This window comes from Manihot esculenta, chromosome 17, assembly GCF_001659605.2.
Source record: "Manihot esculenta cultivar AM560-2 chromosome 17, M.esculenta_v8, whole genome shotgun sequence".
Classification (NCBI taxonomy): Eukaryota; Viridiplantae; Streptophyta; class Magnoliopsida; order Malpighiales; family Euphorbiaceae; genus Manihot; species Manihot esculenta.
In genome coordinates, this window is record NC_035177.2 from 3,233,289 (window position 1) to 3,377,467 (window position 144,179).

Genomic DNA, 144,179 nt, shown 5'->3' on the forward strand with positions numbered 1-144,179 from the left:
TCCATTTATTTTGTGAAAAATATTTTTCAGTAATAAAATTTTTATTACTTTTTAATATTTGAATCACTAAAAAAATTACTAATATCAAAAGGAAACTTAACCAATTTTTTTTAAAATGACCTTTTTAAAAGAAAAAAATATTTTCTAGATTTTAAAAATTAATCTAATTAATATTACTAAATTTCTATACAAATAACATTAGTATTGTAAGTAGACATTGAAAAAGTTATTTTATTAGAAAAAATTCTATAAAAAATATTTTTTAAATATAAAATATTTTTTATAAAATAAATGGAATCATCTAGGGTCTGTTTAACTAAAATCTGTTTGTTTTTTAATTTTTGTTACTTATTTTTTAAAAACAATTTTCTAAAAATTGGTTGTATAAAAATAAGTTTATGAATTTTTATATAAAAACTAATAAAATCTTTATTAAAATATAATTTTTCATAATAAAATAAAAATATAAATAATTTTATAGATAATTACATATAAAATAAATAATAAATTATTTTTATAAAGTATAAAATATTATTTTAGCAAATAATATTACTAATAGATCTTTCTTATATAAAAAATTGATTAGTTTTTTTTTTATTTTAAAATATATATTAAAATATTTTTAAAATTTTTAAAATTTATTAATTAATTTCCATTAATTTTAATTATTAAATATTATAAAAAGAGAAAATTACTTTTTAATATTTATTATGTAGAAAAATTTACTCATTAATCTATTTATTTTAAAAAATCTATTAAAATATTTTAAAGATTTTAAAAAATTTAATAATTAATTTTTTCATTAATTTTAGTTTTAAATATAAAAAAAATTTAAAATATTTTTAATACAAAAAAACTAATTAAAAGATATTTTTACAAAATTAAAAATCAATTAATAAATTTTTTTATATTATATAGATTAAATAATAAAATATTTAAACACTAAAATTAATAAAAATATTTATAAATATAATTTTATTTTTAATATCTCAAAAATATTTAAAAGTATTTTTAAAATTAAGATATCAATAAATAAATTTTTTTATATTACAAAATAAAATAGTAAATTTTTGTAAAAAAATTAATATGCTCTCAACTTGAGACTAATTAGTATATATTTAATTAAAATTTGAAAAATTAACTAATTAATTTTTTATATTATAGAAATTTAATAGTAAATTATTTAATAATTAAAATTAATAGAAAAATTAATTAATTAATTTTTTTAAAACTTTAAAGATTATTTTAATATTATTTTTAAAATTAAAGAATTAATTAATTAGTTTTTTTATATTACTGAATTAAATAATAAATTTTTTTATCTTAGTAAAATGAAAATATATTTTAAAAAATATAATTGATAAAGATAAAATTTTAAAATTATTAATATAATGTCATAAAATTTATGAAAAAAATAATAGTTAAATAGAATATGTAATAAAAAAATAATATTTATAATTTATAAATTTTTTAATTTTTAAAACGTTTTAAAGAAAAATCCAACACTAACAAATACTAACAAGTGTAGAACTAGTAGTCGTACACGTATCCTTATCCTCATGAAAACTAATTAATATATCAAACAGAAAGCAACGGCTTCATTTGCAAAGTCTCTCTCTAGAGAAAAGCAAAGGGAAAAATCATGGAGAAAAGCAAAGTTCTAGTAGTTGGAGGAACTGGGTACTTGGGGAGGAGGATTGTGAAAGCAAGCTTAGAACAAGGTCACAAAACCTATGTCCTTCAGAGGCCTGAGATAGGACTTGATATTGAAAAGCTTCAAACGCTGCTGTCGTTTAAGAAGCAAGGAGCTCATCTTCTTAAAGCTTCCTTTTCTGATCATAACACCTTAGTTGAAGCTGTGAAGAAGGTTGATGTCGTCATCTGTGCCATCTCTGGTGTGCATTTTCGAACCCATAACCTTCTCATGCAACTCAAACTTGTTCAAGCCATCAAAGAAGCAGGAAACGTTAAGGTGCTCTCTCTCTTTCTCTCTCTCTTCTTATCTTGTGTGACTTTTTTTTAATTATTTTTGAAATTTTGTGTGACGAATTTCCGATGGAACGATCATCGGAAAATTTAGCGGCATTATTTTTTCATGATTATTACCTCTCAATTAATCTAATACAACTAATAAATACATTTATATAAATTAAATCATATATATAAATAATTTCAAAATAATTTAAAGAAATTAATCTATTTATATAAATCAAAATAATCTAATACTAACCCAATACTTCACAGTAATGAATTTTAACAAGACTAATAATAAGTCGACATCGATTTTAATTTTTTAAAATAAACACAAGAACCCAATAATTCAACAATAACTCAATATTAATTAAGTTTAGAATCAATATAAATAATTCAACACTAATAAATATAGATAACCTAATAATCTAAAAACTCAACAACCCCATAATAATATAAATCAGTGTACATAACCCAGCAGTAATTTAATATTAATTATAATAAATTCAATAATAAACTCAAATTCAATATTAATTTGTTCAAAATAAAATAAATACAATACTCCACAAAATGTACATAACCACTACCAAAAAAATGGACTATCAACGACAGAATTTTCCGTCGCTAATAGTCTAAAATTCGTTGCTGATATTTTTTGTGACAAATTTTCTGTCTTATAATTTATCTCATAAAGTCCTGTTGTTTGTTTTGTTTGACATATCTGAAATCCGTCGAAAGCATTGGCGTATTATTTCGTTGAAAACATTAGCGACCCATTTTGTTCATCGCTAAATCTATCGAAAAAGCAGAATTCATCCAATAATGAATCTATAACTAATCTGTTAAAAATAATTAACCACGAAAAGTAACTGTAATAACTCCATCAAAAATATTAAAATCAATTCAACAAAAGTCGTTATAAAATTATTTATATTTTTAATAATATTCATTATTGTCAATAAAATAATTTTTTTATTTAATTTTTTTTATATAATTTAAATAATTTATAATTAAAAAATATATTCAATATAAATTAAATATCATTCATAATTATTATAATTCATATTCATATACACAGTACTTATAGTTTAAAATAAATTCATAGTACTTAACAATATTCATAAAATTTAGAATAAATTCATTAATTTAATGAACCATCTGATGAAAAATTAGAATATGTAATTTGTAAATAAGTATTAATAAGTACATGTATTTGTAAATATAAAAATTTATTAGTAATTATAATATTTAAAAATTAATTTATAAAATATAAAAATTAATTATAACTAAAAGGAATATTTTATTAATAAAAACTTTATAATAAATTTCAAAATATGCAAACTAAATTATATATTTTACTAGGAGTGATCATTCGGTCAGTTTGCTTCAAAAATCAAACTGAACTAATAAATTAAAGACTAAAATTTTAGTATTTGTGAAAACTAAATCGAACTAATTTCTGGCAGAAATTATTTTAAATCGAACTAGTGTGATTCAATTTGGTTCTATTTGGTTCTATCGATTTGACTTTTTAATGAACTTATTATTTTTTACACCTTATTTTTTATTATTTTAAGATTAAATTAGAGTATTTCAACCTTGGATTATAGTATGATTTCTATATTTTCAAAATAATATATTATTGCTAACAAATCGATTTAGTACGATTTGATTTTACTAATTTTTTTTTTACCAAAATCAAATCCAACTGAAATAATTAAATTTTTTAAAAATTGAAACCAAACTAAATTGAAAAAATAAAAAATAAAATCAAAATTTTAAATTTATTCAAATCGGTTGGTTATTTCGATTTGAACTGAATACTCTCACCCTGTATTTTACTAAACATAAAAATTAAAATATAATTTACTTTTAAATTTTAAATGTGAATTTCAACATTTATTAACGGTGTTAGAGGGAAAACTCTATTTTGTCAAATAAAGTGAAACTATCAAATTTTTTTTATATAAATTAAATCATAATATTCTAATCGAAAAGGATAAAATCGATAAATGTAATTGTGAAAAATTATTGTTGTCCCAAACTAAGTACTAAGAGGGGTAAATTGGTCACTTTCACCAATTTTTTAGTTTTTACTCTAAATTTTATAGTGATTCAGCAAATACAGCTTGCATCCGGCCTTTCTTAAGTCTTCACTCTACTAAACCTCTTTTACATATGCAAGATAACAGTTTTTTATACCACAGTAAGTTTTTGAGGTGCTTGTAGATTTTTAAACATTTGAATCACTTTCAAACTTTAAACTTATCAAGTGAATGCATACACTTTATCAACTTTATATAGATTTTGGTTCACAAAGAAACACTCTCAGCAATTACAACATAATGCTATTAAGATGAGAAATAAAAGATTTGCCAATGAAGAACATATCCTTGAATGAAAAGTTTGAAGACAAGTTTTTAAATACTCTAAAAAAATCAATATTTTCATTAAGAATTTATTAAGAGAGCATATCTCTTAAATAAGTGTCTGAAAAATATTTCTTCTTAATTGCAAGAGTTTGATCATTGATTCGCAATTTTTCCACATTTGGTTGTTGTTCTTCACTTTTTTTCCTTCCATCATTTGAAGTTTCTCTTTGATGATCAACTTAAGTTTTTATATTTTGTTCATTTACACTTATCTCGTTTGTTTTCTTGTTACTAAAAATATACTCAAAATTAACTTCACCATAGTCTTTCTTTTCTAAAATAGGATTAGATTCATAAAAAATCACATTAATGGATTCTTCAACTACCAAACTCTTTCTATTAAAAATCTATAAACTTTGTTTATCGAAGAATATCTAAGAAAATTTCTTCAAAAATCTTACCTCAAACTTACCAAAGTGCATTTTGTTGTTCAAAACATAACATTTGCACCCAAAGACCTGCAAGTATGATATGTTTGGCATCTTACCATTCCATAATTCATAAGGTATTTTCTTCAACAATGCTCTTATAGTTACTCTATTAGTAGTATATCATGATGTGTTTATAGTCTCGACCTAAAAATATTTTGAAATATGATTTTTATTTAGCATAGCTCTAGCCATTTCTTACAGTGTTCTATTTTTTTCTCTCAACAACTCTTTTTTTTTTTTGTGGAGTTCTTAGAGTCGAAAAATATTATGAAATATACCATGTTTTGAACAAAAGTTATTAAACATGTGATTTTTAAATTCTTTTTCATGGTCACTTCTTAAAAATGTAATGTAATAACTTTTTTCATTTTAAACACAATTGCAAAAGATTTTAAAAACATTAAAAGTTTTATCTATATGTGGCAAAAAGAAAACCTAAGAAAATTTTGAATAATCATCAACAATTACAAAGGTATAAGATTTTCTACCAGAGCTTGTGGGAGTTATTGGACTAAACAAGTCAAGATATTACAACTCTAAAAGTGTTGATGTTGGAATTTCATTCTTTGATTTAAAAGAAAACTCTAATTTATTTTTCTATTGAGCAAGTTTTACAAGGATGGTTTTTTTTGAAATTCAATTTTAACAAGTCTCATACAAGATTTTTTCTTGAAAGTTTTAAATTAGGTACATGCTTGCATGACCTAATTTTCCTTACCATAACCAACTATTATTATTAAAACTAGCAAATCATTTCTTTTCAATATTTTTAAAACATCCAGGATCAAGCAGATATATATTATATATTCTAGATGATATAAACACGGCATTCTCATTTATATAAATTATTTCACAATGTGTAGTCAGAAATGTTACCTTAAATCATTTGTCATAAAGTTGAATTACACTCAGCAAGTTATATTTAAACATTAAACAAGTGCTACATTTATAATGCACGACTTGTGTTCAATAATCCCGTTTCTAAGGATTTGTGCTCTCTCGTTAACTCCAAATCTAACTAATCCTTTTAATTTCATCACTAGCTTACTAAATAAAGTCTTATCTCCAATCATGTGACATGAACATTCAGTGTCAGCATGTCATATTATTTGTTTCATCTTTATATTTTCTCTTTTGTATTGTCTCTTCTTATAGGACATGAATCAACCATATGACATTTTTTATTATGGTAAAAACATGTGATTATAGGAAGAGAAGGTGATGAAACTCTTACAAAATAATTTCTATATTTATTATGATTTGCAAAGTGATTATATCCAATTTCAAATTTTTCTTCAGAAATTCTTTATGATCCAACCACTAGATGAAAAGATTTTCCTTTTCTAAATTTTGCTAGATCATTTGGCAAAAATTTTATTTTTGTCTCAAGAACTCTTTTTTCCTCCAAAAGATTTTCACAATTTTGTTTTGAAATCTCTAGCTCATTTTTCAAATCATTAAATAGAATCATTTAAATTTGTTTTTAAAACTATACTTAAAGAAATATTTTCAAATTCCAAATATATATTTTCAAGTTTCAATGATGCACATTTTCCTTTACAGATTTTATACTCATCATAAATTTTAGCAAAAGCAAGTTCTGACTCTTCTGCATTAAATAGTTCAGATTCGATTACTTTAATATCTTTCATTTTCAAACATTCAGCGACTTCTTCAATAGCTATACAGCAAAGATCAACTTCGTTGTTTTCTTTTAAAATATTGCTTAAACTCTCATCAGTTGTATCCCATACTGCCGCCATAATTTTTTTTCTTTTGTCTTCTTTGCTTTTATTTTTTTTGCTTTTTGGACAGTTAGGTCTGATGTGACCCATTTTGTTATATTCATAGCAAATTACTTTTTTTAGACTAAATAATAATTATTTTAAAATATTAAGGACAAAATAAATAGAAATATCTAAGTGTGCTAAATAGTCTAATTTTTAAAATACATAAAAAATTGTTATCATTCTTAAAATGTAGAGACAAAGTACTAATTTTTTTGTATAAAGAATTGTAAATTTCTTTTCTAATTATTATTATTATTAATTTATTTAAACAAAAAACAACACATGGAACTTTCTTATTAATTTGGAATCAAATTAACATTTATATTATATAGTACTCCTATATATATAATTGAAAAAAAATAAAACAATTAGATTTTTAAACTTCAAAAAAATGTATATATCATAATCTGTAGTTGTTATGTTGCAGCGTTTCTTGCCTTCAGAATTTGGTACAGACCCATCAAAAATGGAACATGCACTTGAACCAGGAAGAGAGTCATTTGATCAGAAAATGGTAGTGAGAAGGGCAATAGAAGAGGCTAACATCCCCTTCACTTATATTTCTGCCAACTGCTTTGCCGGCTACTTCGTTGGCAACCTCTGTCAACTTAACACGCTCACTCCTCCAACCGACAAAGTCTATCTCTATGGAGATGGCAACGTTAAAGGTATTTACATGTTATGTCCTAATTTGCATGCATGTTAATCTAGAGACCACTCCATATCAGTTAATTAAAATTTCATTTATTAAGTTCTATATCTACTAATATTAGCTAATTTATCTAAAAAACACAAAAAAATTTACATTATTTGAATAATATGTTTTGTTTGTAGCTGTTTTTGTGGATGAAGATGATATTGCAACATACACAATCAAGACAATAGATGATCATCGAACATTGAATAAAACATTGTACTTAAGGCCGCCAGAAAACATCCTCTCTCAAAGACAACTAGTTGAGATATGGGAGAAGCTCAGCGGTACCAAACTACAAAATATTAGCATTTCTGGAGAACAATTCTTAGCCTCCATGAATGGTAATGATTGGCTTTTTTTTTTCTTTTTTCATATAGATTTAGAACATAAATGCATGATAATTCAATGATTTATGATAATTCAATGATTAAGGTGGAAATGAATCAAGCAAAACTAAATTTTCTAGAGTTTAAGTTTGATTTATTAAAATTTTTTCAAGTTTAGCTGAATTTAAATTAAATATCAAGTTTGGTTCATTTTAACAAATAAGTTAAAACGAGTTGAACTTTTATCAAGTTCAATCTCGATTAACTCATTGTAGATCAATTAATTTACAATCCTCATGAGTTTTAATTAGTTTAAAAATATTATATTTAAAATTTAAGCATTCCATTTGTCTTATAATTTTTTTCGGTCTTTTCCTTTTTGGCTATCCTAAAATTATTGTCCATTTACTTTGTTTTGCACTATAGTAATATATAAATTGAGTATTATAACTCTATTTAATTTTATTTTATTTCTAAGAAATCTCTTAAATATTTATTATTTTTAATAAAATTTAATGTCTTTAAGATGGATATGATAGAAAAAAAAAACTATCTTTCTTAATATATTTGAAAAAGCAAAGTGAACAAAAATTATGAGCCGTGAGGAGTAATTTAATTGAACAACTATATTCACAAGCCAGCTAGCGAATTTATAAACAAATGAACTCTCGATTCTTAATGAATATTTTTATATGTAGAAATTTTAATAATACTAATAAGGTATTTTTGAATTAAATGATCACTTTTTCATTTCAAAATTTCACTTATTTATTTTTTAGGTATCCCAAAAGTTAGAAGAAAAGTATTTCTTTTTCATTACAAATGGAGCCTAAATTTAAAAACATTCAAATATTGAATTGCTTCATAAGATTGAAATGGCCCTAGCTATCGAGTCATGTTTATTATCTCTAGGTTTTGGAAAAGTCAAACGAAACAAGGAATTTTTCTAGTTAAAATATATTTACTTGATTAATGTTACAATATTTTTAAATTAATAATTTAATATTTGCCATTTGCAGATGTGGATTATGCACAACAAGCAGGAATTGGACATTTTTATCATTTTTTTTATGAAGGATGTTTGACAAATTTTGAAATAGGAGAAGATGGAGAAGAAGCTTCGAGTCTTTATCCAGAAGTAAAGTATACTTGCATGGATGAATATTTAAAAATCTACATTTAATCACTATGAATTTTATCTATGGATGAGTGTTTCTCAATCTCCTATAAGCTTGATTTTTAGTTCTTGGACCCACTTGATTTTGCCAATAATAATAATGTAATAATAAGGTGATTTCAATTTTTTTTGTGTTATTTTATTTATATATATGATGGCTAACTGCTTTGGGCTTTGAGAAATAAATGTTTTACACGTCAATAGATTAAGAAAATTAAGAAGAATATATTATTAATTAGCAAAAATTATTAAATAATCTGGGTTAATCATTTTGAATTAAGAATGAATTCAAAAGTTATTTAGGTCAATTTTGATCGAGCGGTTACAATATACAAAATAATTTGAAATCTATACCAATTTATTTACCTCATGAATAATCATGTCCATCTATCTATAAGCATGATTAATCATGTTGATTCAATAAACAAATTTGTTAAATTAATTTAATTGTTTTTCCTTCATTTCTAAAATATGTTGAAAAAATCTTAGTCATGTTGATTCAATAAACAAATTTGTTAAATTAATTTAATTGTTTTGACAAAATCTTAGATTGATTCAATTATAAGAGTTAAATGATTATTTTTTTTATTAAAGAAGTAATGAAGTACTTTTGATAAAGTTATTCATAGTAACCTTAATTTGTTGTAACTATCTCTAAATAAGGAAGGTTAATATTCTCGTGTGTACATATCTTGAAACATTATAAATATCCTATTTCAATAATTCACAATATATAATTCATTAGTATTTATTCTTTATGGTATTAGAACTACCTTCAAATATAATTGTCTTTTGATTAATACGTTATTTTTAATTACTTTCAAATTACTTCTCATTTTTCTTCTCTAATTAGGTCTTGTTCTTAGGATTAGTAATGGAGGATCTACTTTGATATATAAACACCCTTGGTTAGTAAATGAGCAAAATCCATTTGTTGAAACAACACCTCTTATTGATTTTGAGAATGCTGTTGTCGTAGATTTGTTGTTCTAGATGGACGCGGATGGAATACCAAGCTCATAGGTGAAGTTTTTGAGGAACATGATGCAACTTTAATTAAACAGGTTCCTCTTTCTATTATAGCTCATGAAGATCAATGGTTTTGGAGTTTTAAGAGGCATGGCAGATATACGGTCAAAATTGGATATAAGGTGGCAATGAATATGATTTTGGAGCGCCAACATCAACCTGATGAGGTTTGGTCAGTAATTTGGATAGCAAAGATTCTGTTAAAAATCAAACATCATGTTTGGCGATGTTTAATGGATACTCTACCGTGTAATGCAAACCTGCAGAAGTGACATGTTCTTGATAATTCTAATTGCCCGATCTATGGTAATTCTAATGAAATAGTTCAGCACGTGTTATTCGAGAGTGAGAATGCAAGACGGTGCTGGCTTAGATCTTCAATTGGTTGGCAAGGATGGCAATCGGTCAAAGGGCTTATCATGTTCTGTGGACTGGACCTGGTGAGGGGTTTGTGAATTGCAATTTTGATGTGGTCATAGGGCATGGCAAGCAGGAAGGTGTGTTGCGGGTCTAATGAAAAGCGCAGAAGGATTTGGAGACCCTTGTGTTGGTGAGGCTCTCTGTTTTAGGGAAGTTCTTAGTTGGATGAAGGAGATACAAGTTACAAAGGTAATTTTTGAATTTGATGGTCTTATTTTGGTTGATGCTTTGGGACAAGATAATTTGGATTTATCACATTTTGACTTGGTAGTTAAAGATTATAAAGCTTTGTTATGAGAGTTTATGAATGGTTCTTATGTTTTTGTTAAGAGGTCAGTGAACCAGGTAGCTCATACGATTGCTAGGGCTTCTATTTCTATGTTTGGTCTTTAATGGAGGGTTTGGTCTTTAATGGAGGGTATATCCTCCTTCTTTTCTATATGAGGTTTTAACTTATGATTTCAATAATATGAGTGCATAACACCCATTCCTCATTATCTAAAAAAAAGAAAAATTAGGTCTTCTTCCTTATCAAATGTAACTCAATTTTTTGGTTATGTAGGCCCTCTAAGCTTGTTACAAATATACTCGATTCGTGGTCCTTGAAGTGATTTTATGAAAACATCAACTAATTGATCATTTGAATTGACAAAGCTAGTAGAAATGCATCCAGACTCAATCATTTGCCTAATAAAATGGCAATCCACCTCTATATGCTCCGTCTTCTCATGAAAAACTGGATTTGATGCAATATGGAGGGCAGCTTGATTAGCACATATTAATTTCATTTGGCCAGTATTACTATATTTCAATTCCTGAAGGAGTTGCTTCAACCAGATGAATTCGCATGTTGCTAAAGCCATAGCTCGATATTATGCTTTTGCACTTCATCTTGCAACCACACTCTGTTTTTTACTTTTCCAGGATATGAGATTCCCTCCAACCATAATACAATATCCTGAAGTAGATCATCTATCTGAAGGGGAACCTACCCAATCTGCATCAAAATAGCCAACAATTTGTAAGTGACCCTTGTCCTCATAGAGTAAACCCTGTCCTGGAACTCTTTTGATATATCTAAGAATGCGAATGATTGCATCCCAGTGACTATTGTATGGAGTTTGAAGAAATTGACTAACCACACTTACAACAAAGGAAATATCTGGTCGTGTGATAGTGAGATAATTGAGCTTGCTCACTAATCTTCTGTATCTAGCAGGATCTTTAAGTGGCTCCCCCTGTTCAGGAACAAGCTTAACATTTGGATCCATGGGAGTGTCCACATGTCTACAGTCTAACATGCTTGTTTCTTCCAATATATCCAAAGCATATTTCCGTTGAGAAATTGCAATACCTGTTTTAGACTGTGTCACTTCAATTCCCAAGAAATATTTCAGTTTCTCCAGATCTTTAGTTTGGAAATGACTGAACAAATGTTGCTTAAGTTGAGAGATTCCATCATGATCATTTCCTGTAATGACAATATCATCAACATAGACCACCAAGTAGATGCATCTATCACCATTATGACGAAAAAATACAGAATAATCAAAATTACTTCGAGACATTCCAAACTGTTGAATTACAGTGCTAAATCGTCCAAACTATGCTCTTGGAAACTATTTTAGCCCATACAAAGAGCACCGAAGATGACATACTAAGCCTGACTCCCCCTGAGCAACAAATCCTGGAGGTTGCTCCATATAAACTTCTTCAGTGAGCTCTCCATGAAGAAAGGCATTTTTAATGTCCAGTTGATGTAGGGTCCAGTGATTAATTGCAGCCAATGAGATAAGAAGGCGAACATAAGTTATTTTGGCTACGGGAGAAAAAGTATCATGATAATCAAGCCCAAAAATCTGTGTGTAATCTTTAGCTACAAGGTGAGCTTTAAGGCGATCAATTTTGCCATCAGGTCCCACCTTAACTATGTAAACCCATCGACAACTAACAGTAGACTTACCAGGTGGTAAGGATACCAGTTTCCAAGTTTCATTGTTATGCAGAGCAGTCATTTCCTCAACCATAGCATTACACCAATTAGGATAATTAATGCTTCTCTAACTGTCTTGGGTATGGAAAGACAAAAGTATAATAGGAAGGAGACAAACGATAGTAACTCACAAAATTATAAATGGGATGAGGATTTCAGGAAGAGCAAATACCTTTTCAAAGAGCAAGAGGAGGAGTAGCTATTGTAGTTGAAGGCATGACCGAAGTAGGTGATGACGGAACGGAAGGTGAGTCATTAGAAGTACCTGCATTAGGGAGAGAAATATCATTGTTATTAGCAGATGGGTGAGACCGACGTGTATAGACCTGAAGAGGTGGCATAGGAGTGGGAGATGGACACACTTGCGGCAAAGAAGAAATAGGAGCCGGAGGTACAAGCAAAGCGCTAGGGACAAAAGTTTTGTGTTGGACTAGAAGAAAAGTAAGGAGAGGTTTCATAAAAGGTGATATCTGCAGATACAAAATATCTGTTAGTAGTAGGATCATAGCATTTGTAACCTTTTTGAAGCCGTGAATAGCCGAGAAAGACAAATTTAACTGATTTGGGGTGGAGTTTGTCTTTGCCAGGAGTATGATCATGAATAAAACATATACATCCAAAAACACGCAGAGACAACTGGGTGGTATTTTGGTTAGGAAATAGGACAGAATGAGGACTTTGATGCTGCAAAACAGATGAAGGAATTCGGTTAATCAAGTAACAGGCGGTGAGGACAGCTTCCCCTCAAAAACGCAACGGAACATTGTGATGTAGGAGTAAAGTGTGGGCTATTTCAATTAAATGCCAATTTTTCCATTCAGCAACTCCATTTTGTTGTGGGGTATAAGAGCAAGAAGTTTGGTGAGTAATACCCTGAATAGACAAGAAATGAGTGAATGAGAAAGACAAATATTCTCTTGCATTATCACTTCGCAGTATCTTAATACGAACACCAAATTGATTATGGATTTCAGCATAAAACTTTTGAAAAATTAGGGAACAAATCAGAATGATTCTTCATCAGAAAAGCCAAGTGCAATGAGAATAGTCATCAATAAAGGTAACAAAATAATTTTAATTGTACTAACCAGACTTGGACCCCAAATATCTGAATGAACAATGTCAAACATAGAACTAGCCCTATTATTGATTCGCTTGAAAAAAGAAGCTCGAGTTTGCTTCCCGAGTTAACAAGACTCACATTCTAAAGAAGGCAAGGAAGAGAGGCTAGGAACCAATTTTTATAACTTGTTCAGACTTGGATGTCCCCAACGACTATGAATGAGTTCAGCGGAAGTGAAAGACACAAAAGCAATTGGAGAGTTAGAAGTGGAAAAATAGTTCAATCCTTATGCTCATATCCTACTCCAATCATCTTTTCAGTACTCTGGTCCTGCACAACCACAGATTCAGTAGTAAAAATGACTGAACAGTGAAGATCTTTAGTCAATTTGCTAACAGAGATTAGATTGTATGGACAGTCTAGGGCAAATAAAACATTATTTAAGGGAATAGAAGGAAGGAGATATACGTTACCGATCCCTTTAACTTGAGTTTGTGAACCATTAGCTAATGTGACTTTAGATGGTGTGGAAGGTCAAACAAGAGTAGAGAAAAGAGAGGGATTACCAGAGATATGATCAGAATCACCAGAGTCAAGGATCCATGAACTAATGGGTAAAGACTTGGTTAGATAAGTAAAAGAATTACCAGAATGGGCAATATTTGATTGGGCCATGGAGACTGAATCTGAATCTGTATTGAGGGTGTTTTGATTCTCAGACATGTGGAGAGAGATTCTGAAACAACAAGGGACCGAGTAGGGACCCGAATCTGCAAAAAGGAGCCAAATATGCCAAAAAGAACGCCTGTGAACAGTAAATCTGACGACCGCAACTACTGGGCTTTGGTCGCCGGCGTCGGGCAAAGTTGGGAGAAGAATCGTCGGAAAGTGGTGCACGCATCTGCGCGTGGATGAAGGACGTGTGAAGGCGAGCTGATCTGACGACCGGACCTACTGGGCTTTGGTCGCCGGAGCTGGGCGAAGCTGGAAGAAGAATCGCCGACGTGAAACGGTCACCGAAAAGTGGTGCACGCGCCGGCGCGTAGCCGAAAACAAGTCTGTGCGGGGTGGCCCGTGGAAGCGCGTCTAGAGGTGGTGCTTCGCTGGAAAGTAGATCGGAGGCCGGCGTGGAGAATGGGCTAGCTAGTGAGACTAATTGATTTCCAGAAAGTCACCAAAGCAAGATGTCAGATCTGCAACTCAAAGGTGAACCAAATTTCTTGGCTCTGATACCATGAAACTTTGATGAAAAGAAGAAAAAGAGAGCAGAAGATTTGAGAGAAAATACTTTATTATTCCCCTCAAGCTAATTGGGATATATATACTACTTACAAGAGTACACACTAGGTAAGAAAATAAATTAATTCTCTAATTATAGCCTAATCATATCCCAATCATATCACACAATTATATCCCTAATTATCATTATAAATCTAGACTATTTACAGAAATAATCTCAATAGGTTTAGAGAGTTGTTTGCTTTAGTAAAGATGGCTTAAACATCGAGTGTATAAGAGTGGAATTTACTCTCAAGATATTTTCTCTGAGAGATCTAGAGAGCTATTCACTTCAATGGGAGTAGTTTAAATACCGAGTATGTGATAATGTAATTTACTCTCTCGATATTTTCTTTAAGGATTTAGAGAGTTATTTACTCTAGAGAAGGTAATTTAACATTGGATCTTCTATATGAGAGTGAGATTTACTCTTGGGATGTTCTTTAGGGAATTTAGAGAGTTATTTCCTTTAATGGAGGTGGTTTAAAAATTAATCGGAGATAGTAAAGTTCTTTATATTTATGTGATAGGGATATACAAATATTATGGAAAATATTGAATGATAGGGGTATACAAATATTATGGAAAATATTAAATGGGAATTAGTCAAGTAGTTTTTTTTTTTTAAATGAAAATTGGAGATTGGGGGAGTAGAACATTAGACCTCTCAAATTTATCCAGATACACTTACCACCAGATTAAGTCTGTGAATGCTAGTCAAGTAGTTATTACAATAATTGTATGTTATATTACTGCAATGCCATGTTAATGCTGCCTCTTGAAAATGTTCCTTTTCCTCTGGGAACAAAAGATGGAAATAACATATATAGACCATTACGATGTTGCATCAGCATGAGAACCAGCCTAATGGATTAACAATTTTATAACTGCTTGATTTCTTTTATTTACTATCCTTCATTCAAGTATAGCAAAAGGATAAGGTAGCAATGGTGCCGAAAAGTCAGGCAGAACTAAGAACTAACACAAGCATAAGTTGTTTTGGTCCATATTTGTTATTGAAAAGATTGGTCTTGTGTCTTATAATTGATTTAAAAAGATAAATAAGGAATGCATGACATGACATGATCTTTAATGTAAAATTGATTAAAATTATTTTAAAAATTGATTATAATTATAAAAAAATTAGAAAAATTTAAATATAATATTAAAAAGTTTGATCATAATTATAATTAAATATAAAGTTTTAAATTTTTTTTTCAATTTGATAAATTATCTAAAAAATAGCTATAATTGTAATAAATTTAAAAATTGAGGTTTTGGTATTAAAAATTAAAATTTTTTTATTATAATTGTGATTAAACACAAAGTTATAATTTTTTTTATCAATGACCCTTTTAATATATTAATTCAAACTGTTTTAATAATTGAGAAATTACTATTTAATTCTTATGATATGGAAAAACTCATTGATTAGTCTTTCGATTTTTAAAAATGTATTAAAATATTCTTAACGTTTTAAAAAGTCAACTAGTTAGTGACTTCATTAATTTTGTCCTTACATATTTTACTATTTAATCTCTATGATATTGAAAAATTTATTAGTTATTCTCTCAGATTTATAAAAAGTTTACTAATTAGTCTTTCCGTATCAGGGCATTTTATATTTTTTTGCAATACTTAACAGCTAAAACTAGTAGAGAGACTAATTAGTATACTTTTTAAAATGTTAAAAATGTTTCAATGCATTTTTCAAAATTAAAGAACTAACTAGTGAAATTACTCCATATCGTAAAGACTAAGTGATAGTTTTTCCATAATAATTCAACTAACTCAACCACCGCTACTATTTACCAAAATATAGTATTACTTGCTTTCTTTTATCATTGGATTGAATCTTGTTTTTTGAGATTTTGGATTAAATCATGTTTCCTATAAGATTTGTTCATTTAACAATCTTTTATTATGTTACAAGCCTTATCACTCCATCTATGTATTTTGATATAGAAGTGTAGCCTACAATTATTATTCTAGCAGATTAGGCTTCCATTGAATCCAATAAATAACTGAAAATGGAAAATTACAATTTAATTTCTATAATTTAATGAAAATTTTGCTTTAGTCTGTATGTTTTGAAAATTCACTTATTGAATTAATTAGTTCTTATTATTAGATTTATTATTAAATTATCGTTAATTCTAAAAAAATTACTAAAATTTCTTTATCATATTTTTAGTTTAAAACAATGAAGTCTTTAAAGTGTAGTCCTTTAATTCCACTCTAATATTTATACAAATTGATTTCTAATATTATAATTACTTGAGAATAAATCCTTATATTCTAAAAATAATTTTAATTTCTACAGTTTGATCCATATATATTATAACTATTTATTGATTAAACCCTTACATTTTCATTAAAAATTATAACATTTATGCATTAACTTGTAAAAATAAAAGAGCTTATTTATAAATAATTATAGTTTAACATACTAAAGTTGTCTCTACTATTTTCATGTTTTAAGTTTGAATATCAGTCGGTAATAATTGTACTAAAATAAATAAATACCTTATTAGAATTATTGCTTTAAAAGGTAGCCAATAGGAGATGGAAGTTCTAAGGCCATATATAACATACTATGTTGTATACATTACATGAAATAGCTTGAATTTCTCATCTCTTATATGAAAGCATGTTGAGTTCCTATCGTAGATCCATTTACAGAAAGCGAATCATAGGTACCTTTTGTGTTTAAGTCTAAATGAATGGGATGAGCTTCAACCTTGTGCTCCAAATCATTGATTTCTTCTCTCTCTCCTTGTTTGCTGATATAGAAAGCCCAAGGATTTTCCTTGTTGTAAATATCTTTTAAGTCAGTGATGTTATCTTTTCTTCCTTCCTCATTCATGCTTTGAATGAGATTAGATAGAGCCAAATCTAGATTATTACCATTGCATTTCATATCAAGTGATAGGCTCTTTTGGGCTTTCTCTAATATTTCTTGCAAGTACTTCCCTTGTGCTTCTATTCTCATTTGTAGTTTTTTCTGTACCTGTTTGGAAACAAACAAGAAATATCTTTAAGAAAGTAAAAGGAAAAAAAAAATACAACAAAACCTCAAAGTCCATTTGGTATTAGCATTCGAGAAGTATACTTAAACTCATTTCGTGATCATCTGAGTTTAAATAATACATTAAAATATTTCTAAAATTTTATAAAATCTAGTAATTAGTTTTTCTATTAGTTTTAGCTGTTAAAATATTTTAAATATAAATATTAAAATATTTTTTTTTCAATAGTTTTTTTTTTCTGAAACACAGTTTTTTTTTTCCAATTTCCTAATATCAACTATAAATAAATAAAAATATATGAGGGCTTTAAGGCCTCCACGTATGAAAGTTGCACCTCAAGTTGTTCTTCTAATCTCTTATGTGCTTCCATTTGGGACTTCAGTGGCTCTGTAACTGGGAGCTCTCTGTTTTGAAAATACATCATATAGTATTAGTTCATTCAATTTAATAATAAAGTATCAATTTATACATGTAACAAAATGTTTATAAGAAATTTATTGTGACTGCAAAGGGCAAAGACTCATAAAATATAAATATATAAAGCAAACATCCCTAACAATTTTACTCCCTCAACTTAGGACTACAGAAATTGACATACATTTTATTTTACTATCATCAAATATAATTAATAATTAATAATTACAAACTCAAGCTATCAAAAAAAAAATAAACTGGGTATCTCGCCTGCACCCAAGAGAATCTTATTGTAAGACTGCTGTAAAATAAATTTTTACTATAAAACTTTACTAACTTGGATTAGAATAGTTAATTTATTTACTGTTCGATGGTAAGACGTTGATATATATAGCCAACCAAAACGAGACTTAATTTAACACTTCTCAGAAATTCCTACTTCTCTAGCCAATTCTGTTTTATTTGCTGCCCCGTGACTTTGATATTTGTTTATTTATTTCCACAATTTTATTTTATTTCATTTTGTCCCTTTGCACCTTTGTCTTTCTCCTTCTCCCGCACATTTTTAAGCTAACTTAATTGATAAATTGTTTATGAATAAAATTATTTTATTTTTCACAGAATTTTATTTATAAAATTTATTAATAAAAAATTATTCATTAATTTATACTTTTCTATTTATTATTATTAATTTAAATTTTATTAAATTAGTTGTTATTGATTGTTTATGAATAAAATTATTTTATTTTTCATAAAATTTTATTTATAAAATTTATTAATAAAATTATTCATTAATTTATACTTCTATATTTATTATTATTAATTTAAATTTTATAAAAAAATCAGTTGTTTTATTAAATCAGTTAAGATATGAAAGGCATGATTTGAGAAAAAAAAAATCATATACGTATATACTATTTCTCACACACATCCTACTCTCTCCTTTTTTGTCACATACACACCATTTTCATGTTTAAAATCAAAAAATTTATAAGAATTCAGTTTTTTTTTTCAACTTTCATGTTTAAAATCAAAGGAATTTAATTTAAAAAATTTTCATATGGAGAAAAATATAAAACATGTATGGCTGTGTAAAAATTTACTTGCATTATTCTTTTTATGATTTATTTCAAACAAAACTTATATAAGAAGTTAGAAAGAGAGAGAAGAAAATATACGTGTGAGAGAAAGAGAACATATGTGTGAGAGAGAATGAAAACAAAAGGAGAATATCAACTTATGTGTATATTCTTATATATATTTTTAATCATAAATTATAAATAAACAATTTCTTTGAGTTAAAATATCAAATATTATTTTTTTAATTTAAATTTATTTATTAATTATCATTAAAAAATTAAATAAGTCTATCACTTATATGAAATTTTAAAATGTAATTTATGCTCTTTTCCATTTATTTGATTTTATTTAAATTTATTTAATATTTTAATAATAATTTACGGGAAATTTTGAATTAAAAAATTAAATTTAATATTTTTAATGATAAAATTAATGAACAAAATTATTAAGAATTAAATCGTAAATAAATTTATATTCTTAATAATTACGAGATGAATTTATTTAACTAAAAATATATAATTAACCATCATATTTAAAAGAAATTAATATGATAAAAAAATTACCCTTTATTTTTTATGATAGTGTGGAACACATTTTTGGTACACGGAAATATATTACAAATTTCTATAATAAAATTACTCATACCAAAAAGGACAATTTTTTTTTGTTAATTGACAAAGATCAAAAATTAAATTTAGTATTTTATAATCTTAAAAATATTCTAATATCACTGAGCTGAAATTCACTATTATCATAATAATGAAAAGCATTTAAGTAAGAAAATGTGCGACTAGTATTATTGCCATTAATTAATTAATTAAACAGAAGAAAATTAAATACAGAAAGAAAATCTGAGAGAGAAATGGCTGGAAAATACGCACCCTGGGCCTTGTTGAATCTCAATTGCAGAGGAACTGGTACTTACTGCTGAGGAGTGATTGCTGAAATTTACGTAGGAACTCCCTAATTGAGTAATACACAAGGGTATTAAATTTTTTGCTATAAAGCCCTCTATTTATAATCCAATTTACTATTAAGTTTATTAAAGGTTAAATATCTAATTTCATCCTTATACTTATTTGAGCTATTCAATTCAGTATTGTTTTTAAGTGTATTGGCTCAAAAAAATTTAAACTTTATGAGTTTTATTATTTTTTCCAAATTATCTAGAAATTTTAATTGAAACTCAATTTTGTCTAAAAATAAAATTTTTAGAACTAAATTTCTTGAATTATTGTTTTATATATAAATTTAATGAATTAAGGATATGTAATTTTTTTAATTTTTAAACTCCATTGAGTTTAAATTAAAATTTTAAACTGATTTAAGCAGGAAATAAAATTAACTAAATTAAACTTTCTCAAAATTAAGCATTCATTCGTTAATTATTAGATTCACTCGTGTAATTTCAAAGTAAAAACTATTTAGTCTTTAAAATTAACCGCAGAACTAACCGGTTAATAATTTGAGAAGATGAGAGTTATGGTTAATTTTACTAAAATACAAACACTTTTAAATAATAATAATAATAAATTAGAATAAAATAAGTACCACTTTCTTTTGTCTGTTCTTTAGCAGTTTGTTTTTTAGCTTGCTGTTGTCCCAGTCTGTATTTCTGCACATCAGGGAATAATAAGAATATAAGTATTTATAATTCTGACAAAAACAAAACCTACAAAAACAGAGTGAGATTATTATTATAATTATATTAAAATTTCTTTTACCTGTAAATGGCTCTTTAAATGGTATAGTGTCAAACCCTTTAATCCCATCAACCTTAGTACTGACTTTGGGGTTGCTTCTAAGAAATCCCAATTCAAAGTAATTAATTAGTCACGCCATAAATATCAATGTTAATAATAAATAAATTGCTTTTAGGTCGCTAAAATATGCCAAAATAATGTATATTTTTTATTTTAATAATTTAATCTATATATTTTGAGTCTGTTAAATTGAATTTTTTATGTTTAATTTTTTGTTAATTATTTTTAAAATAATGAAAATACCCCCAAATTAATATATAGTATTATTAATCATTGGATTATGATAAAATAAATATTAAGTACTTAAATTTCTTAAAACTAAATAGTCGTGCTTATATTTTAAATTTATAAAATTAAAAAATATATATTATTTTAATGAATGAAACTCTAATTTGACAACATCCAAATAAAAGAAGTTAATTATTGAATTTCAAAAATAAAGTGATTAATTTTGATTTAGCTCAATAATGTAAAAGTAAAATTTTTAGAATAAAACAATTCAGAATAAAAAGCAAAATTTTTAGTTAAATTTCTTAATTTTTTTACATTTGGCACAAAATAGAAAAATTCAATTTCTTAATATTTGATTTAAATTTATTTTATTTAATTCAGAAATTAAGATAATTAACTTTTATATAAGTGTTAATTTATGCTCAATTTAGCTCAAAATTCAATAAAATAAAAAGTTAATTAAATAAAATACGTTAATAAGAATAAGATAATTAAGAAATTTTTATAGTTTCAGAAGTTGGGAGAAAATAGGCACAAATTGAATCTCTACATATGAGAAAGATTTTAAGTTTCCTATGAGTCTCAGGCAAGAAAAGGAAGGAAAATAAGCAATGAAATGTATGAATATCCTGTTTCCTTCCCTGAGTCTGATTGCCAAACAGGGTGTAAGATTTAGAAATGGAAAAAAGAGTGAACAGAAGAGGAAGGAGAAACTTACTATCAGGTCCGCCGAGTTTGGTAACAGCATCAACGAATCGATGATGGAGATCAGCAGTCCATCGAAGCCTTGGCTTTGGATCTCTGCTCATCACCACTCCATTTTCGTATGGATAATTTCCACCCAAAACTCCTCTCTCCATCCCTCCCTCCTTTATTCAAACCCCTTTCTCACTTCAATCCTTCGTTTCTACGAACAGGAACACGCCTAAATATACTCGTCCTCCACTCCACCCTTTATACGCTTGATAATTTACGATATAATCCCTTAAAGTTAATAAAATTTGCAACTTAGTCCCAACTTTAAAAAAAAAATAAATTTCATTTCTTAAAATTTATTTTATTAATAAAATAAAAACTCATATACTAAATTATATTCAATTAAAAATAGAAATAAAAATTATAAATTTTATTAAATTTTAAATACAAAACTATAAATTATTCTTATATATTAATGTAAAAATAGTCATCTAAATTGAATTCGTATATCAAAAAGCATATTCATTAAAATTGTGTATAATAAATACGTGAATTTATATATTTTTACAGTTGCGATACTTATTATTATATAAAGTGAAGCTTATTATAGTCATAATTTAAAAATGAAGGTTATTTATTTTGAACTCTTAGAAAGAATTTAAAAAATAAATATCCACCAATATTTTACCATATAGTTTTCGTTTATTTTTCAAAAAATATTTTTTTATATTTCTTACATTTGAATTATTTAAATAATTTAATTAATAAAAAATATTTTTTAAATAAAAAATAAATAATTTTAAAGAAAATAAAATTTTCTTTTAAAAAAATAAATTTATTTCCAATTTGAAATCCTGATTAAAATCTCTATATATAAATTTATTAATAAATTTTATTTTTTAAATTAAAATATTAAATAATGAAAAATAAATTATCTTATTAAAAAAATATTTTTTTAATATAAATTATTTTTTACAAATAAATAAAATTTTAGTATATTATATATATATATATACACAGTGGGTGTTACTCCAAGTACAAGTTTTATGCTTTCTCAACGTCTAGAATCAAGGATCTTACAGAAATTTAATTTAATTAATTTTTTAATAATTTTTTATTTAAATGAAAATTTTTAATTTTTTAATTTATAAAATTTTTATTTTAAAATAAATATAAATCTTGAATGATTTTTAAAAATTTATTAAAATTTTTATTTTATAAAATAAATCATATTAAATGGAGATAAAAACATATTTTTTTAATATTTTTAAAATGTGTATAATTTTTTAAAATAGAAATTAGAGTAATAGACCGTAAGATCTCTCATACATATTAAGTCTATAAATAAATATATAATTAAAATGTTAATAAATAATATTTTTTTAATATATATAAAAAATAAAATAAATAAAAATTATGAAATAAATTTCGGTAATATTTTTTATTCGATATATTGCTACAACCATTTTATAATAATTGTCATTTAAAAACATTCTCAAATGATTTATCATTTTAGAATTTTAAATTAATATTAATTTTTAATTTTTATATATACCTTTTTTATTTTTTAAATTATATAATAATAATAATAATAATAATAATAATAATAATAATTGAAAAAAGATTACTATTTTAAAGAGTATTGTAGATAAATTATTATAATTTTTTTTAAAATTAAGGTGATTAATTAATTTTATTAATTTAGGTATATAAATCTTAAATACAACATTATAAGACGGAAGTTATAGTATTTTCTAAGAGAATATTGCTATTTAGTTTTTAGAAACTCATAGATTGCTTATTTAATTTTAAAAAATATATTAAAATATTTTAATATTTTAAAAAGTGTATTAATTAATTTATTAATTTAACCGTTAAATATTATAAAAAAATTTAAAATACTTTTAATATAGAAAAATTAATTAGTAAATTTTTAAAAAATTTAAGAGATTAATTAATAAATTTTTTAAAATCACATATATTAAATAATAAAATATTTAACAAACAAGATTTACAAAAAAATTTAATTAGGATATTTTTAAAATATTAAGAATATTTTAATATGTTTTTTAAAATTAAAAAATTAATTAATAAAATCTCTTATATTAGGAAATTAAATAATAATTTTTCTATTTTCTAATTACGTTGAAGCATTTATATATTAAATTCATATATTATTACACCATTTCTAAATAAATATAGTTTTAAATATTTATCACAATGGATTCTTTCATTATTTTTTAATTTGTTTAATATTTTACTTTTGTTTGTCTCCTTTCTAATTAACAAAATAATAGATTGATTAATAATGCCATAAAATATTAACCGTCAAATTATGTCAATGTGAATGGTTCCGATTTTTCCGGCTTCATTAAATTAAGAAAGCAATATTATATACCTCTAATCATTTTTCGGTAACGTATACACGCCTAATCATGCCAAATAAAAATATTTAAAAAAAAAATCGAGCTTTTACTATTATTATTAATTTTAGGAATTTTTGTAAACGATAATTTCAATTTAATTTAATTTAATAAAAATAATTTTAAATTAAATTTAACATATTTTTATTATAAAAATTTTAATAAAAATTAGTCTTAATTGTCACTCTACATAGTTATAACAGTTTGGCGAATTCGATTCAAATTAAAAAAATTAATTGAATTGAATTAAAATTTTTATTTAATTTTTTATTTATTTCAATTTAATTTGATTTATTTTTAATTTTTAAAATTTTAATTATTTTAATTTATTTTAATTTTGATAAAAAAAATAAATCGAATCAATTACTAATAATAGTTTATTATTTTTAATAATATATAATGATCATCTATAATTAAAATTAAAATATTTTAATTAAATTTTAAAATATTAAAAATAAAAAATAAATAATAAATTTCTTTAAAAAATGTATAAACAAAGATGGGATGCACATGATAGGAAACCACGGCGGCGAATCTGAAGGTACATGAATGTAAAAGTTTAAACTTGAAAAAAATAAAGTTACAGTTTTCGCTTCACGTGTACATACACATTATCTCCCTACCGTAAGATTCTCAAAACATTAGAAGGTATGATGATCGGACGGATGATAGACTGCTCAGAGAAAGGAAAATTGTATTTACGGGAGACAGAAATGGAAATTTACGCATTAAGATGTATAAAATTAATTTATACATTTAATTAATGAAAAATTAAAATTTTAAATTAATACTGTTTTAAATAATTTTTTTTAATTTGAAATAAATTTACAGATTCATATGTGTGAAAAAATTTATAGACCGAACCGAAGGCGCCAGCGTGGACTATTTGACGGCGGACAGGGGAATAACATATACGAAAGAACACGTGAGGGGCCCGCAAACAAGGGAGAGGTAAAAGAGTATCTTGGGTTCTTGGCATGACTCATCGTGCATGAGGTGCCGTGCTATGGTCCACCGTCGGAGAGACAGACAAGAAAAAAAGAAACACGTTTCGAAGTGAGCGCAAGAAACGGCGAGTGAGGGCAAGAAGGTCAAGGCGGTGACTTTGAAGAATATTCCTTTTGTAGGTGCACGATGCACGCAACACCAATGAGTTTTTGAGCCCGTGAAAAGCTGTCTATTAATAATATATATTTATTTCCATAAATATATAAACACTGAATATAATATATACATTCTTAAATAAAAAAAATTACGTATCATTTAAAAATTTTAAATATTTTATAACACATTTAAATTATTTAAAAAATATAATTAAAATAAATTTACAATTTTAATAAAAATTAACATGTATTATAAATACAATATATTTTAAATCGTATTATATTGCTTTTTATAATTATAATACATTCTATACAAAAATAAATATGCTAATAAAGATGTTGTATATGTTTTAATATTATGTTTGATATAATATAATATAATTTATAAATTTTATTTTAAATTTTTATAAAAAATTTTAATTGCATTTTTTATATTATGATGTACCATACATAACCTAAATTTCATAAAATAATAAAATTATGTTCAATATTTAGATGAGAGTAATTTAACATTTCATAAAATTTTAAATCACAATCACCAAAATTTAAATTATGATAAGGAATAAGTGATGTTATTTATATTAAATTAATTAAATATATATATACTTAATATAAAATGTGATGTTCTGATATCTAGAAAATAGAGTTTATAATAGTTGTGTAAGCCTACTTGGAGAGGATTGTGTTTCTCTCCTTTTATTCTTTTCCTTTTGTTTACTACTGTCGCGTAACGGTTTCTTTGCTACAGTGCCACCTGTCTCTGTCATGTTGATCCGTACGTACGAAAACGTCAAACACCCTCTCCACGCTAGCCAGTCATTTAATTTCTCCAACGCGTGTGGGAGCAGGGCTGCAAAATGACTGGACTTACTGTCTATTTCCACGTCACGTCACCGGGCTGAGCCTATAGTGAGTGGACCGGAGTTAATGAGTGACCCGGTCTGCTCTGTGGGCCTGAATTGGAGTCGAAGGTGTTGGACCGATCCATCAGGGAGGCTTCATGGGCTTTGGGCCAACACTGCCTTTTGAGACCCGGCCTCATACTGGAGGGTGAAATCCAGCGGTCATCAATTGCCCCTTTACCTTCTCAGCAGTTATTACATGAATGATGAGGAGGTGAATTCCTAGAACTCTTTATGACCGCGTGGCTCAAGGACGGTTCCCATTAAAACGTCTATTCCTTGCTTTACTGGTTTCAAAATTCAAAAACCCCCCAAATCTCTACAAAACTCTTCTCCTCCACTTGCTCTCTGTGGACCTTGTTTCTTCACGTTTTCCTGCGAAATCATCTTTAAGGTACGAATTATGTTCTACCATGGAAGGTCCTAAGCTTCCTGATGTACTGAATCTAGAGTCTAATGTCACCCCTTCTTCCTTTGCGACCCTCTTTTTTCTAGAGTATTTGGATACTCCTCTGTTTCGAATTAGGGCTCCTCATCGCAGTGAGAGGATCATTCTTTCCGATCCTCCTCCCTCTGGTCTCGTCGATCCTTAAAGGGACCGTAGTCTAGTCTTCTTTGTGAAACAATGCGAGTTTGGCTTAACCTTTCCTTTCTCTCCATTTTTTGTTGAGGTTTTCCAGTATTTTGGAATAACTCCCCGTATGCTCGCTCCTAACTCGATTCTCTTCATGTGCTCTTTCGAGTCTGTCTGTCTGAGCTGGGGTTTCACCCCTACAGCTCGTCTGTTTTCCATCTTTTTTCATCTGGTCCGTGCGAGCCAGTGTTTCTATTATTTTGCTCTCCGAGGAGGATTGTCTATCTTCTCGGGGCACGAGGATTTCATCAAGGCCTGGGCAGAGGGATTTGCCGTGGTAGAGCTGAAAGGAGGTCCGGGACTATCCTGGCAGATGGATCTCCCCTGAAGGGATGTGCCCCCAGGCTGCAATGACCTTCCTCAGCTGACCCTCTCTGAGCATATCAGCCTTCTCAGACTGACTTCTGTTGAATGGAAGTATGATGTTGAGAAGTGTATGTTTGTGTCTAGTCTCCAGGACTGCAAGGATGCTGGTATTTACTTTGTTGATGTGTTGTTTTTCCTTATTTCCATATTTTATTGGTTATGCTTCTAATTCGTTTGATTTTTGTTTCTTTGTAGCTTCCAAACTCCCCATGGAAAAGATCAAACCCCCGAAAAACTTCGCCTTGTCTCAAGAGAGCATGAGGGCTGCTCTGGACGCCTTTCGGGCTGGATTGTTGGTGGCTGATACGACTCGGGAGGTCGCCGAGATCATCTCTCCTCGGTCCACTGGTCGAGCCATTTCTCCCGCTCCGACCTCTTCCCGTTCTTTGGCATCGGGCTCTAAGGGTCGTCATTTGAGAGCTTTCAAGACCTCTGGTCGCAGCCGATCTCACTCTTCTTCCAGGTCTCCCACAGCTCCCAAATCTAAGTCGGCCTCCATCCCAACGTCTTGGGAACTCGTCGTCATTAAGGAATTCGTCGAGGACGACTTGCGGGGAAAGGATAAGGTCACTTCTGTTTCTGGAGGCATTCTCTCGAAAAGCACTGAGGTCCACTCAGCCGTTAAGGGTGCTTCCGAGGGTGGGGCTGAGGTTGTCCCAGCTGGCCAGGGTATCTCTGAGGACAAGGCAAAGGCTAAAGCCGCTTCAGCTGCCCCTCACTCGAATAAGGCCTTGACCAGCAGCGGTGTTGTTGTCAAGGAGACCACTGGCAAGCGAGCTCCTCCCTCAGAGGTTCCTGCTATGGCTCTAGCCCCGAAGAAGGCTCGTGTGTCTAAGCAGCCTGCTCCCGCCCTCCCTCCTACCGAGAAGGAAAAGACGCATGTGGAGCCGTTGTACTCTACCCCAGACAATGGGATTTTGAATGCCGAGGAAATCACTCCTCAGTCCCCTGCGAGCATTGTTGCCGAGCTGTTATGGGAGATGATATTCGGTGGGGTCACTGATGCTTCAGACCCATGTTTACTTGCCCTCACCGGCCTTTTAGCCTGCTCTACTCGGGAGCAGGCAGCTTTCCGCTCTCGGGCTCGAGAGGAGCTGGAGGACACAGTCAGGGAGATGCTCCTCATGATGAGCTATTTTCTCTTTTCCAGTTTGCTTTTTGTTTTCATTGTTTTCTAATTTTGTGATTGCCTCTTCTCTTTACTAGGTGATGGGTATCTTCATGGAGATCGATGCTCGTGATTGGTCACTCCGCAGCACTGTGGATCGCTAGATTGAGGAGGCCCGTCACGAGGAATGTAACGACCTGGGAACCAGACCGCTATCGGCATTAGGGTTCAGATCGATTTAAAGTTGCCGGAACCCGTAGCAAGCCTATTGTACATCCTGTTACACCTGATAAAATCCCATACATTGTAACGACCCGGAAATCGGATCGCTATCGGCGCTAAGATCCAGATCGGCTTAAGGCCGCCGGGACCCGTAGCAAGCCTAACATACATCCTGTATACCTGTTAAATCCCATACATGATCAAACATATACATAAAAATTTTGAACTTTCCCATTCATTTACCAAGCTTAACCTTGACCCTAACAACAAACAACTAGCTTACACATGCATTTCTACCCCATAAACTTCATAAAACTTGTTTAAAACATACAAGAAAGGTAGGATCTAGGCTTACCTCTTAAAGATCGAGAGGAAAGACGATCCTAACTTGGAGATGGGAGAAATCTAGCTCCTTGAACCTCCAAGCTCCAAAACTTGCTCTAAGCTTCAAAAATCTTCAAAACCAAGTTAAAACTTGTTAAAACTCGAAAGATTTGAGGAAGAACACCAAAACTGACCATGGGAGGGCATGGACTCACCGTTGGCCGAAAATAGGGGAGAAAGCTCGCCCCTTTTCGGCCATGGGTCCTTTTATAGGTGGCAAGCCAGGCCACCTTCGGAAGCCGAAGGCAACTCCAAAACGCATGCATGTTCGGCGGCCAAACATGACGTTCGGCAGCCGAACATGAGCCACATTCGGAAGCCTAACGTGCCCCCTAAACTATCTCACGTTCGGCGGCCGAACTTGAGGTTTGGCGGCCGAACCTGAAAATGTCTCCATGGTCTTTTTCATTAAAAACTCAATTTCTTTCTTACTTAAAACCTTAAAATACATTAAAACATTTTATGAAAACATGATTTTACCATTCTAGAGGTTTCCGACATCCGAGATTCCACCGGACAGTAGGAATTTCGATACCGGAGTCTAGCCGGGTATTACATACATGATCACAAGATATAATAAAAACTTAAACATTTCATGAACCAAGGCTCGACCTGTGCATGTATTGAACTGAAAACATAAACCCATACTAGAGCCCTCATCAAAGGCTCCAGTATGGTAAACATCACATGCCTCGAGCTTAGTTCAAACATAACTCATAATTAAAATTTTTACATAAGAATCATATAAACTGGGATTACAAGGACAAAAACTAAGGCAAAGCACACTTCTAAAACCATAAAATAATATATGTCCATATCTATACTATTACAGAAAAGCTATACCAGCAACTCAGCCGACTCTCCCGAGCTAACTCTGATCCTGCAAACCTAGGGTTAGGGAAAAGGGATAAGCTACAAGAGCCTAGTGAGCAGAACATAAAAGCAGTTTAATAAACATATGGTCGAATGAAATGCGTCACAGTACAAAGAATTCACATCAAGATGGATTTGTCACCAGTAACTCTCTACAAGTTCCAATAGTGCTCGGCCCACGATGGATGCTCCTCAAGACTTCCTCTTAAACATATCATAACATATCCATAATGCCAGGGGCGTAGAATGGGCAACCTTGGTCTTTACCTTACATAGTGCCAAGGGCGTAGAATGGGCAGCCCTGGTCTTTCCATATCTGTCATAACATATCATACTCGAAGGCTAATGGGTCATCCAACATCCATCCACAACAGCAGTAAATTATGCAATGCATCATATTCGTGAATTCCAATGCAAACAACCTAATACAGATACATGGCATTCGTGATGTATGAGCATGCTTAAAAAACTTGATTACTTTTAAAATAATATATTAGTTCAGTTCTACTCACCTCTGGTTTACGCTCGTCTAAGACCGACGCAGCTATCTCACTGCACGCCTCTATGGTCTTCCAAGTCCGATCCTACACAGATGGACTCGGATGAGGGACCAAATATAATTTTTACAAGAATCTAAACAACTCCCAAAAAAAATCCCCTAAAACATACCAAAACATGCATATAAAGCAAACAGGGGAAGCCTGGGCAGGAGACTTTCAGCGGCAGTTTCGGTGGCCTAAACTCCTTCACAGATCCGAAAGTCCATACTTTCGGGGGCAGTTTAGATGGCCAAAAGGCTGCCTCTACCTGCAGGTTCGGCTGCCAAACCTTGCTTCGGTGGCTGAACCTTGCTTCGATGGCTGAACCTTGCTTCGGCTGCCGAACCTGGGTTCTCCAGTTGGGCAGAACCCGATTCTGCCCTATGCACACAGCCACCATACACTCCGATCCTTACACCCAACAACTCATAAATATTCATAGTCACTCAACATGCATAAGGGATATAAAAACTAGCCTAACCCCCATCATACAACACAAGAGGAACAATCATCATCAATCCTAACCCAAATACTAAAACTTTAGATTTAACCATTTCATGCATTAACAACCCTTAACCCCTTTTAAAACTTGCTGAAAACTTCTAGAAAATAGAAGAAAAGCAAATATTTAAACTTACCTCTTGGAGACACAAAGGTGACAGCAACCCAACTTGGAGATGAGGGAAATCGATCTCCAGAGGTCTCCAAGGTTTAAAACTTTAGGTTAAAACTCAACTCTTCAAAAACAAAGGAAAACTCATGAATTCTCTGAGAGATTTGAAGGAATTTCAGCAAGAACATCAAAGAAAGGGCATGGACTTACCTCTGCCCGAAAATGGAGAGAAAGCTCTCTCATTTTTAGGCTAAAGACCTCTTATAGGCGGCTGGAGGAACCACCTTCGGCGGCCGTACTTGAAGGTTCGGCTACCGAACCTAGGGATTTCTCAAAAACCTTTTTTATCTTTTAATTTCTTAACACAAATCCAAACAATAAAACCAATTAAAAGTTCATTTTATGAAAATCTTATTTTATCCTTCTAAAGATTCCAGCTTCAAGATTCTGAATTTCGATGGAGATTCCGTCGGAAGATTGGAATTTCGATGCCAGAATTTAGCCGGGTATTACAAGGAAAATCTTGTGGCTATGGGTGATGCCCGAGACCAGCTCGCCACAGCTCAGGGTCGCTTGAAGGACCTTGAAGATGAGCTAACTTGGACGCAGGATGCTATTAAGAGGGTTGACGAGAGGGCAGCTGCGACAGAGTCTCGTTGTGATGAAGTTTCGGCTCAACTGTCCTCTCTAGAGGAAGCCTGGCAAGAGAGGGATGAAGCTGTGGCTCAAAGGGACGAGGCCTGGCACGAATATGGGGCAGCCAGAGCAGATCGCGACGACGCCCAGGCCCATTCCGAGATGGTACTATCTCAAAGGGAAAAGGCCCTAGCTCGGGTTGTTGTTCTTGAGCAGGAGCTCAACAAACGCACCGAGGATCTGAAAGGTCTTACCTAGGCTGCAGAGGAATTAAAACTTCAGAATCAGCAACTCTATCAAGAGGTTAAGGTCCTGGAAGGGAGGTGTTCTGCTCTGCTTGAGGATGCTAAGATTACTGAGGACAAGGTCCGATTGGCATGCGGGGAGTGCCTGCAAGAGTACAAGGGCTCTGCTGAGCTAAGAGCTGAGATCGACCAGGCTTGTCAAAGATGCCTGCAGGAGTACAAGGACTCTTCAGAGTTACAAACTGAGATCAGGCAAGCCTGTGAAGATCATCTCCAACGTTATAAAGATTCCCTTGAGCTGAAAGCCAAGATTGAGGAGGCCTGTGAGGCACGGCTTACAAAGTTCAAAGCTTCTGATACGATGAAAAATGAGATCTGGCACAGAGCTTTCCGCATGTTTGCCTCCGGGTTTAACCAGGGTCTAAAAGAGGCTAGGGATGCCCCCTCCACCTTATTAGCCCGGCTCCAAGCCCTTGAAGTAGATTTTGATGGGGAGGAGGTGCGGTATGGGGAGGATGATAATCCCTTACCTAAAAGCACTCCTTCTTCGTCAAATGGACCTCGAGGAGAGGGTGACAGGACTCAGGGGTCTCAAGTTGAGGGCAGTGATGACAAGCTGCTTACAGAGGATGCCAGACTTCCAGAGGGCGGCAACGTACTTAGTATAGATGACAATGTAATTACTGAGGTTGAGCCTCTTAGTATTATTTTGCCAGATGTAATTACTAATGAATGAATAAATAAAGACTATGATTTCTTTTTCATGCTTGTGTTTGTCTTTCTTCCTTTTTACTTCTCTGTTGTAACGACCCGAAAATCGGACCGCTACCGCCGCTAGGATCCAGATCGGCTTAAGGCCGCCGGGACCCGTAGCAAGCCTGACATAAAACCTGTAAACCTGTATAATCCCATACATGATCCACAACATACATAAAAATTAAAACTTTTCTTTACATGAACATCAACCAAACTCAACCTGTGCATAAACATTAACATAACATTGATCCCTCTGTGGGATCTCATCAGTGCCCCCAAGGGGTGACATAACATACGTTGAGTTGGTTTACATAAACATCGTAAAAATCTCTAAGATCATGTGTTAAAGGGATAGCACAATCTATGGTCAAGCACACACTAACATCCATAAACCTCATTACATAACTATACTGTACTTTTACATTACAATTTGATCATGTCCATTGCTAGCTATTACATAAGCATGACTTCTTTACTCTATCCGGACTCCTGCTCTATACTGTACCTGCAAGCCTGGGGGTAAAGGGAGAGGGGTGAGCTAAAAGCCCAGTGAGCTGAACTATAAAACATTTTAACACTATGCTTTAATGAAATGCATCATAACACAGACAATTCACATAAGGGTTGGGTGAACTTGTCACCAATTAGTCCAAGCTAACATAGTGCCAGGCCGTAGCATGGGGTCCTGGTCTTCCTGTCATACATACATTACTTACCATTATTCCAGGGCCTCCTCTGGGCTCCTGGTCTTCGAGTCCACAATCGTGCCAGGCCGTAGAATGGGGTCCTGGTCTTTCATTTCCGTGCCAGGCCGTAGAATGGGTCCTGGTCTTCCTGTCATGGACTAATTGGGTCATCCAACATTCACCCACATCAACAACACATGATGTAATGCGGCATATTCGTGAAACTAATGCAATCACCCTATTGCATAATCATGATGCATGAAACATGATAAAACCTTTAATTTAAAAGATTAAGTTTAGTTCCACTCACCTCTGGCTGACTCTGACAACATCGAAGCAGCTGGACTCACTGCTGGGGTCCTCGGTTCCTCGGGTCCGAACCTACACAGGTGGACTCAAATGAGGGACCAAACATACTTGAACATAACTCTAAAATACTCCCCAAAAACCCCCTAAAACATCCTGAAAACATCACATAAAAACATGCAAGAAATGGCTGAACAGGGCACTTTCGGCGGCAGGTTCGGCGGCCGAAAGTCCCTCCAGAGCCGAAAGTCAGGCAGGTTCGGCGGCACCTTCGGCGGCCGAACCTCCTAGACAGATCCGAAAGTCTTCTTTCGGGGGCAAGCTTCGGCAGCCGAATGCTGCCTCCACAAAGGGGTTCGGCGGCCGAACCTGGTTTCTGCCAGAAGGGCAGAAACTTGGTTCACATGAACCCCTTGCCTCCCAAAACCTCAAATCATGCATAAATCTCAACTAAAACATGCATACAAGTTCCTAGGGGTCTCAAGCAGTCATATACCCCAACTACAACACTTCAAACACACAAAATCCACACACATTGTTCAAAACATCAATATTGTAACAGCCCGGAAACCGAACTGCCACCGGCACTAGGATCCAGATCGACTTAAAGTCGCCGGGACCCGTAGTAAGCCTGCTCTCCTGTCTGTATACCTGTGAAATCCCATACATGATCATACATTTTCTGTAAAACAATAAACTGTTCTTTATTCCAAGGCTTAACCTGTGCATGCACTCTCTCTGTTCTCTACTAATCCTTACTAGAGCTCCTCATGGCTCTAGGCGGATCACACTCATAATGTTAAGCCTGGTTTTGCTCATAAACATACAACAATATATGTAAACATAAACTGATCATGTGAAAAGAACAAGGGATTACAACTCTTATAGTCAAGCACCATTCTATACACTATACATAAACCTTATCTCTTTACATTTACATGTCCACACTAGCTATTACACCACTCTGTACTCTTCCTGTACTCTGCTGAGTTCTCTCTGACCTCTGAACCTGCACAACTGGAGTTAGGGGAGAGGGATGAGCTACTATAGCCCAGTGAGTAGAATAGTAATAAAATCACAGGTGATAAAATATGCTCTCATGGAATGCAACACATAATCACATCACCTCGGCCGGACGGATCAAAACTCCCTCTATCTCATCTGGGGTACCGGAGTACCATGTGCCTGGTCCCCGTAGGGCTGTTCCAGGTCTTTGTGCCTGGTCCCCGTAGGGCTGTTCCAGGTCTTTCCTCTGAGGGCTAATGAATCCTCACGAAGTCCGTGCCGTCTCACATAAGTAATGTACAAGGAGCCATGCCAAGTACAAGGATACATGCAATGCGTCATATTCGTGTACTCTAATGCACTCACCCTATTGCATAGTCATGATGCATGAAGCATGATAAAATATTCAGTTGTCATATTAAAACAAGTTCAGTTCCACTCACCTTTAGTTATCTCTGAACTGACTCTGCAGGTTCTGACACTGGACTCACTGCTGACTTCCCTGATTCCTCTGGTCCGTACCTACACAGGTGGACTCAAATGAGGGACCAAACTCACTCAAGACCATCTCTAAGAAACTCCCCAAAACCCTCTAAACGATCCTAAAACCATCACATAAAACATGCAAAAGAAAGCGGGACAGGGCACTTTCGGCGGCAAGTTCGGCGGCCGAAACCCCTCTCCAGAGACGAAACTCATGCATGTTCGGCGGCACCTTCGGCGGCCGAAGGTCTCGTCCAGAGACGAAACTCACACATTTTCGGCGGCCGAACTCCCTCTTTCGGCGGTCGAAAGTCCCTTTCTAAACCGAAAGCCCCTTTCTAAACCGAAAGCCTAGCTTTCGGGGGCAACCTTTGGCAGCCGAAACTGCCTCCACAAGGGGTTCGGCGGCCGAACCTTCCTTCGGCGGCCGAACCTGGTTTTGCCCGAAGGGCAGAACCCTGCTCTGTTTCATGCCAACTGTGCCCAAAAACCTACAAACATGCATATCAACTACTCCCAACTAGCATATACACATATATATGCACAAAGGGGTCTAAAACTATCCTAAAACCCCAAACAAACATAGCACACAACAACCATGCTGGAACACCACAAAGCACCAAAAACCTCACCTAAACCGAAACATGCATACTACCTATACAAACTGCATAAAACCTTTCAAAAGCATCAAAGAAGCTCAGGATCTTCACTTACCTCTGAAACAACGTAAGGATGAAGGATCCTAACGTGGAGATATGAAGAAAAGCTCTTCCAAAGCTCCAAGCTTCAAAACTTGGTTCTTTTGCTCAAAACCTTCATAAGTCACCAAAACTCTTAAAACTCTTGAAAGATTTGATGAAAATCATGGAAAACATGAAAGTCAACGTGGGAGAGGCTGAAACTCACCTCTGGCTGCAAGTGGAGGAGAAATCACCTCCTTCCACCGACCCTTGGCCCTTTTATAGGTGGCTGGCCAGACCACCTTCGGCAGCCGAACGTGAAGCCGCAACCATGCAATGTTCGGCGGCCGAAAGTGACCTTCGGCGGCCGAACCTTTGCATTTCTCCCTTGTTGCTTTTCTTTCAAATCTCAATACTTTTAACATGTCAAAACATGAAAACAAGTGACAATACCTTGGAAAACATATGCATTTCCCTTCTCGAGGGTTCCGACACCCGAGATTCCACCGGACTACAGGAATTCCGATGCCGGACTCGAGCCGGGTATTACAAATATTAACCCATAACTCAACATATAACCTAACATGCATTTCTACCCATAGATCTTGCATAAAACTTATTTAAAACACATAAGGAGCTTAAGATCGGCTCTTACCTCTTGAAGATCGAGAGGGAGACGACCTAAACTTGGAGATCCACGAAAATGAGCTCCTGAGTTCCCAAAGCTCCAAAACTTGGTTTAAATGCTCAAAACTTGCAAACGTGAGTTTAAAACTCAAGAAAATGGAAGAGATTTGGAGGAAGAACACAAGAGTTGCAAAGGGAAGGTCGGAAGCTTGCTGTGGCCGAAAATGGGAGAAAACTCGCCCTTTTCGGCTAAGTGCCCCTTTTATAGGTGGCTGGCCAGGCCACGTTCGGGGGCCGAATGCGCTTCCGCATCCATGCAATGTTCGACGGCCGAACTTGACTTTCGGCGGCCGAACCTGGACTTCCCTAACTCATGCTTTCGGGGGCCTAACATGCCTCCAAAACGCATGCATGTTCAACGGCCGAACTTGATTTTCGGCGGCCGAACCTGGGTTTTCCTCCTAGGACTTCTCATGCAAAAACTCATTTAATTTCATACTTAAAACCATTAAAAACATGAAAACATTTTACAAAAACATGATTTTACCCTTCTAGAGGTCTCCGACATCCGAGATCCCACCGGACGGTAGGAATTCCGATACCGGAGTCTAGCCGGGTATTACATTCTCCCCCCCTTAAGAACATTCGTCCCCGAATGTTCCTCAACTAGCACATGCAAGGCATACAACATATCATACACATAAAACACATAGAGACTAACCTTAAAAGAGATGAGGATATTGCCGGAGCATAGACTCCCGTGTCTCCCAAGTGCATTCTTCCATATTGTGGTGGTTCCACAGGACTTTCACCATCGGGATTTCCTTGTTTCTCAGCTTCCTGATCTGGGTGTCTAGGATCCGTACTGGCTGCTCAACATAGGTGAGATCCTCTTGGATCTCCACATCAGGCTCACTAAGAACCTTGCCCGGATCTGACACGAACTTTCTCAACATGGAAACATGGAAAACCGGATGGATTCTCTCCATTGAAGCAGGTAAATCCAGCTTGTACGATACATTCCCAATCTTTTGCAAGACTTCAAAGGGTCCGATGTACCGCGGAGCCAGCTTACCTTTCTTCCCGAACCGAACCACTCCTTTCATTGGAGACACCTTAAGCAATACCAGATCCCCCTCCTGAAACTCTACTAGTCTTCTGCGGATGTCTGCATAACTCTTCTGTCTGCTTGCGGCCGTCTTGATTCTCTTTCTGATTAAGGGTACCACCCTGCTGGTGATTTCTACTAGCTCAGGCCCTGCCAAGGCCTTTTCTCCAACTTCTTCCCAGCAAACAGGTGACCTGCACTTCCTTCCATATAAAGCTTCATATGGAGCCATCCCGATGCTAGCATGATGGTTGTTATTGTAGGCAAACTCCACCAAAGGTAGATGTTGCCTCCAAGAACCGCCAAAGTCCAGCACACACATTCTCAGCATATCTTCGATAGTTTGGATGGTCCTCTCCGACTGTCCGTCCGTCTGTGGATGGAAAGCAGTGCTAAAATTCAATCTAGTACCCATGGCATCCTGCAGACTCCGCCAAAACCTGGAGGTGAACTGGGGCCCTCTATCTGACACTATAGAAACAGGAACCCCATGCAGTCTGACTATCTCATCTACATACACCTGCGCCAACTTGTCCACAGAGTAGCCACTCCTGACAGGGATGAAGTGAGCAGATTTGGTGAGTCTGTCCACAATCACCCATATGGAGTCCAATCTGTTGGACGTCGCCGGTAACCCCACTACGAAGTCCATAGCTATATTCTCCCATTTCCACTCTGGAATAGGTAGCGGGTTAAGCATTCCAGCCGGCTTCTGATGTTCCAGCTTCACCCTCTGACACACTTCGCAGGCTGACACAAACTGTGCCACTTCTTTCTTCATAGCTGGCCACCAGTAAACTTTCTTCATATCTTGATACATCTTGGTGGCTCCGGGGTGAATGCTGTATCTTGCATTATGAGCCTCTCTCATAATGTCTCCTTTTAGCCCTATGTCATCTGGTACACACAATTGACTCCCATAGCGGAGGATCCCCCTATTGTCGAATCTGAACTCACTGTACTTGCCTGACTGAACAGTCCTGGCAATCTTCACTAACTCTGGGTCCTCATGCTGTTTCTGAGCCACCTGCTCCAGAAACACGGGTGTCACTTTCATCTGAGCAACTAAGGCACCTGTACCAGATAACTCCAACTGTAGACCTTCCTCAATGAGCTTGTAAAACTCCTTCACCACTGGTCTCCTCTCTGCCGTGATGTGGGATAGACTGCCTAGTGACTTCCGGCTTAGAGCGTCTGCCACGACATTCGCCTTACCCAGATGATACTGAATCTTGCAATCATAGTCACTCAGTAGCTCTACCCACCTCCTCTGTCTCAAATTCAAATCTCTTTGACTCAAGATGTATTGCAGGCTCTTATGATCCGTAAAGATCTCACATTTAACCCCATAGAGGTAGTGCCTCCACATCTTGAGTGCAAAGATTACTGCTGCCATCTCAAGGTCATGTGTGGGGTAATTCAACTCATGCTTCTTCAGCTGCCTAGAAGCATAAGCAATCACCCTCTCATTCTGCATAAGCACACAACCCAGTCCCACACGGGACGCATCACAAAAGACTGTAAAGTCCTCATCACTAGATGGCAGAGCTAAAACTGGTGCTGAAGTCAACCTCTTCTTGAGCTCTTCAAAACTCTCCTCGCACTGGTCGGTCCACAGAAACTTCTGATTCTTCCTGGTTAGTCTGGTCAGAGGAGCTGCAATTTTTGAGAAGTCCTGAACGAACCTCCTGTAGTAACCTGCCAAACCCAAGAAACTCCTGATTTCTGTTACTGAAGTGGGTCTAGGCCAGTTAGCCACAGTTTCTGTCTTCTTGGGGTCCACCTCAATCCCATTCTCTGACACTACATGCCCCAAGAACGAAATGCTCCTTAGCCAGAACTCACACTTGGAGAACTTGGCATACAAGCCATGTTCCCTCAAGGTCTGTAGAACCAACCTCAGATGATGGGCATGCTCCTCTGCATTCCTGGAATACACCAAGATATCATCTATGAAGACAATAACGAAGTGATCCAGGTACTGGCTAAACACTCTGTTCATGAGGTCCATGAATGCTGCAGGGGCGTTAGTTAACCCGAACGGCATTAGAAGGAACTCAAAATGCCCATATCTGGTCCTGAAAGCTGTCTTCGGTACATCCTCTTCCCTGATCCTCAACTGATGAAACCCGGACCTCAGATCTATTTTGGAGAAACAACCCGCTCCTGCTAGCTGGTCGAATAGATCGTCGATCCTTGGCAATGGGTACTTGTTCTTGGTAGTGACTTTGTTCAACTGCCTGTAGTCGATACAAAGTCTAAGGGATCCATCCTTCTTTCTCACAAACAAAACTGGAGCACCCCAGGGTGAGGTACTCGGTCGGATGAAGCCCTTGTCTACCAGCTCCTGCAACTGCTCCTTTAACTCTTTCAATTCTGCTGGCGCCATCCTGTAGGGAGGGATAGAGATCGGTCGGGTTCCAGGCATCAGTTCTATCTCGAACTCTATCTCCCTAGCAGGTGGTAAACCTGGCAGCTCGTCTGGGAACATATCTAAGAACTCTCTAACCACTGGCACCGAGGCGGGCTCTCTAACTTGACTGCTAAGCTCTCTCACATAAGCCAAATACCCCTGACATCCCCTCCTGAGCAACCTACGAGCCTGAAGGGCTGATATCAGACCTCTAGGTGTACCCCTCCTGTCTCCTCTAAAGACAACCTCAGACCCATCCTGACCTCTGAACCTGACTACCTTGTCTCTGCAGTCCAAGGTAGCACCATGGGTAGATAGCCAGTCCATCCCTAGAATGACGTCAAAATCTGTCAAATCTAGAACCACTAGGTCGGCGGACAAGCATCTTCCCTCAACAAACACAGGACTACACTGGCAGACTGACTCTGCCACAGATGGATCACACTTGGGTCCACTGACCCAGAGAGGACACTCTAACCCAGAAGTCATCAGACCCAACCTCCCCACGGCTCTCGGAGCGATAAAAGAATGAGATGCGCCAGGGTCCATCAAGGCATATACATCTGAACAACCAATAATTAAGTTACCTGCCACCACGGTGTTAGATGCATCTGCCTCCTGCTGTGTCATTGTGAAGATCCGTGCCGGAGCTGATGGACCTTCACCTCTGAAACCCGCTGAAGAAGAGGCTGCCCCTCTCCCTCTGCCTCTGCCACTGGCCTGAGTCATGGCTGGAGCTGCTGGCTGCGCTACACTGCCTGAAGCTGTCTGCTGGGACGGAGCCATCGGGACTGCTCTTGGACAATCTCGAGCCATATGCCCCTCCTGACCACATCTGAAACAGGCGTTCGTCCCAAACCGACATACTCCCCTGTGTGGCTTACCACACCTCGCACAAACTGCATTATCCGCACCAGAGCTTGAGCCACTCCCAAATCCCAGACTGGACTTGACTTTATTCCAGAACTTGTTCTTCTTACCCTTGGGCTTACGCCATCTCTTACTGCCTGAAGCTGCTGCACTCAGGGTAGAGGGATCTAATCTTCCCCCACCCAGAGTTTTAGAACCGGAAGACTGTGCCACTGACTGCTTGACTGTCCCCTGAACGATAGCACTGGCCTCCATTTTCCTGGCCATATCTACTATGGCATGGAAGCTCTCCCTGTCCACTGACTGGATCAAGGAGGAATACCTGGAATGGAGTTTCATAACATACCTCCTTGACCTCTTCGAATCTGTGTCCAGACTCTGCCCAGAAAAAGGTAACAGCTCCAAAAATCGGTCGGTGAACTCCTCCACACCCATTTCCTCCGTCTGCCTCAACTGCTCAAACTCTATCATCTTCAGCTCCCTTGAACTATCGGGAAAAGCCCATCCTGCAAACTCGTTTGCAAACTCTTCCCAAGTCATGCTGTCCACTCTCGGTTTCACATAATTCTTGAACCACTCCCGTGCCTTCTTGCACTTAAGCGTGAACCCGGCCATCTGAATGGCTCTACTATCATCAGCCCCAATCTCATTAGTGATTACTTTAACCCTTTCAAGGTACACAAATGGGTCATCCCCTTTTTCATACTGAGGAGCACCCAATTTCATGTAGTCGGTCATCTTAACCTTGCTCCCACTGGCTGAGCTAGGTCTAGGTGGCTGAACAACTGGGGCTGCTGGTTCTGCAGGTGGTGGAGGTGGTGCAACATTTTCTGAGGTAGGGTTTGCTGGACTTGGATAGTAGGGTGGAGGTAGATACATTGGGTACTGAGAGTATGGTGGGTAGTATGGTGGGTATGGCATCTGTGTGGGATAAGGGGTGAAACTAGGGTAATCCGATGTACCTCCCATCGAATACCCGGGATGTTGTGAGAAATGTGGGTAGTGAGGTGGCTGAACAAATCCCGAGGCCTGAGTGCCTCCTTGGGATTCTCCCATACCTTCCTCTGACATGCCAACTCCCAGACTGCCATCCCTCCTCTGCTCTACATCCATATCATCTCCCATGCTCTCAGACATTCCTCCCTGAACTGTTCCTCTGACTGATCTGCTTCTACCCAGATCCAAAGACCTTCTAGGGTCTCTTGCTGCTCTTTCTCGGTTAGACCTACTAGACATTGCCCTAGGCAATGCTGGAGGACGGGCGCTCATGCCCTCATCCTCAGGTGGTACTCCAGTCAATCTTGCTGATCGATGAGTTCCTCTCATCCTGTTTTTTGAAAAACAGTGCACAGCACATAAACATTAGCATCATATGGTTCATGTGGGCACACATGAACCCGCATCACATACTTCACATATCAGCATATCATAAATGCACATGCATATTATCATGGCATTTCACATCATCATGCAAGACAGGACTCCACATCCTATCCTAGTGGACATGATCTTTCCTATTGTGCTTGACCTTCTATAACATCTATGAGCCCGACACTCTAGGTCCGACCATATGAACCTAGGGCTCTGATACCATCCTGTAACGACCCGAAAATCGGACTGCTACCGCCGCTAGGATCCAGATCGGCTTAAGGCCGCCGGGACCCGTAGCAAGCCTGACATAAAACCTGTAAACCTGTATAATCCCATACATGATCCACAACATACATAAAAATTAAAACTTTTCTTTACATGAACATCAACCAAACTCAACCTGTGCATAAACATTAACATAACATTGATCCCTCTGTGGGATCTCATCAGTGCCCCCAAGGGGTGACATAACATACGTTGAGTTGGTTTACATAAACATCGTAAAAATCTCTAAGATCATGTGTTAAAGGGCTAGCACAATCTATGGTCAAGCACACACTAACATCCATAAACCTCATTACATAACTATACTGTACTTTTACATTACAATTTGATCATGTCCATTGCTAGCTATTACATAAGCATGACTTCTTTACTCTATCCGGACTCCTGCTCTATACTGTACCTGCAAGCCTGGGGGTAAAGGGAGAGGGGTGAGCTAAAAGCCCAGTGAGCTGAACTATAAAACATTTTAACACTATGCTTTAATGAAATGCATCATAACACAGACAATTCACATAAGGGTTGGGTGAACTTGTCACCAATTAGTCCAAGCTAACATAGTGCCAGGCCGTAGCATGGGGTCCTGGTCTTCCTGTCATACATACATTACTTACCATTATTCCAGGGCCTCCTCTGGGCTCCTGGTCTTCGAGTCCACAATCGTGCCAGGCCGTAGAATGGGGTCCTGGTCTTTCATTTCCGTGCCAGGCCGTAGAATGGGGTCCTGGTCTTCCTGTCATGGACTAATTGGGTCATCCAACATTCACCCACATCAACAACACATGATGTAATGCGGCATATTCGTGAAACTAATGCAATCACCCTATTGCATAATCATGATGCATGAAACATGATAAAACCTTTAATTTAAAAGATTAAGTTTAGTTCCACTCACCTCTGGCTGACTCTGACAACACCGAAGCAGCTGGACTCACTGCTGGGGTCCTCGGTTCCTCGGGTCCGAACCTACGCAGGTGGACTCAAATGAGGGACCAAACATACTTGAACATAACTCTAAAATACTCCCCAAAAACCCCCTAAAACATCCTGAAAACATCACATAAAAACATGCATGAAATGGCTGAACAGGGCACTTTCGGCGGCAGGTTCGGCGGCCGAAAGTCCCTCTAGAGCCGAAAGTCAGGCAGGTTCGGCGGCACCTTCGGCGGCCGAACCTCCCAGACAGATCCGAAAGTCTTCTTTCGGGGGCAAGCTTCGGCAGCCGAATGCTGCCTCCACAAGAGGGTTCGGCGGCCGAAACTCCCTTCGGCGGCCGAACCTGGTTTCTGCCAGAAGGGCAGAAACTTGGTTCACATGAACCCCTTGCCTCCCAAAACCTCAAATCATGCATAAATCTCAACTAAAACATGCATACAAGTTCCTAGGGGTCTCAAGCAGTCATATACCCCAACTACAACACTTCAAACACACAAAATCCACACACATTGTTCAAAACATCAATATTAACCCATAACTCAACATATAACCTAACATGCATTTCTACCCATAGATCTTGCATAAAACTTATTTAAAACACATAAGGAGCTTAAGATCGGCTCTTACCTCTTGAAGATCGAGAGGGAGACGACCTAAACTTGGAGATCCACGAAAATGAGCTCTTGAGTTCCCAAAGCTCCAAAACTTGGTTTAAATGCTCAAAACTTGCAAACGTGAGTTTAAAACTCAAGAAAATGGAAGAGATTTGGAGGAAGAACACAAGAGTTGCAAAGGGAAGGTCGGAAGCTTGCTGTGGCCGAAAATGGGAGAAAACTCGCCCTTTTCGGCTAAGTGCCCCTTTTATAGGTGGCTGGCCAGGCCACGTTCGGGGGCCGAATGCGCTTCCGCATCCATGCAATGTTCGGCGGCCGAACTTGACTTTCGGCGGCCGAACCTGGACTTCCCTAACTCATGCTTTCGGGGGCCTAACGTGCCTCCAAAACGCATGCATGTTCGGCGGCCAAACTTGATTTTCGGCGGCCGAACCTGGGTTTTCCTCCTAGGACTTCTCATGCAAAAACTCATTTAATTTCATACTTAAAACCATTAAAAACATGAAAACATTTTACAAAAACATGATTTTACCCTTCTAGAGGTCTCCGACATCCGAGATCCCACCGGACGGTAGGAATTCCGATACCGGAGTCTAGCCGGGTATTACATCTGTCCTTTTCCTCTTCTGTCTGGACTTTCATGATGATTTGAGAACATGTGTTTTGAGGGTGGACGAAATTTGTCTGTGGCTCATACTTTTATTTATACTTAGATTGTTTTTCACTCAAATTGCATCATTGGCTTTGCCGATCTACCTATGTCTCTTTGAGGTCAGCGTTTTTTCTTCTACTAGACTTACAAAGTTTCCCCAACTCATAACAGTAAAGAAGACTTTTGACAATATGTGCTCTCAACACACCTTTAACTTACTTAACTCTGAGTAACTGGTTAAACTTCTTCTTTCACGACTTTGTTAATTTTACTGGCCTAATCTGGGGCTTATCATCAGGTTGAGTTGGGCTATATATAATCTTTAGAGAGATAAGCTGGTAAAAACAGGTTTCATACCTTAGGCAGTCTCGGTCTTTGCCTTTGTTGTGGACTCGGAGCATTTAACCCTTTTTCCATGCCCCCTTTCTAGCAATCATCCAGGTCCGGACCGCACACTCAGCTGTTACCTTTCGTATTTTGTTTGAGTACTTTGTTCACTATGGGATAGTCCGAGCTGGATGGCAAGTTCGTTTATTTATCTGGGCTAAGGAGAGGGTGGTTTTGCTTTTTGAAGTGTCTCATCCTGCGGGGTTGGACTTGCTCCTTTTCTAGTTTCGTGCTGAGGCCAGCTTGGCCTTCATTGTTTTCATTAGCCGACCTCTGCCTTCTTTTTAGCTTGTTCTCGTATCACTTTGCTTGCGACTTAGCCTTTTCAAGCCCGTTTTGTCACTTCTGGGCCTTTTGGCCTTGTGTGGGATTCAAGTTTTGTGACCTTATTATCGGGGGCCATTTTCTAAGACCGGTCACCTACCTCACTGAGGTCTTGCACAAGGTTCAGGCTCTTTAGCCTTACTGTTGCTTCATCATCTCAGCCGGTTTTGTGGTGCCGGAGATCGGTCACCTCCTCACTGAGGTCTTGTGCAAGATTCAGGCTCTTTGGCCTTACTGTCGCTTCATCATCTCAGCTGGTTTTGTGGTGCCGGGGGTCATTTTCCGAGACCGGTCACCTACCTCACTGAGGTCTTATGCAAGATTCAAGCTCTTTGGCCTTACTGTCGCTTCGTCATCTCAGTCGATTTTGTGGTGCCGGGGGTCATTTTTCGAGACCGATCACCTACCTCGCTGAGGTCTTCTAGTGCATGTTCTTTTTTCTTTTTAAAGAGAATTTAGACACATAATGATAAAAATAACATTTTTTGACACGAATAGCCTTGTTTATTTCATTCATGTTTATCAGAGTATAGGTGTTCATTTATACTGTCTGTATGTTCAAGGAAAATACCTCTTCAAATATTGGATATTCAAGGCGTGGGGTTCCAAATTTTCCTGTAGGTCTTCAATTTGATATATACCTGGTTTAATGAGGCTGATTTGAGGAACCTAAATAATGAGCAAATGCTTTAATACATAAAAAGGCTACAGGCCACTCTCGAGCAGTATAAAACTCAGGAGGAGGCCTCCTTCATGGCTCCTAGGATAAGGAAAGAAGCTTCAACCGACACACTAAGGACTCATACATAGGCAATTCAAACGCAGTCCAAGGGGAAGGCAAAACTGGAGGAAGAGGAGTCGTCAGACGAGGCTCCAAAGGATGTCGATTGAAAGCTGATACGAGTAGTGCAAAGGTTTCAGAACGAGCAAGAAGATGATTATGGACTGGACGATGCCTTGCCCCTGCCAGAAGAGATCTTTGTAGAGACATTTCTTGCTAAGTTCAAACTTCCAAGTTTTGACAAATACGACGGAATGACAAATCCCATTTCATGCCTAGGCCACAAGGGGGGTATCTGTCAGGCCCCATGTTCAGATATTAGTCCTGTTCTTCAAAATTTCCCTAGTTATTTATAATTACTAAGGCTAGTAGTGACCGAGTGTTATGTCCGGTTGGCAAGCCCGGTCTAGTCATCTTCTAGCAAAGATTACCAAGTCTCATTTGGCTATGGTCGGACAAGGGTTATGATTGAGTTCTAAACATTTGTGGGAGGCTCGAGAAATTAGGCAATTATCATTTATGGGTAGAAGCAGGCAAAGCGATGCGAGCATGGAAGGCAAATCTAAACAGGTCACGTACCCCAAATCATGAAGACAATTGTCAACTTCGAATTTAAAGAATTGAAGACCAATGGAGGGACTTTTGATATTGCACAATAATCGTCGAAGGCAAGCCATATGCTGGCACTCGAAGACAGGGTCACGTGGCAAGGGTCTAATAAGCCAATATGCGGTCCCACCCATGGAAAGGAAGACCTAGACACCGTAACATCCGATTCTTCATCAAGACTCACCCTCTCCTAAATAGGTCGAGTCTTCACATAAAGTTATCATTAGCAGGTACACTCCAGCAGATCTCCATTACGTTTATAATCATGAAATCTCTTAGCAATTAGCCGTTACCAATTAGATTTTCAGGAGATGCAATAATTAACTTCATCTTCTTATTGTATAAAAGCTAATGATCGCAGAAATAAAAGTACGTATTCTACATAACTATTCTAAAGTTCTAAGCAATTCTTTACATTATCTCTTTTCTTTAGTTTACTAACTTAAACGCTGGAGTGACTGTCGTAGATGCTAACCACCTCATATTCTCTTTTTTGTAGATTGGCCAATTGCAGCACAGTTTCATTTCAGCCACATCAAACATATCAAGAAACAGTAGAAATGCAACCCGCTCAACATTAACCACCATAAATATCAAGAGCAATGCCATCAGAAGTAGAAAAGAATCAAACCCAAAACACAACCATAATCATCCCAATTCTAGAAAGCATATCAGATTAGCAACTCCATTTAACCAAACACTAGAAATAAGACTATTACAATTAGTATCACAATAATAATTATTTTCTACTTATATATGTAATCAATACAAATATAACATTATATTTTATAATTATCTTTCAATACACTAATTATACTATTACTCATTAATTTGTAGCAGTTCATATATATATTAATAAAAGATTTTAATTAATACTAATAGATATAGTTTTTAACATATAAGTTCCTTCCTATAAAATTAATTAATATTATACAAGTTATCATTTCCAAAAAATACATGCATCACATCTCGGATATTGTGGCTACCTTATTACTTGAAAGGTAACAATATGAAATAACAATATCTCAATGGACTCCTATTAACTCTTAGCTCATTAAATATCTCCTTCTCACAATTATGAGGTCGTCCACTTTCCAAAATTGCAAGAGATTTTTCTGCAATAGTATTACTTTGTTCCAAGACTTTTGGCACCCATTCAATTCCATTATTCAACTTTTTACATTGTTTTTCTAACATATCTATCATTCAAGCTTTGTGTTTAAAGCATCTAGATGAAGTCTTATGAGACTAATCGTAAAGGTTCAAGGCTAGTCATATTGTCATTAATCCAATTAACATCATTGTTAGACATTATAATATTATCAAAGGTGTCTTTCAGATTAATTTGAGATGAATTTCCTTTCTGTTGCCAGTGCTTAACCTTTTCTCTTGCACTTTCTGCACATTCATTAGTAGCTCTTTATTCCCCATAAAGATTGTATAGCTTATCATAATTATTAATTGGTGTTAAGGGTGAGCAGTATTCGGTTCAAACTGAAAAAATCGACCGAACCGAACCGATTTGAAAAATTGGTTTAGTTTTTTATACATTTTGATTTGGTTTGGTTTTTAATTTCAGAAATTTCGGTTATTTTGGTTCGGTTCGGTTTTGATCAGAAAAAAACTGAAAAAACCGAATCGAACCGATTAGTGATAATAATATATTTTTTTAATAATATAAAGAAATTAAATCATATTAAGATTAAAATATTTTAATTAAATTTTAAAATATTAAAAATAAAATATAAAAAATAAAAAAATTATTAAAAATCGAAACCGATCAAACTGAACCGAATCGAACCGAATCAGACCGGTTCAGTTCGATTCGGTTTCTGATCAAAATCGATTCGGTTTGATTTTAAATCGAACCGACCAAATGCTCACCCCTAATTGGTGTAAGCATCCGTTTACGCTTTTGGTTTTTCCTGCATTAAAAAGATAAATTAATTCAACATATTGGATAAAAAGGTAAATTAATTAATAAAATGACAAACTAATAACCGAAAGAACTCTAAATTACTATTTTCTTAGAAATTAAATATACTTTACCTAAATTAAATGCTCCCATACATCATTTATAGCGTTAATCATTTTGGTCGCTGAATTCCAAGCAAAGCCACTATGACCATGAAACAAATCCTTACATTTGCTTTAATGTCTTCATTTGATTCTTAATATTTGATTTTTAGATACTAGGACTAAATGAATTCCTTAATAAATGCAACATGTTGTCAAAAGTAATAGTAGTCCAAGTACCATCAGATCAATTCCCTTTATGATCATTTTCTAACATAGAATTATCAATACAATATGTATTTCAGGTGTCCATACTACATTGTCTCTCCCAAACAATGTATTTTCTTGGTCCATAATCTTTCTTTTCCATGGCATTATTTATCTGTAAGTCAACTATACATTATAATTTTATTGCATGGATGAAAGTATAAACACATGCAATAAAAACACAAAACACATAGAATATAATATTTAAAAATAAATAAGGCATCCGTACCTAGCAACAATAATAGATCATACATAGTAGTCATAGATTGTTAAAAATTATAGGGAAAAGTATAAAAAAATATTTTATAGTTTCACTCATTTTCATTTCAGGGTCTGTAGTTTAATTTTTGTCAAAATAGTACCTATAGTATTATACCGTTAGCAAATTGCGAGAATTTTCTATCGCTGTCAAGAAATGCTAACGTGGCAAATAAAATATACTTGTTAATTAAAAAGAAAAAGTATAAAAAAATACTTTGTAGTTTCATTCATTTTTATTTCAGCGTCATTAGTTCTGTTTGTGTTTAATTAGTACATCATGATATGATTTTTATATCAATATTCTTAACAGTGTCTAAAAATTGCTACTATTTGCTAACAGTGCGATATCACACGTATTACTTTGACACAAATTGAATTACAAACCCTAAAATAAAAAATCGATAAAATCATTGGGTATTTTTTTATACTTTACTTAAAATTGTAATTGCAAATTATATTGATAATCATGCCATATTTGCAAGGCAATTTGTTCCCTCAACATATATCCTATAATCGTCATCTATTGCTATTCCTCTAGCTCTCACATGGTGATCAAACTCAGCATACATAAGTTCACGATAAACTTAAGCTATTAAATTTTTATCCAAATTAACAATCATCAAGAAGTTGTGTAGGTGAACAATGTCAATTAAAATTGTAATTTAATTATCCAAAATACTGGAATATAAAAATAATTTTACAAAAAAATTAAATTATTTTGTGAAATAGGCTAAAAATATAATTAATTAAAGAAATAATAAAAAAGTAAGTAGAATGACAAGTGACATATTTAGATTTTGATCAAAACTAATTTGAGCTGATGATTAAAAATATTACCAATATTAAAATTATAAATTAATTATCTAAAATAAAAAAAATAAAAAATAAAATTTAATTTTTGAGGAAATAATTGAATTATTTTATCCGCTAAATAAAAAAAACACTATTCAAGAACCTCATCACAAAATAAAAGAGTCAGGAGTAAATTATTATCAAAATTTTAAATTATTTTAGAAATTCACTAATTTATTTCTATTTTAAAATCACTCAATTAAATTATTTTTATATTTTCTAAAATTTAATGTTAACCACTTTGAATATTTATATCGTTAAATCTCTATAATTTTAATTTTATTTATTATTTATTTTTTATAATATTAAATATTTATACAATTTAATTTCTTTAACTAAAATTAAAATAAATTAACTAATAGTATTTTTATAAAAGGACTAAATAGTTTTATTTTATAAATATTTTAATTAAATAATTTTAAAATACAGAAATAGGATGAACTAGTAAATTTGTTAAAAACTTAAGTACCTCATAATAATTTTCCCAAGAGTTAGTTATAAGGTGGATAAAAAAAAAAATTCGACGTTAAAGACTCCTTGATTTATTTTTACTCTCTTCTACTTCATTTCAAGGGGAAAAAAAAATGCCTGCTGAATTTTGGACTGTCTTTTTGGTTGAAATTGACGCCCAATCAGAGCCTCTACAAATTCGTAATCCCAATTTCCCTTTGAGGTTGAGGTGACCTCCAAGCTTCACTCTCAGTCCTTCTCAACTGCACAATGCGGGTTCAATAAATTTTAAATCTACAGTAGATCTCCGAGATTCTCTTGCCTTTCGCTCAAGGAAGGCTTTCCGCCTCGAAACGTTTCGATGGTTAAGGTGCATGACCAAAATTAGATTCATGTTCTTTTTTTTTTCCTGTGTTTTCTTTTTTGAATTGTTTGAAGAATTAGCTTGTTTTGGCTGCTGCATTTGTGTGTGAGTAATCCCTGTTGCATTCCTCCTCGAAACGTTTCGATGGTAAGGTGCATGTTTGGATTGTTTGAAGAATTAGCTTGTTTTGGCTGCCGTGTTTGTGTGTGAATAATGCATGCTTGGTTGTTGGTGAAAAATCATTTCTTTTGAAAGTTCAGTGAGAGTTTAGAGAAATAATTACCGTTTTGAATGTAATTCATGCATCACTGCAGAGTCAATGTAAAGGTCAAATCTTGACAAGGGAGGAGAAGGTGTTGCGGAGATCTCCTAGACTGTCCCCATCTGTAGTAAGAACTAAAAGCAGCTGTTCAAAACGCACATTGCAAAATCATTCTGCACAACTAAGGGCATCAGTAGAATTGGATGCTGAACCATTACTGAAATGGCATGGTGATGATAACTGTAGATTATCTGATTCCTTGGATGAACAACCCTTTAAGAGGGTTAAGACCTTTTCAGCGAATTCTGATTTGGAAATGTTGGAGGATGATTACTTGTCTCCCAGAAGCACTAACTCTGCCTTTGGTGTTGAAAATGGGAAAAAAAGTAGTTTGATTGAGTTGCCTGAATCAGCTGAGAAGCAGCCTCCAGAGAACAAGTCAGGTAAATTGCACTTAACAGAGAAGATTAAGCTCTTGTCTTCAGAGAAGGAACAAAAATTTCCGTGTACCGTAATTGGAGATCCTATCCCAAATGAGGAAGCGCAAAAAAGGTGGTGTTGGCGGTATGAAATGAAGGTGATCAACCTTTTCTGCTATGGTTTTATTTTCTTTTCTTTTCCATTGCTTTACATAGAAAGTTGGACTCTTTAAACATACTGTTTTACTTTCCACTACTAGGTTGATTTTTTTTCTTTTTCTTTTTTTTTGGGGGGGGTCTCCATCCTGCAAGATAGGCTTACTTCTATTTCACATGGATTAAGAAAATATAATTAAAGTAATAGGTCTATTATTCCACAGCTTCCAAGTTTAAAAGGTAAAGAAAAGGATGAACATAAAGGGGTAAAATGACTCTTTTCGAAAAGATGAGGGGGGAAAGTATGCGTTCTGCCTGCATATGCTTACATGTATACTATTTAAATGATTATGGTTGCAATGATAAAATTGAAAAACTTCAATGGAGTTGCTTGTCTCTCCTATTTTCTCTTCCTTGATTATCTTCTGTTCGTGTTCACTTCTTCTTTACCTCTCATCTTTCTTATGTTTTCTATTATGCATCAAGTGGTACTAGAGTGTTATAATGAGAAGTATAGGAATAAGTGTGACAGCAAAAAAAAGTCAACAAAAGTCTGCTAGCATTTGGAGGGAAGGTTAGTTAGAGAGGCAGTTACTAGAACTCTAGTTTGTAATTGGCAGTAATTAGGATATAAAAACAGCTGGAATAGCTCTGGGATTGCCATTCCAGAATCTCTCTCTTTTCTACCCTTTCTTTCTTGACTTAGCGTAGCTAATTAACACTCAATCACTCGCACACATATTTGTGAGAAAGAAAGAGTACGAGAGAAATTCTCTACTGTATGCTTTATTAAAGTGAAAAACTCAATTATGAAATATAAGATAATATGGTATTATAGAGTTTTAATTCCCCTAATTAGGATAGGAATAGAACTCTATAATTTAGGAAGACAACTCCTATCAAAATAGGATAAACTAATCCTAACTAAGGTAGGATTTATAAAATAGCTTCCTAAATAAAATAAAGGAAAAATTATTACTTAGTCCCTGTGGTATGGGAAAACTCACTAGTTAGTCCTTCGGTTTTGAAAAATACATTAAAATGTCCCTGACGTTTTAAAAGGTCTACTACTTAGTCCTTTTGTTAACTTTTGCCATTAAGTATTTTACTATTTAATCCCTATTAGTTGGTCCCTTAGATTTTTAAAAAGTTTACTGATTAGTCCCTCCGTTTTAGGGGCATTTTAGAGTTTTTTGCTATATTTAACGGTTAAAACTAATGGAGAGACTAACTAATAGACTTTCTAAAATGTCAGGGATGTTCTAAGGCATTTTTCAAAACTGAGAGACCAACTAGTGAGTTTCTCCATATTATAAGGACTAAGTAGTAATTTTTTCTAAAATAAAAGACCCTTGAAGCTAATATAGAAATAGTAGGAAAGTTTAACTAGGATCTAAATAACATAGGAATCCCAAATAACATAGGAATAGAAAAAGGAAAAATTCTAATCAAAATAGAAGATAAAAAATTCCTATTAAAAAGGGAGACAACTGCTTTCCATTTTCCATATCAGTCTCCCCCACTGGAGAAAAACTCGACCTCAAGTTGAAGTCATCCGTAGGATACAAAGGTTGATCTATAGAATGGAAATAATATAAATTAGCAACATTGAAAGTCCTTGAGATTCTTAAACTTTTCGACAAATTAACAATATAGGCATTGTCATTGATTTTGTGAACAATCACATAAGGACCATACTTCTTTGGTTTCAGCTTATGATAAGTGCCCTTAGGAAATCTCTCATGCCTTAGGATACCATAACCTTGTTTCCAACTTCAAATACTTCCTTCATTTTATGCTTATTGGCAACATCCTTATACTTCTTGTTTAAACGGCTGCCACATGCTTTCCTTTCATTTTTGGTAACTTCACTAAGTCAAGTGCATATTGAGGAACTTTAGTATAGACTACTGAAAATGGTAACCTTCCACTAGCAGTATGGACAACACTATTGTAGGCAAATTCAGCTTGTGGCAAAGCAATATCTCACTACTTCTGCTTATCCCCACAAATGCTTTGAATCAAGTTTTCTAAGGTGTGATTGACCACTTCGATTTGACCATCACTTTGTGGATGTGTAGTGCTACTGAAATTCAAAGAAGAATCAAATAATTTCTACAAAGTCCTCCAAAAGTGACCCAGAAACTTACTATCTTGATCTGAAGTGATGGATTTTGGTACCCATGCAAGCGTACTACTTTTTTGAAGAATAATTTGGCAATATGAACTGCATTAGAAGTTTTTTTACAAGGAATAAAGTGTGTCATTTTGGAAACCTGTCAACAATTACAAACACAAAATTCACTCTTTGCTTTCTTGGTAATATGAACCACGGAGTAAATTTTTTGTCATAGTTGCTCCACTTTCTCCTAGCATCACTTAGTTTCTCACTAAAGTATGCTACGGTTCTCTTCTCTTATGATAAAATAACACCTATCCCAACTCCACTTGCATCATAATCTATTTCAAATAGCTTCTCAAAGCAAGGTAGAGCTAACACCGGTGGAGTGCATAGGTTTTCCTTAAGGATGTTAAAGCTATTTGTGGCTTACTCACTACATTGAAACTTCCCTTTCTTCAAGCGTTCAGTTATTGGTGCTGCAATAGTGCTAAAGTCTTTGATGAAGTGTTATTAGAAAGTAGCTAACACATGGAAACTCCAAACGGCCAACACATTAGTTGGGATTAGCCACTCCTTTATTGCTTTTATTTTTGCTTCATCAACATGAATGTCTTTTGCACTTATAATATACCCTAAGAATAGTCGTCTATTGGTTAGAAAATTACACTTTTTGAAGTTGATTTATAATTTATTTTCCTGCAAGGCTGTCAAGACCTTTCTCAAGTGCATTGAGTGTTCATCTTTTGAGTTGGTATAAATAAGGATATCATAAAAAACAACTAAAATTGCCAATGAAGGATTTTACTACCTGATTCATCAATCTCATGAAAGTACTTGGTGCATTGGACAATCCAAATGGCATTTAAAGCCATTCATAAATCCCCTCCTTCATTTTAAATGCTATTTTTCACTCATCTCCAGGCTTTATTCGGATTTGATGGTAACCATTCTTCAAGTCAAGATTTGTAAACCATTTAGCACCGTGTAGTTGCTTTAACATGTCATCCAATCTAGGAATTAGAAATTTATAGCCCACTGTGATCTTGTTGATGGCGCGACTATCTACACACATCCTCCAACTCCCATCCTTCTTAGGTGTTACTAATGCAGGGATAATACATGGATTCATGCTCTCTTTGGTCGGTCCTTTCTGCAAGAGCTCCTCTACTTTCTCTTTGAGTATCTCACTCTCCTTCGGACCCATGCAATAATGTGGCAAGTTTTGCAAACTTGCACTAGGGATAAGGTCAATTTGATGTTGAGTATCTCACATGGGAGAGATTCCATCCAATATGTCCTCTGGCATTAACTCATCAAATTCTTCCAACAATGGTCGAACAAGCTTAGGAGGCTCCTCCACTTATGGCTTTGACTCCTCCAATAGTACTTGTTTCACCACCAGCATATGGACTTGCTTTGTCTCTTTGACCTCCATCTCAAATTCTTTGGTGATTGTCAAGAAAGTATGGGCCTCATTCTTTTGTGTCTTGCTCTTTTGTGGTGGCAAGACATATTTCACCCCCTCCTCAATGCAATAAGTATTGGTTTTCCCAAAGTGTTGTGCATTAACATCATATTGCCATGGCCTTCTAAAAAATAAGTGGCATATATCCATATCCACCACATCACAATAGACCTCGTCTTTGTATTGGCCTTTAGAAAGAGGTACTTAGCATATTTCATTAACCTCAATGGAATCAGTTGCTGTTTTAATCCACCCTAAAGTGTATGGATTGGGACGTTTTTCTGTTGGTAGTCCCAAACTTCTCATGGTCTCTCTTTATATAATATTTTCACAACTTCTACTATCAATAATAACACCAAAAATTCTGTTTTTATTGTGCACCTGATACAGAATAGTTGGTGGCATTGTGTTTGATCTATTTTCGGGGCTAGCATCATCCTCATTACATAATTTTGCCCTTCATCAATCTCCTCATCATAATCATCTTCCTCTCCTTCAGCTTGACAACAAATTTCAACATTTCTTCTTCCTAGCAACTACACTCACCATCTTCCTTAAAGGACATTCATTAGAATGATGACCTTATTGGTTGCATTTGAAACACTTCCTATAGATCGGTCTAGCATAGAGATTGACAGCCTTTGATGTCTCTTTCTCCTTTCCTTCATTCATGGGACACTTTCCAACAGCTTTATCTTCTTGGACATGTTCTTTGGTATTTCGATTGTAACCATATCTCTGATTGGACCCACCATAGTCATCTATTTTGGCTCTAACACCAATGTTTACTGTTTTGTAAGGATCAAAGCTTCTTCTTTGCATCATCTCAGCTTTGAAGGTGACATTTTTAGCCTTGGATAAGGTTCTCAACATTTGAACTCCAATTCTATCCTTTAAAGCTGGTTTTTAATCCATCCAAGTACCTTGCAACTTGCTGCCCTTTGGATTTATGGAGGTTGTTCCTCTCGGCCAACCTTTGAAACTCTACCATATAGTCATGCACTGTTTGTAGAATCTACTCATAATCTGGAGGCAAGAACTCTTGTTGTAGCAATTGTTTCCTTCGACTATGTTCGCACCAGTCCTTTCCATTCACATTTCCTCCTAGATTGCAATCTCTCCCACCAAGCAGAGGCTCCACCCTTCAATCGACAAGCCACTATCTTTACTTTTCTTTTTGTAGTTGTTCCATATAGTCAAAGAACATTTCTACATCAAGAATCCAATTCAAAAATTCCTTAATGTTAAAACTCCCATTGAAGTTGGGAATATCAACTTTGAGGCTATAGTCCTTATTATCCTGTTCATCATATCCATGAACACCTCCTCTTCCATATTCTCCTTGGCATTGGTACTAGGAAAATCATATGGTTCAAAGTCCTCTTCCTCTGAATCCTCCTTATAGGCATATTGCCAATGTGTAGGAATTCATCAGTCAACATGATCACCGTGGGCTGCACCATCCTTTGGCTGTCTATTGTCCGCGCGATTCCTGTTTCCTTCAATTCCCTAAGCATCGAATTGGTCCATACTTTCTTCAATACGTAGTTCTATATGCTCGAATCTGAGATCTATCCTTTGCTCAAGATGTTGCTCCAATTGTTGCAATGTGTCATCCCTTTGTTGAAGTGCTCTAGCTCCTTGATCACTATCTTGGGAGCCATTGCAATCGCTGACTATTGCCATCCTTGCTTTGATACCACTTGACGTAGCATAGCTAATTAACACTCATACACACTTGTGAGAAAGAAAGAGTATGAGAGAAATTCTCTGCTGTATGCTTTATTAAAGTGAAAACCTCTATTCTAAAACATAAGATAATAGGGTATTTATAGAGTTTTAATTTCTCTAATTAGGATAGAAATAGAACTCTATAATTTAGGAAGACAACTCCTACTAAAATAGAGATAAATTAATCCTAATTAAAGTAGGATTTACAAAATAGCTTTCTAAACTAATATAGAAATAGTAGGGAAGTTTAACTAGGTATTGGCTTATTTGATTGCTGATTTGAGGCTGATTTGTTTGCATAAATTAGGGTCCTTACTCCTTAATTGTGGGAATTATCTTGTAATTATTTTCTTTCTTTTTGGGTGCAATTCTTTGTGTATAAATAGACATGTAAATTATTTGTAAAGATTAAGAAAGAAATACCAACATACACTCAAAAATTCTCCAAATCCAACATTATGGTATTAGAGCATTGATCCTTATTTGGTGCCCAATTTCTGCCAATTTTATCACTTTCTACCAGAAACCCTAACTCACCCATTTTGGTACTCTCCCAACTAGACCCTTCTTCTATCCTCATTGCCACCCTCAGTGCCATTGGAACACCATCGCCGGCCGATCCATTAGCTCCGACAGCCCAGATCCACGCACCTCTTCTGCCGGCGCATGACAACTATTTTCAGCGTCGTTTCGCTTTTCGATTAAAGTTGCCAGCTTCGTCTCAGTACTCCCGACATTCTTCTGCTATATTTGGCTTCATTCGGTGTGGATAAGGTCTCTTTGATTTTCACAGTAAATTTTCTATCCAGTTTCTTTCTTAATTCTCATGGAAGCAGAAAAGAAAGCCCATGTTCCAAGTAATGATAACCTTTCACTGCAAATTAGTCTCGTAAAGCTGGATGAGAACAATTATCTTGTTTGGTCAAGGTTTTGTTTGTTGTTTATCAAGGTCTTGTTTGTTGTTTATCAAGGCTAGAGGATTGCAGGGTTATATCACTGGTAATAAGAGGCAATTGGATGTCAATGATCCAAGTTATACTCAATGGGATTCAAACAATTGTTTGGTTATGACTTGGTTACTCAACTCTATGCAACCTCAGATCTCTAAGTCTTATTTATTGCTCGACACTATTGCAAAAATGTGGCTAGCTTTGTCTTTGACTTATTCCAAGATTGGAAATAATGTCTAGATTTATGATATTCAGAACAAGATTCATGGTACTAAGCAAGGAAAGATGACAGTCTGTAATTTTATTCCGAGCTATGTGGCTTATGGCTGGAGCTTGATTACTATCAATACTTCCAGGCAGACTGTACTAGGATGCAATTAAATTTCAGAAAATGATTGAGGAGTGAGTCTATGATTTTCTTGCAGGATTGAATAATAAATATGATCCAATTAGGGTCCAAGTTTTAGGAAAGGATCCTTTTCATTATATCTCACCAAAGATCTCTAACTTTGAGAAGGATCACCTGCATTGTGATTATTGTTAAAAACCAAGGCATACCAAGGAGACATGCTGAAAGTTATATGGTCACCCAACTAGAGGCCATAGGGGAAAATGAGGCACCAGAAGAGTTCAAGCTAATTTATTAGAAACTGTGGAAGAGCCTCCTAAGGAAACTACTACTGCTGAGTTCCTATTCTCTTATGAGATTCAGAGTCTCAAGAGTCTCTTGTCTCATCCTGGCACTGGCCCTTCCAGTACCACATCTAACTTTGTGAAGTTAGGTAATGATTCCTCTCTTGATACTGTTATTGATTCTGAAGCGAATGGACACATGACATGCACTTCTAAAGGCTTTCTTAATTATTTTCCTTTCCTAACTAAAGACTGTGATAGAATTGTTGATGGCTCTTTTACTCCTATATCCGGAACAAGTGTTGTTATTTGTGTTACATTATCATCTGCTCTTCATGTTTCTCATTTTCTTGTCAACCTTTTATTGTCAGTATTATCACCAATGCTCTAAATTGTAAGTTTTCTTGTCAACATTTTATCAATTAAATTCTTTTATGATTATTGTGTTATTTAGGACCTTCACACAGGGAAGAGGATTGATAATGGTAGACTGTAAGATAGCTTAACATGTTGGAAAGGAGTCCAAGTTATACGGTTTCTCAAGCCTGTTTTGGAGAGAATAAGAATGTCAATCAGGAAATAATACACTGGTATAGGTGGTTAGAGCATCCATCCCTTTTGTCTTAGAAAAACTCTATCCTAAATTGTTTGTTAGAACTCAATTTGGATCTTTATTTTGTGATGCTTGTGAGTATGCTAAGCACAGTAGAAACTCCTACCATTTGAGTTATAATAAAAGTATAATCCCTTTTGTGACTATTTATTCTGATGTTTGGAGGGCTACTCAGACTATATCATTGGCTAGTAATCGATGATTTGTCATTTTTATTGATTGTTACACTTGGATGACTTAGATATATTTGACAAAAGCTAAAAGTGATGTATTTCTATGCTTTTAATCGTTTTACAAGATGCTTTGTACCCAATTTGATGCTAAGGTGAAAATTTTTAGAACTGATAATGGTACAGAATATATGGATAATGGATCCTTTGCTTATTTGGAGTCCAATGGGATAGTACATTAGACTAGTTGTCCTTATACTAGTGCACAAAATCAAGTCGGAAGAAAAAACAGGCATCTATTGGAGATAGCTCGATCTCTTCTGTTCACCATGAATCTCCTAAAAACATATTTGGGAGATGCAATTCTAGTATTCGCTTATCTTATCAATAGAATGCCCCTCAATGCTTTCAACTTTAGAAGTCCTTTGGAGGTACTGCTAGGGAAAAATTCATACACTGTCCCACCAAAAGTGTTTGGGCATGTTTGTTTTGTACATATTAGGACAACCGGCAAATTGGATCAAAAAGCCCTTAAATATGTGTTTTTTAGGTGTTTTCCTACACAAAAGGGATACATATGTTATCATCTTCCCTTTAGAAAATATTTTATCAGTATGGATATTACCTTAAGAGAAATTGAACCTTACTTTAATGCCATCCACTCACCTCTTTAGAGGAAGAACAATGATGAAGAGGTGTTGCCTAATTCTTCTATAACCCTAGATGATTTGGTTCAGAGGGAGAGTTCTAGTGGACAGGAGGAGACTTCTGATTAGGGAGAGAAAGTTGAATGCTTGGATAAGCCAGATTTGAGGAGGTGTTCAAGGAGAGACAAGGTAGAAAAAGCCATTATACAGCCTACTCAGTTTCAAAAATCTTCCTCTTTACTTTCTGGTGAGTCATCCTCAATCCCTGAATCCATTAATGACCTAGATAGACCCATTGCACAAAGAAAAGGTGTCAGATCTTATACTAAACATTCCATTTCTAACTTTGTTTTCCATGATTATTTATCTCTATTTTATAGAACTTTTGTCTCGTCAATTTCCTTTTTGTCTATTCCACATTCCACACGTTTCACAAGATTAGAAGGAAACCCTTGGAGATCCTAAGTGGAAGGGAGCAATGATTGAAAAAATGAAAGCTCTGGCTAAAAATGAGACAAGGAAGATGGTCTCTTTCCCACCTGGGAAGAAACTAGTTGGCTGCAAATGGGTCTTCACCAAAACTAATAGAACAATTGAGAGGTTTAAGGGTTGCTAAGAAATTCATTCAAACTTATGGAGTGGATTACCAAGAGACTGTTTGACTTATTTGCTGATTCTAGGGATATGATTTAATTTGATTTGATTAGGATCCTTGATTATCTCTGTAATTATTATTTGATTATTTGCTTTCTATTTAGTTATAATTTTTTGTGTATAAATAGTCATATAAATTAATTATAAAGATCAAGAGTGAAATATAAGAATACTCTAAAATTCTTCATGGTATCAGAGTTTTTCCTGATTTTAGAGTTTAAATTCAATTTTCCTTCTTTAAATTTTCTAAAACCCTAGATCTACCTTTTTGGTACTAGCCTATCTAGGGACCTTTTATCATCTCACCGTCACCACCAGGAGGATCGTCGGGCCGTCGCCGGCCGGACCGCCCAGCTTTGATGCTGGAAAGTCACGCGCGTGAGATCTACTTGACCCTGCTTCGCTGCTCCGTCCACTTCGGCATCGATTCTGACCTCCTTTCTAGCCATCCCGTGCTGCTACTTGGTCCTTTAGTGATTTGGTTGGGCTCTCTTGTGTGTACAACCTTGGTACCTCTTATTCTTTCACGGTTCATTTATTTTTTCCATGGTAGAAGGTAAAAAAGTTTCGATCCTAAATCCTTGCAAATTAGTTCCATAAAACTTGATAGAACTAATTATTTTGCTTGGTCAAGGTCTTATTTATTGTTTATCAAGGCTAGAGGACTGCAGGGCTATATCACTAGTAATAAAAAGCAACCGAATGAGAGTGATCCAGATTTTCCTTAATGGGACTCGGATAATTGACTTGTTATGACATGGTTATTTAACTCTATGTAACCTCATATCTCTAAGTTTTATTTGTTAATTGATACTGCTGCAAAGATATAGAAAGCTTTGTCCTTAACTTATTCCAAGATTGGGAATGATGTCCAAATTTATGATATTCGGAATAAGATCCATGGTACTAAAGAGAAACCACTCTCCCAATTTTATTCTGAGTTATGTGGCTTATAGCAGGAACTTGATTACTATCAGGACTTTTAGGTAGACTATATTGGAGATGCAGTCAAATTTTAGAGAATGATTGAAAAGGACCGGGTTTATGATTTTCTTACAGGGTTTAATAACGAATATGATCTAATTCGGGTCCAAGTGTTGGGGAAAAATCCTTTTCTTTCTTTAGAAGAGGTCTATGCCCATGTTCAATAAGAAGAAAGTTGTGGACATGCTATGCTCTATACTGCACCACTTGAAAAGACTGGGTTGGCTACTAGTTTGAGCACTCCGCAGCCTCCTAATTATGAGAAAGATCACTTGCATTGTGACTATTGTGGGAAATCGAGGCATACCAAGAAGAGTTGCTAGAAGTTACATGGTCGTCCTACTAGAGGCCGTGGAGGGAAACGAGGTACCTCTACCATTGCACCCAATATTAAATTATCATCTGTCTTTCATATTTCTCATTTTTCTGTCAACCTTTTATCTGTCAGTGCTATCACTAATGCTCTTAATTGTAATTGAATACTTTCCTGATCATTGTATTATTCAGAATCTTCTCATAGGGAATAGGATTGGCAATGGTAGACTGTATGATGGTTTATACATATTAGAAGGTGATCCAGGTTCTCTGATATCTCAAGCTTGTTTTGGAGAAAAATAGGATTGGCAAATGAACTTAGCAACAACTCCAGTAACTTGAGCTATCGTTGTCAGGACCTTTTGGTTTTGTCCAACGCTCCCCAGATAAAATCTGCTGAGTGGGTTTGAGTTGTTTCTTTAACCTTTAAGAAACTTTATGATAGCTCCTTCCATTTCATTTCTAGTAGAATTAATGGGATAGCAACAAATGCTGTATGCAATACATTGCATTAATTTCAGTAGTCCATTGTGCTACAATAATATGTTTAATTTTGTGCTTTTTTTAATAGAGAAATTAAAAAATAATTCACTATCTTGGTATCTATGCTATTTATATAGGGAATTCAAACTGAAGAACTTTACATTTATAGTTTGCCAATGATTGGTCCCACTAAATGGGAGTGGTTATGTCATTTTAAGATCCAGATCCAGGTTTTGTGACTTGTCACTCATCTGAACATATTTACACCAAATATGACTATTAATGAAGTTATGAAGAATGCTTACCACCAAAAGTATAGATGATCTGGCAGGTTGAAGTTTTGTAATCTGGATTCTGGACTGCAAAATCCATGATTTATTCTTGTTAATTGATTGCTTCCTTTTTCTTATTAAAATTAGCAGAATTGAGATGACAATAATTGAGAAACACAGGTAAGATGAATTTTGCTAGGATTTTTGTTATGGGCCCTGACAAATGATCGAGTTACAGATCTGTGAATGGAAGTAGGGGAATCAATTGGTGAGGGAGATGCAGTTTTTCTTTTTACGACCTATTTGTTCGAATCAGGCTCATTGAAGGGAACCTGCAACCTTTCGAGTTTTGAGTACTAAAAAACTAATTAAATTTTGAATGTCCTTTATGGAAAACTCGGCTGCCTTTAAATACAGCTTTTGGAAGAACAATAAAAAAAATAAAACTAGGGTAATATGGAGGTATATCCTCCTGCAATTTTGAAATAAAAATTACTTAAAACAGAAAATTAATTGATAAACCATAATTTGAAATCTCCAATCTGCTAGCTGGTAGTTGTGTTGATCCAATCTGCTAGCTGGTGGTTATCTTGCTTGATCCAATCTGTTGGTGACCCCCTTTCGTTTTCCTGTGTGTATATCTCTGGTATTTCAAAAGAGTAGCTACCCCAACATCATCTGCTGCTCTAGCAATTTTCCAGCCTGCAAACTAAAGTGACAATGGATGTTGTGTTTCTGAAATATATGGAAATTGTAGCTGAACTTAATTCTGTTTTGCTGTGTCTGAGTGGTTGGATATGATTTTTGTTTGATTCATTCTCAAATGAGTTTGCATTTTCAGAATATTCCAGAGGTGATCAAATTCATTTACTGCTTAATATCTAAATGTTTATCTGTATTTTCATTGATATTGATAAAGGCCGTCTTGGAATTTGCAGAGTCAAAGATCCAATTGTGGAAGGCTCACATCAGAGTAAGCAGTAATTTGTGAGCCTGTCTGCCTTGCTGATTTAGTTATCTTTTCTTTCCAATTTTGAGCACGTTTCTTGCCTTTAGTGATTCTTTGCTTATCAATTTTATACTTGCTTATTGTTTTAGTGATGATGATGAAGATAAGATTGTTTGGAATGTGGAGTGCCATTATGCTCAAGCTAAAATTGATGGGTCCATCTTTGATCTTGGAGATTGTGCATATATAAAGGTAGTGCATTTCACTTGCTAAGAACCTACAAAGGAAAGACCTTTTTCCCCTTCTTCTTTACCTATTCTGATGCTACTTGGTTCACTTCGCCTATTGTTTTAGGATATACTTCACTTGCCTTGTTGTTTTAGGATTTACTTTTCATTCTCTGCTTTTTCCTTTTTGCTTTTGAAGTTCTTTTGTCGATTTAATTACGTAGTGGTATATTGAGAAAGAATGAAGGAGGGTACACTATGAAGGACAAGGAGGGCACACTAAGAAGAATAAGGTATCCTTTTAGAAAACTCGGTGGGCAAATACAAACAATAATATGAAAACAATTTAAAAAGGTAATGCCCTTAGATCGACAACACTTCAACATTACAAACTATTAGTGAAGTGGAGGAAAAGAACGAAGTTCTTAAGATTTGGAGAATTTCAGATGTATATTTGTATCTCTCTTGATCTTACAAATACTTTACATAACTATTTATACACAAAGGATCACAATAAAAAAGGAAATAAAATAATTATAAGATAATTAAGGATCCCTATTTTATGCCTAGAAACAATAATCACATCAGCATATAACCAGCCAGTGAATAGGCCAACACTCCTCCCTCAAATTGGTGTATAGATGTCACATATGCCCAACTTGCAAATCAAATTATGATATTTTAAATTCAATAACCACATCAGCGTATAACCAGCCAGTGAATAGGCCAACACTCTCCCCTCAAGTTGGTGCATAGATATTTCATGTGCCCAACTTGCAAATCAAATTATGATATTCTATTCTTGATATTTTTAAGCCCTTTGGTAAATTCTGAGTCACACATGACTTTATTGATGTGTTTGTTGCTGTCGCAGTGTAAGTTCCCACCAAATTCTGAGTCACAATATCTGGGCTATTTCCTGAATGGTTTACGAGAGGACATCCGAATCAGACACCACCAAACTTTAGATCTCCACCTCACTGTGCAGTTGGCCCGAGAAAGAGTGAGAATTTTTTTTTTTTAGGCCTCATTAAATTACCAACACATACAGATCCATCCTAACCACTTTCCCATGGACTAGGCCCAACTGATATTACCATATTCTAAACCTCTTCTTCAGTCTACTTTTAATAAACCCCAATCCACTTTCTCTCAGACCAACAACCCATCCAAATCATCCCTTTGAGCATTTTCTACTCATCATTGCTCACTTCTCACTTGTCCTCCCTCACAGAAATCTCAAACACCTATTTCCAACTTAACCCATGCCAAACCTTGTCCCATTCGGCCAATATTCTCATTGGGAATACAATGACCTTCGAGCGAAGGGTCTTTGCTTTTGCTGTAAACAGCCATACTCACCCCTCCATGATTGCCCCTTCAAAACTCTTCATGCTTTAATTGTGCAAAAGACGAGCCTCCTTCCCCTGCCTCTGTCGATTCTATTCTTGACACTTTCACCCTCATTTAACTTGATGAATCCCATTTTTCCCAACTTGAGCTTTCTTTCAATTTAGTAGCCGGTATATCTCACCCACAAACACTCATACTCCATGGCTGAATCTTAAACCAACCCATTATACTTATGATTGACAGTGGCACTAGCCATTGTTTTATCTCCCACACCTTGGTTTCCCAACTTTCTCTTCCTGTGGTTCTCGAACCACGAATTCTTTTGCTGTGAAATTAGGTGTTAGGCGTTTGGCATAGTGCTTCTTTGTCAGATTGCTCTAAAACTCTTGAGATCGATTTGGAGGTTCTAACAATTAATCCAAATTGCTACTTTTTCCCTTTAGCTTTTATTAATGTGGTTGTAGGAGTTTCCTGGTTAGCTACTCTAGGAGATATTAAACTGAACTAGCAGCACCTCTCTATGTCCTTTATCCGAGAAAGAGTGAGAATTTCTTTTTTCAGGCCTCATTAAATTACCAACAGATACAGATCCATCAAAACCTCTTTCCATGGACTAGGCCCATTGATATTACCATATTCTAAACCTCTTCTTCAGTCTACTTTTAATCAACCCCAATCCACTTTCTCTCAGACCGACAGCCCATCCAAATCATCCCTATGAGCATTTTCTATCCATCATTGCTCACTTCTCACCTCTCCTCCTTCACAGAAATCTCAAACACTGATTTCCAACTCAACCCACACCAAACCTTGTCCCATTCACTCAATATTCTCATTGGGAATACAATGACCTTCGAGTGAAGGGTCTTTGCTTTTGCTGTAAACAGCCATACTCATCCCTCCATGATTGCCCCTTCAAAATTCTTCATGCTTTGATTGTGGCAGAAGACGAGCCTCCTTCCTCTGTCTCTGTTGATTCTATTCTTGATACTTTCCCCCCTCATATAACTTGATGAATCCCATTTTTCCCAACTTGAGCTTTCTTTCTATCTAGTAGCTGGTATATCTCATCCAGAAACACTCAAACTCCATTGCCGAATCTTAAACCAGCCCATTATACTTATGATTGACAGTGACACTAGCCATTGTTTTATCTCTCACACCTTGGTTTCCCAACTTTCTCTTCCTGTGGTTCCCATAAATTCTTTTGCTGTGAAATTAGGCCTCTGGCATTGTGCCTCTGTCAGATTGCTCTAAAACTTTTGAAATCGATTTGGGGGTTCTAACAATTAATCCAAATTGCTACTTTTTCCCTGTAGATTTTATTAATGTGGTTGTAGGAGTTTACTGATTAGCTACTATAGGAGATATTAAACTGAACTAGCGGCACCTCTCTACGTCCTTTATCCATAACCATCAACACATTGTAATCACCAGCCAATCTGTTCTTCAACATACTTCGATCTCCTTTCATTCTTTTCTCAAAACCAACAATGTTGATTTTTGGGTTATCTTATGGGATTATTCTTCTCTGGAACTTTCGGGTACTATCCATTCGGGTAAATTTCACTCATCATCACTATTAGTGTTGTAACAATATTGTCCCTAAACTTTAATTTGTAGCATAAAATCCCTCAAAACTTTGGACTTTGTAACAAAAAAGTGCAAATTACCTCTTGCAGCCTGCTTTCCGGTGTCATTAATATGGTTTGAACTTGTAGTCTACAGATGATACTGTTACATTGTTAAAAGTAAGGGATGATTCTGTTAATAGTTCAATAAGGATGATTCCTTGCTTATTCCCGTGACTAAAACAATCTCTCCTTAGCTAATAAATTTACAGCTCTCCCCAGCAATCCTCTCCAACACATCTATCTTATAGTTCTTAGATGTCACAATGTAGTGGTCGATGTCTCTCATCAAATGGACTTCCTCTGTGTAGATGTGATGAAGAAGTAAAAAAATCACGACTTCATGGTCAAACACTAATCCTGAAAAGAGATTTTATGGTTGCAAAAATTATGGGGTAATGGAATTCGAAAGGATTTGGGCAAATATATTATTGTTGTGATGAAATTTTTTTCATATTGTAGAAACTTAATTGCTGTAATTTCTTTGACTAGGTGAATTCTAAGTTTTCTAAACAAGATGAAGGAGAGAGAAATGGAGTTGGAATTGGAAAAGAATTTTGGCATGTGTTTTCTGTTTTGTTTTGAGAAAGTTTGTACTTGGGAGAAAGTAAAAATGTATTCGATCGAGGATAATAATTTTGCTTTGAAAGCATAACAGAATCATTCGTGTACTTTTAATGATGCAACCGTATTGTCCTAGACTATAAGTTCAAACTATATTAATGAGGTGAAGGAGAGAGAATCGTATATTTAAACGTCTTTCTTGACAAGTCAAACATGCCACATCAAATGGAAATCAGTAAGCAGGCTGCAAGAGGTAATTTGGGCTTCTTTGTTGCAAAGTCTAAAGTTAGTCTAAAGTTTGAGTGATGTTATATACAAATTCAAGTTAAGCAACAATACTGTTACAACACTATAAGTTCAGGGACGATGGATGAAATTTACCCCTACCCATCCTCACCTACTTCCCTCTCAATTACGAGACCTGAGTGCCTTATTACAACAATTTCAGATAGTCTTCTAGGACTCTACTACTTTGCCTCCCCATAGACCTTCAGATCATGCTATTCCATTGAAGCCTAATATGGGACCTATTAATACTTGTCCATTTCATTATTGGCATTATCGCAAAGATCAAATGGAGTCCATGGTCTCAGATATGTTGGCTGTCAGTATAATTAGCCCAAGTAGTAGTCCTTTCTCTAGTCCGGTCTGCAAAAAGGATGGGAGCTCTCATTTTTGTATTGATTATCAAATGCTTAATAAAGCCACTTTGCCCAATAAATATCCTATTCCAATGATATAGGAACTTCTTGATGAGCTTCATGGGACGAAATATTTTTTGAAAATTGATCTTAAAGCCAGTTATCATCAAATTCAATTTTGGCAGCCAAATGTTCATAAAATACCTTTCTGCACCCATTTCGGTCACTGTGAATTTGTGGTGATGCCTTTCGGTCTCACCAACATGCTAGCAATATTTCAGTCCACTGAGGAACAACATTTTCAAATCTCATTTGCGTTGTTTCGTTTCATCCTTGTTTTTTACTATATCTTGGTATATATAGTAAATCATGGATTCAGCCTAAAACCGTTGATGAAAAGAAGAAGAAGAAAGCAAAAACTTTGAGAGAAAATTTTTTGATTATTCCCCTCAAGCCAATTGGAGTATATATACTTGTTACAAGAATACATACTAGATAAGAAAATAAATTAATTCCCTAATTATAGCCTAATCATATCCCAATCATATTACATAATTATATCCCTAATTATGCACACAATCACTACAAATCTAGACTATTTATAGAAACAATCTCAACGCTCCCCCTCAAGCTGGAGCGTACATATCATATGCTCCAAACTTGTTACAAATATATTCGATTCATGAACCCCGAAGAGATTTTATGAAAACATCAACTAGTTGATCATTTGAGTTGACAAAACTAGTAGAAATGCATCAATCTTTTACCTACTAAAATGGTAATCCACCTCTATATGCTTCGTCCTCATGAACTAAATTGTTTCTCGTGAAAAAAGTAGTGGCTAAGTTGTGGATTTTATCAAATCTCAGAGAATATATTCATATATTGTTCATTACCCTACAAAATAATATTAAGTTCAAAATGACTGTTACATCATATGAATTCATGTACAAAGGAATAATCAATGAAGAAAAACACAAATATGCTCAAACACACAAATATTCTCTCAAATTTATCTATTCCAATAGGGATAAGTTGAGGGATTTTGAGAAATTATTGAGAGACAGAGAGCAGTGATGAGAGATATGACACTCGCTACGAGGAGGAACAGAAAATTGATCGCGCACCTGGATTTTTTTAACCTGTCCTCAAATCTGAATTATATAAAACCTAGCTTGGAATGCTTGTAAAACTTTAGCTTGATATCTGATTTTGAATAAAATAAAATTGGCTTTAATGTTCACTTAATAGGAAGTTGGATGTTCTTATATTACAAATTGATGTTTATGAATTCTATTACTACAAGGGGCTAAGTTTAGGGATTTGAGGGTAACTTGTGTTGCTTTTCTCTAGTCTAGCCCCATTTTCTGTGTCTTGTATATGTGGGTTGATGAATTTAAGCTCTTTGCTTATCTGCTGCTAATTTGCATGTGTGTTATTCCTAATTTTTTGTTGATTTGGGATGCTTAGTTGTTTTGTCTTGGTTTATCTGCCAGACGTAAAGGAAATTATTTGGATGATATCTTCCTTCTCCATGTTAGTGAGTATTCAAGTAAATTCCTCATTGAAAAGAACAAATTAGAAGATTCAATGCTCATGCAAATAATTCAATACTTTAAGGTTAAGTACTCAGACTTTTAGTGCCTTTCCCAGGCAAAAGCATGTTGGAAAAGCATAAACAATTAATAATGTAGCCGTGAAGTGATTTACATAATAGTCAATTGCTGTAGGGTGAAGGAGAAGAAATGCATATTGGCAGGATTGTAGAGTTTTTCAAAACAACAGATGGAGAAGAGTATTTTAGGGTGCAATGGTTTTACAGAGCTGAAGATACAGTAAGCAGATAACTATTGTACTCCATATGCTGGTCCAATCAATGATGCTTAAAGCTATTTGATGATTCTATTTTGGTATTTGTTACCTCAGGTTATAAAAGAAGAGGCTTCTTTCCATGACAAGAAGCGTTTATTTTATTCAACAGTAATGAATGATAATCCAATAGATTGCATTATTTCGAAAGTCAGTGTTGTACAGATATCACCTATGGTGAGTTTCACTTTGGTTCTTTCTCTTACTTGGATCCAGCTTTTGCTTGGGTGGCCACTTTATGTTTCTGAAGGCTTTTAAAATGCTTTCTAGGAACTTTCAATTAATTGATGCTGCTCCATATGTTGTAGCATTAATGCATCATTATTATTATTATTATTATTATTTTTTTTTTCAGATAGGTTCAAAATCTCATTCAATTCCTCCATCTGACTTCTACTTTGACATGGAATATAGTGTTGACTACTCCTCATTCCGTACGCTGCTGATTGGTGAGTATTTAATCCATTCATCGTGGTGCTAAGTTACATTTTCATTTTATTGAGTTGTTGAATGTGGGTTGTGGAATGGGAGGGAAGAGGTTCCATGATTTAACTAAAGGTCTTATCTTGATTAGATTGTGGGAAACAAACGATAATAAATGATAATCTGAAATATTTGAAATGAAGATACTTTTTGCTTAATTTAGTCAATTTTTTGATCCTAACCAAGTCTATCACAGTTGCTAAGTCTCTCGTAGAAAGAAAATGCCCTTGTCATTTTCCATCATGTTGGTCTAGTTTGGGTTGTCCATGGCTCGTTTTTAGGCCAAGTTTATTCATCCAATTTGGAAGGCCAAGTTTTTTTATTTCTTCTTTGTTTATTTAATCTAGTCATTGACACTCTTCCCTTTCTATATGTAAACAAACGTAGGAATTGATTTAGGCAGACCCTTTGCCACTATTTAGGCAATTTATTTGGCTCCTAATTAGGCTTGATTTTAGAGATTTTTATTTTTTACCATTATTGTAGATATTCCTAATTAGGTTTGAGAAGATTTTTAGAAAATTTCAGAGTATTCTTGCACTCCCTCTGTCCCATAATTTTTGTCCATATTTTCTTTTTTGGTTGTACCAAAATTATTGTCCACTTTCCTTTTTTTAGACTATAATCCTATTTAATTTTATGTTATTTCCAAAAAACCTCCAAAATATCTCTTAATATTTAATAAAACTTAATGTATTTGAGATGGGTATACTTGGAAAGTTAATAAAAAAAATTGTATTTCTTAACATGTGTGAAAAAGTAAAGTGGACAAAAATTATGGGACAGAGGGAGTAATTCTCTCTTGATCTTTACAGCTAAAAAGGAAGCAAATAAGCAAATAATTACAAAGATAATTAAGGATTCTAATTTGTGCTTAGAATTAGTAATCAAATCAAATCAAATTATATGAGCAAGAAATTAGTAAATAAGTCAACACTTACCCTCAAGTTGGTGAATAGATATCGCACATGCCGATTTGCAAGCCAAATTAAAATTATGATAGGTCTTATTATTGAGCTTTTAGTAAATACATTAGCAAGCTGCCCGATAGAAGTCACATGAACTAAGTTTAAGATGCAGTTTATTAATTTTTCTTTAATGAAGTGCCGATTAAAAAAGACTTTGTATGGGGCCTATAGACTAAAAACGTATGTTTCTTGACATTGAGTAGGCTGCATACATAATGACTTCTTCTGTATTGTCTCTCCTTGAATACCTCATTAAATCTAACTTATTCAAACGTCCAACTCTCTCCCCCTATCAGAAGTCTCCCCCTATCTACTAGGACTCTCCTTTGAACCAGATCATTCAATATCACAGAATTAAGGACCGCCTCTTTCCGCTCATTGTTACCGAAGTAAGATTCAGTATCTCTGAAGGTAACATCCATACCATGGATTTAAATCGCGGGTACGGTCATATTCACCATCGCAGACACAGATAACGGAATCAGGCCTGTAATGGCCATAACATAACGATAATGGTCTATTGCTATGCAACTTTTTCAAGAAAATTTGCGTAACTCATGAAATAAAAAGATATTTAAAGTTATGAGTATAACTAAGATATCCAATTAAATCATAAGCATTAATACTGTTGAGATATTTTTTGTAAATAGCCTAGATTTGTTGTAATTGTGTGCATAATTAGGAATACGACTATGTGATATGATTGGGATATAATTAAGCTGTAATTAGGAAATTAATTTATTTTTTTATCTAGTATGTATTCTTGTAAATAGTATATATACCCCAATTGGCTTGAGGGTGACTTTCTGGAAATCAGTTAGTCTCACCACCCAGCCCATTCTCCACGCCGGCCTCCGATCTACTTTCCGGCGAAGCATTGCCTCCAGACGCACCTCCACGCGCTTCCACGCGCCACCCTACATAGACTTGTTTCCGGCCACGCGTCGGCGCATGCACCACTTCCCGGCGATCGTTTCACGCCGGCGATTCTTCTCCCAGCTTCACCCAGAACCGGTGACCAAAGCCCAGTAGGTCCGGTCGTCAGATCAGCTCGCCTTCACACATCTTTCATCCACGCGCGGACGCGTGCACCACTTTCTGGCGACTGTTTCATGCCGGCGATTCTTCTCCCAGCTTCGCCCGGCGCTGGCGACCAAAGCCCAGTAGGTGCGGTCATCAGATTTACTGTTCACAGGCGTTCTTTTTGGTAGATTCGGTTCCTTTTTGCAGATTCGGGTCCCTACTCGGTCCCTTGTTATTTCAGAATCTCTCTCAACATGTCTGAGAGTCAAAACTCCCTCAATACAGATTTAGATCCAGTCTCCATGGCCCAATCAAATATTGCCCATTCTGATAATTCTTTTGCTTATCTAACCAAGTCTTTACCCTTTGGTTCATGGATCCTCGACTCTGGTGCTTTTGATCATATCTCTAGTAATCCCTCTCTTTTCTCTACTCTTGTTTCACCTTCCACACCATCTAAAGTCACATTAGCTAATGGTTCACAAACTCAAGTTAAAGGGATCGGTAACGTATATCTCCTTCCTTCTATCCCCTTGACTAATGTTTTATTTACTCCAGACTGTCCATACAACCTAATCTCTGTTAGCAAATTGACTAAAGATCTTCACTGTTCAGTCATCTTTACTACTGAATTTGTGGTTGTGCAGGACCGGAGTACTGGAAAGATGATTGGAGCAAGATATGAGTCACAAGGATTGTACTATTTTTCCACTTCTAACTCTCCAATTGCTTTTGTGTCTTCCACCTCCGCTGAACTCATTCATAGTCGTTGGGGACATTCAAGTCTGAACAAGTTACAAAAGCTGGATCCTAGCCTCTCTTCCTTGCCTTCTTTAGAATGTGAGTCTTGTCAACTCGGAAAGCAAATTCGAGCTTCTTTTCCCAAGCGAATCAATAATAGGGCTAGTTCTATATTTGACATTGTTCATTTAGATATTTGGGGTCTAAGTTGGGTTAGTACAACTCTGAGATTTCAATATTTTGTTACCTTTATTGATGACTATTCTCGTTGTACTTGGCTTTTTCTGATGAAGAATTGTTCTGATTTGTTCCGTATTTTTCAAAAGTTTTATGTTGAAATCCATAATCAATTTGGTGTTCGCATTAAGATACTGCGAAGTGATAATGCAAGAGAATATTTGTCATCCTCATTTACTCATTTCTTGTCTACTTAGGGTGTTGCTCACCAAACTTCTTGCTCTTATACCCCACAACAAAATGGAGTTGCCGAACGGAAAAATCGGCATTTAATTGAAACAGCCCGCACTTTACTCCTACATCACAATGTTCCGTTGCGTTTTTGGGGGAAGCTGTCCTCACCGCCTGTTACTTGATTAACCGAATGCCTTCCTCTGTTTTGCAGCATCAAAGTCCTCATTTTGTCCTATTTTCTAACCAGAATACCACCCAGTTGTCTCTGCGTGTTTTCGGATGTGTATGCTTTGTTCATGATCATACTCCTGGCAAAGACGGCTATTCACGGCTTCAAAAAGGTTACAAATGCTATGATCCTACTACTAATAGATATTTTGTGTCTGCAGATGTCACCTTTTTTGAAACCTCTCCTTACTTTTCTTCTAGTCCAACACACAAAACTTTTGTCCCTAGCGCTTTGCCTGTACCTCCGGCTCTTAATTTCTTCTTTGCCGCAAGTGTGTCCATCTCCCACTCCTATGCCACCTCTTCATGTCTATACACGTCGGTCTCACCCATTTGCTAATAACAATGACATTTCTCTCTCTAATGCAGGTACTTCTAATGACTCACCTCCCGTTCCGTCATCACCTACTTCGGTCATGCCTTCAACTACAGCAGCTACTCCTACTCTTGCTCTTCGAAAAGGTATTCGCTCTTTCCGAAATCCTCATCCCATTTATAATTTTGTGACTTACCATCGTTTGTCTCCTTTCTATTATACTTTTGTCTCTGTTGTGTCTGCTGTCTCCATACCCAAGACAGTTAGAGAAGCATTGGATCATCCTAGTTGGTGTAATGCCATAGTTGAGGAAATGACTGCTCTGCATAACAATGGAACTTGGAAAATGGTATCCTTACTACCTAGTAAGTCTACTGTTACTACCTAGTAAGTCTACTGTTACTACCTAGTAAGTCTACTGTTACTACCTAGTAAGTCTACTGTTGGTTGTCGATGGGTTTACACAGTTAAGGTGGGACCTGATGGCAAAATTGATCGCCTTAAAGCTTGCCTTGTAGCTAAAGGTTACATACAGATTTTTGGTCTTGATTACAGTGATGCTTTCTCTCCCGTAGCCAAAATAGCTTCTGTTCGCCTCCTTATCTCATTGGCTGCAATTAATCACTGAACCCTGCATCAACTGGACATTAAAAATGCCTTTCTTCATGGAGAGGTCGCTGAAGAAGTTTATATGGAGCAACCTCCAGGGTTTGTTACTCAGGGGGAGTCAGGCTTAGTATGTCGTCTTCGGCGCTCTTTGTATGGGCTAAAACAGTCTCCAAGAGCATGGTTTGGACGATTTAACACTGTAGTTCAACAGTTTGGAATGTCTCGAAGTAATTCTGATCATTCTGTATTTTTTCGTTATAATGGTGATAGATGCATCTACTTGGTGGTCTATATTGATAATATTGTCATTACAGGAAATGATCACGATGGAATCTCTCAGTTTAAGCAACATTTGTTCAGTCATTTCCAAACTAAAGATTTGGGGAAACTGAAATATTTCTTGGGAATTGAAGTAGCACAATCTAAAACAGGTATTGCAATTTCTCAACGGAAATATGCTTTGGATATATTGGAAGAAACATACATGTTAGACTGTAGACATGTAGACACTCCTATGGATCCAAATGTTAAGCTTGTTCCTGAACAAGGGGAGCCACTTAAAGATCATGCTAGATACAGAAGATTAGTCGGCAAGCTCAATTATCTCACTATCACACGACCAGATATTTCCTTTGCTGTAAGTATGGTTAGTCAATTTCTTCAAACTCCATACAGTAGTCATTGGGATGCAGTCATTCGTATTCTTAGATATATCAAAGGAGCTCCAGGACAGGGTCTACTCTATGAGGACAAGGGTCACTCACAAATTGTTGGCTATTCTGATGCAGATTGGGTAGGTTTCCCTTCCGATAGACGATCTACTTCAGGATATTGTATTATGATTGGAGGGAATCTCATATCCTGGAAAAGTAAAAAACAGAGTGTGGTTGCAAGATCAAGTGCAGAAGCAGAATATCGAGCTATGGCTTTAGCAACATGCGAACTCATCTGGTTGAAGCAACTCCTTCAGGAATTGAAATATAGTGATACTGGCCAAATGAAGTTGATATATTGCATCAAATCCAGTTTTTCATGAGAGGACGAAGCATATAGAGGTGGATTGCCATTTTATTAGGCAAAAGATCGAGTCTAGATGCATTTCTATTAGCTTTGTCAACTCAAATGATTAGCTAGCTGATGTTTTCACAAAATAGCTTGAGGGGGAGTGTTGAGATTATTTCTGTAAATAGCCTAGATTTGTAGTGATAATTAGGGATATGATTGTATGATATGAGTGGGATATGATTAGGCTATAATTAGGGAATTAATTTAACCTTGTAAGTAGTATATATATATACCCCAATTAGCTTGAGGGGAATAATAAACTAGCTTCTGCTCTCTTTTTCTTCTTTTCATCAAAGTTTCAATTCAGATATTTGGGTCTAAGTCGGGTTAGTACAACTTTGGGATTTCAATATTTTTGTTATCTTTATGGATGACTATTCTCGTTGCACTTGGCTTTTTCTGATGAAGAATCGTTATGAGTTGTTCTTTATTTTTCAGAAGTTTTGTGCTGAAACCAATAATCAATTTGGTGTTTGCATTAAGACATTGTGAAGTGACAGTGCAAGAGAATATTTGTCTTCCTTATTCACTTATTTCTTGTCTACTTAGGGTATTACTTACCAAACTTATTGTTCTCATACCCCACAGTAAAATGGGATTTTCGAGCGAAAAAATCGGCATTTGGTTGAAACAGCCCGCACCTTACTCCTACATCACATTGTTCTGTTGCGTTTTTGGGGGAAGCTGTCCTTATTGCCTCTTATTTGATTAACCAAATACCTTCCCTCTATTTTGCAGCATCAAAGTCCTCATTCTGTTCTATTTCCTAATCAGAATTCCACCTAGTTGTTTTTTTGTGTTTTCAGATGTGTATGTTTTGTTCATAATCATATTCCTAGCAAAGACAAACTCTAGTCTAAATTAGTTAAATGTGCCTTTCTCGGCTATTCACCGCTTAAAAAATGTTACAAATACTATGATCCTACTACTAACAAATATTTTGTATCCGCAGATGTCACTTTTTTTGAAACCTCACCTTAACTTTCTTCTAGTCTAACATAAAAAAAACTTTGTTCCTAGGGCAAATTCTAGTCCATCACACACAAAACATTTCTACCAGTTTTGTCAACTCAAATGACCAACTAGCTGATGTTTTCATAAAATCTTATCGGGATTCACGAATCGAATATATTTGTAACAAGCTTGGAGCATATGACATGTACGCTCTAGCTTGAGGGGGAGTGTTGAGATACTTTCTGTAAATAATCTAGATTTATAGTGATTGTGTGCATAATTAGGGATATGATTATGTGATATGATTGGAATATGATTACGCTGTAATTAGAGAATTAATTTATTTTCTTATCTAGTACTTATTTTTGTAAGTAGTATACATACCCCAATTGGCTTGAGGGGAATCATCAAGCATCTTTCTCTCAAATTCTCTATTTCCCTCTCGTTTTTATCTCCGTTTCATCTCTGTTTCAAATACATCAAATAAAGATATTCAATCCATTATTATTAGACATCTTTAACAATAATTAATTTATAGCTAAAATAACAATATAGATAACATGGATAGTAAAAAATAATTCTTCATACTGAAAATTTGATAAAAAGAACTTGACATCTAATATTATTTTATTTAATGAATAAGTAAAACAAAGATAAATAACTCAAATTTTATAAGGTATTATAGAATTAGACAAATAGTTGATAATCTTAGTTTAAGAGAAAAGAAGTGAAACATTTATAAGATAGTTAACTTTTGATAGAAATTTGAAAAATATGAGATATAACAATATAAAACTTCTCAATCTAAGAAAAGGAAATTGAGTTTTTGCCCCTCCTATGGCTTTAAAAAGAAAAGGTAATGGGCTGATACCGTTACTTAACGGTAAATAATATCTTGTTAAGGTAATAAATCATTCTCCTAAAAATTCTCAATCTATCAATTAGTATGAATTAGGCTTATGATTTTAATCTATTCTAATTATATACAGATTATATTCACACTATAACAGAAAATACAATTGAGAAATTCCTAAAATCTTCACTATAACTTGAGGATGTTAAGTTGCTTTAGCATTTCCAGAAATGGTCATAAAATTTCATAAGTTTACATTTCGTTTTGCAAAGCATATATAATTTACAATAGTAAGGAATTTTTGCAAAGCATAAAATTTCAACAATTCTTGGAACTTATACATATATGATTTCTTTCTCTTCAGATGTTGCTTTGAACAGACATAATTTATTGACAACCAGTGTAGCTGAGCCTCTTTCCAAAACATCTAAAAATACTTCAATGGAAAATATGCTCAACTGTGAAAGTTACAAAGCAGAATTGGCCCTATTAGATCTTTTTTCTGGTTGTGGGGGGATGTCAACAGGGTTATGCCTGGGTGCCAAACTTTCTTGTGTTGAGCTTGTGACGGTACTTTCTTTTAACGACAAGAAGTTTTATTTCTTGGTTCATCCTTAAGCTACCTCCAATTTGTTCTTTAGTTTCCTGTTTCTTAGTTTTTGCACTTAATTTTAGAGATGGGCCCTCGATAGTGATAAGTCTGCATGTGAAAGCTTGAAGCTAAATCATCCAGAAACCCATGTAAGTATACCAAAAATAATTCTGCATTTTTATTATCTTTTGAATACTTAGAATTATTATAAAATGCCATTATGCTTCTTTTATAGGTTAGAAATGAAGCTGCTGAAGATTTTCTTGAACTATTGAAGGAATGGGAAAAGCTATGCGAAAAGTATGTGGTTAAGGACATAGAAAGTATTGATCAATTAAGATCAAGTACTTCGACAATGGCCAATGAAAATGAAAATTCTCCAGAGGATATTGATATCTCTTCGGGTGAATATGAAGTTTCAAGACTTGTTGATATTTGTTTTGGCGATCCTACTGGGACAGGAAAACGTGGATTGAAATTTAAGGTACCTCATGAAAATTGACATTTTCTATCTATTTACTAGATGGTGAAACTGAAAATAAGTGTTAAAAGCTTAATGAATTGAGAAATATATGGTTTTATTATTGTTGATGTTGAGATTATTTCTATATATTGAGATTATTTCTGTAAATAGCCTAGATTTGTAGTGATAATTAGGGATATGATTGTGTGATATGATTGGGATATGATTAGGCTATAATTAGGGAATTAATTTATTTTCTTACCTAGTATGTACTATTGTAAGTAGTATATATACCCCAATTGGCTTGATGGGAATTATCAAGCATTTTCTCTCAAATCTTCTACTCTCTTTTTCTTCTTTTCATCAAAGTTTCATGGTATCAGAGCCTCCCCATCCGATGTTGGGCGCCCCATAAATGTGACACGCACCAGTAAAAATTCTGGGCGTGAGGGGGTGTGTTGATCTTCAACGCTCCATGAAGTTGAAATGGCTCCATGAAGTGGCTTTGGATATGCAAAATAAGAAGAGTACCGAGTAATTTGGTGGGCTAGATCTTCAACGCTGAAGTTCAAAGGTGATAACAATTAATGGGTAAGAGAATGAGATAAGGTTAGATGCATACCAGGAGGCTGTCATATTAATAGGTGTTGGAAACCCATACCTGATATAATCTGGAGATCGTCTTTGACATTACGACATTCTTTCGGTATAAGAGTTCCTAGGATCTAGTTTTCTTGTTTTAGAGGATTTCTTCCTTAGTCTGAAATAATAGGATGTCTAAAATCCATCTTTCCACTTTCAGGTTTCAGCCATCTGGGTCTTCGGACATTCAGGTTTAGGTAACTCCACTATCATATTATTTTGGTTGGTTTCGTATCAATAAATAAAATAAATAGTCAATATTAACTAAATTATAATAATATATAAATTTTTTAAATATTACTATAAATATAGTAATTTTAGTTGTATTTTGTTAAATATTATTATTACTTTAATATTATGATTATTATAAACTACCATTACTAAAATAATGTAAATATTATTACTATGTGCTAAAAGGAGGAGCACTTTTACTATTCCTAGGAACAGTAGAAGTACTCCCTTACCGTAGTTTTTGTTGTTTTTACTTTTCAATTTATGACACATGAAAAGAGTAGAATGCGTATCATAGAGTAGAATGCGTATCCAACTTTTGGTCAAACACACGTTGTTGAATCTCAAGTCAGTTTCGGATACGGGTAAAGTGCCGCTTACAAGGTCTTAGGCACTTCTCTCCCTTGAGTCAGACCTGGTCCAAGTTTAATATGCTATCAGAGTCTCTCCACAGATGTTGGGTCTAATTAGTTGGATTTAGACCTTTAGATCCTAATCAGGCTTGATTATAGGGATTTTATTTTTATTGTAAATATTTCTAGTTTAGGTTAATTTTTTGTGTATAAATACTCAAATCTTGTATAGGTCAATTCAATTTGGAATAGAATAAAAAATTTCTTCCAAAATTCTTGAGATACGATGCAAAGTAATGTGGATATTTCATCTACAATTTAAGTCTTTGCTACCTGCTAAATTGTTGTTTGATAATCAAGTTGCTCTTCATATTGCTTCTAGTCCTATTATTGATCAGAAAAGCATATCAAAATTGATTATCACTTTGTTTATGAAAAGATTTAACAAAGACCATCTTAATTGGATACATCAAATGGAAAGTAGTTAGGAGATATCTTCACAATCCTTTTGACTACTTTTATAATAAGCTAAGCTTGATTATCATCTATCATTCAACTTGAAGGGGATTGTTATGGAAAATCAACCTGTATACAATGTGTGTATATGTATTCCTATTTATATAAGATCGTATTGATATTTAGGGGATATCTATAGGAATTTATATTCTTGATCAAATAGCAAAATTTAGGAAGAAAAGTATATCCATGTATCGAATCATATGCATACAAGATTTTTTTTCTCAACTGAATGAGTCTTGAAACACTAATAACTCTTCAAACACATACACATGACATGTTCCTATTCCTAGTAGAACATGTCAAACATACTCCTTGACAGAATAGGATCCTTGCTACAAGGAACGTATATGACACGCTAGATAAAATTCTCCTCAAAATTGTATTCTAATTGTACACAAGATTGGATAAAGTTAGTATTGCATTTGTTAAATTTGGGACAGGCCTAACTCACCCCACAAGCTAGCTCAAGGGGAGGAGTGCCTATGGCCCATATAAGGGGCACATTACCCTTTTCCACAACCGATGTGGGATTCAACACACCCCCTTCACGCCCAGAATTTTACTGGTGCGTGACATATTTATAGGGGGCCCAACATCGGATGGGAGGCTCTGATACCATGTTAAATTTGGGCCAGACCTAACTCACCCCAAAAGCTAGCTCAAGGGAGAGGAGTGCTTATAGCCCATATAAAGGGCACATTACCCCTTTCCACGACCACCCCTTTCCACAACCGATGTGGGATTCAACAACATTGTTGTTTTATTAGGGTTTTACAAATTAAACTTTAGGATTTTTAGACTTGAAGCCTGTACAAGGGGTCATGGGCCCAATAGTATTGTAAATGTTAAATTTGGGCCAGGCCTAACTCACCCCAAAAGCTAGCTCAAGGGGGAGGAGTGCCTATGGCCCATATAAGGGGCACATTACCCCTTTCCACAACCGATGTGGGATTCAACACACCCCCCTCACGCTCATAATTTTACTGGTGCGTGACATATTTATAGGAGGCCGAACATCGGATGGGGAGGCTCTGATACCATGTTAAATTTGGATCAGGCCTAACTCACCCCAAAAGCTAGTTCAAAGGGGAGGAGTGCCTATAACCCATATAAAGGGCACATTACCCTTTCCACAATCAATGTGTGATTCAATACACTCCTTCACGTCCAGAATTTTACTGGTGCGTGACATATTTGTGCCCCTTATGGACCATAGACACTTCTCCCCCTTGAGCTAGCTTTTGGGATGAGTTAGGTCTGACCCAAATTTAACATGGTATCAGAGTCTCCCCATCCGATGTTGGGCCTCCCATAAATAAGTCATGCACCAGTAAAATTCTGGGCGTGAGTGGGTGTATTGAATCCCACATCAGTTGTGGAAAGGGGTAATGTGTCCCTTATATGAGTCATGGGCAATCCTCCCCTTGAGCTAGCTTTTGGGGTGAGTTAGGCCTGACCCAAATTTGACATGATATCAGAGCCTCCCCATCCGATGTTGGGCCTTCCATAAATATGTCACGCATCAGTAAAATTCTGGGCGTGAGGGAGTATTGAATCCACACATCAATTGTGGAAAGGGGTAATGTGCCATTTATATGGGTCATAGGCACTCCTCCGGCCTCCCCCTTGAGCTAGCTTTTAGGGTGAGTTAGGTCTGATCCAAATTTAAAAGTAAACATTGACCACAAACATACAATACAAAATAGTTTAATTTCTTTGAGCCTTTTTCCTCTTTGATTGTGGTGGTTGCTCATTCTCTAATTTCAAAGGGTTAGATAAGACCCTCATAAAGCGTCCATAGGTTTTCTAAGCATTTGTTAACTTCCATAGGTTAGTGAAGACTCATGTAGAGCTTCCATAGGTTCTACAAGCATTCTCTAGATTTCATAAGTTATTGAAGACCTTGTTCAATCCCACATCGGTTGTGGAAAGGGGTAATGTGTCCCTTAAATGGGCCATAGGTACTTCTCTCCCAAGAGCTAGCTTTTGGGGTGAGTTAGGCCTGGTCCAAATTTAACATGGTATTAGAGCCTCCCCATCCGATATTGGGTCTCCCATAAATATGTCACACACTGGTAAAAATTCTGGGTGTGAGGGGGTGCGTTGAATCCCACATCGCTTGTGGAAAAGGGTAATGTGCCCCTTATATGGGCCATAGGCACTCCTCCCCCTTGAGTTAGCATTTGGGGTGAGTTAGACGTGTCCCAAATTTAACAACCCTCATAAGGCTTTCGTATGCCTTTGAGCCAAGCTTCATCCTTTGACTACCCTAACCTAAGATGAGTTACTTTGAGAGCGAGGTTGCCATGGTTTTAAATAAATGTATTGGCCGTTATTTATGACAACCTTTAGCTCAATATCCATAACTTCATTTGGGCTTTAGTCCTTTGCCAAATGCAACCACCTAAGAAGTCCCATGGTGGTCAATATTGAAAATTTACTTGCTCAAATTAATGTTAAAATGTTTATTTTTAAATCACTTTAAATGATTCATATTCCTTTTTGGTAGATATTATGGTTTGATTTTGATGAATGATTTTGTACTCGTTGCTGTTCTGTTAGGTACATTGGAAGGGTTACTGTTCAAATGATGATACATGGGAACCAATTGAAGGCTTAAGGTAGGCTCCCTGCAATTACAATAATATCTTTTTATTGAGTCGTTGCCCCTATTACTCAAAGATATCAAAATTATTTTAGCAACTGCCAAGAATGCATAAGGGCCTTTGTAAGACATGGCTTCAAGACCAAAATCTTGCCACTTCCAGTGAGTTTTCTTACTGATGCACAAGCAAACTGGTTGGTATCTTTCCTTTTCCTTTTTCCTTCATGATATTTCTCCTACTTTATTGACCTGTTCCAGGGTGATGTTGATGTAATTTGTGGTGGACCTCCATGCCAAGGGATTAGCGGCTATAATCGCTTCAGAAATGTCAAATCTCCTCTTGCTGATGAAAGAAATCGTCAGATTGTTGTCTTCATGGACATTGTGCAGTTCTTGAAGCCTAAATTTGTACTGATGGAAAATGTTGTTGACATTCTTAGATTCGATAAAGCTTCTTTTGCAAGATATGCTTTAAGTCGTTTAGTACATATGAAATACCAAGCAAGGCTTGGAACCATTGCAGCTGGCTGTTATGGTCTTCCACAATTCCGGTTGCGTGTTTTCTTGTGGGGAGCTCATCCCAAGGAGGCAAGTTTCTAATACTTGGCTTCCATCAGCATAATCAAACTTTTTGGGGCTGCTCGACCATATCTGGAGCCATAAATTTAAATTTAACTAGGTCCTCTATTTGTTTGGCAAAAATAACAAGAAAAGTAGCTCTAATTTTATGTAGTATAAGTTTGTCAGTGCTATTATGGCCATTAAATAATGTCTCCGCCTGCTTACTAAAGAACGAGGAAATGAAAAATACTATATGCTTAACACCTTAACCAAATATTTTCAACTATTTGATATGATATGATATTCATATGTTACACAAGATAACTTCAAAAGAGTATCTTTTTATGGATGACCAAGTCCCTTTTCTTTTTTCTTTTTCTCGTTTAATCTTTCCCTCCTGCAGAAACTACCCCAATTTCCGCTTCCTACTCATGATGTTGTTGTCAGATATTGGCCTCCACCTGAGTTCGAGGTATCAATTTTTTTTTTAAGCAAGTTTGCAAGATGTTAACATGCATTATATGCCTATGTGATTATTTGATATTTATGTTGCAGCGGAATACTGTTGCCTTTGATGAAGACCAACCTCGCGAGCTTGAAAAGGCCTCAGTTCTTCAAGATGCCATTTCTGATCTTCCCTATGTAGTGTCACCAAATTCCACGCTTTGTCTTATTGCTTTTACTGCTTTAGTGCAATTTTACCGTAGTCTCATCAAGATTGACATTGTAGGTCACAAGCCATGAGACCCGTGAGGAAATGGTTTATGATAAGCCTCCAGAAACAGAGTTTCAAAGGTTTATAAGGTCAACAGAATATGGTAATTGATTTATTTTTCTTTTGTGGCAAAATTTGGTTAAGTTAATATTTCTCCAATTTCTTTACTTAAAAAATAAAAAAGAAGTCTAAAAAATGTTAATTTAGAGAAAAAAAACTTGCTTTTTGTACTGTAGCTTTCTAGATTTGGTTAATAAAACTTTAGTTCTCATGTCTAGCCCCTAGTTAGATCCTTGTAAGAATGGCTCAGTTTTGCTTATAGTGTTGAATTATTTATCAACAAAATGGGATACTCAAAGTTTCAAACCCCTGGTATTGTAAATTCCTTTTGTTGGTCTCAATTAGATAATGTCTTACAACTCTTTATATCGTAGGTTAATTATACTTGTATGATTTGTATCATATACATGAGAACTGGTTTAAGGTTGCTAACTAATGCTTCTTCAATATAAAGTTTAATCAATATTAACCTGATCCTGCACAAAAACATTCTTATGGCTTGGAGTTTCTTTGTAGTTGGGGACATTAGGGAGTGACAATAGGTTGAATTTATCCCATTTTTTAAGTTCCTTGCATAATGTCTGCCACATGCCACCCCCCAATCCTTTGTCATTCTAAGTGCCCATTACAGTTTGTAGCTCCTATGTAATATGTGTGGAAGTTTGAAATTTTTTTGTATTTGTATGAAGAAGAGAGATTTACTATTTAGTCCCTAGGTTTTGCCATTATTAATAAATCAGTCCCTCAGTTTTGAGAAACCTATTAAAACGTTTTTTATCTTTTATCTTTATCAACGAAATAGTCCTTTCATCCAATTCCATCTATTTCTGCCGTTAAAAATATAGCAAAAGACCAAATTACTCCCTTCTTCTTTTTCGAGGAGGAGGAGGAGGAGAAGGACGGACTATTTCGTTGACGGAAAGAAAAGATAAATGACATTTTAATAGGTTTCTAAAAATGTAGGGACTGACTTGTTAATAATGTCAATATCCAGGAACTAAATAAAAGGGTTTATTGAAGGTAAAATGGGGATTTAAAAATTCTTTCTCATTTTTCATCTATTTTTAATGGAAAAGAGGACGGAAGGGCTATTTTATTAACAGAAAGAAAAGGGCATTTTAATAGACTTTTAAAAATATAAGGACTGACTTGTTAATAATGACAATATCTAGGGACTAAATAGTAAATCTTTCTATAAAAAAATAGTATAAATTTATATACAAGGGTCCTAATTAAAGAAGGAAAACTACATCTCCTAGATTAAGCCTAAAATTAAGTTATTAAGTCTTAGATCAAGCCTACAATCAAGCACATATCTATACATATTTAGTTTTCATAACACTTTCCCTCAAGTTGGTACCAACTTCTTCTAGCAGTTGATATATCCAAAAAACTTCACATATAGCTTATACCATAGCTCAATATTCTGATTAGCACTGGATCGAGAGCCTACAGTTTGTTTCTTGCTTCTCCATGACATCAAGTTGTCTCTCACAAAAACACAATACCCTGTTGTTAATCTCCTATTAATCTTTAATCCTGCTCAGTCTGCATTAGAAAAACATTCAATGTTTGAATGCTTATGATTAACATAGAAGAGCCACACCCTGGAGCTCTTTTTAAATAATAAAAAATATGTTACAGAGCTTCTCAATAAGCAATGGTAAGAGAGGACATAAACTGGCTACCAGCACTTTCGGACCTGGTTAGTCACCGTTGTTGGTTTTCTGGCCTCCTATTGCAGTTTTGGACCTGCTTGGCGCTGGTGCAAATTCTGCCCTGGCTTTTTGACGTTGCTTTTCTTTTTTTCTTTTTTTTTTTCTTGTGTCTGTTGTATTTTGTTGGGCCTCTTTTATGTGAGTTCAGATCTGGTTAGTCATCGCAGACAAGTGAAAAATTAAGTTGGGCCTCTTTTTCTCTTCAAATTAGTCCCACTAAGCTTGATGGACAAAATTATTTTGCTTGGTCAAGATCTTGTTTATTTTTTATCAAAGCTAGAGGTATTTAAAGTTATATTAATGACAGTAACTAGTAAGAACCAACCAGAAGAGACTGATCCCTCCTTTCCTCAATGGGACTTTGAGAAATCTCTTGTTTTGACATGGCTTCTCAACTCCATGCAACCTCACTTCTCCAAGTCATATTTGCTGCTTAATATGGAAGACTCTTTCCATGACATACTCTAAAAGGGAAAACTGTTGACCAACGTAAATAGGGGGATCCAATTACTGTTTGGGCAAATTTTTAGTATTCTTATTATGCTTGATTACAGGGATTTTATGTGCTACCTTTATTATGGATATTCTTAATTAGGTGTGTTGTAAATATTCTTAATTAGGTCAATTCTTTGTGTATAAATACCCAAACCTTGTAAAGATCAATTCATTTGGAAGATAATAAAAAATTTTGGTATCTGAGCATATGGCTGATTTAGGCTTACAATTCAATTTTGAATATTCAAAACCCTACGTAACCAAATTTGGTACTCTCCTACCTGAGCTTATTTTTCTTCAACACCGCCACCTCTAGATGACTCGCCGCCTCCTCGCTAGCCGTTACCTAGATGTTGGTGCCATTCTGCGGGCACGTGTGTCACGTGCCACGTACTGTCGGTGCGTGACGCTATTTTTAGCGGGCTTTTTCTCGTCTACTCTTCTAGTCTTCTCTTTCCGGCCTTTTTCTGCTGGTTCTTGCTGAGTTGGGTGTTGATTGGGTATTTTTTTTGTTGTTGGGCAGCCTCCGTTCCATTGTTGTGCTTGCTTTATTGTTTTTTTTTTTGTTGACCAACATAAAAGGTTCCTAATCAGGAGGATTCAGATTTTTGGCATCCTAATTAGGCTTGATTATAGGTATTTTATTCTTATTACAAATATTCCTAATTGAGATTGATTCTTTGTGTATAAATACTCAAATCTTGTAAAGATCAATTAAATTGGAATAGAATTAAAAATTCTTCCTAAAATTCTTTAAAGTATTAGAGTCTTGCCACTTCAATTGGCATAGGTTTCAAATCTGTCATAGAAAGTTAAGGTTAATTAATAGGTCAAGTTCTAGGTGACTATATCAAAGGAGTTGTTTGACAACACCAGTCTCGAAGAAAAGCCCATCAAATTCGCGGCCAATCCCCAGCGACACGACTCCAGTCCAAGCACGCGCGTGTCGCCATGCGCTGCCATTGCATTTTGCGTCTCTTTCCACGCGCCGGCACGTGAGCCTTTCTTCGGCATCCTTTTCCATCGACACTCCTTTTCGGCCCTCTTTTTGGCATGTTGCGCCTCTAACCGGCCCTGTTTCGTGACCAGATTCTCCTTTGAGCTTTTCAAGGTGTTTTAACAGTAACTTGGTCGTTCCTGTCTCTTTGTGTTATTGGCTCCTTTTTTATCTTTAAAATGTCATATAAGAAATGCATTAATGGAGGTGATGTACGTGTTTTTGATACTGCTCCATGGATTATGATTTTGGTACAAATAGACACATGAAGGATTCCTCTAAAAGCTTCTTTAATTACCTTCCGTGTCTATAAAAAGACACAGTCAGAATAGCCGATGATTCTTTTCTTCTTGTCTGTGGAACCGAATCGATTATTTATACTTTCAATATTAAGCTATCCTCTATTCTCATGTTCCTCATTTTCCTATTAATCTTTTATCTGTCAGTGCTCTTACCAAATCTCTTAACTGTAAAATTGAGTTTTTTTTCTAACTATTATGCTATTTAAGACCTTTAAACTGGGAAGAGGATTGGTTATGATAGACTGTACGATGACATATATGTTGGAAGGGAATCTGGGTTTGAATTCACCTCGGACTCTTTTCAGAAGAAATCAGGATGTCAACTAAGAAATCATACAGTGGTATCGACGGTTAGGACACCTATCCTACTTTGTTTTAGAGAAATTTTATCCTAATTTATTTTTCAAAGCCCAATGTGGTTATTTAGTTTGTGATGCTTGTGAGTATGCTAAGTATACAAGAACCTCTTATCCCTCCAGTAACAATAAGAGTACGATCCCTTTTGTGATCATCCATTCTAATGTTTGGGAACCTACTCAAACGGTCTCACTATCTGATAATCGTTGGTTTGTTACTTTTATTGATTATTGCACTCGCATGACTTAGGTTTATTTGATAAAGGAAAAGAGTGATTTAGTTTCTTACTTTCAATCTTTTCATAAAATGATTTGTACTCAATTTGATGCTAATATAAAGTTTTGAGAACTGATAATGCAACAAAGTATATGGATGGACTTCTTTCCTGCTTCCCTGGAGTCTAATAGGATACTGCATCAAACTAGTTGTCCTTACACGAGTATCCAAAATGGTATTACTGAAAGAAAAAATAGGCATCTATTGAAAGTAGCTCGATCTTTCATTTTCACCATGACCCTTTCAAAAACCTATTGAGGAGATGCAATTATAGCCGCAGTTTATCTCATTAATAGAATGCCTCTGAAAGCTTGTCTTTAAAAGCCCTTTAAAGGTGCTACAAAGAAAAAATACTTATATTGTTCCACCAAAGGCGTTTGAATACATGTGTTTTATTCATATTAGGACTAGGTAAGAAGCTCGATCCAAGAGCTCTTAAATGTGTGTTTGTTAGGTACTCTCCTACACAGAAGGGTTACAAGTATTATCATCCTCTATCTAGAAAATACTTTGTCAATATAGATGTTACATTTAGAAAGACTGAATCTTACTTTAGTACTATTCCATCACCTCTTCAAGTGGAGAACAATGAGGAAGAAGAGGTGATTCATAGTCCTATAACTCTAGAGCATTTTATTCTAGAGGAGACTACTATACAGGAGAGACTAATGGTGATCAGGAAAAGATAATAATTGGGCGTTTGGATAAACTAGATTTAAGGAGATACTCAAGAAAAGATATAACAGAAGCAGAAAAAGTCATTGTGCAATCTACTCAATATCATAAATCTTTTTCTTCTCCATCTAGTGAATCATCTCTAAACCTTGAACCCATTAATAATCTAGATAAACCAATTGCTCAAAGAAAAGGGGTCAAATGTTGTACAAAACACTCTATCTCTAACTTTCTCTCTATGGTTCTTTGTCTCCATCTTATAGAGTTTTTGCTTTGTCTAATTCCTCTGTGCCTATCTCATAGGATTGGAAGGAAACTCTAAAAAATTCTAATTGGAAGGGAGCAATGATTGAAGAAATAAAAGTCTTGGCTAAAAATGAGACCGAGAAGTTGATGTCTCTTCCACCTGAAAAAAAAAAAATCAGTTGGCTGTAAATGTGTGTTCACTGTGAAATACAAAGCAGATGAATCAATTGAAAGATTCAAGGTCAGACTAGTTGCCAAGAGATACACTCAAACCTATGCAGCGGATTACCAAGAGACATTTGCCCCTATTGCCAAACTGAACTCAATACTGCTATATTGTGCTCCCAATCTTGATTGGGACCTATAGCACTTTGATGTGGATAATGCATTCCTCCACGGAGACTTGGAAGAGAAAGTGTATATGGAAATTCTTCTTGGATTTGTTGATAAAAAAATGCAAGGAAAGGTGTGCAGGCTAAAGAAGAATTTGTATGGATTGAAATAGTCACCTAGAGCTTGGTTTGATTGATTCAGCAGAGCTATGATTTTCTTTTGGCTATCAACAGAGCAGTGCTGACTATACTCTATTTATCAGACATTACAAGGGTAAAATTACTCTTCTCATAGGCTATGTTGATGACATAGTAATAACAGGGGATGACACTGAAGAGATGACTCAGTTGAAAAAGCTTTTGGCTCAGGAGTTCGAAATTAAAGATCTAGGAAAACTTCAAAATTTCCTAGGAATCGAGGTTACTAGATCAAAGAGAAGAATCTTTATTTCTCAAAGAAAATATATTCTGGATCTTTTAGAAGAAACCGGTATGTTAGGTTGCAAACAAGCAGAAACTCTCATTAAGAACAATTATAAGCTACAAGTAGGAATTGGTGAATCAGTGGATATTGACAGATATCAGAGGTTGGTAGACAGACTGATTTATCTTTCCCATACTCGACCAGACATAACATATGCAGTAAGTTTAGTCCGTCAATTTATGCATGATCTTCGTAAATCTCATATGCAAGCTGCATTTTGCATTTTGTAATACTTGAAGTCTGCTTTTGGAAAAGGTCTTCTATTCTCTAAATACGGTCATCCCCGCATACACGCATTCACAGATGCAAATTGGGTTAGATCCCTTGATGATAGGAGGTCGACTAATGGTTACTGGGCACTTTTTAGGAGGAAACCTTATAACTTGGAAAAGCAAAAAGCAAAATATTGTTGCTCGATCAAGTGCTGAGGCGGAATATAGCGCAATGGTACAAGGTGTTTGTGAACTCCTATGGTTGCAGAGATTGTTGAAGGAATTGAAACTGTTGGAGAGGGACAAACTCCTCTTGTACTATGTCAACAAAACTACAATTAATATAACTCACAATCCGGTTCAATATGACCGAACGAAGCACATAGAGATTGATTGACACTTTATTAAAGAGAAGTTAGTAAATGGTGTCTCAGATTAGATCATGTGACTTCCAATGAACAGCTAGCTGATGTATTTATTAAATGGCTCAGCAACAAGATCTATCACATTTTGGTTTGCAAGTTAGGCATGTCTGATATCTATGTACCAACTTGAGCGGAGTGTTGACTAACATAAAAGATTTTTAATTAGGAGGGTTCAGATTTTTGGGATTTAAAGTTTTAGTAAGTTTACTGGCAAAAAGTAAATTAAAATTGAAGAATTTTGGAAAAATTTAGAGAATTCTTGTATTTCACTCTTAATCTTTACAATTGGTTTATATGACTATTTATACACAAAGAATTATATCTAAACAGGAAGTAAATAATCAAATAATAATTACAGAGATAATTAAGGATCCTAATCAAATCAAATCATATCCCTAGAAGCAGTTAGGATCAGCAAATAAGTCAACACTCCCCCTCAAGTTGGTGCAAAGATGTCGCACATGCCCAACTTGCAAATCAAATTATGGTAGATCTTATTGTTGAGCCCTTTAGTAAACACATCCGCAAGTTGCCCAGTAGAAGTCACATGAACTAGGCTCAAAATACCGTCTGTTAATTTTTCTTTAATGAAGTGCCGATCAATTTCAATGTGTTTCGTCCAGTCATGTTGGACTGGATTTTGTGCTATACTTATAGCAGCTTTATTGTCACAATATAAAGTTATCTTGTCTCTCACGAGCAATCTCAGCTCCTCCAATAACTTCTTTAACCATAAGAATTCACACACACCTTGGGCCATTGCTCTGTATTCTGCTTTAGCGCTTGACCGAGCAACAACACTTTTTTTTTGCTCCTCCAGGTGACAAGGTTCCCTCCCACAACTGTGCAGTAGCGAGAGGTGGATCTCCTGTCATCGAGAGATCCTGCCCAATCTGCATCTGTAAAAGCTTCAACTCGGAGGTGACCCTGCCCAATCTGCATCTTTAAAAGCTTCAACTCGGAGGTGACCCTGTTTGGAGTAAAGAAGCCCTTTCCCTGGCGCAGACTTTAGGTATCTTAAGATGCGAAGTACAGCTTGCATATGAGTCTTGCAAGGGTCATGCATGAATTGGCTGACTAAGCTAACAGCATAGGCCATATCCGGTCAAGTGTGTGAGAGATAAATCAACCTTCCTACCAATATCTGGTATCTTCCAATATCCACGGACTCACCAGTTCCTTCTTTCAATTTTTGATTACTTTCAATGGGAGATTCTGCTGGTTTACACCCCATCATACCAGTTTCTTCCAACAGATCCAAAATGTACTTTATTTGGGAGATGAAAATTCCTTTTTCTGATCTAGCCACCTAGATACCTAGGAAATATTGCAGTTTTCCTAGATTTTTGATTTCAAATTCCTAAGCTAACAACCTCTTTAGTTGAGTAATTTCTTCTTTGTCATTGCCTGTTACCACTATATCATCAACATAAACAATAAGAAGGGTGATCTTACCTTGTGATGTTTGATAAACAGAGTGTGATCAACATTGCTTTGTTGGTAACCAAAGGACATTATGGCTCTGCTAAACCTGTCAAACCAAACTCTAGGAGATTGTTTTAGCCCATACAAAGCCTTTTTTAACCTGCACACCTTTCCTTGTGTCTTCTCATCGGCGAACCCAGGAGGAATTTCCATGAACACTTCTTCCTCTAAATCTTCATGGAGGAAAGCATTCTTCACATCAAACTGTTGCAAGTCCCAGTCCAAGTTGGCTGCACAGGATAACAAAACTCTGATTGAGTTCATTTTTGCAACTGGAGCAAATGTCTCTTGGTAATCCACTCCATAGGTTTGGGTGAATCCTTTAGCAACCAATCTGGCCTTAAACCGTTCAATTGTGCCATCAGCTTTGTGTTTCACTGTGAACACCCATTTACAGCCAACGAGTTTCTTCCCAGGTGGGAGAGTGACAAGCTCCCAAGTCTCATTTTTAGCCAATGCTTTCATCTCTTCAATCATTGCTTTCTTCCATTTAGGATCTGCAAGAGCTTTCTTCCAATCCTGTAGAATAGACACAGAGGAAATAGACAAGGCAAAGGCCCTATAAGAAGGAGATAAGTATTCATAAGAAACAAAGTTAGGAATACGGCGTTTAGTACAAAATCTGACCCCTTTTCTTTGTGCAATGGGTTTATCTAAGTCATTGAAACATTCAAGAGTTGTGGGTAACTCACCAGAAGAAAGAATTGTGGGTAACTCACCAGAAAAAGATTCATGACTGGGTAACTCACCAGGAGAAGATTCTTGACTCTGAGTAGACTACATAATGGCTTCTTTTGCCTTGTCTCTCCTCGAATACCTTCTCAAATCTGGCTTGTCCAAACGACCAATTCTCTCTTCCTGATTGGACATCTCCCCCTGTCTACTAGAACTCAAACTTTCTAGTTGAGCCATATCATTCAGAATCATAGAATTCGGGATCACCTCTTCTTGCTCATTATTCTCCCTCTGAAGAGGTGAGTGGGTGGTACTGAAGTAGGGTTCAGTTTCTCGGAAGGTAACATCCATACTAAGTATTTCCTAGAGGGAGGATGATAACACTTGTATCCCTTCTGTGTTGGAGAATACCCAACAAACACACATTTAAGGGCCTTGGGATCCAATTTTCCTGCCGTCCTAATATGGACAAAGCAAACACACCCAAATACTTTTGGCAGAACAACGTATGAATTATTCCCTTGTAGAACTACCAAATGACTCATAAAGTCAAGGGTCTTGAGAGGCATTCTATTGATAAGATAAGCAGATGCAAGAATTGCATCTCCCCAATATACTTTGGGTAGATTCATGGTGAACATAAGAGATCGAGCTACCTTCAATAGATGCCTATTTTTCCTCTCAGCAATGCCATTTTGAGCACTAGTATAAGGACAACTAGTCTGGTATACTATCCAATTACTCTCCAAATAAGCAGAAAAGCTACTATCCATGTATTCTCTTCCATTGTCAGTTCTCAAAATTTTCACCTTAGTATCAAATTGAGTACAAACCATCTTATGAAAGGATTGAAAACAAGAAAAGACATCACTTTTAGCTTTAATCAAATAGACCCAAGTCATTCGAGTGCAACAATCAATAAAGGTATCAATAAAGGTGACAAACCATCGATTACCAGACAAGGAGACAGTTTGAGTAGGCCCCCAAACATCAGAATGAATAGTCACAAAAGGAATTTGACTTTTATTATGACTCAAAGGATAGGATGTTTTAGTGTGTTTAGCATACTCACAAGCATCACAAAATAGAGAATCAAACTGAGTTCTAGCAAACAAATAGGATAAAGTTTTTCTAAGGCAAAAAATGATGGATGCCCTAACCGTTTGTGCCACTGTATTATTTCCTGATCGACATCCTTATTTTCTCCAAAACAGGCTTAAGATATCGAAGAACTTGAATTACTCTCCAACATATATAAGCCATCATGCAGCCTACTATTGCCAATCCTCTTTCCTGTGCGAAGATCCTGAATAACACAATGATTAGGAAAGAATTCAATTTTACAATTAAGGGCATTGGTAATAGCACTCACAAATAAAAGGTTGACAAGAAAGTGGGGAACATGAAGGACAGATGATAATTTAATGTTGGATGTCAGAACCTATTCCGGATATGGGAGTAAAAGAGCCATCAGCAATTCTGACACTATCTTTGGTTAGAGAAGGAAAATAATTGAGAAAGCCCTTAGAAGAGCCTATCATGTGTCTATTCGCACCAGAATCGATAATCCATGGAACATTATTAAGAGAGGAAGCATTACCTGACTTTACAAAGTTAGATGTGGCACCGGAGGACGAGGAATCAGAGTTAGGAATCGAGACCCTTTTACCTTCTGCCATGGTAAAGATTTGTGAACCGTGAAAGAATAGGAGGTACCCAAGGTTGTACACACAAGAAAGTCTAACCGATTCACCAAAAGACCGGGTAGCGGCACGGGAAGGCCGGAAAGATGGTCGGAATGATCGCTGAAGCGATCGGAGCCGCGAAGCAATGTCAGGTGATTGGTCACGCGCTGGGAAAGGGAGCCGCGTGAGCCTCACGTGCGGGCTTTTTCAACGTCGAAGCTGGGCAATCGACCGGCGGCAGTTCTGGTGCCGGCGGTGAGAGGAGGAAAGGCTCCTAGATGAGGATGAGTTAGTACCAAAAAAGGTAGATCTAGGGTTTTGAAACCCTAAAGAGGAAAAATTAAATTTGAACTCTAAAATCAGGAAAAGACTGATACCATGAAGAATTTTGGAAAAATTTAGAGAATTCTTGTATTTCACTCTTAATCTTTACAATTGGTTTATATGACTATTTATACACAAAGAATTATATCTAAATAGGAAGTAAATAATCAAATAATAATTACAGAGATAATTAAGGATCCTAATCAAATCAAATCAAATTATATCCCTAGAATCAGTTAGGATCAGCAAATAAGTCAACAAAAAGAGAGTTGCAGCAAATATAAAACATGACAGTCAGAGAGACGGATAGCATAGAGTTTGCAATCCTAAAACTCACGACACAGGAGGTAGATCCATTAGCTAAAGCAATAGAGTATGAGTTTCTATGCAATTGAAAAGCAAATAAAAGACTAGAATTATCCGTCATTTGATTTGTAGCACTTGATCAATAACTCATGTAGAAGAAGAGGCAAGATAAGACGTGGGTGTACCTGATTTATTGATAGTAGTGACAAAGGAATTAATGAGCCTTAATAACTCTTTATATTGGAAAAACTGAGCAAATTCTTTTGCTAAAATAGTGTTCTGAGATGCAATTGCCATTTGACAAGACAAAATAGCTCCAAGCCAATTCCAAGCCAAATGATACCACGGGAAATAACTACCAGGTAAAACCCTTTTCTTAGTGGTAGTCAAAATTAAATTCCAAGCCACTAAAGCATAATCTCCTCAAATAAAGCACCAAACTTCAAAAATGGCACCCAAGGCTACAATACCCAAACCCAATAGTACTCAACAGTACCAAAAATCCAAAAAATCCAAAGAACCACCAAACAGTTGGTGTCAAATACCAAAAGAGAACTCAGGAATTGAATTGTGACATAGAGGCGGCAAGAACCAACTGCAGTCACTGGAGGATGCCGAAGAAAGATGCACGCGCCGATCACGCTCCGGCGCATGGGCTATGGGCGAGAAATTCAGGTGGCATCGGGAGCCACATGCTTCACTTCCGATCATCAGATCTTAACAGGAAGCCGATCGGTGGCCAAGCTTTCTCCCCGAGGGGCCGTGATGTGAATGGAATACTCCAAATGATTAATCTCAAAGTGGCAGGACACTTAACCCAAAGAGAAACAAAAATGCAATAGATTCTGATACCATGTGGAAGTTTGAATTTTTTTTGTGTGTTTGTATAAAAGAATAGTACAAATTTATATACAAGAGTCCTAGTTAAAGAAGGAAAACTAATCTCCTAAATTAAGCCTAAAATCAAGCTATTAAGTTTTAAAATCAAGCCTACAATCAAGCACATATCTATACATATTTAGTTTCCATAACAGTATGCTTAGACTAGATAGCCTATATTTGTATTTCACAGAAAAAGAAAAAAATGAAATACATCCTAGAACTGAAGGCTTACCTATTAAACTGATCATTCTTTATAATCTTAGCTGCAGATGTATTCATATTTTTTTTAATGCTATTTGCTAAACTGATGCTTTTTGTAAAATGGCCCTTATATTCTGATTGACTGCTAGTTTTATATCTAAAAACAGATGAGTGTTGAGAGAGAGATATAGATCATGGAGTCAAGTACTGATCACTTGTATTGTGTGTGTTTGTGATTTTAGAGATGACTGGTTTCTCACATGGAGGCACTACAAAAACAAAGAATTTATTATATGATCATCGTCCATACACATTGACCGAAGAAGACTATGCTCGAGTTTGCCTAATCCCCAAAAGAAAGGTTGGATTAGTTCATATCTATGTTGAGCATTTGTACTTTACTTTCTTTCTCACCTAGAGCATTTACAGGGAGCAAATTTCAGGGACCTACCTGGTGTAGTTGTAGGAAGTGATAATGTTGTCCGCCGGGATCCAGAAAAGGAGCAAGAGCTGTTGCCATCTGGAAAGCCACTTGTGAGTGCTCTGTTATATTCCCCCTAGTCAGATTGTCTATTTTTTCTCAATAAGTGAATATGTTGTTGAATCTCACATCAGTTTGGGATAGAGTAAAGTGTCTCTTATAAGGGCCTTAAACACTCCTTCCTCTTTAGCTATTTTTGGGGTGAGTTAGGTCTAGTCCAAATTTAACATGGTATCAAAGCCTTCCCACCGATGTTGGACCTCCCGTAAATATTTCACGTTCCAGTGTAATTCTGGCCGTGAAGGAGACATATTGAATCCCACATCGATTTTGGATAGAGGTAACGTGCGTCTCTTATAAGGGTCTTAGGTACTCATCCCCCTTAAACTAGCTTTTAGGATGAGTTAAACCTGATTCAAATTTAACACATGCCATAGATTTAGATTATAATCGTTATATGAGCTTCAATATAATTGCAAATTTGTGGTTTGCACTTGAGATTGCTATCATGAGATGATCTCTAGTGTGAGAATCAAGCCAACCACACTAATCCTTTTACTTTTGTTTAGTTTGACAAATAATATCATAACAATTATCCTTCTTCACCAATTTGCCTCTATGTACATGTTAACAGTTCCTAGCAACAGAAAATTGAGACAGCGTTGCTGTATTCTATCCTTGAATATGTTGCTTGTGGCAGTGGAATAAATTGATAGATCCTTCATCCCTTTATGCAGCCAGCTCCACATTGCAGTTGCTTCAAGTTTATGCCTTGACACTATATGTGGTCCTCATCACCTTTAATGTAGATTTGCAATTTATGTTCGCCAATCAATCCACATATATAGGTCCTTGGAATTACTTACCTTCTCAACCGAAATCTAGAAGGAGCAACTTTTTTGTTGCCTTTCATTTAATTTTTTATGTGAGGTTTTTTCTCATTTTTCTGCTTTTTACACTAAAATTAAGACTCAATTTAATACTTTTGTGCACATTTTACGAAGTGACAATGCTAAAGAATACATGTCTAGCTCATTTCAAACTTATATGAGTCAACATGGTATTCTTCATCAATTATCATATATGGATACACTTGTTCAAAATGGGATGCCGAAAGGAAGAATAGGCATTTTCTTGAGATTGCTCGTGCTCTGTTATTCCAAATGGAAGTTTCTAAGCAATTATGGGCTGACGCTGTCTCTATCACATGTTTTCTCATTAATCGTATGCCCTCCTCGGTACTAAATGGAGATATTTCATATGGTGTACTCTTTCCTAATAAGTCATTATTTCCATTAGAACCACGTTTTTTAGGCAGTGCATACCATGTTCAGGATGTTCGATCTTACATGACTAAGCTTGATCCTAAAGCTTTGAAATGTATTTTCTTGGGATATTCTCGTCGTCAGAAGAGGGTATCGATGTTACTCTCCAAACCTTAACAAATATTTAGTTTCAATTGATGTGGTCTTTTATGAAAAAATCCCTTTTTTCTCTACAGCACAGCCTTCTACTAGTCAAGAGGAGGAAGATGAGTGGCTCATTTATAGAGTCACATCAGATAATGATATCTTCACTAGTTTGTCTTCTCCTTCACAAGCCATTGAAGGGGTTTCTTCTAGAACACAGCCTTCTGCTACACTGCCAGTAGTTCAAGTTCGCTCTAGAAGACTAGTATCCAATGATACATGTCCTACACTAGAATTTTCTTCGCCATCGGATCCATCACCGAGTGATCTTGACCTCTCCATTAGTCTTCATAAAGTCTTCATAAAAGTAAATGACAGTATAAGTCTATCTATTTTATTGCTAATTTTCTTTCTTATGATTATCTGTCTCCTTCTTTTATCTCTTTAATTACCTCTCTAGATTCTATTTTCTTACCCAAGACAATTAAAGAGGCCCTGACCCATTCTGGATAGCGTGGTGAAATACTTGAGTAGATCAAGGCTCTAGATGAAAATCATACTTGAGAACTAGTGGATTTACTACATGGCAAGAAGACTGTGGGCTGTAAATGAATGTTTGCCATCAAAGTCAATCCAGATGATTCCATAGCAAGACTTAAGGCCTGTCTTATCGCTAAAGGATACGCACAAACCTATAGAGTTAACTATTCTAAGACTTATTCTCCTGTACCCAAAATGACCTCAGTTCGCTTGTTCATTTCCTTGGCTGCTTCTCAACATTGGCTTTTATACCAGCTCGATACCAAGAATGTCTTTCTGCATGGTGACTGCCAAGAGGAGGTATATATAGAGCAACCACCTGGGTTTATTGCTCATGGGGAGTATGAGAAAGTTTGTTGTTTGGAGAAATCTTTATATGGTTTGAAGCAGAATCCCTGTGCTTGGTTTGGCAAGTTCAATGAAATTATTTAAAAATTTGAGTTGAAAAAAAGTAAGTGTGATCACTCAGTCTTCTATAGACATAAAGATGCTGGTATTATTCTTCTTGTTATGTATGTTGATGACATTATCATTACAGAGAATAATAATGCAGAGACCTCTTCTCTTAAATCCTTCTTGATGCAAGTTTTCATATCAAAAACTTGGGTCAGTTTTAGAAATCTTATCTCAAAAGAAGTATGTCCTTGACTTATTTGCAGAAACTGGAAAGTTGGATGTTAAACTCTGTAGCACACCAATGATTTCTAATGTATATCTCATGAAGGATGATGGAGATCTCTATGATTACCCAGAGAGGTAAAGGAGGTTGGTTGAAAAATTGAACTATCTTACGATGATTAGGGTGAGCATGCAGCATGCAACGGTTTAAATCGAAAATCGAACCGAATTGTTTTTGATTTGGTTCAGTTTTTTAGTTAATCGGTTTGGTTTCGAATTTCATTTTAAAAAATTTTGATTTTTTTATTCGATTTGGTTAATTTAGTGAAAAAAACCGAATTAACGGAACTGAACCAAGTTTCCAATGTGAGCTTGTTTTTAGCCCCATATATCTATATACATAGTAAAACTCTAACTCATCTCCTTCATTTGTGTCATTCATTCCAAATTTGCTTTTCATCTAAACTCATCTTCATCATCTTCTTCTTCTCCTTCTCCTTCAATTTATTTGCCTATATAATTTCACATATAAATCAACAAGGAGTCCCTTTCATTCCTAGATCGTAGCAACGCTTTTGAGGAGCCCAAACAGCAGCATGCATGCCGGCGAGTCTTCACTGCAGATTGACGACGAATGTGGCTTTTCTTCTTCTTCTTCCTCACATTTGTGGGTTTTCACTTATATTGGAGTTTTAGGTTGAAACTTTGATGAAAAGAAGAAAAAGAGAGTAGAAGATTTGAGAGAAAATGCTTGATAATTCCCATCAAGCCAATTGGGGTATATATACTACTTACAAGAGTACATACTAGGTAAGAAAATAAATTAATTATCTAATTATAGCCTAATCATATCACAATCATATCACATAATCATATCCCTAATTATCACTATAAATATAGGCTATTTACAGAAATAATCTCAATATATAGAAATAATCTCAACACTCCCCCTCAAGCTGGAGCGTACATATCATATGCTCCAAGCTTGTTACAAATATACTCTATTCGTGATCCTCGAAGTGATTTTGTGAACACATCAGCTAGTTGATCATTTGAGTTGACAAAGCTAGTAGAAATGCATCCGGACTCAATCTTTTGCCTAATAAAGTGGCAATCCACCTCTATATGCTTCGTCCTCTCATGAAAAACTGGATTTGATCAATATGGAGGGCTGCTTGATTATCACATATCAACTTCATTTGACCAGTATCGCTATATTTCAATTCCTGAAGGAGTTGCTTCAACCAAATGAGTTCACATGTCCCTAAAGCCATAGTTCGATATTTTGCTTCTGCACTTGATCTTGCTACCACACTCTGTTTTTTACTTTTCCAGGATATAAGATTCCCTCCAATCATAATATAATATCCTGAAGTAGATCGTCTATCTGAAGGAGAACCTGCCCAGTCTGCATCAGAATAGCCAACAATTTGTGAGTGACCCTTATTCTCATAGAGTAGTCCTTGTCCTGGAGCTCCTTTGACATATCTGAGAATGCGAATGACTGCATCCCAGTGACTACTGTATGGATTTTGAAGAAATTGACTAAATACACTTACAGCAAAGGAAATATCTGGTCGAGTGATAGTGAGATAATTGAGCTTGCCAACCAATCTTCTGTATCTAGCAGGGTCTTTAAGTGGTTCCCCCTGTTCAGGAACCAGTTTGACATTTGGATCCATGGGAGTATCCTACAGTCTAACATGCATGTTTCTTCCAATATGTCCAAAGCATATTTTCGTTGAAAAATTGCGATACCTGTTTTAGACTGTGGCACTTCAATCCCTAAGAAATACTTCAATTTTCCAAGGTCTTTAGTTTGAAAATGACTAAACAAATGTTGTTTAAGCTGAGAGATTCCATCATGATCATTTCCTGTAATGACAATATTATCAACATAGACCACCAAGTAGATGCATCTATTGCCATTATGTCGAAAAAATACGGAATGATCAGAATCACTTCGAGACATTCCAAACTGTTGAACTACATTGCTGAATCGCCCGAACCATGCTCTTGGAGACTGTTTTAGACCATACAATGAGCGTCGAAGACGACATACTAAGCCTGACTCCCCCTGAGTAACAAACCCCAGAGGTTGCTCCATATAGACTTCTTCGGCGAGTTCTCCATGAAGAAATGCATTTTTAATATCCAGTTGATGAAGGGCCCAGTGATTAATTGCGGCCAGTGAGATAAGGAGACGAACAGAAGCTATTTTGGCTACTGGAGAGAAAGTATCACTGTAATCAAGCCCATAAATCTGAGTGTAACCTTTAGCTACAAGGCGAGCTTTAAGGCGATCAATTTTGCCATCAGGTCCCACCTTAACTGTGTAAACCCATCGACAACCAACAGTAGACTTGCCAGGTGGTAAAGAGACCAGTTCCCAAGTTCCATTATTATGAAGAGCAGTCATCTCCTCAACCATTGCATTACACCAACCAGGATGATCCAATGCTTCTCTAACTGTCTTGGGTATAGAAACAGCAGACATGGTGGAAACAAAAGTATAATAGGAAGGAGACAAACGATGATAACTCACAAAATTATAAATGGGATGAGGATTGCGAGAAGAGCGAATACCTTTTCGGAGAGCAAGAGGAGTAGCTATTGCTACTGAAGGCATGACCGAAGGAGGTGAAGATGGAACTGGAGGTGAGTCACTGGAGGTGAGTCACTAGAGGTAACTGCATCAGGGAGAGAAGTATCAGTGTTAGTAGCAGATGGGTGGGGCCAACGGGTGTAGACCTGAAGGGGTGGACTGACATGAGGCCAAGGAGATACAAGAGGTGTAGGTACAGGCAAAGCGCTAGGAACAAAGGTTTTATGCGTTGGACTAGAAGAAAAGTAAGGGGAGGTTTCAAAAAAGGTGACATCTGCAGAGACAAAATATCTGTTGGTAGTGGGATCATAGCATTTGTAACCTTTTTGAAGCTGAGAATAGCCAAGAAAGACGCATTTAACTGATTTGAGCTGGAGTTTGTCTTTACCAGGGGTATGATCATGAACAAAACATATACATCCAAAAACTCGCAGTGACAACTGGTTGGAGGTCTGGTTAGGAAAGAGAACCGAATGAGGACTCTGATGCTGCAAAACAGAGGAAGGCATACGGTTGATCAAATAACAGGCAGTAAGGACCGCCTCGCCCCAAAAACGCAGCGGAACATTATGATGTATAAGTAAGGTGCGGGCGATTTCAATCAAATGCCGATTTTTGCGCTCGGCAACACCATTTTGTTGAGGAGTATGGGCGCAAGAGGTCTGGTGAGTAATACCCTGAGTAGACAAGAAATGAGAAAAAGAGGAGGAAAGATATTCTCGTGCATTATCACTACGCAAAACCTTAATGCGAACACCAAATTGATTATGTATCTCAGCACAAAATTTTTGAAAAATGGAGAATAACTCAGATCGATTCTTCATTAAAAATAACCAAGTGCAACGAGAATAATCATCAATAAAAGTAACAAAATACTGAAATCCCAAAGTTGTACTGACACGACTTGGACCCTAAATATCTGAATGAATAACATCAAACATCGAAGTGGCCCTATTATTGACTCGCTTGGGAAATGAAGCCCGAGTTTGTTTCCCAAGTTGACATGACTCACATGACAAAGAAGATAAAGAAGAAAGACTGGGGACGATTTTCTGCAATTTGAGAAGACTGGGATGTCCCAAACGGTTATGAATAAGCTCAGCGGACGTAGTAGAAACAAAAGCAACTGAAGAGGTGGAAAGGTGGTACAATCCTTGTGACTCAGATCCTGTTCCAATCATTCTCCCAGTACTCCGGTCCTGCACAACAACAGAATCAGCAGTAAAGGTTACTGAACAATTAAGGTTTTTGGTCAATTTGCTAATGGAGATTAAATTATATGGACATTCAGGAGTGAACAAGACGGTAGTTAAAGAAATAGAAGGAAGAAGTTGTATATCTCCTATTCCTTTAACTTGAGTTTGTGAACCATTAGCTAGGGTGACTTTAGATGGTGTAGAAGGTGAAACAAGAGTAGAGAAAAGATTGTGATTACCAGAGATGTGATCAGAAGCACCAGAGTCTAGGATCCATAGACCAACAGGTGAAGACTTAGACAAGCAAAGGAATTATCGGAATGAGCAATGCTGGTAGATGGAGGATGTTGCTTAGCTGCTTGGAACTGCATGTATTCTTTATAGTCCTCTCCACTTAAAGTAATTGAATCTAGGTTCTGAGATTTATTGGTAGGTTGTGGAAGTAGACCTTCTTCATTAGATTGGGCAAGATGAGCTGCCGGCTTGCCAGTATTATCAGATTGATTGGACCGTGGTGGTCGGCCATGTAGTGCCTAACATGCATCCCGTGTGTGACCCTTTTTATCACAATAAGTGCAATGAAATTTCTTTTCTTTACCTTTGCGAGTGCCTCCTTGTCCTTGATTTTCTTGTACAGCCAAAACTGAGGATTCCATATCTGTGGCATCACTCTTACTAAGGGAAATACGTAAGAGCCTAGCTGACACATCTTCTAAAGTTAGAATAACTGAACCAGTCAAAATTTGATCTTTCACAGAGCAAAGGTCAGATCGCAATCCAATTAATGCCAAAACCATAAAAAATTTATCACGTTGTCCTTCTTGCGCATCAACATCATTAGTAAGGGGCATAAGAGAATTAAATTCATCTTTCAGAGTGTCTACTTGACCCAAGTAACTAGCCATATCCTGATTATTTTGTTGTAAGTGAACCATATCTGACATAAGCTTATAGATGCGTTGTATATCATTAGTATACAACGTTTTGGCCTTAGTCCAAACCTTACAACAAGTTTTACAAGATTGAAACAAAGCAAGCAATTTTGGATCCAACGAATGCCACAAAAGACTACATAGTTGAGCATCAATCTTAACCCAGTTGGGTCTATCAGTGATAGTGATATTAGTGGCGTTTTTTGTTAAGTGATAGTGATATCAGTGGCGTTTTTTGTTAAATGATCATTATATCCCTGTCCCACAAACCATAATTCTACGGATGCAGCCCAAGACACATAATTATTATTCCCTTGCAACTTTACTGTAGCAATTGAAAAGACAGGTTTAAGAGACTCAGAACCTGTATTGAGGGTGTTTTGCTCCTCAAATATGTCGAGAGAAATAGACCCGAATCTGCAAAAAAGGAGCCGGATCTGCCAAAGAGCGCCTGTGAACAGTAAATCCGACGATCGGACTTACTGGGCTGGGGTCGCCGGCGTCGGGCGAGGCTGGAGGAAGAGTCGCCGGCGTGAAACGGTTGCCGAAGGATGTGCACACGTCCGCGCGTGGATGACGGACGTGTGAAGGCGGGCTGATCTGACAACCGGACCTACTGGGCTGTGGTTGCCGGAGCCGGGCAAAGCTGGGAGAAGGATCGCCGGCGTGAAACGGTCGCCGGAAAGTGATGCACGCGTCGGCGCGTGGCCGGAAGCAATCTGTGCAGGGTGGTACGTGGAGGCGCCTGGAGGCCCGTTCGGAGGCGGTGCTTCGCCGGAAAATAGATCGGAGGTCGGCGTGGGGAATGGGCTGGGTGGTGAGACTAACTGATTTCCAGAAAGTCACCAAAGTAAGGTGGCCGGTCTGCCACTCAAAGGTGAACCAAATTTCTTGGCTCTGATACCATGAAACTTTGATGAAAAGAAGAAAAAAGAGAGTAGAAGATTTGAGAGAAAATGCTTGATGATTCAAATCAAGCCAATTGGGGTATATATACTACTTACAAGAGTACATACTAGGTAAGAAAATAAATTAATTCCCTAATTATAGCCTAATCATATCACAATTATATCACACAATCATATCCCTAATTATCACTATAAATCTAGGCTATTTACAGAAATAATCTCAATATATAGAAATAATCTCAACATAGGTGATAGTTTTGTTTAGTTTTGTTTATTTTTCTTGTATTATACCTCCTGTATATGTGATTTAATTTGTTTATAATTTATCTATATGTTGTTCTAGATGTGATTGCTGATTTTACTTGTGTGTTATTAAATTTTTTTTTTCAAATCTTTTGGTGGTTTACATCGTTATTTGGAATGGAGATGGAGGGTAGATCTAACTTGGAACCGATTGGTTTTTAACCAAACCGATTTTATTCAATTCGATTTACTTGTCATTTCAGTTTGGTTCGATCTTCAAAATTCTTGCAATTCGGTTTTCAGTTTTTCAGTTTGGTTTGGTTTGCGATCAAACCGACCAATTTCACACCCCTAATGGTGATGACTCGGCCAGATATTATTTTTGCAGTAAGCGTTGTAAGTTAGTTCATGTCTACACCTACAATTAATTGTTGGGCTGCTCTAGAACAAATTCTATATCATCTAAAAGGAATCCATGGACTCAGTATACTCTATGGTGATTAAGGGCACACCGCAGTTAAATGTTTTTCAGATATTGATCGGGTGGGTTCCAAAAATAAGGGAAGGTCGACTATAGGCTATTGTGTGTTTGTTTGGAGAACCCAGTGTCTTGAAAAAGTAAAACAAAATATGATATTCAGATCCAATGCTGAGTCAGAATACATGGCTATAACTCAATCTACTTGTGAGATTTTATGGATAAATTATCTGCCAAAAGAAGTTGGTATGGACGTTGCATCACCTGCATAACTTTACCCTGATAATCAGGCTGCTCTCCACATTGCTTTCAATCCAGTATACCACGAACAAACTAAGCATATTGAAGTTGATTGACATTTCATCTTGTTATAGGTTATAGGAAGTAAATATGTTAATATAGGAAGTAAATATTGATAGATGGGTCAGTTACATAATTTTAGGGATTGTATAATCATAGGCTTGATTTTCCTTCCTGTTTAGATACCGTCTCTCATGTATAAATAGGTTGTAATCTCTATTGTGAAATACAACAAATATTATTCTTCTACATGGTATCACAGCCATTCTCGTAGAGATTTAATTTTTTTTCTCTCGTCAAGTTTTAAAATTTTTTAGAGACTTGGGACTCTGTTCATTTAGGTTACCATAAAGGGTAACATTTGGATCTCACCATCGTCAGAGTCGCCACACCGTCCCCTTATCAGATCTGAGGTTTGTTTGCCGTTCGGGTGTTGGGTGGAGGTGTTTTTGGTACTATTCATATTCGGGTACTGTTCATCGACACTGTTCATCGGGTATTGTTCACAGGTACTGTTCTTCTGATCCTTTGTTTTTTTTTATTGTTTTGGGTTGGTTGTCTTTATGGCTGAAGTTAAAACCACTGTAACTGATGTAATTCTTGTGATAACTAAAATCACGGAACACAAATTAAATGGATCTAATTTTTTAGATTGGGGTAAGAATATTCATATTTATTTACGTAGTATTGGAATGGATGATCATCTTACCAAGGATCCTCCAACTGATGAAACTCGTAGAGATTGGATGAGGGAAGATGCTCGTTTGTTTCTGCAGATTCGAAATTTTATTCAGAGTGAGGTGATTAGTCTTATTAATCACTGTGAATTTGTTAAAGAATTAATGGAGTATTTGGAATTTCTATATTCTGGCAAAGGAAATATTTCCCGTATTTATGATGTAAGGCGTTTTACCGAGCCGAGAAAAATGATAGAACTTTGACATCCTATTTTATGGATTTTAAAAGAGTTTATGAAGAACTTAATATATTGATGCCCTTTAGTACAGATGTGAAAACTCAACAAGCTCAACGAGAGCAAATGGCTGTTATGAGCTTTCTTGCAGGTCTCCTTCCAATGTTTGAGACGGCTAAATCTCATATTCTTTCTATATTTTGACTTTGAAATATCATCGTTACATGATGTGTTCACTAGGGTATTGCGTACAGAATCTCCAATTCCTTCACACTCCACTAGTGCCCTTGTTAGCCGCAATGACAGTGGTAGACAGAATAACAGAGGTGGGCAAAGGGGAGGTTTTAATGGTGGTAAGGGATCTCAACGTTCTGGGGAAACAGGTTCTACTTCTGACTCAGGAGGAATGCCACGAACCTGGACATACTAAGAAGACATGTCAAAAACTACAGAATAAGAATCAGCGCACACAAATGGCGCATATGACAGTTGAGGCCCCTTCAGATCAGGGGATTTTGATATCTGCAGATGAGTATGCACAATTCACCCAATACTAGGCATCTCTGAAATCCTCTAATTCCTCTATCACTGCAATTGCCGAGTCAGGTAACTCTACTGCATGTCTTGTGTCTTCATTCTCCAAATGGGTTATTGATTCTGGTGCTACCGATCATATGTTAAGTAATTCTACCATTTTGTCCAATCTTGAGTCTCATGCATCGGCTTCTTATGTTACTCTTGCTGATGGTACTAAATCTTTTGTCATAGGTTCTGGTCATGCCAACTTAACCCCTTCTCTTTCTGTATCCTCTGTGTTATGTCTCTCTAGGTTCGCGTTTAATTTGCTTTCTGTTAGTAAATTCACTCGTGCATTAAATTGTTGTGTCTCATTCTTTTCTGATCAATATATTTTTCAGAATCTTTCGACGAAGCAGATTATTGGTAAAGGGCGTGAGTCAGAGGGTCTCTACGTCTTGGATCAGCAACTACCTAGATCTCTTGCATGTTCCACGCGTTTAATACCTTTTGATGTTCATTGTCGTTTGGGGTATCCTTCTCTCTCGGCTTTGAAGAAGTTATATCCACAGTTTCATTCTTTGTCTGTTTTAGATTGTGAGTCTTGTCAATTTGTCAAACATCATCGTTTACCTTCAGTGTCTCGAGTCAATAAACGCGCTTCGTCCCCCTTTAAGTTAGTACATTCAGAAGTTTGGGGTCCTTGTCCTACTGTGTCTAAGTCTGGCTTTAAGTATTTTGTTACTTTTGTTGATGATTTCTCTCATACTACTTGGTTATTTTTAATGAAGAGTCGTTCAGAATTATTTTCTATCTTTTGTGCGTTATATGCTGAAATTCAAACCCAATTCAATATTCTCATTCGTATATTGCAAAGTGATAATGCTAAAAAGTATCTCTCTGGGGAATTTCAATCTTATTTGTTACAAAAAGGGATTCTTCATCAGTCCTCTTGTGTTGACACTCCTTCACAAAATGGAGTTGCCGAAAGAAAAAATCAACATCTTCTTGAAGTAGCCAGAGCCCTCTTATTCCAAATCCAAGTACCTAAATGTTTTTGGGTTGATGCTGTATCCACTGCTTGTTTTTTTATCAATCGCAGGCCTTCCTCCATCCTTCATGGTGATATCCCTTATATAACATTTTATTTCCCACTAAATCTTTATTTCCTATTGAGCCACGTATCTTTGGGTGTACTTGTTTTGTTCGTGATGTTCGTCCATAAGTTTAATAAATTGGATCCCAAATCACTCAAATGTGTCTTCCTTGGCTACTCTCGATGTCAGAAAGGGTATTATTGTTTTTCTTCTGACCTGAATCGGTATCTTGTGTCTACGGATGTAACATTCTTTGAGTCCACTCCGTTTTTTCGGCCATCATCTGTTTATAACACCCAGGGGGAGGAAGATGACATTTTGTTATACACTGTTCGCTCTCTTTCTCCTCAGACTACTCCTACACCTTTCACTCATGTGCCAGGTCGCCCTCCCATCTTTCATGTGTATTCCAGACGCTTAGAGGACTCTGACTCTGCTCCGCTACCAGCTTCTTCGTCGACAGATCCTGCTCTCCCTGATCCTTCACTGTCTGATTTGGATTTGCCCATTACTCTTCGCAAAGGTAAACGTACTTGCACTTATCCTATTTTAGCTTGTGTCTCTTATGATCAATTATCCTCTTCTCGTTGTTTTGCCACTGCTTTAGATTCTATTTCAGTTTCCAAAACTATTATTGAGGCTTTGTCCCATCCTGGTTGGCGTGCTGCAATGGAAGAGGAAATGATGGCCCTTGACACTAATGGTACTTGGGAGTTGATGTTCTTGCCCCCAGGAAAGCAGGCTATTAGGTGTAAATGGGTGTTTGCAGTGAAAGTAAATCCTGATGGATCTGTTGCTCGCCTCAAAGCCCATTTACTGGCCAAAGGTTATGCACAAACTTATGGAGTTGACTATTCTGATACTTTTTCCCCAGTTGCCAAGCTCGCATCTGTTCGATTGTTTATTTCCTTAGTAGCTACACATGATTGGCCTTTGCATCAACTTAAAAATGCTTTTCTTCATGGTGATCTTCAGGAGGAGGTTTATATTGAGCAACCACCTGATTTTATTTCTCAGGAGTCAGGCAAGGTTTGTAGACTTCGAAAATCCCTTTATGGCTTGAAACAGAGTCCTCAGGCATGGTTTGACAGGTTTAGTGAGGTGGTCCAACAGTTTGCAATGAAGATGAGTAAGTGTGATCACTCAGTGTTTTATAGAAATTCTGATAGTGGAGTAATTCTGCTTGTAGTATATGTGGCGTTATCACAGGCAGTGACATTGATAGCATCACATCCCTAAAAGAATTTCTTAAAGCACAGTTTCATACAAACGATTTGGGTTCATTGAAATATTTCTTGGGAATCGAAGTTATGCGGTGTAAGAAAGGCATTTTCTTATCTCAAAGAAAATATGTTCTTGATTTGTTAGCAGAAATAGGAAAATTGGGCGCGAAGCCTTGTAGTGCCCTAATGACCCCTAACCTTCAACTTACCACAGACGACAGTGAGCCATTTGCAGATCCTGAAAGGTATAAAAGATTAGTTAGTAAGCTGAATTATTTGACGGTGACTCGTCCTGATATTGCATATTCAGTGAGTGTGGTAAGTCAGTTTATGTCTTCTCCTACTGTTGCCCAATGGGATGCTTTGGGACAGATTCTTTGTATCTTAAAGGGGCCCAGGGCGAGGCCTATTCTATGGTAACCATGGACACTCAAATATTGAATTTTTTTTTATGCTGATTGGGCTAGCTCGAAGGTTGATAGGAGGTCAACTACTGGGTATTGTGTTTTTGTGGGAGGTAACTTGGTCTCATGGAAAAGTAAGAAGCAAATTGTGGTCTCCCATTCTAGTGTTGAATCTGAATATCGAGCCATGGCACAAGCCGTTTGTGAAGTCTTGTGGGTATGTCAACTATTGGAAGAAGTTGGGTTCACAAATTCGATACCTGCTAAGTTGTGGTGTGATAATCAAGCAGCTATCCACATTGCCTCCAATCCAGTATTTCACGAGAGGACTAAACACATCGAAATTGATTGTCATTTTATTCGTGAAAAGGTCCAACAAAAGATAATACCAACAGGACATATCCGAACTGGAGAATAATTAGGAGATATCTTCACTAAAGTTCTAAATGGGACTCGAGTTGATTATATATGCAACAAGTTGGGCATGATTAACATTTATGCTCTAACTTGAGGGGGAGTGTTATAGGTTATAGGAAGTAAATATGTTAATATAGGAAATAAATATTGATAGATAGGTCAGTTACATAATCTTATTGTACAATCATAGGCTTGATTTTCCTTCCTGTTTAGATACCGTCTCATGTATAAATAGGTTGTAATCTCTCTTGTGAAATACAACAAATATTATTCTTCCACACATCCGTAACAAGGTTTAAGAAAATTTAATTTTCACCAGTTATATGAAGAAAGAGAGAACTGGGTGATCTACTCACCAAGACTTTAAATGGGTCTCAAATAGAATATAATTGTAACAAGTTGTTATGACAAACATCTATGCTCCAACTCGAGGGGGAGTGAGAGTGTGAACATAATTTGTACATAATTAAAGAAGATTGTAAAATTATAGGCTAATTAATATTAATTGATTGATCGAAGATTTTTAGGAGTTGTCTTAATAAAGTTTTATAATTTGTATATAAACACACTTATTCAATAGAGAAAATGTACAATTTTTTTACAAATCTATCTAATTACAATATTCCTCATTACCTCTGGGGATTGCCTACATAGTTTGTGTCCATGCTTGGTATATGTTAGAGCTTATGTTGCCCTCGAATGTAGAACTTGATTTTCTTGATTGCATGTGATGCGGAGCGCTAGATTAATATGTAATCTAAAACCTCGTCACACAAAGATTATCAAAGTCACATGCCAAGAGATCAATCCTAGATTGTTCTAGTACACTCTTAAATAATAATTTAATTAAACAAGAATATAAATAATTGAACAAGAATATAAGAATGGATCGCTAAGAAATATATTGACACTGATAAGATACCGATTCTTGATGCAACACAAAAGATAAACAAATCCTCTCTTGTATTTTATCAAAATAAAATAATATTGTCAAAATAACAAAGATGGCAAGCCATGCTTGTAAATAAGGCTTCAATAGCCTTGGTAACCCTAACTTTTAGTGGGAAAGGATTTCCAAGTCAAACAGTCAAACCTTTCCATTCCAAAAATACAAAAGATCTTATTCCTAATTACATTAGGAAAACCTCTTCTCCAAGGAATGGTGGCTGAATTTCCTATCTAATTGCACCTAAAATCATTCTAAACAAGTCCATTAAAATAATAAAAGATAAATAATAAAATTAGGCCTAAGACATATTCTGCCATAATGAACCACAAGACCCAAACATGGGCTACACGCCCTTGTGCGATGGAAGGCATGTAATTTATGCCCTTCACTCCTTTGCTTCAATTAAATTCAGATACACTATTTGGTGGGCCTTCATGCATTCCTAATTGGGGCTAGTCGTCGAATGCTTTGCTTCTTGTTGTGCTAAGTATGGTATTGATGCTTTAATCTTCTTTGCACAAGCCTTTATAATTGGTTCAGGAGGTAATATGATGTCCTAGTTCACTCCGTCTTCAAGATTCGTATCACAACCCATGTCCACATCAAGTCCTCCCTCGTCAAAAGGGTTCGTTCTAGAATCTGAAATATCAAAAATGAGACAAATCGAAAACATTAAATGTAACATAAAATGAATACTTACCTAGTAGGTCAATAAGATAGGTATTGTCATCGATTTGCTCCAACACTTGGAATGGACCATGTTCTCACGGGTCTAGCTTGGAAACCTACCTTTCTTTTCTAAGGTGTATCCAAACCTAATCCCAGGTTCAAAGATTACTTGGCATCTTCCGGAATTAGCTTTTTCAGCATACACTTTGTTCTTCTTTTTTTGCCTTCTATTCATAATTAGACTAGGAAAAACTCTTCTCCGTGCAATGGTGGTCGATTTTCCTTGCTAAATTGGGCCTAAAATTATTCTAAACAAATCCATTAAAATAATAAAATGGAGCCTAAGGCATATTTGACCATAATGCACCACACAGCCCAAACATGGGCGGCACACACTTGTGCGATCGAGGCCGTGTAATTGCTGCCCTTCACTCCTTTCCTCCAATTAAGTTCACATATAGTTCATCTTGTGGGCTTCCATGCGCTCCTAAGTCCTAACTTTGGCTTGTTGTTTTAAGCATCGATCCCTTCTTTGACATCTTGTTGCGCTAAGTGTTACAGCAATACTTTAATCTTATTTATATGAGCCCTTGTCAGTTTTAATTGATCCAGGAAGTAATGTGATGTTCTTATCCACTGCATCTTCAAGATTCGTAACATGACCCATGCCGCATCAGAATGTCTAGCCTTATGTAAGATGATGTCTGGCTCCAAACTTTCAATTGCTCTTTAGATGGGTATCTTGGATTTGATCATTAAAATGGAATATATTAATCTTGGGTCATTTTGAAATATATATTAAAATAACAACAATTGACAAACAAGAAGAGTTCAATTATCTCCTTGCTGAGTACCGGGGGGAAAAGTGCAATTGAAGTTAGTTTTAATAGGTTGCGGTACTGACTAAGCTTAAAGTATCAAGTTTCTTATGAAGGTGAATAAAGTAAAACTATGCCCTGAAACAAGTTGGAACAGGCATAAATGGAAGAAAATTACCATTTTAGATGCCTCTATTCATAGTTTGGACATACTAAATGAGGCTATTTTAAGTAAAACTGATTTAAGTTCTATTTTATTTACTTGTAGGTACCAGATTTTGCATTCACCTTTGAACAAGGAAAGTCAAAAAGGTTTGTCAGATAATTCTGCTGCTGCTGTATTGCATTTTTTTTCCTTATAATTAATCAATTATGTGTAGGCCATATGCAAGATTATGGTGGGACGAGACAGTGTCAACTGTGGTGACATACCCAGATCTTCACAACCAGGTCTGTCCTTTCTTCTTGCCTTTGGTTTATCATGAGATGTCCTGAACATTGTGGTTAACGCATTTGATCATTTTTAGGCAGTGGTACATCCAGAGCAGGATAGAGTCCTCACTATAAGAGAATGTGCAAGGCTGCAAGGTTTTCCTGATTACTATAAATTCTCTGGAACAGTTAAACAAAGGTTCGGAAGTTATTATCTTAACTATCATTGTTTCTTCCACCCCACCCCCTCCCTTTCTCTCCTTTTCTTCACTTGAATGACGAAGTATACTTTTCTTTACTTCCCTATGTATATTAAAAAAAAAAATTCTCGCATTTTCCCATTAATCTTTAGTCTATACAGTAAAAGATATAATAGAGGCTAACGGTAACAGTGTTAAAATTTAATGGGAGGAAACTATTTATGGAGCTATGATTGTATTTTTATGACCAAGTTTGATAACCCACATGAGTTGATTATATTTTGGAAGTAAAAATTCTTTCAAAAATCTTCATTTTTTTAATTTGTTTAATTATTTTTTGTTGACTTGAAATGTGCACTATGTAATTCTTTCAGCACCATAGTATGTGTTTGGTAATTTTGAAATGCCTTGAGCAGGTACCGTCAGATTGGCAATGCAGTTGCTGTTCCTGTAGGCAGAGCCTTAGGATACGCATTGGGGATGGCATTTCAGAAACTGAGCAGTGGAAATGAACCACTCTTCAAACTCCCTCCTAAGTTCTCTCATTCAACTAATCTCCAATTAACTAAATCACTGTTCCATAAGACTCACTAGAATTTTCTTAACTTGACCGTTGCACTGTTTGAATTTCTTTAAAAATTGTATTATTTACTGTTTGTCACTGAAGCTGCTTCCTTGTTACATTTAGTGAAGCACTTTTGAGCAGAAATTGTGGTAAATACACTTTGATGTTTGATTGTGATGAAACTCCTATGGGAATTTTTTTCATGTTCGGCGGTTGTAATAAAACTGTTGGATAACAACGGATGTATTCTACAATTTATTTTTTTTTTCTTTGAGCAAGCATTTACATTTTTAGGTAATTTAAGTCATCGCCCACTTCTTACATCTTACAACACAAAAGCATTAAATGCAAACAGGCAACATAGTAGAAAGGGATAAAAAGAGAAAAGAATTAAACACAAATGAATTCGTCGTTTCGCTCCAGCAGATTGGGAAACGTAGTCACCTAGCACGGTAGTAGTAGGCAGCGCAAATGGAGCAGCAGGCATCAATGTTGGTATTGAATTCTTGAAAATCAGGGGGCTTGGTTTGGGTGTGAGTGAGTGCAACTAGGATTCACTTTGAGGGGAGAGAGAAGAATTAGGGATGGGGACCTGCTGAGCTATTTTCTTTATGAGGCAGGGTAATGAGAGAGGAAGGCGAGGCTTTTGGGAGAAAATTATAATAGGCTGATTTAAGGGTGAGGAATAAAGAATATGCAGTCGGATCAAAATAAATTAAATCGAATTGAATAATAAAAATTTTTAAAAATAAAAATAAATAGAATTATAAGGACTGAAAAACTGAAGTAAATAAATTTGATTTAATTTTTTATTTAAACCGCACTTTTGCTCTCCCTTAACAGCAACCAATACAATGACAAATTAAAAATGGAGAATTTGTTGGCTGCTTCCGCCAATGGACCACTTTGTTTGGCCCAATGTATGAAAATGTGAAAATAGTGTGCTTTTGTTTGCTTTTGGATTTCCACTATTAATACGCTTTATTAATTAATGCCACCTGAAAACCAGGGGCCAATCCACGCGCCTATATAGATATAGCTGTAAAAGCCCTTTAATTTTTCATTTTTAAATGTTAACAAATTTTCAAGAAACTACTTTAATAACGTTTGAGATAAACGAAGGGGAAACTTGAGATTGGATGGCTTGAAAAAGCTGTAAAGGATTCCCCTTCAATAATTTTTTATGAAAGACCTTTGTCCACTGCAAGGTATGCAGCATGTCTCTAAGCAAGTGATTCTAAAACCAATGGTTCTATCATGCCAGGAATTTCGATTCTCGATGAGGTTCTTACTTAGAGCTCCCTTCCTATATAATATTCAGATTTAAAGGAATAATTTCCATGAATGGTATAATGCCAAATCGTCCTATCGTCATGGTGAAGGAAAGAAGTAGGCATGGCTAGAATATTAGGGATCTCCTCTTCGTCAAATTGCTACAGAAGACTTTGCTTCAAAATGTCTCTACTCTACAGACTGCTCCTCATTCCCAAGAGGATCTACATCCCAAATGAACTTGAAGGAAGGAAGAATTGGAAAAATATTTTCCTATTAAAAGTGTCGTCAGTAGAGAGTTCAGAGCAGAAACAATGCTCTAATCATGTTTGCTAAAAGAGCCTTGTTAAACTTGCCAAAACTCAAATCTCCCTTAGATTTTGGTCCACATAACTTTGACCAAGCTATCTAGTGGATCTTCTTGACATTGTTATTGCGTCTCCACCAAAACCTAGCCATCACTGAATTGACCAGATCACAAAGAGTATAAGAAAGCTTGAAATAAGATATGGTAAAAACAGGATTGCAGATGCCACAATTTTATAAAAGTTTTCTAGGTTCCCTTAGAAAAAGGCTTTTCAACCTAACCCAAGGTTTTATTTTCGATCCTCTCCCGAATATAAGCAAAAGCTTGTTCTTTAGTTCTAGGGATATTTGTCGAAAGGCCAAGAAATCTATCAGATGCCGCAATATTAGATATTTAAAGACTAGATGCCAAGTTGTTTTGGAGTGAACATGAAGTATTTAGACCCAAGAGCAGGCTAGATTTGTTTTGAACTTTTTTTTTATAGAACCTCTTTTAACTTTTTGAATAAGAGTAAGCGCTATATGGTTAACACCTCTAGGCATGTGCATTGTATCAAAGAAATTAAAAACAGTTGAACATACTTCCTCACCTATAATATACCAATATTTTTAATAGAACAAACCTATGAAACCGTCTTCTTAGAGCCTTTATAGGGTTGATGGCAAAAGCGGCTTTTCGAATCTCCTCTCGAGATATAGGTTTTGTTAGTTACTCATTCATAGAGTTATCCTTTGGTATACTCTAAAAGTTAGAAAGTCTAGTGGTGGAATATATGTTTTGAAAATAATGCATTGTGATGTTCTTAATATCATGAAGAGAGGTACACTAATTGCTCGTATTGTCTTGAGTTGCACCTCCTTCTCTGAATAACATGGGTATCAAAATAGGAAGAGTTTCTACACGCATCTTCAGCCAATTGATTTAAGCTTTTCGTGCCCAATATGCTTCCTTTTTCTATAAGTTTAATGTTCAGCTCTTTTTCAATATTTTGAATGTTTTAAGCATTCCAATTGCTATTTTTTTCTTTGCTCTTTCTAGATGAGGAGTAAGATCACTGATAATGACCTTAGAGTTTTTCTTATGTAACCTGCACCAATCAACAATAGCATTTCTACAATTCTTTAATTTGGTAAATGTAACGACCCGGAAATCGGACCGCTACCGGCGCTAGGATCCAAATCGGCATAAAGCCGCCGGGACCCGTAGCAAGCCAGACATACATCCTGTAAACCTGTTTAATCCTATATATGATCAACAAATACATAAAAATTTTGAACTTTTCTTTTCATTCATTCACCAAACTCAACCTGTGCATGCACTATTCATGAACATAATCATAAACATTAACCCCTCTTTGGAGTCCTCATCAATGCTCCAATGGGGTGATAACATATATTAAGTTTGGTTTACATAATCATCATTAAAATCATGCACTCAAAGGGATTAACAACATACTAGGGTCAAGCACAATTCTAAACCTCAATACTCATCATTACATTACATAACTGTTTAATACTAATCATTATATTTCAATATTTATCATGTCCACCTCTAGCTATTACATGACCATAACTTTACTCTAGCTGACCTCATGGTCTATCCCGTACCTGCAAACCTGGGGGTTAAGGGAGAGGGGTGAGCTAAAGAGCCCAGTGAGCAGAATAATAAAACATTATATTAAAAGTTCATGCTTTCATGAAATGCATCACAACACAACAAATCACATCAAGGATGAATTTGTCACCAATAGCCCTCTACATTTTCCATTAGTGCCAGAACGTAGAATGGGTCCTGGTCTTTCTCTTACATAACATATCATAACATTCCAAGATGCTAAGGACGTAGAATGGGTCTTCCTGGACTTTCTCTTACATAGTGCCAGGGACGTAGAATGGGTCTTCCTGGACTTCCATACCGTATCATCATCATATCATGACATAACATACGAGGGCTAATGGATCACTCAATATTCATCCACATCAACAACATAATATGCAATGCAACATATTCGTGAATACTAATGCAAACACCCTAATATATCACATGGTATCCATGATGTGTGAATCATGCTGAAATATTCATTATTTACTTTAAAACATAAAGAGTTATTCCACTTACCTCTGGCTAGCTCTGACCAGACACTGGAGCAGCTGACTCACTACTGGGGTCCTCGGTTCCTCAGGTCCGAACCTACACAGGTGGACTCAAATGAGGGACCAAACATACAAGAACATGACTCTAAAATACTCCCCAAAATTCCCCTAAAACACCTCAAAACAATCATAGAAAACATGCAAAGGAGGGCTGCACAGGGCACTTTCGGCGGCAGGTTTGGCGGCCGAAAGGCCCTCCAGAGCCGAAAGTCATGCACCTTCGGCGGCACTTTCGGCGGCCGAAGGTTCCCTCCAGAGACGAAACTCATGCATGTTCGGCGGCACCTTCGGCGGCCGAAACTTCCCTCCAGAGCCGAAAGTCCACTTTCGGGGGCAGGATTCGGCAGCCAAAGGCTGGCCTCCACAGGCAGGTTTGGCGGCCGAAAGTCCCTTCGGCTGCCGAACCTGAGTTCTTCCATAGGCAGAACTCAGCCTCAACTCATGCACAAATGCCTCCCAAACTTCACAACTCAACCAAAACATGCATAAACACATACAAAAGCTCCTAGGGGCTTCAAACTATCCTAAACCCCAACTACAACACATCAAACATGCATATCCAACATACATTGCTCATAAACACACATAAAAACCTAACAATGTTCAACTAACCTAAACATGCATTTCTACCCCATGAATCCTCTTAAAACTTATTTAAAACATAAAATGAGCTCAAGATCGACTCTTACCTCTTGAAGATCGAGAGAGAGTGTGACCTAACTTGGAGATTTGGGGAGGATGGGTTCCTGAGGTCTCCAAGCTTCACAACTTCGATCTAAGCTCGAAATCTTCAAAAATCAAGTGAAAACTCATAAGAAAATCATGAAGATTCGAAGGAAGAAGCTCAAAATCGATGAGGGACGGTGGAGAGCTCACCTTGGCCGAAAATGGGGAGAAAAGCTCGCCCGTTTCGGACAAGGGACCCCTTTATAGGCGGCTGGCCAGGCCACTTTCGGGGGCCTAACGTGCCTCCGCATGCATGCCATGTTCGGCGGCCGAACCTGGACTTCCCTCACTTATGCCTTCGGGGGCCTAAAGCACTCCCGAAGCACATGCATGTTCGGCAGTCGAACTTGAGGTTCGGCGGCCGAACCTGAGTCTTCCTCTCAATACTATTTTCATTCAAAACTTAATTTCTTTCTTGCTTAAAACCATAAAATACATTAAAACATTTTATAAAAACATGATTTTACTCTTCTAGAGGTTTTCGACATCCGAGATTCCACCGGACGGTAGGAATTCCGATACCGGAGTCTAGCCGGGTATTACAGTAAATGTTCAATAGATACTAATGCCACTAGGGATTTAAATTTCATGGATATACTATTGGGCACTCCACATCCACATTAGATATCCATATAAAGATGATTTAATTTTTATAGGTTCAAATATAAAAATGTTTGATGAGTTCAAGAAGAAGATGGCATAAGAGTTTGAAATGACAGATTTGGGGATGATGACTTATTATTTGGGCATTGAGGTGAAGCAAAGAGATGAAGTATTTCCATTTCTCTGAAAGCTTATGCTGAAAGAGTTTTGAAGGAATTTTAGTTTAAATTTCATGGATATACTATTGGGCATTCCACATCCACATTAGATATCCATATGAAGATGATTTAATTTTTATAGGTTCAAATATAAAAATATTTGATGAGTTCAAGAAGAAGATGGCATAGGAGTTTGAAATGACAGATTTGGGGATTATGACTTATTGTTTGGGCATTGAGGTGAAGCAAAGAGATGAAGTATTTCCATTTCTCTGAAAGCTTATGCTGAAAGAGTTTTGAAAGAATTTTAGATGCAGCATTGCAATCCTATTAATACACATATAGAGTGTGGATCAAGTTGATGAGATTTGATGATGGTGAGAAGGTAAATTCAAATTTATTTCGAAGAATTGTTGGAAGTTTAAGATTTTTGAATTGTACAAGACCTGATATCTTTTACAGAGTTGGGATGATTAGTCGATTTATGGAAGTGACTGTGCAGTTGTCGAAGTCGGTCAAAAATAATATTTTCAATTATCAACAATCTTACAACTGCAGATAGTGGTGAAAAGATCGAATCCACAGGGAATTGATACTTACATATCTTTCTTATCAAGACCAAGAAAACAAACTGAAAGCAAAATAAAAGTAAACTACGAGTAAAGTTGTAACAGCCCGGAAACCGATACCCCTCTGTAGAAGAATTGGTACTCACTCTCACCAGACTATTCCCTTAAAGTGGGAGGTCAAGGGTTCGAGCAGTGGGGGAGGCGACCTAATTCCCAGAGGAAGGAATTGGGCCAAATCCACTCGGGCTAGGGCGGGCCGTACTGGCTCCCCCGAGGGACAAATCCTGCCCGGAACCCGTGAGGGTGAAGGGATGTTAAGAGCTGCTCACAGTGGCCGCCCCCAGGAGGTGTAACGGGCTGTGAGCGGTAACAGGGCCGGTCGTACGGGGCCGGGCTGTTACATAAAAAGGCGCCTTTTTATGTAACAGCCCGGCCCCGTACGACCGGCCCTGTTACCGCTCACAGCCCGTTACACCTCCTGGGGGCGGCCACTGTGAGCAGCTCTTAACATCCCTTCACCCTCACGGGTTCCGGGCAGGATTTGTCCCTCGGGGGAGCCAGTACGGCCCGCCCTAGCCCGAGTGGATTTGGCCCAATTCCTTCCTCTGGGAATTAGGTCGCCTCCCCCACTGCTCGAACCCTTGACCTCCCACTTTAAGGGAATAGTCTGGTGAGAGTGAGTACCAATTCTTCTACTAGAAGAATTGGTACTCACTCTCACCAGACTATTCCCTTAAAGTGGGAGGTCAAGGGTTCGAGCAGTGGGGGAGGCGACCTAATTCCCAGAGGAAGGAATTGGGCCAAATCCACTCGGGCTAGGGCGGGCCGTACTGGCTCCCCCGAGGGACAAATCCTGCCCGGAACCCGTGAGGGTGAAGGGATGTTAAGAGCTGCTCACAGTGGCCGCCCCCAGGAGGTGTAACGGGCTGTGAGCGGTAACAGGGCCGGTCGTACGGGGCCGGGCTGTTACAGTGTTTCATGTTTCTATGCTATGGAAGTTTGTGTCAGATCCAAGTAAGGTTCTTAGTGAACCTGATGTGGAGATCCTTGGAGATCTCACCTATGTAGAGCAGCCAGTACGGATCCTTGACACACAGATCAGAAAGCTGAGGAACAAGGAGATTCCGATGGTGAAAGTCCTATGGAACCACCACAATATGGAAGAAGGCACCTGGGAGACACCGGAGTTTATGCTCCAGCAGTATCCATATCTGTTTTAAGGTTCGATTTTCCTCTTCTTTATGTGTTTATTTGTTTGCGGAATATTCGGGGACGAATGTTCTTAAGGGGGGGAGAATGTAATACCCGGCTAGAGTCCGGCATCGGAATTCTACCTTCCGGTGGAATCCAGGATGTCGGAACCCTCTAGAAGGGTATCGATATATTTTTCTAAAGTGTTTTGCTATGATTTTATGTGTTAAGTATCAAAGGAAATGAGTGTTTTTGAAAGAAAAGAGCCAAGGAGGAAATGCAAGGTTCAGCCGCCGAAGGTGAAAGTTCGGCCGCCGAACATGCATGGCATTCGGTTTCACGTTTGGCCGCCGAAGGTGGTCTGGCCAGCCACCTATAAAAGGCCTTAGGTCGGTGAAATGGATAAGTTTCTTCCATTTTCACAGGCAGAGGTGAGACCATGCTCTTCCTTAGGAGTGTTTCATGATTTCTTCAAATCTTTCCAAGTTTTGAGAGATTTTTATGTTGTTTTAAAGGTTTTGAGCAAAAGATCAAAGTTTTGAAGTTTGGAGACTTTGAGAGCTTGATTCTCCATATCTCCACGTTAGGATCACCTATCCTCAAGATTTTTCAGAGGTAAGTGTGGATCCTTAGCTTCTCTTATGTTTTCTAAAGGTTTTATGGAGTTGGTTGGGAAGATATGCATGTTTAGGTTAAGTTGTGGTTTTGGTTGAGTTTTGGTCAAAGCATGCTTATGTGTTGGTTGTGTTGTTTGTTTGGGGTTTTAAGTTAGTTTTGGACCCCTTTGTGCCTATACTTGAGTATATGCAGGTTGTGGTTTTGTTGGTTGCAAGTTTGAGTGAAGTTTGGGCACGTTTGCATAAAGCAGAACAAGTTTCTGCCTAACTGGGAAAATTCAGTTTCGGCCGCCGAAAGAGGGTTCGGCCGCTGAACATGCTAAGGAGGTGGTTTCGGCTGCCTAAGCGTGCCTAAGCTTGCCTCCGAAAGTTTGGACTTTCGGCTCTGGAGCAGGGTTTCGGCCGCCGAAGGTGCCGCCGAAGGTTAGAGACTTTTGTCTCTAGAGTGCCTTTCAGCCCCCGAACCTTGCCCCCGAAAGGGTTCGGCAGCCGAAAGGTAAGTTCGACCGCCGAAGGTGTTTGAATTTCGTCTCTGGAAAGGACTTTCGGCCGCCGAACCTGCCGTCGAAAGTGCCCTGTCCAGCCTTCTTTTGCATACTTTCTGTGGTTGTTTTAGGATGTTGAGGGGGGCTTTTGGGGAGTTTTATAGAGTTGTTCTTGAGCTAGTTTGGTCCCTCATTTGAGTCCACGTGTGTAGGAACGGACCAGAGGAACTGAAGAGAGCAGCAGTGAGCACTGCTTCAGAGTATTCAGATTCAGCCAGAGGTGAGTGGAACTGAACTTAATTCTTTAAATTGAGAAATCATATGCCTAAAGCATGTTCATGCATCATGATGATATGTAATAGGTTGATTGCACTAGTATCACGAATGTGACGCATTGCATAATATGTTGAGGATGTGGATGGACCAAGGCGACCCCAATAACCCTAGAGATGTTGTAAGACCTGGCCGGGCCAGGCATACTGCTGTTGTAAGACCTGGCTGGGCCAGGCATACTGCTGTTGTAAGACCTGGCCGGGCCAGGCATACTGATGTTGTAAGACCTGGCCGGGCCAGGCATACTGACATTGGAGGGAGTTTTGGTGGTCATGTCCATCCGTGATGTGAAATGTTTGTGCTGTGACGCATTTCATAAGAGCATGTAACTACAGTTCATTGTTTCTACTCACTGGGCTTTATAGCTCACCCCTCTCCCCTAACTTAGTTTTGCAGGTTCAGTGTACAGGGGAAGTCTAGCAGGGTACAGGAAGAGAAAGAGTAAGAGATATGTAATAGCATAGTGTGGACATGTAATGATGTAAGGAGATGTAATGGATCTGTATAGAGTTTGTATCTAGTATTGTGCTTGACCCATATATAATGTAAATCCCTTTTGTATACATAGTTTATTATGTATATGGCTAGTTGATGAGTATGGATGAACAGGTTTGACATTTACTGTGTGGACTTAGCTAGAGCTTTGATGAGTGCTCTGGCAAGGGGAGTCTGTGTATAGAGTTAGTGCATGCACAGGTTGAACCATGGTATGAGATAGTAGGAGGTTTTCAGTTTTACAGGTTATGTTGATCATGTATGGGGTTTTACAGGTACTCAGAGAGTATAGTAGGCTTGCTACGGGTCCCGGCGACCTTAAGTCGATCTAGATCCTAGCGCCGGTAACGGTCCGATTTCGGGTCGTTACAGCAATCATGATGCGTGAATCATGCTAAAACTTTTATTATTTACTTTGAAACATAAGAGTCATTCTACTCACCTCAGGCTAGCTCTGACAAGACTCTGAAGCAGCTGACTCACTGCTGGGGTCCTCGGTTCCTCAGGTCCGAACCTACACAGGTGGACTCAAATGAGGGACCAAACATACATGAACGTGACTCTAAATACTCCCCAAAAACCCCCCAAAACACCTTAAAACAATCATAGAAAACATGCAAAGGAAGGCTGAACAGCGCACTTTCGGCGGCAGGTTCGGCAGCCAAAAGTCCCTCCAGAGCCGAAAGTCATGCACCTTCGGCAGCACTTTCGGCGGCCGAAGGTTCCTTCCAGAGACGAAACTCATGCATGTTCGGCGGCACCTTCGGCGGCCGAAACTCCCTTCCAGAGCCGAAAGTCCACTTTCGGGGGCAGGGTTCGGCAGCCAAAGGCTGGCCTCCACAGGCAGGTTCGACAGCCGAAAGTCCCTTCGGCTGCCGAACCTGAGTTCTTCCAAAGGGCAGAACTCAGCCTCCATAATGCACATTTGCCTCCCAAACCATTCCAACTCAAAACCAACACTTCCATAACATGCATATACACAAACATAAGCTCATAGGGGTCTCAAACTAGCCTAAACCCCAACCAAAACACATTAAACATATAAACAACCCACATTGCTCAACAACTCAACATAAACCCATAACTCAATAATAACCTAGACATGCATTTCTACCGCATAAAATTTCATGAAACTCGTTTAAAACATGAAATGAGCTAAGGATCTACTCTTACCTCTTGGAGAACGAGAGGAGAGGCGATCTAACTCGGAGATGGGAGAAATCTCACTCCTTGGGTCTCCAAGCTCCAAAACTTGCTCTTTTTGCTCAAATATCATCAAACCAAGATAAAACTTGTTAAAACTCGAAAGATTGGAGGAAAACATCAAAAATCAACCATGGGAGAGCATGGACTCACCGTTGGCCGAAAATGGGGAGAAAACTCGCCAGTTTCGGCCATGGAGCCCTTATATAGGGGATGGCCAGACCACCTTCGGTAGCCTAAAGTGCCTCCAAAACTCATGCAAGTTCGGCGGCTGAACCTGAGCCACTTTCGGAAGCCTAACTTGCCCCCCTAAACTATCCCATGTTCTGCGGCCGAACTTGAGGTTCGGCGGCCGAACCTGGAAATGCCTCCATGGTCTTTTTCATTCAAAACTCAGTTCCTTTCTTTCTTAAAATTATAAAATACATTAAAACATTTTATAAAAACATGATTCTACCCTTCTAGAGGTTTTCGACATCCAAGATTCTACCGGACGATAGGAATTCCGATACCGGAGTCTAGCCGAGTATTATAAGTCCCCTGTTCAGTCTTCCTTTGCATGATTTCTATGATTGTTTTAAGGTGTTTTAGGGGGTTTTTAGGGTGTAGTTTAGAGTCATGTTACTATATGATTGGTCCCTCATTTGCGTCCACCTGTGTAGGTTCGGATCCGAGGAACCGAGGACCCCAGCAGTGAGATGGCTGCTTCAGTGTCTTGTCAGAGCTAGCCTGAGGTGAGTAGAATGGACCTTTATGTTTCAAAGTAAATTAATTTTAAGCATGTTCATGCATCATAAATGCCATGTTATATATATAGGTTGTTCGCATTAGAATCCACGAATATGTTGCATTGCATATTATGATGTTGATGTGGATGGATGTTGGATGACCCATTAGTCCTTGATATGATGAGATATGATATGATGTGATGTGGAAGTCCAGGTGTGGCCTGCACTACGCCCCTGGCACAATGTAAGAGGAAGTCCGGGTGTGGCCTGCACTACGCCTCCGGCACGATTGGATATGTATGATATGTTATGTGTAAGAGAAAGACCAGGTGTGGCCTGCACTACGCCCCTGGCATGATTGGATTATGTAGAGGACTATTGGTGACAAGTCCACCCTTAATGTGATTTGTTTGTGATGTGATGCATTTCATAAAAGCATGAATGTTACATTTAATGTTTTACTATTCTGCTCACTGGGCTCTAGTAGCTCACCCCATTCCCTTAATCCCCCAAGTTTGCAGGTATGAGGCAGTCCGGGAAGTCAGCTAGAGTAGAAAGTTTTATGTATGTAATAGCTAGTAAGTGGACATGAGAAAGAATACGATGTAATGAATAGTATTGAACAGTCATGTAATGTAATGATGTTTATTGAGGTTTAGAGTTGTGCTTGACCCTAGCATGTAAAGTAAATCCCTTTTTACACATGATCTATGAAATGTTTTATTGATGACTTATGTAAACCAAGCTTAATGTATGATGTTACCCATTGGAGTATTGGATGAGGACTCCAATGAGGGGTTTTATGTTTATGAGTTTGTGCATGCACAGGTTAAGGAAAGAGAAAGTTTAAAATTTTATGTAAATGTTGATCATGTATGGGATTAAACAGGTATACAGGATGTATGTTAGGCTTGCTACGGGTCCCGGCGGCCTTAAGCCGATCTGGATCCTAGCGCCGGTAGTGGTCTGGTTTCCGGGTCATTACAATTGGTGTTGATTTGACCAATTCATTGAGATAAGAAATTCGGCAAAGGCATAGACTTCAAAAGCACAAATTGAAAGCTGTTCCAATGGTCAAAAGACTATGAACAAAGCTAGTAGCCACTTGGACAGATGACCAACTGAGTAATTGGGGGTAGGTATCACAAATATGTACCTTCACGTCAAAAGGTTGGTCATTTTTTCAAGCAAGATTAATGTGCAAAAGGCTGAATAAAGTGCTTCAAGTTAAGGGCAATTCACTCTGAAAGCTAGAAAGAGTCTTAACTGAACAAGAACATGTGCATGTATAATCTCTCTCTTGAGTAAAACAAATACTAGCCATGGTAGGTAAAGGGAGACAAGGAAAGAAGGAGAGTAACCTTGATACATACACTCTTCACTGCAATGCTTCAAAGTAGGGATCTAGAATAAGAGCTTAAGTGGAAATAAAGGATCAAGTAGCAAAGAGAGCTTGTTTGACTAAGTTTATTTGCTTGAGGACAAGCAAAAGGCTAGGTGTGGGGTATTTGATCAGTCCAAATTTAGACCATTTTATCATGATGTTATTTATGTTAATTTACACTTTTTCTGTCTAATTTTGTGATTTTGATCTTATTCTGCAGAAAATAGTGTAAAGAGATAATTTAGAGAAAATGCCCTTAAAACTGCCTAAAATAGAACAAAGAAGAGCAAGGATGTCAAGTTGCAACTTGAGAGGAGATAAATAAGGAAAGTAGTTTGAAATTCAAATTTCAAATCTTCAAGAGTATTCAAAATTCAGCTTGTTAAGGAAGTTAAATCGTAAGAAGACATACTTGCCCCCCAAGTCTTGCACATTCAAAATTTAAAATTCAAAAGTAGACTCCACCTCATTAATGCACACTTGGGCGGCAAGGGCAGCAACTTGGGCAGCAAGTAAGGAGCTAAGGCAACACATTAAAGCTATATATAAGGAGAACTAAAGCCAGCCGCACGCCCATCTTGACTCCACACACCATTCGGCGCAAGACACCTCTCAAAAGCCTACCATTCGGCCACTTCCCCTTCTTCTCTTCTTCTTTTCTTTATTTTCTTGTTTTGTTTCAGCCATGAGTGGCTGAAACCTTTACTTATAGTTGAAGATTGGTTGATACTTTAGTTGTTTTATGGATTGGGAGATCTGAACACACATTGTTTATCTTTTGTTTTTCAATATGCATGCAATCTCATGCTTAATTCCATTGTTGCTTTGTTATTTTGATCAATATGGCCAATTGATTCTTCATTGCAGGGTGATAAATTGTTAGTTTGGATAGTTTTAAGTCCGTAATTACTTAGATTGTTCAAACATAAGTAAATCTTGGTGTAAAAACTAAGGAAATTGCATGATCTAGCGATATTACCATGCGTTTGGGTAGCTAGAATTAGGTCTCTCTATTTCTTAATGCAATTGACAGTTGTTAGATGCGTAAAGTCCAAGGACGTTCCTTGACAACTTGTTGATTAGTGATTGGTTAGAGGATATTCCCTAATTAATTTATGCTCAAGGAGAGATATGGTGGTGAGAAGCGTCTTCCATCTCCATAACTAATTTATTGAATCAAACAAAGGAACCTAAGTATCAATGATCAATCCCAACAACTGAAGTGGATCCAATTCTTCAACTAGAGCTTTTCTCATATTTGACTCTCTTGATTTTTATTATTCGCGTACTTTATTTCTTTCATCATTAGTTTAATTGAATCAATCTCAAACCCCCCTTTTTACTTTTGTAATACCCGGCTAGAATCCGGCATCGGGATTCCTGCCTTCCGGCGGAATCTAAGGTGTTGGATCTCTCTAGAAGGGGTAAAATGTGTTTTCTAAAATGTTTTCACATGATTTCATGGTTTTAAAAGGAAAGAGAATTGAGTTTTGAAGGGAAAAGACCAAGGAGGCAATTGCCAGGTTCGGCCGCCGAAAGTGGAGTTCGGCCGCCGAACATGGGAAGGCTTCGGGAGCGCCTTTGGCCTCCGAAAGTCTTGTTTAAACGAGCCAAGGTTCGGCCGCCGAAAGTCAAGTTCGGCCGCCGAACATGCATGAGTTTAGGGGGCACGTTAGGCTGCCGAAGGTCTTCGACCAGGCCACCTATAAAAGGCCCTCAGATCGGAAATGGGTGAGTTTTCTCCCCATTCTCGAGCTCAGGTGAGTTTATGCCTTCCTTTGGTCGTTTTCGTGTTTTCTCTACCCATCTCTCAAGTTTTTCATGATTTCTACCTTTGTGTTTGAAGATTTAAAGCTTAAAAGGAGTTTTGGGAGCTTGGAGCTTTTGGAGCTTGGATTCTCCATACCTCCGAGTTAGAGATCACGCAACCCTCGATCTTCAAGAGGTAAGTGTAGATCTATGCTTCCTTTTATGTTTTAATGAGTTTTAAGTAAGTTTATTGGAGTTTTGAATGGGTAGAATGGCATGTTTAGGTTTATGTGGGTTTTATACCCAGTGTATGTTATGTGATGTTTGTGTTGAGGAGTTTATGTTAGTTTATGCTCCTTTATGCTTGTGGGAGTGAGTATGCATGTTGGGAGAGAGTATGTAAGGATTTGGGTATGTTGAGTTTGGTTTTTTGGCTTGGCAGAATCGGACCTGTCGTCCAGAGGGGACCAGGTTCGGCCGCCGAAAGGAGTTTCGGCCGCCGAACCTGCATGGGAGGCAGTCTTTAGGCTGCCGAATGTGCCCCCGAAGGAGGGACTTTCGTTTCTGTCCTAGGGTTTCGGCCGCCGAACCTGCCGCCGAACCTACCCGAGTTTCGTCTCTGGAAGGGACTTTCGGCCGCCGAAGGTGCCGCCGAAAGTGCCCTGTCCAGCCGTTTCTTGGGTGTTTTCCATGCATGATTAAGTGATGTTTAGAGGGGTTTTTGGGGAGTTGTTTATGAGTTGTTAGAATGTGTTTGGCACCTCATTCGAGTCCACCTGTGTAGGATCGGACCCGAGGGACCGAGGAGGCCAGTAATGCTAGCAGTTGCAGAGTCAGTCAGCGTCTGCCAGGATGTGAGTAGAACTAAACTTAATCTTTTATGCACAAAATCTAATGCCTAAAGCATGTTCATGCATCATGATTATATGTAGTAGGTTGATTGCACTAGTTTCACGAATATGACGCATTGCATTATTTGATGTTGATAGAGGAAGGGTGGACCGAGGCGACTTCAATAGCCCATATCTGTCACGAGTCTTGTCTTAGTCCTTTGAGAGCCGGACAAGTACATGTAGGAAAGTCCATGTGAGCTCTCTGTGGATCAGACACCATGTCATGTATGTTACAGGCCTTTGTGAGCTCCTATGGGGGAGCCGGGCACCGACAGAGGGATTTTTGATGTCATGTCCATCCTCTGAGAGGAAAGATGCATGCAAAAAGACAGACTCTCAGAAACCAGGGTCCGTGGGGAATAAATATTGCATGAGCCCCGAGACGGACAAGTTATGTGATTTACTTGTGTTATGACGCATTTCATGAAAGCATGTAATTAATGAACTGTTTTCTCTGTTTCTACTCACTGGGCTTTTTAGCTCATCCCTTTCCCCTAACCCCAGTGTTGCAGGTTGAGTCAGAGTTCAGAGGCAGCAGGGTAAAGTCAAGGCTAAGTTAAGTTATGTATGTAATAGTTTATGTTTTGTAGCAGTTTAGTAGTTTTAGAAGTGGACATGTAATATAAGATGATGTAATGTAATTTGAGATAATGTATGTAGCTGATAGTAGAGTTAATGTTTATGGATTAGAGTGTGCTTGGCCCTATAGACTGGTTAATCCCTGTTGACGCATGATTATGAAATGTTTTTATGTTGAGTTGAGAACCAGGCTTGATGTATGTAATGATGACCCAGCTAGAGCATTTGATGATGACTCTAGCATGGGAAAGTTTATGTTCACAGTTATGTTGCAACTTACGAATCAAGCTTGGTGTATGTTCAGATTTCAGGTTTCATGTTAAAGTTTTTAATCATGTATGGGATTTGACCAGGTAATAGTATGTATGTTTGGCTTGCTACGGGTCCCGGCGGCCTTAAGCCGATCTGGATCCTAGCGCCGGTGGCGGTTCGGGCCGTTACAGAGGGGTATCGGTTTCCGGGCTGTTACAGAATGGTATCAGAGCTTTGGGCCTCGAGAGTACGGTGTCTTGCACATCGGAAAGAGGTTGGCTTAGAGGTCATAGAAGGGCAAGCACAATAAGAAAGATCAAGAGTACAATCATGTCCACTAGGATAGGATGTTGAGTCCTGTCTTGCTATGATGATGTGATATGCCATGATTTCATGCATGTGCATAAATGCTATGTATGTATGATGTAGGTTCATGTGTTTCCACATGGACCGTATGATGCTAATGATGGATTGTATGCTTGTGTGTTGTTCTTCAGAGGAGCCAGAATGCGAGATGCTCGTCGATCTGTGGAATCGACTGGAGTTCCATCTGAGAGGGAAGGTATGGACACCTTTCCCCCTGCTCTGCCAAGAGCGCAGTCTTGGGGAGTTAGCAGATGGGAAACATCAAGGGACCCTGGAAGGTCTTTTGATGCAAGCAGAGAAGCGATGGCTCCAAGAAGGATGTCAGCTAGTATGAGGGAAGTAGAGTCAGATGTTCAGAGGAGGGATGTCAGTATGGGAGTCAGAGTACCTGAAGAAGGTATGGGAGATTCTCAGGAGGATGCTCAGACTCAGGATTCTAGGATTTCAGGTTCAGGAGGGATTGATCCCTCCACTCTGAGTACAGCTGCCACGAGAGGTAAGAAATGGAAGAGAGGTCTCAGGAAGTCGCAGAAGAAGTTTTGGCAGAATCTGAAGGCTAGTTTGGGTTTTGGTGGTTCAAGCTCTGGCTCGGGCAGTTCAAGGTGCTTGAGGTGCGGAAGGCCGCACAAAGGAGCCTGTCGGGTTGGAACGACAGCTTGTTTTAGGTGTGGACAGGAAGGACACATAGCACGTGAGTGTCCCACTGCGCCCAGGTTGGCTCTGTCCCAGCAAGCAGTTTCAGGTAGATTAGCTCAGCCAGTAGCTCCAGCCATAGTTCAGGTTAGTGATCGAGGCAGAGGAAGAGGGTCAGTCCCTCATTCTTCAGGTTCCCGTGGAGAAGGTCCGTCAGCTCCAGCTCGGATCTTCACCCAAGCTCAGCAAGAGGCAGACACATCGAACATGGTGGTGCCAGGTATGCTCACTTTTGAATGTTCTGATGTGTAAGTTTTTGTGAACCCTAGTGTTTTTCTCTTTCTTTAGTTGCTCTAGGAGCCGTCGAGAGGTTGAGTTGATAACTTCTGGGCTAAAGTGTTCTTTTTGGGTCAGTAGACTCAATTGTGATCCATCTGTGGCAGAGTCAGTCTGCCGGTCCAGTTCTGTGTCAGTTGGGAGTAGATGCCTTCCACTCGACTTTGAGGTCCTAGACTTGATTGTCTGGACGTCAATCGAGGGATGGATTTGGTTTTTCTACTCGTGGTGCTATCTTGGTCTGCAGAAACAAGGTAGTCAGATTTAGAGGACAGGATGGGTCAAAGATTTTCTTCTGAGGGGACACAGTAGGGGTGCCTAGAGGTTTGATGTCAGCCTGTAAGGTTCGTAGGGTGCGTAGGAGGGGTTGTCAGAGGGTCCTAGCTCTTGTTTGAGAGTTCAGCAGTCAGGTCGGGGAACCAGCCTCAGTGCCAGTTGTTCGAGAGAATTCTTAGATGTCTTCCCAGGCGAGTTGTCAGGTTTACCATCTGTCAGGGAGTTAGAGTTTGGTATAGGAGTGGTGTCTGGACGCAGAACCATTTCTACCCTTCCCTATAGGATGGCGCCTGCATAGAGAGAGGTAGCAGTAGAGTAGAGGCGAGACTTGGTAGACAAGGGGTTTTGTCCGACCTAGTACCTCACTCTGGATTGCTCCAGTATGGTTGTGGGAAATGAAGGATGAATCCTTGAGACTTTGTAACGACTGTAAGCGGTTAAACAAGGTCACTACCAAGGGCAGGTATTCCCATGTAGGATGGATGATCTATTGGGACAGCTAGTAGGAGCTGTTTGTTTTCCCAGATAGATTTGAAATTCGGGTACTACCTGTGAGAGTTAGAGTTAGTTTTGGGTTAGTAGTGAGAAGAAGCCAGTTAGTAAAGATGAGAAGAGACGAGTAAGAGTAGAGAAGGAGGAAGATAGAGAAGGATCAGAGTAGCGCAGCAGAAGCTCGTGGAGTTTAGGAACCTGGGAGTTCTTACTCCAGCGTTTGGTGTCTCTCTTTGGAGAGAAGCTTTAGGATTCGCTTGCTTGCTTGCATGCTTGTGTTTGTTGTTTTAACATTCGGGGACGAATGTTTTTGTAAGGGGGGTAGAATGTAATACCCGGCTAGAATCCGGCATCGGGATTCCTGCCTTCCGGCGGAATCTAAGGTGTTGGATCTCTCTAGAAGGGGTAAAATGTGTTTTCTAAAATGTTTTCACATGATTTCATGGTTTTAAAAGGAAAGAGAATTGAGTTTTGAAGGGAAAAGACCAAGGAGGCAATTGCCAGGTTCGGCCGCCGAAAGTGGAGTTCGGCCGCCGAACATGGGAAGGCTTCGGGAGCGCCTTTGGCCTCCGAAAGTCTTGTTTAAACGAGCCAAGGTTCGGCCGCCGAAAGTCAAGTTCGGCCGCCGAACATGCATGAGTTTAGGGGGCACGTTAGGCTGCCGAAGGTCTTCGACCAGGCCACCTATAAAAGGCCCTCAGATCGGAAATGGGTGAGTTTTCTCCCCATTCTCGAGCTCAGGTGAGTTTATGCCTTCCTTTGGTCGTTTTCGTGTTTTCTCTACCCATCTCTCAAGTTTTTCATGATTTCTACCTTTGTGTTTGAAGATTTAAAGCTTAAAAGGAGTTTTGGGAGCTTGGAGCTTTTGGAGCTTGGATTCTCCATACCTCCGAGTTAGAGATCACGCAACCCTCGATCTTCAAGAGGTAAGTGTAGATCTATGCTTCCTTTTATGTTTTAATGAGTTTTAAGTAAGTTTATTGGAGTTTTGAATGGGTAGAATGGCATGTTTAGGTTTATGTGGGTTTTATACCCAGTGTATGTTATGTGATGTTTGTGTTGAGGAGTTTATGTTAGTTTATGCTCCTTTATGCTTGTGGGAGTGAGTATGCATGTTGGGAGAGAGTATGTAAGGATTTGGGTATGTTGAGTTTGGTTTTTTGGCTTGGCAGAATCGGACCTGTCGTCCAGAGGGGACCAGGTTCGGCCGCCGAAAGGAGTTTCGGCCGCCGAACCTGCATGGGAGGCAGTCTTTAGGCTGCCGAATGTGCCCCCGAAGGAGGGACTTTCGTTTCTGTCCTAGGGTTTCGGCCGCCGAACCTGCCGCCGAACCTACCCGAGTTTCGTCTCTGGAAGGGACTTTCGGCCGCCGAAGGTGCCGCCGAAAGTGCCCTGTCCAGCCGTTTCTTGGGTGTTTTCCATGCATGATTAAGTGATGTTTAGAGGGGTTTTTGGGGAGTTGTTTATGAGTTGTTAGAATGTGTTTGGCACCTCATTCGAGTCCACCTGTGTAGGATCGGACCCGAGGGACCGAGGAGGCCAGTAATGCTAGCAGTTGCAGAGTCAGTCAGCGTCTGCCAGGATGTGAGTAGAACTAAACTTAATCTTTTATGCACAAAATCTAATGCCTAAAGCATGTTCATGCATCATGATTATATGTAGTAGGTTGATTGCACTAGTTTCACGAATATGACGCATTGCATTATTTGATGTTGATAGAGGAAGGGTGGACCGAGGCGACTTCAATAGCCCATATCTGTCACGAGTCTTGTCTTAGTCCTTTGAGAGCCGGACAAGTACATGTAGGAAAGTCCATGTGAGCTCTCTGTGGATCAGACACCATGTCATGTATGTTACAGGCCTTTGTGAGCTCCTATGGGGGAGCCGGGCACCGACAGAGGGATTTTTGATGTCATGTCCATCCTCTGAGAGGAAAGATGCATGCAAAAAGACAGACTCTCAGAAACCAGGGTCCGTGGGGAATAAATATTGCATGAGCCCCGAGACGGACAAGTTATGTGATTTACTTGTGTTATGACGCATTTCATGAAAGCATGTAATTAATGAACTGTTTTCTCTGTTTCTACTCACTGGGCTTTTTAGCTCATCCCTTTCCCCTAACCCCAGTGTTGCAGGTTGAGTCAGAGTTCAGAGGCAGCAGGGTAAAGTCAAGGCTAAGTTAAGTTATGTATGTAATAGTTTATGTTTTGTAGCAGTTTAGTAGTTTTAGAAGTGGACATGTAATATAAGATGATGTAATGTAATTTGAGATAATGTATGTAGCTGATAGTAGAGTTAATGTTTATGGATTAGAGTGTGCTTGGCCCTATAGACTGGTTAATCCCTGTTGACGCATGATTATGAAATGTTTTTATGTTGAGTTGAGAACCAGGCTTGATGTATGTAATGATGACCCAGCTAGAGCATTTGATGATGACTCTAGCATGGGAAAGTTTATGTTCACAGTTATGTTGCAACTTACGAATCAAGCTTGGTGTATGTTCAGATTTCAGGTTTCATGTTAAAGTTTTTAATCATGTATGGGATTTGACCAGGTAATAGTATGTATGTTTGGCTTGCTACGGGTCCCGGCGGCCTTAAGCCGATCTGGATCCTAGCGCCGGTGGCGGTTCGGGCCGTTACAAACACCGGGTGAATCCTATCCATAGAAGCAGTAAATCCAGCTTGTACGACACATTTTCGATCCTCTACAAGATCTCAAAGGGTCCAATGTACCGTGGAGCTAGTTTACCCTTCTTTCCAAAATGAACCACTCCTTTCATTGGAGACACCTTCAGCAATACCATATCACCCTCCTGAAACTCTAGCTGCTTCCTGCGAACATCTGCATAGCTTTTCTGCCTGCTCTGAGCAGTTCTAATTCTCTCTCTAATAAGGGGCACCACTCTGCTGGTGATTTCCACTAACTCTGGCCCTGCAAGAGCCGCTTCTCCTACTTCTTCCCAGCAAACAGGTGATCTGCACTTCCTCCCATACAAAGCTTCATAAGGAGCCATTCCTATGCTAGCATGATGGCTGTTATTGTAGGCAAACTCCACCAAAGGTAGATGCTGCCTCCAAGAACCGCCAAAGTCTAACACACACATTCTGAACATATCCTCTATGGTCTGGTCCTCTCTGACTGTCCATCAGTCTGAGGATGAAAAGCAGCGCTGAACTCCAACCTTGTGCCCATTGCACTCTGCAGACTCCTCCAAAACCTAGAGGTGAACTGAGGTCCTCTATCTGAAATGATAGACACTGGGACTCCATGCAACCTTATTATCTCTTCCACATAGACCTGTGCTAACTTATCCACAGAGTAGTTACTCCTAACAGGGATGAAATGAGCTGATTTCATCAGTCTGTCTACAATCACCCATATGGAGTCTAGTCTGTTGGATACTGCCGGGAAGCCCACTACAAAATTCATAGTTATGTTCTCCCATTTCCATTCTGGAATCGGCAGTGGGTTAAGCATTCCAGCCGGCTTCTGATGTTCCAGTTTCACCTGCTGGCAAACTTCACAGGCGGACACAAACTGTGCCACTTCTTTCTTCATCGCTGGCCACCAATACACCTTTTTCAGATCTTGATACATCTTGGTGGCTCCTGGGTGAACACTGTACCTTGCATTATGAGCTTCTCTCATAATGTCTTCCTTCAGACTTTTGTCCTCTGGTACACATAGTCGACTCCCATAGCGGAGGATCCCTTGGTTGTCAAATCTGAACTCGACACTGTTGCCTGACTGAACAGTCTTGGCAAGTTTCACTAACTCAGGGTCCTCATGTTGTTTCTGAGCCACCTGCTCCAGAAACACTGGTGTCACTCTCATCTGTGCTATCAACACACCTGTACCAGACAACTCTAGCTGTAGCCCTTCGTCGATGAGCTTATAAAACTCCATCACCACTGGTCTTCGCTCTGCTGCTATATGGGACAAACTGCCAAGTGATTTCCGGCTTATGGCGTCTGCCACAACATTCGCCTTACCCGGATGGTACTAGATCTTACAATCATAGTCACTGAGTAGTTCTACCCACCTTCTCTGCCTCAAATTCAGCTCTCTCTGACTCAAGATGTAATGTAAACTCTTGTGATCTGTGAAGATCTCGTATTTAACCCCATAAAGGTAATGCCTCCACATCTTGAGTGCAAAAATAACTGCTGCCATTTCTAGGTCATGGGTGGGGTAATTTAACTCGTGCTTCTTCAGCTGTCTAGAAGCATAAGCAATCACCCTGTCATTCTGCATCAGAACACAACCCAATCCCACTCTGGACGCATCATAGAACACTGTGAAGTCCTCATTACTGATAGGCAGAGCTAACACCGGTGCTGATGTTAATCTTCTCTTTAAATCTTCAAAGCTCTCTTCACACTGGTCTGACCATACGAACTTCTGGTTCTTCTGGGTCAGTTTGGTCATAAGAGCAGCTATCTTTGAGAAGTTCTGAATGAACCTCCTGTAGTAACCTGCCAAACCCAGAAAGCTTTTAATCTCTGTCACTGAGGTGGGTCTAGGCCAGTTAGCTACAGCTTCTATCTTCTTGGGGTCTACCTCAATACCTTCGGCTGATACAACATGCCCCAAGAAGGAAATGCTCCTCAACCAAAACTCACTCTTAGAGAACTTGGCATATAAACCATGCTCTCTCAGAGTATGCAGAACTGTCCTTAGATGCTGGGCATGCTCCTCTGCATCTCTGGAGTACACTAAGATATCATCGATAAAGACAATCACAAAGTGATCCAGATACTCGCTGAAAACTTTGTTCATGAGATCCATGAATGCTGCAGGGGCGTTAGTCAACCCGAACGGCATTACTAAGAACTCATAATGCCCATATCTGTTCCTGAAAGCTGTCTTTGGCACATCTGCTTCTCTGACTCTCAACTGATGATACCCGGACCTCAGATCTATTTTAGAGAAACAACCTAATCCAGCTAGCTGGTCGAATAGATCATCGATCCTAGGCAGGGGATACTTATTCTTGGTAGTGACCTTATTCAACTGTCGATAGTCGATACAAAGTCTGAAGAATCCATCCTTCTTTCTGACAAAAAGCACTGGAGCACCCCAAGGCGAGGTACTAGGGCGAATGAAACCCTTATCTACTAAGTCCTACAGCTGCTCTTTCAACTCTTTTAACTCTGCTGGCGCCATCCTATAGGGAGGAATAGAGATAGGTCTGGTACTGACAGGAGCGGTTGTCGAAGCTGGCCAAAAATAACCTTCTTGGTTACCTACAATTTACAACTGCAGATAGTGGTGAAAGATCGTATCCACAGAGAATTGATTACCTATTTATTTATCTCAATCAAGACCAATAAAACCAATTGAAAACACAATAGAAAGCAAGTAATCGCAAACAGAACAAAAGTAAAGTGCAAGGAAAGTAAAAAGGGGGGTTTTGAGATGATTTGACTAACAACTAATAAAAGCAATTAAAGCAGTAAGTAATCTTAAATAAGAGAGAAATCAATATGAGAAAAGTCTAGTTGAAGATATGGATCCACTTTGGTTGTTTGGGTTGATCATTGAAACATGGTTATCTTGATTGATTCAATAGGTTGGTTATGGGGGTGGAAGACGCTTCTCACCACCATGTCTTTCCTTATGAACAAACTGATTAGGGAACGTCCTCTAACCAATTACTAATCAACAAATTGCCAAGGAATGTCCTTGGGCCAAAGGCATCAAAACAATTGCCAATTGCATGAAGAACAAGAAAGATCCAAACCCTAGCTACTCAAACGCATGAGATGTTGCTAGATCATACAATTTCTTGGGTTTTTACACCAAGTGTTCTATGGACAGAATATTTCCAGCAATTACGGACTAACAAATATCCTAATCCAACAATCAATTAACTTTGCAATCAAGAATCAAGTGGGCAATTTGATCAAAACAACAAAGCAATCTTAGAATTAAGCATCAATTGCATGAATATTGAATAAAATCAAAGACAAAAGTTTCTGTTCAGATCTTACAACCCTTTAAACAACCTTAGTTTCAACCAAACTTCAACTAGAAAGAAGGGTTTCAGCCACTCATGGCTGAACCAAAACAGAAAATAAAAGAAAAGAAAGCAAGAAGAAGAAGAACTAAGGTGGAGGAGCCTTGGGGGGGCCTTGCCGATTTTGGAGAATGAAAAGCTGCCTTTCTTGTCTTCTTGAAGCCTTTAAATAAGTCTTGAGAGGCTGCCTAGGGTTTCATGGAAGTCCAGGAGACTTTTAGAGGCTGTCCAAAGTGTCCTTAGTATTGCATGTGCCTTGTTTGTGTATAGGTGAAGGCAAAAACGAGTCACATGTGATGGAAGGCAAGTGGGGGCACTTTGGTCTTTTCACTTACTGCCCAAGGTCTTCAAGATGTTGCCCAAAGAGTTAAGAGGCTGCCTATGCACTAATAAGGAAGGTGGAGCCTCCTTTTGAATTTTGAATGTGCATGGCGCTAAGTAGGAAACATGTGATCTTCAAGATTTGGCTTCCTTAATAAGCTTGATCTTTGAAATCCAATATTTGAATGTGAATCTTGAAGATTTGGATCTCAAAATACTTCCCTTGTTTGGCTCCTCAAATATGGCAACTTGGGATATGGCTTCTTGAATAAGGAAAGTGTGCATTGGAGTGCATTTTCGGCTGCCTAAAGTGAGTTTCGGAGGCTGGACTTTCGGCTCTAGACACAAGGTTTGGCGGCCGAAGGTGCCGCCGAAGGTGGTCGACTTTCGTCTCTGGAGTCCTCTTTCGGCCGCCGAAGGTTGCCGCCAAAGGTGACTGATTTTTGGCTTCCGAAAGTTGCCTCCGAAGGTTGCTTCTCTAGTTTTGGCTTCTTTTGGCATTTTTAAGAGTATTTTCTCCAAATTGTTTCTTCACACCTAATACTTGAAAAACATGATTAAACCCACAAAATTAGGTAGAATAGGTGCAAATAAACATCAATAAGATCATGAAAATATGGACTAAAATATGCTCTATCAAATACCCCCACACTTAAGCTTTTGCTTGTCCTCAAGCAAACAAACATAGTCAAATAAGTTTTCTTTGCTCTAGATCCTTATTTCCACTTAAGCTCATACTCTAGACACTTATTTTGAAGCATTGTAGTGAAGACTATATGCATGAAGATTACTTACCTCTTTTCCTTGTTTCCCTTTGCTTACCATGGCTAGGATTTGTTTTCCTCAAGAGAGACATGCACATTAATTTGTTAAGACTTTTTTTTCTAGCTTTTGGATTGACTTGCCCTTACCTTGAAGTACTTTATTCAGGCTTTTGCACTTTAGATCTTGCTTGGAAAGGTCACCAACCTATTTTTGATTTGAAGGTTTATATTTTTCAGTTGGTCACCTATCCAAGTGGCTACTAGCCTTGTTCATAGTCTTTTGACCATTGGAACAATTTTCAATTTGTGCTTTTGAGGTCTTTGCCTTTGCTGAATTTTTTTTCTCTCAATGATTTGGGCAAATCAACACCAATTGCTAAAGCAAGTCATGTTAAGTTCATTCACACAATTTCAATTTATTCTCAATCGATAGAGGGTCATCAATATATTTTTCACCATGGCAAACTCAAAGATTCAATTCAAAAGGCAATTCTCAAACATAAATATAACTCACTGCAGTTGATTCAACATAAGTTTAAAGAGTTATCACATCAATGGGGTCATGGCTAGAAAGACTCATCTAACATAGTTCATTAGTTTGAGTAGAGCAAAACAAAAAGAAGAAGAAGGTTGTGGTTGTGTGTGTTTTATTGAAAGCATAAACAAATTAAAATTCAACTATGGCTAATTAACTTAAGACTGAAAGGAAAAAGAAAAAAATTTTGCAATCTGAAAGCATGAAAAATCGTAGAAGAAGAGAAGAGAAGAAGAAGAAAGGAGGAAGAAGAATAGAGATATGCACCCTCACACTTAAATTATGCATTGTCCTCAATGTAAAAGAAAGAAAAAGAGAAGAGAAGAGAGAAGAGAACAAAAGAAACTGAGTACTTCCCTGGGGTGTGGTGTGCTTGGCATGATCACTTTAAGCAGAAGGATGTTGTAGTGGAATTTCTTCCACCACTTGTACTGCGAGCCCTTCAAAGTATGGTTTAAGACGATGTCCATTCACCTTGAAGATTTTTCCAGTTTCTATGCTTCGGATGTCTACAGCTCCATGTGGGTATGCATGTTCTACAATGAATGGTCCAATCCACCTAGACCGCAGCTTTCCTGGGAACAGTTTCAGACGAGAGTCAAAGAGTAAGACTTTATCACCAACCTCGAATTGTTTTCTTGAAAGATGATTGTCATGGGAGGCTTTGGTCTTTGTTTTGTAGTTCCAAGAGTTCTCATATGCATCTCGTCTTATTTCCTCAAGCTCTTGCAGTTGCAGCTTGCGATGGTGTCCGGCTTCTTTGAGGTCCATGTTGCAATTCTTTACAGCCCAATATGCCTTGTGTTCAAGCTCAACTGGAAGGTGACAAGCTTTCCCATAGACAAGTCTATAAGGAGACATACCTATGGGGGTCTTGTAGGCTGTTCTGTAGGCCCATAAGGCATCCTCTAATCTTAAGCTCCAATCCTTTCGGTTGGGAGAAACTGTCTTTTCAAGGATGGCTTTGATTTCTCTGTTGGACACTTCAGCTTGTCCATTTGTCTGAAGGTGGTAGGCTGTGGATGTTCTGTGGATGACATTGTGTTTTCTGAGAAGGCTTTCCACTACCCTATTGCAAAAATGGGTCCCTCTATCACTGATGATTTCTTTTGGTACTCCATGTCTGGTAAAGATGTTGGTCTTCACAAAGTCTACCACTGCCTTGGCATCATCAGTCTTAGTTGCTCTAGCCTCACTTGGATACATAATCCATTGCAAGGATGATATAAGTGTATCCAAAGGATGGTGGGAATGGCCCCATAAAGTCTATGCCCCAAACATCAAATACCTCACAGACCATGATGGGGTTCTGTGGCATTTGATTTCTTTTGCTCAGATTTCCAGTCTGTTGACACCTGGCACATGTCCTGCAAAATAGAAAAGCATCTCGAAACATGGTGGGCCAAAATAGGCCACTTTCAAGTATCTTGTGAGCAGTTTTCCTTGGACCAAAGTATCCTCCACAACTATATGAATGACAAAAAGTAAGTACAGAGGCTATTTCTTGATCAGGAATGCATCTCCTTATCATTTGGTCAGCACAATGTTTCCACAAATATGGCTCATCCCAAACATAGTATTTGGCATCCTTTTTTATTTTATCTTTAGTGTGCTTTGGCATGTCAGAAGGTAAGTTACCTGTGGCCAAGTAGTTTACCATATCGGCGTACCATGGCTCATCAGACTGAGCAAGGAAGATTTGTTCAAGGAGGTCTTCCTTGGTTTCTTCAGTTTCAGGAAGGCATTGTTCTGAGCTTGTCTGCAAAGAAGGTGGGGTGAAAGAGCTTGCTTGTGATGGAGCCTGCTGGGAGAGGTTCAGCAGCCGAAAAGGTTCTGAGTTCGGCGGCCGAATTCCTTCAGTTTGCGGAATGAGCTGTGGCGATGGATTCGGCTTCCGTAAGTCAGTGGGGTTCGGCGGCCGAAGAATGTCTTCTTTCTGCACAGTGTTTTCCTGAAGTGGTGTGACAGAAGGTGGTGTCTGAAGGTCAGTGGAGTTCGGCGGCCGAAAGTGGGCTATGTTCGGCGGCCGAAGATCTTCTGTCTGCTTGATCTCAACTTGCTGAATGCTGTAGATTGTTTCTTTTAGTTTCAGGTTTTCAATCCTGCAAAGATCATCATCTAAAACAGAATCTTGATTTTCATTAAACACATCTTGGCTCAAATAATCAATAATATCAAGACCATAAACAGGGGACATATCATGTGGATATTTCATGGCATCATAGACATTGTACTTAATGACTTCCCCTTCAAATTCCATGGTAAGAGTACCATCGTGCACATCAATTTTAGTTCTAGCAGTACTCAAGAAAGGACGTCCAAGAAGAATGTCAGAACTAGTATTGCAACTATCTTCCTTAGTATCAATCACATAAAAATCAGCCGGGAAGACAAGTTCATCTACTTGGACTAAGACATCTTCAAGAACACCTATGGGGTATACCACAGATCTATCAGCCAATTGTATCACAACTCTTGTTTCTTTAAGTGCACATGCATTGAGAGATTTATAGATGGAGAGAGGCATGACATTAATAGATGCACCAAGATCACACATGGCTTTCTTGATACCAACATTCCCAATTTTGCAAGAGATAGCAAACATACCTTTGTCCTTGCATTTGGTAGGGAGTTCTCTTTTAATAGCAGCAGTAACTACCTCACCTACACTTACTTTTTCTCTTTCAGCAAGCTTCCTTCTATTAGTGCAAAGCTCCTTCAGAAATTTGGCATACCTAGGAATCTGCTTGACAGCGTCTAGCATTGGTATGTTGATCTCCACTTTTCTGAAAGTCTCAAGAATCTCCTTTTCCTCTTTTTCTTTTTGTGTTCTTTCAAATCTTTTTGGAAAAGGAGGTGGGATGTGAAAGCTTACCTTTGGAGAGGCTTCAGGTGGCCTTGGTTCTTCCTCTTTTTCTTGCTCATGATTAGTATCTTGAAGCTCTTTGCCACTCCTCAAAGTGATAGCATTGACATTCTGTCTAGGGTTGGTTTCAGTTTGAGAAGGGAGTTTACCTTGGGTTTGCAGTTGGCCTATAGAGGTGGCCATTTGGCTTAGGTCTTGTCGCACCCCTTGCATAGATGTGGTCATTTGGCCTAGGTCTTGCCGCACGCCTTGCATGGTGTTCACCATTGTTTCCTTCATTGTTTGCATGATCTTCTCAAGGTTCTGATTTGGATTTGAAGGTGCTGGTTGGGCTTGATTTCTTTGGTAACTTTGGTAATTCTAATCATTGTTGCTCTTTCCATAGCTAAAATTGGGGTGATCTTTCCAACCTGGATTGTATGTATTGGAGTATGGATCATATCTAGGTTGGTTGTTGTACCTCCCAATTGCATTGGCTTGTTGATTGTCTTCTTGGAGGGTAGGACATTGATCCATGGGGTGTCCTACATATAAGCAGATCCCACATGGCCTAGGAGGCTAGGGTGCTTGAATCTGTTGTACCACTTCTATAGCAACATTTCTCATAACAGATGTTAGATTAGACATAGTGGGAAAACTTACCTCGTTGGCCCTTTGCAGTTGCTTTTCTTCTCCATATTGCCTAGATGAGGCTGCAAGAGTAGATATCAACTCTTTTATCTCCCTTGGTGACTTGTCTAGGATAGATCCTCCACAAGCTACATTTATGAGTTTCCTTTCTGATGGGATCAACCCTCCATAGAAGAACTGTATGAGGGCTTTGTCTGACATATCATTTTGTGGACAACCTGTACATAGTCTTTCAAACCTTTCCCAATAATCATATAGGTCCTCAGTTGGTCTTTGCCTTATGCTAGTGATTTCTCTTATTATGCCAATTGATTTAGATGGTGGGAAGTATTTGTCCAAAAAGGCTTGGACCATATCATCCCAAGAAGTTATAGATCCAGGTGGCAAATAAAATAACCAATCTTTAGCATGGTCATCTAATGAAAAAGGGAAAGCTCTTAGTTTAACATGATCTTCAGAGATCCTTTGAGGTCTCATGGATGAGCAAATAATTTTAAATTCTTTTAAGTGCTTATGTGGATTTTCATTCTCTCTACCTCTAAACTTAGGAAGAATATTTATCAAACCTGTTTTGAGTTCAAAGGGAACTGTAAGAGGTGGATAGGTGATGCAAAGTGGAGCATAATCGCCTATAAGAGTTGCTAACTCCCTCATGGTTCTTTCCCTTTGTGCTTGTGGCCTATTCGCTGGATTTTCTTGAATTATCTGGCCTTGGACAGCATGTCCATTATGGGCAGCAGCTGGTGCTTGAGGTTCTGCCATTGGTACAAGATTTGGTTG

General features: G+C 37.2%; 4 protein-coding genes and 1 pseudogene across 12 annotated transcripts; 3 read left to right on the top strand and 2 right to left on the bottom strand.

Moving 5' to 3' along the window:
• The first annotated feature begins 1,588 nt into the window (after nt 1-1,588).
• LOC110604749 (isoflavone reductase homolog) lies at nt 1,589-8,947 on the top strand. The gene is made up of 4 exons (XM_021743040.2): nt 1,589-1,972; nt 7,052-7,292; nt 7,459-7,662; nt 8,667-8,947. The coding sequence occupies exons 1-4, from the start codon at nt 1,643-1,645 to the stop codon at nt 8,828-8,830; spliced, it is 939 nt and encodes a 312-aa protein (XP_021598732.1). The 5' UTR covers nt 1,589-1,642; the 3' UTR covers nt 8,831-8,947.
• Nucleotides 8,948-10,428: 1,481 nt separating this feature from the next.
• LOC122722198 lies at nt 10,429-12,128 on the bottom strand (annotated as a pseudogene).
• A 4,983-nt stretch (nt 12,129-17,111) lies between these two features.
• Nucleotides 17,112-22,037, bottom strand: LOC110605029 (myb family transcription factor PHL11). The gene is made up of 6 exons (XM_021743322.2): nt 21,843-22,037; nt 20,855-20,931; nt 20,682-20,745; nt 20,012-20,093; nt 17,971-18,040; nt 17,112-17,617 (listed from the first exon to the last, which is right to left on the bottom strand). Exons 1-6 carry the CDS (start codon nt 21,982-21,984, stop codon nt 17,246-17,248), a joined length of 807 nt encoding a protein of 268 aa, XP_021599014.2. The 5' UTR covers nt 21,985-22,037; the 3' UTR covers nt 17,112-17,245.
• A 28,667-nt stretch (nt 22,038-50,704) lies between these two features.
• On the top strand, nt 50,705-114,714 carry LOC110605113 (DNA (cytosine-5)-methyltransferase CMT2). Of its 9 annotated transcripts, none has more exons than XR_002486324.2 (23): nt 50,705-50,974; nt 51,283-51,807; nt 63,783-63,817; nt 63,943-64,045; nt 69,940-70,044; nt 70,136-70,255; nt 70,434-70,527; nt 74,302-74,394; nt 78,094-78,299; nt 78,405-78,470; nt 78,557-78,805; nt 83,092-83,150; nt 83,230-83,296; nt 83,393-83,722; nt 84,099-84,167; nt 84,251-84,337; nt 84,426-84,513; nt 96,790-96,908; nt 96,977-97,081; nt 113,532-113,575; nt 113,644-113,713; nt 113,795-113,894; nt 114,312-114,714. XR_002486324.2 is itself a non-coding variant. In XM_021743436.2 (23 exons), the coding sequence occupies exons 1-23, from the start codon at nt 50,966-50,968 to the stop codon at nt 114,487-114,489; spliced, it is 2,925 nt and encodes a 974-aa protein (XP_021599128.1). In that variant the 5' UTR covers nt 50,706-50,965; the 3' UTR covers nt 114,490-114,714. The 9 variants fall into 9 exon arrangements, 5 of the variants coding, with proteins under 5 accessions (XP_021599128.1, XP_021599129.1, XP_021599130.1 ...); XM_021743436.2 differs by having other exon boundaries at nt 50,706-50,974; nt 113,791-113,894; XM_021743438.2 differs by lacking the exon at nt 50,705-50,974 and adding an exon at nt 61,850-62,140 and having other exon boundaries at nt 51,669-51,807; nt 113,791-113,894.
• LOC122722273 (uncharacterized mitochondrial protein AtMg00810-like) lies at nt 74,401-78,083 on the top strand. The gene has a single exon (XM_043952530.1). The coding sequence runs from the start codon at nt 74,940-74,942 to the stop codon at nt 75,891-75,893; it is 954 nt and encodes a 317-aa protein (XP_043808465.1). The 5' UTR covers nt 74,401-74,939; the 3' UTR covers nt 75,894-78,083.
• Nucleotides 114,715-144,179: the final 29,465 nt, after the last annotated feature.

Coding starts and splice junctions, on each gene's coding strand:
- LOC110604749 (XM_021743040.2), top strand. CDS start 1,643: ATGGAGAAAAGCAAAGTTCTAGTAGTTGGAGGAACTGGGTACTTGGGG. Junction 7,293..7,458: donor TGGAGATGGCAACGTTAAAG/GTATTTACATGT, acceptor TTTTGTTTGTAG/CTGTTTTTGTGGATGAAGAT. Junction 7,663..8,666: donor ATTCTTAGCCTCCATGAATG/GTAATGATTGGC, acceptor TGCCATTTGCAG/ATGTGGATTATGCACAACAA.
- LOC122722273 (XM_043952530.1), top strand. CDS start 74,940: ATGGAGCAACCTCCAGGGTTTGTTACTCAGGGGGAGTCAGGCTTAGTA.
- LOC110605029 (XM_021743322.2), bottom strand. CDS start 21,984: ATGGAGAGAGGAGTTTTGGGTGGAAATTATCCATACGAAAATGGAGTG. Junction 20,094..20,681: donor AGAACAGACAAAAGAAAGTG/GTACTTATTTTA, acceptor TTACTCAATTAG/GGAGTTCCTACGTAAATTTC. Junction 17,618..17,970: donor GATTAGAAGAACAACTTGAG/GTGCAACTTTCA, acceptor GTTTCCAAACAG/GTACAGAAAAAACTACAAAT.
- LOC110605113 (XM_021743436.2), top strand. Junction 70,528..74,301: donor ATTCCGTACGCTGCTGATTG/GTGAGTATTTAA, acceptor TCTCTAATGCAG/GTACTTCTAATGACTCACCT. Junction 97,082..113,531: donor TGCCATCTGGAAAGCCACTT/GTGAGTGCTCTG, acceptor ATTTACTTGTAG/GTACCAGATTTTGCATTCAC.